Below are 103,377 nucleotides of genomic sequence, written 5' to 3' on the forward strand. Positions count from 1 at the left end.
TGATGTAGTGTGTTTGTGTGTGTGTGTGTGTGTGTGTGTGTGTGTGTGTGTGTGTGTGTGTGTGTGTGTGTGTTTGTTTGTTTGTTTTTTTACTCTTGATTTACAAATTCTTTCATTGTTAAAGAAAATTTCATTTTTTCCACTACAACTGTTATCCAGTTTTACTTTTTTTCTTTTTACATTTGGTACAACAGAAAACGGAATGTAAATTAGATACGGAAAGCATTGTTCAGAAGGGTAAGGTGTGGGCAACGCTGAAAAGCAACATATCATGGATCTTTCAATAATTCACAGAAACCTACACAACTGATCTTTGGATTGTTGGACATCATGTTGCAGAAGAGAAGGCTCATAAATATGCATGCACATCCTACATGTTTCTTTACAGACACGCCAACAAAAAAATAACTCATCAAATAAAAGTAAATGCAAGAATGTGATTTTCAGGGGAACGCGCACGCTTACTGGGGCGAGCACGTAGCGTTAAGAATATGACGTCAGCCAGCTACGTGCTTGAGCCTGCCCGAAAATGTTCTCCCGTGTTGTTGGATTTCAAAGGAGCGCAGGACTTTGCGGTGAAATAATACATTTTTATCCGTGAAGAAAACAAAAGCAAACCGCATGAATTTAAACTATAGTCACTCGCAGTCCCATTTTATGGTGAAACTGTGATTTTGGACGACTCCAAGGGGAAGTTTACTTGATCTTTTTTCCCGGAGTGATGTCGAATCCTGGGAGTCGGAGGAACGGGTCCAGCATCAAAATCCGACTGACAGGTAAAAAAGCCAGACCAAAAGAAATCGCTTACATTGCATGTTTTAACTGTAGCTGAAACTAGCCATTTATTAGCCGTCATTTAAACCTTTAGACGTAATTAAACCAAACAAAGCATCACCAAGTTTCTTTGATGGTCTTGGGTCTGTTCTTGTATGTCCAAACATCCGGTTTTTTGTGTGGCAAAGAGCAGCACAAGTGCTAGCTCGCTAGCTGACATGCTAACTACATTTCCGAGAGGACAGTCAAAAAGCAGTGCATAAATCTCTTGTTTTCAGACGACCAATAAACTGTTTTGGGGTTAATATAAAAGATACATTTGAAACATACTTTATTAAGAAGAAGCATCCCTTTTTTTTTTATCCAGTTAGCGTTAGCTGGTAGTAACATTGTATTAAATGTTGACCGCTAATGCTTGCTAGCTACACCCATTTTCAGGGGGTGACCACTAACCTTTCCTATCGCTTCTCATGAATGCGACACTCTCTGTTGCAAGAATGAAAGCAAATATGAAATGCAACCCCTCTTCGTATTGATTTATCTATAACTATGGCATGTTAGCCTAGTTTACCAGTGGGTATCGATTGGCATTTCGTTGCTGTGTCAGCTGCAGCTGGACTCGTTGAACTTACCCCGACCCGGAGAAGTTTACTCTTTGGGGATCACGTACTCAACTCATCTGTGATATTTATTCACTTTCTGGGTCAGAGTCGCATCGTAGGACATAGAAGAGCCTCTCCGTCTTCTCATACACAGCTGAAACAATGGTTTTTACTGTAGCTAATGTAACGCCACCAGGCATGGAGGGGCCTCTTTTCACATGGAAATGACCTCTCTGTGCCGCTGGGCAGACGGCTTGGCTTTCTTCTGATCCAAACCTGAACAAGCTCCCACAAGAATATGCTTCCTGGCTGACAAAAATGTTATCGACATGGTTAGTATGGATATGGACAAACACTGGAGGGAATACAAGGTTGATCATTATTAGTTATGCTAGTCTCTCCTTTAGCTGTTCAGGCTGACTGATTTTGAGTGCACCTTTTGTTTTTCTTTAAGCTGGAACTATTCCACAGTTTCTCACCAGAAAGTGAATAAGACTCAACAATCCTGACGTGTTAGTAGATAATCAATTCACATCAACTTGTAATTTAACTTAATGTTGTTCCTTGTACTGTATAAGCCATACAATAATGAAACTATACCCTTGTTTAGAAAATCTATTTGAGCTCCTGCAGTGATACTGTAACACTTTATTTTGCATTGAAGTCCTGCCATCAATCTCAATTGATGCTTGTAGAAATGCAGTCATTAAAAATTAAAAATCAGGCTCCTAGACATAATTACTTTGTGGATTCGATTGTCCACTCAGGTGCTATTAATATACATCAATGGAAATGGGCACAGCGAGATGTTGGAGACTCAGTCTAAGATAAAGGTGGAAAAGGAGGGCGATTTGTGGTTAGAATGGGGCCTTTTTTATTTGTTCATCCGACTATTGTTACCAGGCACTAACTTGACAACTGAGTGAATGGGCTGTCATTTGCTACACTGATATGGACACATATGTTATCTATCCCTTTGAACTCAATCTGATCAGGAGATTCCAGCAGACGTGTTGATATACACGCTAGATAAAGTGATCCGATCAGTTTTGTATTTACATGATAGAGAAATTTGATACGGTCGTAATGCAAGATAGTCATCATTCGGTGCCAAAATCAACTTGTAAATGGCCTATGCTAGTTTTAACACTCTGCTTTACCGCTGGTTTATCCATGACAATCACCTCTAGAGGTGCTTTAGATGGTTTCTTAAACAGATTAGGATAACTTAAGTCAATCTTTTCTCTTATCTTGGGCTTTTTCTAATTTGCGTGTTTTCACAGCACATTTTGCCATAGTTTTAAAGATGATATGTGCTGATTAGGCATGGAACAACGTGCAAAAAGCTACTTTTTGCTCTCCGTATGTAGTTATGCGCAGTTGAAAAGGTCGTATGCATAAATTATGAAAATCTCTCATTAGACAAATTGCTATTTAGAAGATTTGAGAGAACCAGTAATACCAGTGTAGTAATTGTGAATGTAAACGTATGAAATAAATCTTCTCTAAACAAAATTTGAGGAGTTGAATTGATGGAAAGTAATGCTTTAATAAAATATGACGAGGAGAGCAGGGGAGAAATTGTGTGTGTGCGTGAATGTAAGCATTCCCCCATTATTTCAGCTCTGGATGGAAACAGAGGTTATTGCCCCCTGAATGTGCCCCGCCCCCACAGGTATGATTGGAATTCTAATTGGGTGAGGAATGTGCATTGAGCCAATGGGATTGCACTGCTGCCAGGCTGGCCAGCTCTGTTTAGTCTGTCAGACAGAGCGGTTGTTTGGCCTATATCGGAGAGGCCCATGTGTCTGAGGCGAGTTTGACTCTGGGTCAGAGACCGTGTTGTGTTTATGAAGTTTCTTTCTAGCTAGACAAATGGTGATTGTTGAGTCTTCCTGTTCCGCTGTGTTAGAGTTAGTATGGCTGATAAGCTCAAACCCCAGTGAAAGAAATAAAGGATTCACATAAAAAATATTCTTTATCTGCCACAACTGACCATTCAGATTCTTTTTTAGCCAAATTTTGGTCAGTGTCAACATATATAAGGCCTATAACTGGTTTGACACATGCACTGCAGACCTTGAAATGACCTGAAATGTTCCCTGAAGGCAGCAGGTTAGGATGCAGATATCTGCAATATTAGATCCTGATTTTTTTTCTGCTGTCTTTTCCGGCAAACTCTCCTGTAAGAAATCTGGGATATCAGTCACAACATTCTCTCTTTTTATTCTTACATTTTGTCCTTCCTTCTGTATGTCCCGCTCAGACAGCACTGCAGTATATTTACAAGTCCAAGAGAGCAAATATACAGCAGAAAGTCTCATTGTGAAGTCCACATGTAACTCACACCTTCAAAGACAGTTTTAACTGAATTGTCTGCACGTTGCTCTTGAAAATACCCCGTTTTCTTGTGTAAAATCACCTTATGGTGACCGTGACAGTAACATGACGACTACACACAGGCTAAGGGTGCTTTTACACTAAAGCAGCAAGGAGAACCAGCACCAACAAGAGGCTTCCTGCTGAGTTGCCAACTTTAAAATAAACAGACCACAAAGACAACTTCCAGCTATTACCTAGGACAATCATCTGAGCCAGCACAAAAAAATCCCAGCTCACCAGTGCAGAACGTACTTTACTCAGTAAGATCTAGCAGATTACTGTATTTTTAAAGAAGAAAAAGTACACATAGCATACTTTGTGTTTTCTGCCATTTCAAACAGAAGTGGTTTCTATTGAATCAGTCGGTCTTCAGTGCTGCTTGTTTTGGAGAAATAAAGAAGAAATTATGTGGGAAATGTTCAAGTTAATAATCAGCTATCATTTCTGCCACCTGCGTTCTCTTGTATTCATTCGTCATGTTGCACTGCCAATCAAACTGAGTATCATAACTGACTGATGGAGAGAAAGGATATACACATCAAAAGTGTAATATAGACTTTCAATGACATTCAAAATGCACCAAAGAGCTTATTGTCATTTTGCTGTGTATCAGGCCTAACTTATCAATGTAGAAGTTACTGTTTATGTACAACATTGTTTAGATCTTTTTGATCAATTCACACACAGGTGACACAAGAACTAGCACAAGCCTTCCCTGAGACCTTGATGTAAGTCAAACAACTACTACTTTGTCCTGTAATAAGGTAGTGTAAAATGCCACTAATTCCAGTGAAAACAAGCCATCCACCCTGCTGGATATAATTTTGGTTTCTAAGTGCTGCTGGTTGCGACATAACTGCACAAAGCTGTCTGCAAAGTGCAAGACGAACAAGTCATTTCAGCAATGTGGAAAGGCAGCGTTAAGTACAGAGACGAGTACATTTAACAGTGTTTGGGCAATCTTCATGATTTTTCTCAAAAGTCTCAGATTTTTAAGCCGAAGAGGCAACTCAGTTAATTGATCTTACAATTATAGGATTGGACTCATTACTCTGAGAGTATAATGCGTTCTTGATTCAATTCTTGCTGTGTCCTGTGCAGTAATAGGTGCATCTCTCAGGAAGATTGCTAAACAGAGCAGGAGTATCTCTGCAGCCTTCTTTTTTTCTTCCCAGTTAGATGGGATGCTGCTAGCGAGCTGCCTCCTGTCAGCAACGTTCCACATCCTGCTTTCCCTAACACTCAACAGAGCATCCTTAGAAAAGGACAAAGCCTCCTCTTTGCCGTTTAGTATCAAGAGGAAATCTCAGATCATCCCCACCTCGTGTGTGTTTGTCTTTTTTTTTTTGGGAGAATGAATGGTAGCAATTGAATTCAGGGACGTGAAACGGAAAAATGTTGCAAATAAGTAGGTCAAAAAGTAGAAAAGAGGTGTTTTTGTTTATAATTGAAAGGAGTTCATTGTGGAAAGCCGGCATCTGCTGAATGCGTCAGTGGTTCAGCAGGATAATGTTAATTTGCCCGTGGAAGCAACACGTGCTGCTTAGATTTCAGTGCCAGCTTGCCGGATTGAACACTAACTTGCCCAAACACAATGCTGAGCTGCGTCTGGACAATGGCTGAGTTCAGTGTTCTCATAACGGAGACAGGGAAATGATTGAAAAGAGGGCATAGAAAACATAAAAGGCAACCAAAATGAGAAAAGAAAGGAGGAGTAATGCTTTCTAAAGAAGCAAAAACAACTTGTAATCCTCTCATTTACTGAGCCTGCAGAAACCTGTTTATACAGTTGCTTTTAAATGAAATATAGAAAATATGGATGAAGGCGTCAAGTGTGGGAAAAAAGGCCACCGAAGATGCATCTTTAATTATTTCAGGTTTTTCTTTTCATTAAAAACCTGATTTGGATTTGCTAAATTCTCTTGTATGTATTTGTGTATCAGAACATAGACACACATACACGTCTTAAGTGTGTGAGGTCTTTCCTCATGTGCTCAGACAGCTGCTGTGTTTTTAGGGTTGAGAGGAAAAATGTCTCTGAGGAAATGACAGTGATGGACAGAAAAACATTAATCATTCTACTTCACAATCCTCAACCAGCGAAGTCCAGTTCTTTTATTGTTTATCAGGTTATTAATGAAACACATAACATTATGGCTCTGACGATACGCTTTAGTCGATTCAATTCTGATTTTTCTGGGTGCCGATTCAATTTAAATTGCGATTCTCAAGATTCTTCGATATTCTTCAAGATTTCTAATTTTTGTAGACTAAGAATAAGCAAAGAAAAAATGTTTTTGCACTTTTTTTGCACTTTATTTTTCTTGATTTCTATTAGGAAAAAACAACACAGTAGCCTGACCATCGTTCTGCTGCTATAATGCCCAAGAAGACAAGTAAAAAAAAAAATCAATAAAACTATAAAAATTATTTTATTATTTTTATTTATTTGGGGGAAAAAATTGATTATTTTTTTTAAACAAAAATAAAATCTTTTTTTTTTAGCAAAAAAAAAAAAAAGTTTAAAACTGTGAAGCAAAAAATCCTGATATTTATTTTATTTCTTTTAATTCTATTTCCCACCCCTACAAAATGCTGACATTGGTGCCAAAGTTAAGGGCATTTTCTGTTATTTGTAGCGTTTCAGGGATAGCTTTATGCTTGCACTGACTGCTGAAGGAGTTTGGCTTTTCTGACAAGTTGAAGAGTAAAACAGAGCTGCAGACCTTTTCAACAAGTTGATGAAGATGGCTGATTGTGTTACAAACATGATGCAACGTGCAGTTTCTGAAGGAGCCCATCGCCTTTGATTTAAAATGCTCCATTTTTTTTCATCACTCCCCAAAAACAGTTCTGTTTCTTGGATTAAATGAATTATTCTTCAGCAGGCTTCCTCCGGCTCTGAGTTTTTTATTTTTTATTGAGTTGTTTTTGTTATTTTTTTTGTTTTGGGGGGACAAAACGAGAAGCCATGAATGCCACCCATCAGAAAAAGGACAGGAAAAACCAGTGGGGCATTGGGAGACAGCCGAGCTTTCACTGTGTCTTTACCAGCAATGACCTTGGCAGAATGAGGAATTTCCTGAGACTCTGTGAAAAGGTCCGTCACACATTCAGAGTCATAGAAGAGCTGGTCAAGAAGTGGGGGAGGGAACAAAAAGTGAGTGAATGAGTGAAGTTAGGGGTGTCTTCTGTTACTGGCAAGAGATTGGAAGATTATGGGTGTGGATGTCACAGCAGGAGCTGCCAATTCAATTCAAATTTTATTTATATAGCACATTTAACACAACCTGCGCTGACCAAAGTGCTGAACAAAATTCTAATCATATTAAAAGTATGCATACTAATGATATCAATTAAAACTTATCTTGGTTTAAAAGAAAATATGATGCAGACAACTGGTAAAACACAGTAAAACAGGTAAAAAAACCCCCACAACAATACAACCGAAGTAAGAGTTAAAATACGAGCTGTGATGGGTTTCTTCTTCTGCTGATATGCCTTCTGAAGACATATCAGACAATTTGTTGTTATTATATCCCACTAGCTTGTTTCTTTTATTGTTTCTGGAGAAAAAGAGGACTTGGTGTGGAAAGTGTGAGTCAGAAGGAGGAGAACTGGAAAGGGTTGACGAGGAATGGGGAAGGATATCCTCCAGCCATTCTCTATGGGTTAATCACAGGAAATGGCCTCGGCTACATCACACACATCTCACCACCACAGTCACCATGTCCTAAATCTTCCTGACTAACTTTTTAGTTGGCTGTATAAGCCAGAAATAAAAAAAATAAATAATAAAAATCCAGTCAGACTCTATAATTTTGTTTAATGAGTAAGTAAACTGGAACTTCCATACTATACACTTACTATCATTTCTTCTATAAGTAATTCTTAGCTGTGCCAACACAACTGGTGTAAAAGTTCGTCTGAAACACTGAAAGGAACAGCATGCAGATATTTCCAAAGCCCCTTTCAAACCTGAAAGACATGACATTTATGGTTTCATTCAGCTACTAAGCAATGGCTTTCAGTCATTTAGATGTCAAATGATAATGCTCCTGACAGTAAATAATGCTAATAATAATGATAAATGACTAATAATAATGCTAATACAAATAATAATGATAAATGATGAATAATAATGCTAATACTAATAATAATGATAAATGATTAATAATAATAATGCTAATAATTATGCTAATGACTAATAACAATGCTAATACTAATAATAATGATAAATGATGAATAATAATGCTAATAATATTGCTAAACGACGAATAATATTGCTAATAATAATAATGATAATGCTCCTGACAGTAAATGGTAATGCAGGTCATTACCAAGCTGTGTTAAACACACCATTGTAAGTAGAAGAAACTGAAAGCATCCTATTTCTACATGTTTAAGCTTGTTAAAGACACACTACAGAAGTTTTGCCATTTTCCTGTTACGCGTCGCCTGTAGACGGCCAACTCAGCATCCATCTTGCATCCTACCTACCTGACCTGTTCGCTCTCTCTAGCCAGTAAAAGTTGATCATATGATCACTCTTATTTCGTCCATTTCTTTCTTTTAATTTTGCATTTCTTTGCTAGATCAGCGACCTTGCATGTTCAAAACAGCCAGTTCCTTATGTTACCGCAAAGCAAAGTGTCCCGTCCTGAATGTAAAAGTTGTATAATGCGGATACTCAGCCTCGGGACACTGCTGCTCTAGAAATGCACATGTTGTCACTCTGTCATTCAACAAGTCTGGTTTGCTGAGTTTTAATGTAAAAAAAATGTGTCATTAAAACATTTGATTTTTTTCTTCCTGTGGGTTTACTTTCATCAACGTAGTTTTTATCAGTGCAAGAAAAACGCTCACCAGAGGACAACCTCGGCTGTGTGCGTTAACCGTCAGATGAGAAACTAAACTCTTTAAGTCCTGCTTGAGTTACAGCTTTCCCATCGCGTTTTGTTTCTACATAACATACTACATCCAGCTCCACAGGCATGTTTGCATTTTAATAAACGAAACGGTTGTGGACGGGGTCAGTCAGGAAACAAAAGCTTCAGCTGCAGCTCAAACTGTTTCTATTGTAAAAGAATTTTCTTGTTCATTCAGCTCAAACTCGAGTTCTGCAGGTGATTATTTCAAGGAACGCTGTGGTGAAGGAAAACTGGCACCAGCACGTAGTATTTATTTGTTTGATAATGCTATCAGTTGGATTCCTCTGAATGGCTTATCAGGAGCCAAATTATGGCATGCTGCTGTGCATGCCTGTTCATTCATGTGACGGCAGTTCAGACTTGTGTTTTGTGATGGATGTGGTTTAGAAATAGTCAGAGAACCATTGCATAAGGTTAATGAAAAGCACCAAAGTACTCAGTCAGACAAGGCACATTAAATTACTGTTGGATTAATAGAAAGCAGCAGCTCAAGGTTCGCATTGTTGTTTCTGGCTACAGTTTATGCAGCATATTTGTTATCATGCTGTCAAATGACACCTTAATTATTACAGAGGAACACAAACATGACATAAGCCTTGATGATCAAGTGTGACGTTATGCTTAGGTACAACACAACTGTAGCAGTGTGCCATGCTCTAACATGAATAATAGAAACCATCAAGCCTTTTTTGGTTGTTGTTTTATATGCAACAAACGGACACGAACTTAAGCAATACAAGGACAAATTTTGGACCTAATTGCAGCTGTTTTGTCTCTTCCGTGATCTGTTTCATTTACGTCTGTAATTTCAGTCCAGACTAAACTGGAAAGTCCAGATCAAACGGACGTGTAAAAGCACCACGATTTTACAGAGTAATGGGATTTGTGATGTCAAGATTTTTATAATTCATTAGTTTACACAGTCATCAATCATAATATTGATTATTCATATTTACTTGTGTTATACTGGGTTTGTTCTGAAGCGATCTTATATTTTCTGCTTTGCCAGCAGTAGGGTGTGACAATGGTCAGAAGACTGATCGTGGCATTCAGACCTCAACTACAAATACTGTTTAAGTTCATTAGACATTATGGTTTGTTATTTTTGTACATAAAATACAAAAAAATAAATTAATAAACATGCAGTTTGTGCTCTATAATAAATAGATTTGTGTGTGTTACTGCTCAGTTGTGTTTTTAGGTGTTTGCTTTGCAATAACCTGAGGTGATTGTGTTTACTCTCTCAGTTTGAGCTCTGCTTACTACATCTAGAAAGATGCCACTGTGGGCGTCCTGTGTGTGTGCAGAGGTCCTGCAACAGCTCGGCCGTATTTTACAGCTCGCTCTGACAGCGTGCCACATAAGTTCTACTGCTCATTACCATTCCCTGGTATTCATATATTATCTTAATCATTCTTCCCCCTCAGAGGTTTTTTTTTTCCTGCTGAGCTCAAGAATTCATTTTAGCAGCCCACTCACTCAGATTAGACACACAATTATGTGTGTGGAATTTTTTTCACATTTTATCTTCATCTTTTTCAGTATTGTGTGCCAAGAATCTCGCAAAGAAAGACTTCTTTCGTAAGTATTTGATTCCAGTTTCTACCACGCACTTATTCTTCTGTCATCATTATTGGGATAAACAGTGTGGCCATGTATTTCAATTAGGATCCGTATGTCATCGGACAGAGTGGCATCACTGTTCTTCATCCGGCACATTTTAAATTCTGATGACTATTGTGCTTTCGCAGGCCTGCCGGATCCATTTGCCAAAGTCGTGGTTGACGGATCGGGTCAATGCCACTCCACAGACACGGTCAAGAGCACACTGGACCCCAAATGGAATCAGCACTATGACCTGTGAGTCTCTCTCCTTATTTCTGCAGCAACATTTGTCTCATTTAAACTGTTATTTTACAATAAACAATTGGTGACATCCAAATGAGCTAATCTTGAATCGAGCTGGATTTAAAAACCAGAAGTCTAATTACGACCCCACCTCCTCCAAACCAGCTACATTGGAAAGACAGATTCCATCACCATCAGTATATGGAACCACAAGAAGATCCATAAACGACAGGGGGCCGGTTTTTTGGGCTGCATACGACTGCTTTCTAATGCCATCAGCAGGCTAAAAGATACAGGATGTAAGTTTGAGTTTTTCGTTTGTCTCTTCAGCGCCTGTGTGAAATAGACCATTTCTTTAGTTAGCTTCATTTATTTTCCACATCTGTAAAAACATCAACGTGCTTCCCCTTCCAGACCAGCGTCTAGATCTATGTAAGCTGAACCCTTCTGACAGTGATGCAGTGAGGGGGCAGATTGTCGGTAAGTCTGGACACGCTGATAAATTATTTGTCAAACTGACTCCCCCATGTAGCTTTTCTTTCTGTGTGTGTGCTTATCCCTCCCCCCTACGCTGCCAAACTGCCTCTCTGACCTCCACATTATGCGTGTTTACAGTGAGCCTACAGACACGAGACCGAATTGGCAGCGGCGGTCCTGTTGTGGACTGCAGAGGACTGTTAGAAAATGATGGGTGAGGGTTTCAGTTGATGTTTATGCAAACAATGTCATACGCTAAGTTTTACCAGCTTTTTCACCCCTCCCTCCCTCCCCAGTTAAGATGTATCTGACTAATGATGTGATCATTCCCAGACCTGTTTTTGAGGGATGCTTCAGTGAAGAACCACTTCCTTATTCCGACCCCACCGGCGCTGCAGGAGGCGGAAACTGCCGACTGGACTCGCCCAGTCAGGAGGGCCGTCTTCAGACGCAGCGAATCAGAGGCCAGGACTCCAGAGGTCACGGCCACACCCCTCAGAACAGACCTCACGGACATCAGCCGCCTGACCTACCAGAAGGCTACGGTCTGTCAGAAATGTCTAAATCTAACTGATCTAAAACGGATTTATAAGGTCAGTTTTCATGGCATTGTTTCCTTTTTTTCATAACAGAGCAGCGAACAACAGTGCAGGGGCAGGTGTACTTCCTTCACACACAGACAGGTGTCAGCACCTGGCACGACCCTCGGATACCACGGTACGATTACGCCCTGCTTGTCTAAGCTTGTCCAAGCACAAACTGAAAATAGGAAGAAACTAGGTCGTTGCAGCATTAGATGGCGAAGGCATCAAGTACAATATAACACAAAAACAGAAGAGAACAAATCACCCGATATCCTCCTGACTACCAGTAGTTCAGATTTGTCCTCTGTGGAGGACCGTTGTAAACCTAAATATTTTCATCTCCCTGAATGCTACTGAACTAACACCTTTTGGTTTTTAAAGGGGGGGGACTTTCTGTCTCTCTTCAAGAAAAAATGGCCTCCATTGCAACAAGCATGTTTTATGGGAAGAGCAAAAGTGCATAATACTTTTCTTTGAGCTGATTTTTACTTGATATTTTGTAGTTATATTTTCATTGAATATCTTATAAACACATTAAATTGTTTCTTAGATAAATATAACTATATTTTACCACAATATTTAGAAGTTTAAGTAATGTTCTCCGTAGTGACATTTGTAGTTACACATTTTTTTTCCTGGTAGTCGGGAGGATATTTTCTACCCAACCAGGCTCAGTATTTCACAACAGATAACTTAAATCTTCCTAATGGTGTCTTCTGTTTTTTTTTTTTTGTTTTTTTTTAATGGGAATCTGCACATTCAGATGAAGAAAAGTGATTAAAAACATATGAAAGTAGTCCCTCACTTCCTTGTGTAATCAAAAATAAAAAGGAGAACTGAAACGTCTGCTTCTGGTTCAGGGACCTGGCCAGTGTGAGCTGCGAGGAACTCGGTCCGCTGCCAGTAGGCTGGGAGGTCCGAAGCACCGTGTCAGGCCGCATATACTTTGTGGACCACAACAACCGAACCACACAGTTCACAGACCCACGTCTACACACCCTTATCAGGTCTGCACTCTTTGTTTCTCATAGCCGGCTCAGTCTGCACCTGACTGGCAGACATGTACTACATGTACAAAGTCAGTGTTTCTAAGACTAATCTCCTGGTAATCTAATTTGTCTCTGCTGTAAAGCTGAACTCAGACTGGATCCAGAGTGACCTAATAACACGCATCAGCTCTGTTAACACTTCTTAATAGTATGATATGCAGTAATGTGAGCTTATAGCAGGTTTAGACCCACAAGGTGAATGTTAGGTGTAATTATGTCTGCTCTCCTGGCTTTTCTCCATCTCGTCCTTGTTTTTTTACTTCTCCATCTTTTCCCAACTTCTAGTCAGCAATTCCAAGCGAAGGAATCCTCCCAGGCCCCCCAGATGGATGTGGGGGTTGAGGAGGGGGGAGGCGGAGGAGTAAGTGGCGGCGGCGGTGGCGGAGGAGGAGGAGGAGGAGGAGGGGGAGGAGGAGGAGGAGGAGGAGATGGAGACGCGGCGGCACGCTACGAAAGAGACTTGGTGCATAAATTGAAGCTGCTTCGCCATGAGCTGTCGCTGCAGCAGCCTCAAGCAGGACACTGTCGCATAGAGGTGTCCCGGGAGGAAATCTTTGAGGTAAGGAGCAAGGAGACCCCCGCTGGTACAAGGTTTGGGTTTTTTGTTTTTTTTTTGTCTTTGATGGTGTTAATGTTTCTGATAGATATAGTCAGATACACCCCTCCCTGAGCCGCCACCTTATCGTAGTGGAGGAGTTTGTGTGTCCCGAAGATCTTCGTAGCTATGTTGTCCCTCGTAGGGTCCCCCAATGCAAACAGATGTTTAGGGGAGGAGGCTGAACGCCCCCCCCCCTCCGGTCCTGTGGTTTCACCATCCGCAGGAGGGGCTGTAAGGGTTGGGTGCAGTGTGAGCTGCACGGGGACCCTGGTGGTGTTCTGGCCTGTCTCAGGGGGAGGAGACCCCGGGGAAGACGCTGGAGGGCTGGCCGAGGAACACCTCGCGACATCCTTGATGAGCTGGAGGATGTGGCTGGGGAGAGGAAAGTCTGGGCTTCCCTGCTTCGGCTGCTGCCCCCGTGACTCGACCCCGGACAAGCAGCAGAAAATGGATGGATGAGTGTATAGACAGATACAGATGGACATAGTTAAACATGAATCAGGGAAATTTTATTGTTGGAAGACTTTGTTGTTACACGTCTGGACACACAGTGCCGTGAAAACACACTGGTGAGGCCTGCAGCTTTTTAGGTGTTGTTCTGGGGTCTTTTGTGACCTCCTGAATGAGTCGTTGTCGTCATGCTCTTGAAGTAATGTTGGACGGCTGACCGCTCCCAGGAGGGTTAACCACTGTTCCCAGTTGTCTCTATTTGTGTATAATGGTGGTAACTGTGGTTTGCTGAAGTCTTAGAAATGGCTTTGTAACCCTTTCAAGACTGACAGATTTCTCACTTCTTCTTGAATTTCTTTGGTTCGCAGCATGAAGTGTTTCTTTTCTCAACGTCAAACCCTACTTCACTTTGTCAGACAACTTCTATTGAAGTGATTTCTTAATTGATCAGGTCTGGCAGTGATCAGACCTGGGTGTGATTGGCGAAAGTGATCTCTGCTTTCCAAAAAATTTGGTCAGTATCTGTCAACTCATGACTTTACTTTGAAATGACGTTTTCACATGGAGTCCTGTAGCTTTGGAAAGCTTTTTTGTTTTTTTTTTAAATAAATAAAACCACCATTTAAAAACTGCATTTTGAATTTTACTCAGCTTATTTTTGTCTAACATTAAATTTTCTGTGATGATCTGACACATTTAAGTGTGACAAATATGCACAATGGTAAGAAATGAGGAAAGGGGCAAATACTTTTTTACAGAACTGTACTTTGAAAGAAGTGTAAAGCAGAAAAAATGTGTAAATATCTCAAAACAAAATAGCAACATAAATAATTTCTTGTCTATGGCCTTGTTCTATGTGGCATACACAAAAAGATATCCAGATGTTTGTGTTTAATGTTGTGTGTTTTTATAGGAGTCATATCGGCAGATAATGAAGATGAGGCCCAAAGATCTGAAGAAACGCCTGATGGTGAAGTTCAGAGGAGAAGAGGGTCTGGATTATGGAGGGGTGGCCAGGTGATTTGTGCTTCTGTGTCTTGTATTTGTCATGTTTTGTCCATTTCTGCCAGCAAACTTCAGGGGATTTTTCCTTTTTTTTTTTTTTTTTTTGCTTGAAACATATTTTGTTTCCTGGTGGGCCGATCTTGGCTTCAGATTTTTGGCTCGATCACCATCGTTTGTTTCGCCATTTTAATCTAGAGAGAGATTTTTTTCCCCCTTTTCCGAGCAGTGAGGACTTGGGACATAGAAAAACACTTTTGAGTGTATCCTGAAAAACAAAGCATCTGACTTTAAAAGATGTGAACAAAAAGCAAACGGATGCATTTCTGGGTCTGACTTCAGCGCAGCACATCATGTAAAGTTTGTTCTGTGCTTCCAGATGTTGAAAAGTGCAGCTCATTTCCAATAATACATGAGAAATGTGAGGGAAACGTATTTAAGGAAAGAACTACTGATCGTTTTAAAGTTTCTGCAGGACTTAAAATGCTCAGATAATAAAACTTTCTTTCATTTCTAGGTAGTCAGCGTTATTTTGGACTATTTGTTGGTTTGAGATTGAAGTGTTGCTCTTCATGACGTTTAGTCTTTTGTGTCTTTTTTGTGTTTAGGGAGTGGTTGTACCTGCTGTGCCATGAGATGTTGAACCCCTACTACGGCTTGTTCCAGTACTCCACAGACAATATCTACACACTACAGATCAACCCTGATTCTTCCATCAATCCTGTGAGTTCAACCAAACAAACACGCTCCTCATTGTTAAAGCCAGACTCTGTGTCTGACCCTGTGTCTCTTCCTGGTTCTTTTGAAGGACCATCTGTCATATTTCCACTTTGTGGGCCGTGTGATGGGCTTGGCGGTCTTCCATGGTCATTACATCAACGGCAGTTTCACACTGCCCTTCTACAAACAGCTGCTCGGCAAACCCATCCAGCTCAATGACCTGGAGACCACCGACCCCGAGCTGCACAAGAGCCTTGTGTGGATATTGTGAGAAAACAGCTTTTTTTTTTTATTCCAACCTGCTTTTACCCTTATATGCACACAGGTTTTTTCAGCGCAGTGTGACTTACTGTGATTTCCTGTCTGCAGAGAGAATGACATCACTTCAGTCCTGGATCACACGTTCTGCGTGGAGCACAACGCCTTTGGAAAGTTCTCACAACACGAGCTGAAACCGAACGGTCGAAACATCCCCGTCACCGAGGAGAACAAGAAGGAATATGTCAGGTAAAAAAAAAAACTAAAAAAAAAACACGCGCTACCTCAGAAACCGTGTACGTACTGCTTCCAAGCGTTAAAAGAAATCTTTAACTGATGCTGCTGATGTTTCAGGCTGTATGTGAACTGGAGGTTCATGCGTGGAATTGAAGCCCAGTTTCTGGCTCTTCAGAAGGGATTCAGTGAGCTAATCCCGCAGCACCTCCTCAAACCTTTTGATCATAAAGAACTAGAGGTACGTGCGTCGTCTCTGAGCAGTAAGTCAGCGCTCCTAACGGAGAGCTCATCCCCCTCTTTGATTCCTTCCAGTTGATCATCGGCGGACTAGGAAAAATAGACCTGACAGACTGGAAGACCAACACCCGTCTGAAACACTGCACCAGTGAAAGCAACGTGGTGCGGTGGTTCTGGCAAGCCGTGGAGGCCTTCAGTGAAGAGAGAAGAGGACGCCTCCTGCAGTTTGTTACAGGCTCCACCCGGGTCCCCCTACAGGGGTTCAAAGCGCTGCAGGGTGGGTCATGCACTGTCTCAGAGACCACACAAACACACACACACGCGCACACACACACACACACATGCATATTACATACTTTCAGGGTGTTGCCAGATCAGTGGAAAAATAAATTGTTTACATTTATCAAATAAATTTGGGATTTTTTAACAGGACTGTCAAAATGAATGCAAAGAGTTGAATCTGTGATCTTAACATTGTTTTTAAATGCATAAAAAACAATCATTGAATGAAATGAAATAAAAAAGAAATACTTTATTAATCCCCAAAGAGAAATTTAATACTCATTACTCCCACCTTAAAGTTGGGTTAGGTAATCTTTCTCAGAGACTTTTTTTTTTTTTTTTAAACTTCTGCATGAAGTGGTTCCTCATCCTGGTAGTAGTCTGTACATTTTTTATCATAAACAAATAGAAATATATCTAGACCACTTCGTTTACTGTAAATCTGTAAAAACTCTGACCAATCCAAACGTTCGAGCCGTATTGAAGTTGTTCATTTCTTCTATTTTGTAAGCTTCTTCTCCCGGCTCCCCTCCTCCCCCTCCTGCAGTGCATACCTGATACCACACCCTGCATATAAACAGCGTGTTAGGATGAAAATACAACGTAGTGAAGAAGAAATTTGGAAGCCAAATAATGGCTAAGAAAATGCAGGAAGGATTTCCCGACCCGGCTCGGTTTATTTGCCGCCTCCCGCTAAACAGCCGAGAAAGAGAAAACCGTTGGTGGTAAAAGCTGTGAACTAGAAAATCACTCAGAGAGCACAAACCTCCACCACGGCCTTTAAAAAAAAATCCTGGATCCAAACGGTGATCTGGATCACAAACAAAATTAAATCCCTTCTTCTTTTTCACATTTCCAACAACTCCTGAAAATTTGATTAAAATCCGTCCATAACTTTTTGAGTTATCTTGATTGCAAACGGATAAACACAGGTAAAAACATCACCTCCTTTGCCGAGGTTAAAAAAAACAAAACAAAACACAAAAAAACCTTGGATCACACAAGGAGTAAAACCGGAGAGAGAGGAGCTAAGACAGGGTGTCACTTTCACACCTTGCTCGCTCCCCAACATTACCGACCCCAGCTTTAATAAAAATCCAAATTTGGCATCATCTCCGCAAGAGAAACTGATTTTAGGCATGTTGATACTTTGTCACAGCATTGAACCAAATCTGCAAAAACACTTTATCACCGGTGTGTGTGTGTGTGTGTGTGTGTGTGTGTGTGTGTGTGTGTGTGTGTGTGTGTGTGTGTGTGTGTGTGTGTGTGTGTGTGTGTGTGTGTGTGTGTGTGTGTGTGTGTGTGTGTGTGTGTGTGTGTGTGTGTGTGTGTTATATCAGGAGTCGTGGCTCAAAGGTTTGGGAACCACTTCTCACATTAATTTGATGCCAGCGTGTGTTTCACTTGCTCATTTACAGAAAACTGCAACTGCAAATTCATTTACATTCAAGATGTTTTAGACAAACATTTGGCACCGATGTCTTAAAGGGATGAAAAATGATGAATGTTATTTCCACTATGACTTGATTGATCTGTCTTCCGAAGTAGAGCAGTGATAACTAGAATGTATGTGTGTAAGGCTCTACAGGTTCTGCAGGACCAAGGCTCTTTACCATCCATTTGATAGATGCCAACACAGACAATTTGCCCAAGGCCCACACATGGTAAGAATCCTTATAAGACGCAGGTTGTGTTATATCTGCTGTTTATCTGCAGGGTGAATCATGTTTCTCCTGCTTTTGTCTCCAGTTTTAACAGGATAGACATCCCTCCCTATGAGTCTTATGAGAAACTTTATGAGAAACTGCTGACAGCCGTGGAGGAGACCTGTGGCTTTGCTGTGGAGTGATGACCACCACCACCAAATCAACATGCACACACACACAGTCAAACTTGCTTGCACTTGCACACCAACTATTTGACTTTTTAAACATATATGCACACACGAACTGAATATCAAGCATACAGAGCAGCCAAGCATCACAAGAAAACACACCGTCTTCTTGCCACCTCTGCACCTCCCAACTGTTTGGAGGTCAAAAGAGGAAGCACAGCAGGAGGAGGACGGGGAGAAGGGGGGGGAGGGAGGGTTGACAGAAAATAAGAGTATTTTAAAATTTTTCAAATGTTTTGGAGAAGCATTTTTATTCTTCAGTTTTAACTAGATATGATGTCATTCTTCAGAATGTCTAACCACAACAAATCTGACTCCAGTCGCGCTGGAGTCAGGACAGATTCAGCCAATCGCGTTTGAGCCTGCGAACAGACACTTTCTGACATCAGATTTGCAAAGAAAACGGCAAAGAATGGTTGTATTTCTCTCTGAGGACATGACTGATTGAATTAGTGTTCATGCTTCATGTTTAACCACTGTTGTGCATTTGTATGATTGTGTGCATGTGAGAGAGAGAGAGTGTGTGTGTGTGTGTGTGTGTGTGTGTGTGTGTGTGTGTGTGTGTGTGTGTGTTTGTTTGTGTGTGTGTGTGTGTGTGTGTGTGTGTCTAGCATGGCACTCGGTTATGTTGTAAAAATGATCAAATGAGCCCGGTCTTCTGTTTGATAAATTTTGTCTCGTATGTTTGTATCTGCGGCCACTCTGATCCACTGATATTTTATTATTTATTACTAAGTGATTACTGACCAAGCTGCTATCTGCTCTGCAACGAGCCCTCACTAATCTCTTAATCAGCCCTCTACCAGAGTTAAAAGGTCAGTTCTCATACGATTCAAGGAACCCACAAAGTGGGTTTTATTGAATTTTGTTACTTCTTTTTTAACATTCATATTACTGTGGAGAAAAACTCTTGTCAGTGTATGAAAACTGTTGATGTGTTAATGTTTTAAAAATGCCAGGTTACATTTATTGAAGTGAAAGGGAAATTATTTTTCCCACCTCTTAGTTTTCAAATCTAACTCAACTGATGTATGAATATGTCCGAGGGCATGTTTGTTTGTTTTTTTTGTTTTGTTTTGTTTTTTTTTAATCAAAATGAGCCTTGAGGATGGAAAGAAGAAAGAAGTCAGTTGCAGGAATTCTCTAGTTATGATGTGTAATAAAATTTCTTTAAGCCTTTCATACATGTTGCATCACCCATATTGCTATATTTTTTATTCATGATGTCTCTTTGTCCATCTTTTTCCTCAACCGTAGCCTGAATGTTTTGGAAAAGTAGTCATCGTCCTTAAGACCACAATGTCTTACTTTCAGTCATTAATGCACCGTAGAGGAGAATAAAATTAAACAAAAGCAACATGGACAAGTTTTGGGATATGCTCCAGATTGAAGACTGTTCAGCAGTATTATTTCAATCTGCATTTTTTTAACGTCTAAGGTCACTGTGTAATGGATGCAAAAGTATTGTAACTTACAATGTAATGAACATTTATGAAAAAATACTGTGTAAATAAGATTATATCTAAAGAGATTAAATTGAAAATACAATCCCTGTGTTTTGTGTGTAATTGTCTGGAAATAACTGAGTCTACAAAGAAACATTTAAATATGAGGGAAATTAAGTTTTGTTGCTCACTTAAAAGCACAGTATCACACTTGCTTATATTTTAAATTAAAAAAAAAGTGTAAGAGTACAGATGAATAAATATCAGTTTTTGTTGTTGGATATTTACTCCTCATTTGGCTTTCAGGCCATGGAGCTGTGAAAGTAGCACTGCAGCACCACAGCAAACAGATTGCTGGTTCAAGCTTCAGTGGAGAGAGGTTCAAAGAGTGGCTCTGATATTAACCTACCTCATATTTTCTTTAGACGCCACTATTGCAGCATCCTAAGAGACTTTCTGCATGTATCTACGTTGTCAGTGTATTAAAGGGGGGATCACCATAGAGGACTTACAGCTTGTTAAGGTGAGACTACATCCATAGTGGTGGGCTGGAAGGTATTGAAGGTACTCAAAATATAAAACATTAAAGATGTAACTCCATTTTAAAACAGGGGTATTGTGCCCCAATCAAGCCTTTATAATTTTTTAACAGTTTTCATTTGTTTTGAAACAGTCTTTCAAAACACACATTGTTTTAATGTTTCCCTTTAATAATAATCTTGTGACGTGTATTTACAATACTAACTTACGTGTGAACCTGAAAATCAAAAGAAAATTCACATTAAAAAAAAAAAAAAAAGATAATTCCCCATCACATCAGAACTGGTCAGTCTGTCCCTGGATTGAAGTCTCTACTTAAAACCCACTTTTTAGCACTGGCATTTGATCAAAAAACATTGTTTTGTTTATTGTCCAACGCTTTGGGCAGCTGCAGTTGCAAAAACGTGCCACCCAAATGAACTTGAATTAAAGACAATCAAACATACATTTAAACGGATACTTCTCTTCTTAATCCCTGTATTTGTTTTGTATTGCCACGCCACAGCTGAGATGAGACACCTCACGGACTACATTTCCCAGAAGCCCATGGGCGTACGCAGCGAAAAGCATCTTATGCGTAACGACGCTGGTCTTGTTTTGGCAGTTTGTCTTCGTTTCCACGGGTTCAGTCTATCAAGAGGCGGACTAGCAAGATTCTTACTGATTATCCACGACGAAGCTGCAATAAAGTAAATTTCCATCTGAAAAAATTCTAGCTAAAGTTTACACTGTGTGTTGTAGGGTATCATTCGTTTATGTTTCTAATTTAGTCAGAAGTCAGCTCACTAGTTATCCGGCTAGCTAGCAGCCAGTCAAGCTAATGGACGCTAGCCTAGCTGAGTTTGGGTTTGTGTTAGCTGTCTGTCTGGGAGCGGAAATCATAAATATTTTCTTCTGACATGCTCGGTTTACAACTTTATTCTGATCAGTTTCGTGCTAAACCTAAGCCAGTGTCACAAATACAACGTAGGCAGTTGTAACTGGAGCAGAGACATGGTCTTTCCACGCAGTATTAGCTTTATGGTTTAAAAACGAGGTAGATATAAACCGATTTAAACCTCCCATCATATTTAGGAAGAGCACAACAGCTAGCTCATGAACCTAAACATAGCTTGATGCTGAACAGTTTTATAAGCAGTGTCGTTTCTGGAGGGCAAATTGATCCGTCTGCTTCTGGTTTCTTTTTCTTCGAGCTTATACTGAAATAAGAGTTGAACTCGTCATTGTTCATGTTTATCTTCTGTTATCTGTATTAGAAATGGTTTAATCAGGTTATTTCTGGTCGTAGGTGGAAGCTTGCCACTTTCGTTTTCCGGTAATAACAAAAACAGAAAGGCATAGAAATGAAACCATGAGTTGGATTCAAGGGGAATACCGTTTCTAATATTTTGTTTGTCTAGCTGAATGACACATGTGATTTACGTCCTTTTTGTTGTATTTTATGTTCTGTTTGTGTATGTGTGGGTGGGTGTACATGGTGTATAAAATTACAGTTGTGCTCATATGTATTCGTACCCTTTCATTAAAGAACAGGCTGAATTTACAACAGTCACTCAAATAACTGGAGACTGAAAAAGGAACAATAACTACAAATTGGCAAAAATATAATTTAGTAATATAAGACACTGTTTTTTCATTTAATTGAGTTGAAGAAAGGAAAAAAAAAAAAAACAACCCAAAAAACAAATTGGTCCTGGACCAATTAGAGCACTTTTCTGTTGAACAGTGGGACAAAATACCTGTCATCAGGTGCAGAAGTCTGACTGAGAGGAACAGAAAACACCTGACTGTAGCGGAAACATTAAAGGATTGTTCAACAAAATATTAGTTTGATGTCATATGTAATAAATTATCTTATGTGTTTGCTTTTTTTAAAAAAAAAATTCTATTGAACCAGAATTTGAAAATAATGTAATGATTTTCATAAATTTTTTATTTATTATTACTTTAGTCAATTTCAGCTTATTTTACAGGCAGCTGTTTTTTTCCTTCTTTAATGTAAGGGTATGAATAAATATGAGCACAACTGTGTGCAAATTACTAAATTTGTACTTTAATGTGGAGGAAAACCCAGGAAGCAAAGCTACTGATGTTTTAGGATCTTAATAAATGAAATGAAATGGAAAAAAATGGGGCAAAACTAGAGTTACACACAAACCAACAGAAAATTGCTTCAGTATGAAGACTAGGTTTCAGGTTATAGTTTATCTCCAGGAAAATATTGTGAATTTATGTATTTGATGTGATGGTAATCTAAATGTGTGTAATTGTGGAATAGATGCAACCGACTTGGCAGTGATTCTATGCATGTGCTGATTCGGGGATCTGGGAAGTGTAGTTTCACAATGGCAGATGGAGGCAATGACGACGATGTCATACACCTGGCAAGCTTCAACGTCCACCGCAGTCAAGGTAAGAGACAACATCATGGACTCAAAAACTTATAGGCACCTCAGACTGCAGTATTTCCTAGATTTAGCTACCAGGGATCATTCCTGCCTGCAGCCAACAACCTCAGGAACAAGGTATTATCATTATCTTGTAATCAATGTATTGTTTTTTTTATAAATAAATAAATAAAAACTAAACTACTACAGCTTAATTTCCATCTGGGATTACACTATCCATATTTATTTTTTGTGTGTAATTCATTAATACAGCCTCAACTGACTTAATAGACAAACATAAAATGTTTTGATTTCACTTTAGGCTGATTTCACCCAATTTTGGGTTTCTTACTAAGAACTGTCACTAACAACACATTATTTCCTCCAAATTTAATCAAACTGACAAGAAATTGATATGAATGAAAATCAGATATGTACTTAATTAATCCCAAAGGAAGTTCATTGTGATTTGCAGCTCACTACATCACATCACACTCACAAAGAAATGCAGTAGAAGTACTAAAACAAAACAGTCGTCCTTAATTTCTTTTTAAGTTTCATTTTAATTATTTATTCTATCCATCTTGTAATGTAAGAGTTCACCAGACAACTGAACTATTGTGTTTCAGATCTTTATTGTCTTTTGTTTCACAAACCTTCATTTTAAATAAATGGCATCAGTATCCACTGTAACATTTGGATGCACAAAAAAAGACTCAGATCTGCCGCTATCTGACGTTGGTTCACTTCACTGGTCAAAGGCAAAAATAAACATTTGTAGGAAATTATAAACATAATAATTTAAATTAGGCTGAACTACAGTTTTTTGTTTCCATCATGGCTTTGAGAAAAATTTACCATTAAAAGTGATCGGTAAATAATAATGATTTATTTATCGTTTCGTTTCTGGAGTGCAGTGTTGGTGGAGATTTGCATTGGTTTGAGTGAAATTTGGTTTTTATATTGCGGTCATCACATTACTGCCTCCAGGTTTTTAGGACAAAACCTTGAGATCTCTGTTGTAGTCAGTTCAGTTCTGTGCATGTTTTTATGCCAGTATTTAGCCAGTTTTCTAATGCTAATAAAACTAATTGCCTAACTGAGAACAAACATCGGAGCACAAGTAGCTTGTAGGGTTGAAACGAGCTCGGTCATTTTACTGTCATCTCTCTCATGTAAAAGCGAGTCATAGTAACTGTACGCTACATGAGTTGCAACTTTATAATGCTAGCAGTTACTCCATTAAATCAGTGTAAGTCTTTAAAGTAGCTGCATTACAACACTCATCTGTCCCATAACAAGTTCTATGAACAATTCCAGTCTGGCTTCTGACCGCGACAGCACTGAATCTGCTCTCATAAAAATCACCAGGGACCTCCTCTTGTCAGATGACTCTGGTTTTCTCTCCATCCTCATTCTCCTTGACCTGAGTGTGGCCTTTCACACCATATCTCCATAGATTATCCTCTCTTTGCATCCCCCACTCCGCTGATTTAAATCGTATTTCTCCGGCTGTACTCAGTTCATTCAGCTTAAATCTTTCTCCCTCCAGCTGTCTCCTCTCACTGCAGGTGTCCCTCAAGGTTCTGTCCTAGGTCTCCTTCTCTTTATCATCTACATAATTCTCCTCGGCAATATTTTTCAGAAATGTGATATGAATTTTTGTTGCTACGCGGATAACACTGAGCTTTACATTTCTAGTAAACTCAACTCCTTCCCCCCCCACCCTCCCTCTCCAGTTGTTTAACAGATCTTAAGTCTTGGTTCTCCTCCAACTTTCTCAAACTTCATTCATTCATTCAAACTTAATAGCAGTAAAACTGAGTTTATTCTCATCCGTTCACCTTCAATTCTCTCCAAAACCAACAGATTTCCACTTTCATTTGACAACTTACCTGTCCCACCTTACCCTCAGGTTAGGAGTCTGGGTGTCATCCTAGATAGCACCTTGTCTTTTCAAGCACATATCAATAACATAACACGGTCCGCCTTCTTCCATCTTTGTAATATTAACCCCTCCCTAAACCCTTGCTCCTCTGCCGTCGGAGTTCACAGCCTGGTCACTTCTCAACTTGACTGCTGTGATTCTCTTCTTTCTGGTCTCCCCCCACCAATCGCTTCATAAACTACAACCGGTCCAGAACTCTGCTGCTCATATAATCACTAGAAGTTCATCATGTCAGGACATTACCCCTATCCTTCAGCAGCTTCACTGCCTCCCCATAAACTCCTGTATCCTGTGTCAAAATTCTCCTATTCATGTTCAAAGCCATTCATGATCTTGCCCCTCCATGTCTGTCTGCACTGGTCCACACTGCAACACCTTCTCGCTCTCTCAGGTCTTCTTCCTCTCTCCACCTCACTGTCCCCGTCCCTCGCCTGGTTACCATGGGGAGCAGGGCTTTCAGTTGCTCTGCTCCCAAACCCTGGAGTGGTCCACCCGGTCTCTGGAGCATCACATCCCTTCCTACTTTTAAAATTCATCTCAAGACTCATCTGTTTAAACTTCCTGACAATCTTTGACCCTTCCATATGATTAGTCTCATTGTTTTATTTGCTGCTTTTTAGCTTATTTCTTTTGTTAACTGTGCACCCTGTTTCATCTGTTCTTATTGCATCAATTTGTAAGCAGCTTTGGGTTTCTTCAAAGGCGCTCTAAATAAAATGTATTATCGTATTATAAAGTGTTAAACTGGACTGAGTCACCAGTTTAAATGGTAACCAGCATTGTTAAAAAAAACCCAGCAGTAGTATAGATACCTCCACTTCCAGCGTGTTTGTAAAATGCTACCAGCAATGGTAGTAAACTTGATGTTTTGTTTTTATTGTCTCAGCATTTTAAACACAAACCTCTATAAAAATATTGCATTTTTTCTCTCTTTCACTCACTTTAATTTGAAATAAATGTATTAAAAATGAATATTTATTTGCAGTGCTCTCCGTCTCTATAAAGTCCAACTGCATGTAACTGTATCTGTGCAGGCTCTCGTGCTGGTCAAAGGGAGCTCATCACCATTTCTGATGACTCGGACGATGAGCCGGTGACTCTGGTACCTGGAAGTCCTGTTTTAGTCCCAGACGATGCGGACGACGATGATGACATCAGCATACTGGAGGTGAATCTTCTGTTTAACTAGATAGACAAAAGGTGAAAGTGTTAGCCTTGCCTATATATGATTTTGTTCGGTTTTTCCAGTCTTAACAAAAGAAATAATATTTTAAAAAGTTTTCTTCTGCTTCTCCATGACGCCTCCAGCCACCAACTCCTGCACGCAAGCCTTTGATTCGCCAAGCAGCCATATGGAGCGGGGCCTCGAACAGTAAAGTTGAAGTTGTTGATCAAAGTAGCACAACCCCTGCTGTTTACAAAGGGGACCCCGGCTCTGCTCCCTCTACCTCCAGAGATGCCAAGGCCAGCCGACCAGCCATACCCACACAGTCTTCAGCTCGGTCCGTCTCACCTGAACGCGCACTGCCACAACCTGGGCCATCAACACACACCCAGTCGCAACCAAAGCACCACAAATACTCACAGTGTCAGCGCGGTACATCAGCACTGAAAAATGTGGAGCTCCACGCAGTTCCGTCTGCCTACATCCCATCTACCTCCACAAATGCCAAGCCTTGTGCCATCTCATCCAAAACACCTGTGCTTCTCCAGCCCCAACCAAGCACATCTGGACTGTCCCAGTCTGCACCCAACTCTTCAGGACATTTACCTGTTGAGCGGCAGGCGGCTGCCTCAGTCAGTATCGCACGGTATACTTGTGTAGCCACAGTGACTGCACCAAGTTCTTCTGCAAACGCTGATCAAAAGGCGAGCACGAGCAGCTCACTAGATGGTACTCAGGCTAGCACTTCGTCTGCACATCTTCAGTCTCACACACGGACACAGCCTCAGCCTGGAACATCTGCACAGGTCCAGTCTGCGTATCTGCAGCCTGGCTTAATCCAGGTGAAGACGGTGAAGCTGCTCGTTCTTCCAAAACAGCCAAGCATCCAGGCTTCTTCTCTAATAACGCAATCCCAGCTGCAGCGTAGGCCCCAAAGCCTGCTGCAGCCTGTGTCCCACAATCAAATGCAGGGAAATCTCATTCAGATTGAGCCGCAACCCCTGGCTCAGGCCCCTGCCCAGCATGCAGTCCAGCCTGCTCAAATCCCTCAGGTTATACCAGTGGTCCCCCCTGCAGTTCTAATAGCTGCGGCCCCAGAGAGACTGGGTCCTCCGGAGGCGGGTCACCGGATTGTTTTGGGGAGCCAGGTGCCTGGGGCTGTAGCTTCCAATCCTCAGCTACAGGCTGGAGCCTCCAATGTGGCCCCCCCAGTTCTCAACCTCAATATCAGGGTGCCTAATGTGAATTCTAACCCCCCCGCTCCCCCAGCTGCCACAGCGTCAGTGCTCCACAATGGACAGCAAGCTGGTGTCATTCTAGCCCCGAACCCCGGACAAGAGAATCCAGTCCCTGTTCTGGTTGCAGTCCCCGCTGCAGCTGAGGACGTTCCACAAATAGAGGATGCAAGACCTGGACCCTCTGCAGCACAGGAGAGACTAGAGCAGCAGCCGTTTGTCAGGACCCTCATCTCCGGTGTAGTGAGTATCACATACACTGCTACTCTCACCAAGTTTAAGAGCTTTAAGGTGATCATGGTCATCTCTGATGTCTCATTCCCTCTGTGCGTCCTCCACAGCGGGATCTGTTCCCAGACATCCAAGACGCCTATGTAGCAGAACTGATCTTAAAGAATAATGCGAAAGACTTGAATGTGTAAGAACCTGGCATAAAATACACTCCAGTACTTCATCAGTGAAATGTTGAATATCTTGTGTATATCATTTACTTCATCATCTTGTGGTTTGTTTCCATCCAACTCCCTGTGCTCGCCGCCCCCCCCCCCCCCTCCAGTATCTGTAACCTGCTGTTGGAAAATCCAGAGTATCCAAGGAGGGAAACAGCAGCAACCACAGCAGCTCCTACCAGCATCCTGTTGGAGTCTGGAGACACCCAGACGGAGGTGCGTGGTTGCATCACTTGTCATTTACCACGTTGTTGTTGTTTAAATAATTTATTGGAACATGATATGGGGCTAATACGTCAGATGTGGAAACATTTTCTGTTTGATTACATGTGCTCAGTTTGAGTTTGGTGCCTTTTTCAGAAGCAGGAAAGTCTTACTACAGATAAACCATCGTGTACAAATGTTTTCATCCCCTTTCATTCAAGAAAAGCCTGAATTTACAACATACAAATAACTGGAGTCTGAAAAAAGAAGCAATAGCTTAAAATTTGCTAAATTATATTTTAGTGATATAAGACACAGATTTGCCATTTAATCGAGTTGAAAAAGAAAACAAACAAACAAATCCGACCTGGATAAATGAGAGCACTTTTCTGATGAACAACAGGATAAATACGTCAACAGGTCTGACTGAGAGGAACAGAAAACACCTGACTGGACTGGAAACGTTAAAGGATTCTTCAACAAATTATTAGTTTATGATTGATGTAACATATTATTCAATTTTCACCACATTTTTATTACTTTTGTCAGTTTCAGCTTATTTCACAGGCAGCTGTTTTTTCCTTCTTTAATGGAGGGTATGAACACATTTGAGGACGACTGTTTGTGTCTATTCAGGAATCACGTTTTGCAACATGTATTTACACATATGTCACATCACACATGTCTATATGTATGTACTGGATGTCCATAAAGCAAAAATAGTTTTCAGAGATGTAGTTTTCATGGTAGGAAAGCCAGTTTAACAGCCATACTCTGCTGTTTGACTGTGATAGATGCAGAATGTGTGTTGGCGTTGATTTGCTGAGAAAAAAGTAAAACTTTCCCTGAAAAATACTTTCAAAGAAACGTGTTGCTCAGGTCCAGAGATGGCTGCTGGTTTGGGATCTTCTTCTGTATTTCTTTGCATTTTAAGGTTTTAACTTGTATTTGTGGATGAAGAGTGGAAGATGACTTGTCAGAAGGCTTCCTGGTGTCATTCTGCAGGTTCCCTAGTACATTCCTGCACAAAAATTATTACCATACTTATTTTCTTTCTTTTAGTAATATTTACTGCTTGCTGGAGGTCACACAGTTTGACGACTTGACTTATTACTTTTCCAGTTGTGAAATTTGACATCTTTTTTTTTTTTTTATCAATATACAACCTTTCAAGTCTTGTCTTGTTTTAAATCATGTATCTGTCTCTGAATTACTTCCAGTTGCACATAGAGATTCAGTTCCTTCTGATTGTTTTAACATTTAATAATTAACATTGTAACAAAGTGTAATAAAAACATGAAGTGTTAGAATTAGATTCACTGAGCTGGAGCACTCCTACCAGAGCAACAAGCAGTTATGTAAGCAGTGTGTATGCGATTGATAATGAAGAGATTGTTCCTCATTACATAAGTACAGGCTTGGGGTTTAAAAAAAAATCATATTTTCTTATAATGGAACTATTTTTGGTATCACTCACCAGATTATGGCTTTTTGAAACTCTGTTTTGATGAACAAGCTTTAGTTGCGAGCAGAAAGCAACCATATTATATTATCCTGTTTGATCTTAGTGCTTCGTACTTGTTTATAGCTGAGATATAAAAGTAAAAGGATTGCATGTGTGCTTGCAGGTGACCGAGGACTTGTTTGACTATGCCAAGCTGAGCACCGTGGGACCAAACGTTATGATGCAGGCTGCTGATTTGCTCATGGCAGACTTCCGGATGCTCAGCTGCCAGGACATCAAATGGGCCCTAAACGCCCTGAAAGGACACTATGCAATCACACGAAAGGTACCTGTGCTCCTATACTGCATCACGCATATCAGATATATAGATTTCATCCCTCTCACTTTCCTCTGCTTTGTTTTAACCTTCTCCCAGGCCTTATGTGAAGCTCTGAAAAAGTGGCAAGAATCAGGCGATTCATCAGGAAAGAGACGACGGAGCAGGACTTCCTTGGAGCGCTGCTACATTGATTTTCATTTTGAGCACGGTGGGCAGACTTCCTTGTTTTTCTTTGCTCACAGCGCATCCCATAATCTGTGCGATCACCTGCATTTATATTCCTGTCCTGCTTGTCTTCTGTCAGTCTGTTTCACAAGCCATTCTGTCACACTGAGTAAAGCACAATTTGTTTTAAGGAAGAAGTTGCAGAGAGAATATTTAGATATTCTTTTCTTTTTGCTTTAAAAAGATTTTGTGAGAAAGTTTCTGTTGCTGAAAACCGTCTTTTGCTGCCAGGTTCAGTGAAGTTGGACAGAAGGATGTATTTCCTGGAGAATGACCGCCGTTACTACAGGACATACAACAGCCTGGAAGCTTCTGTGCAAAAGGAGCTATCGTTCTATCAGCAGAAGGCCAAGGAATGGGCAGAGGTACACACCCAGCTTCCTTTATTGATCATATAGTCACATCTGTCAGTAAGAAACAGCATCAACTCTATATCAGTACGAACATGTGGAACATGAGGATTTCTGTTGTTTAGTTTTCTAAACGAACAGATGATTTGTTAAATACATCATTTGATTCAATAACAGCAAATTCTTCTGGCTTTTTATCAAATGTCTGGGTAATGTGAATGCCTTTTATATGTCTATGTAGTTTTTTTTTTTTTTTTTTTTTTTTTTTTTTTTTAAACAGCTCATTTACTACACCTGCTGTACATTGAAGCCGTAAAACGATAAAAACACAAACAATAAAAACAGTGAGCCCAATAAAACAGAACGTGAGAAAAACATGATAAAACTTAAAAACAAGGTTGAAATAAATGTTGAGATCAGCTGTGTTTAAAATCCAGTGCAGTGAGTCTGACGTAGACTACAGACTATAAAGCCACTGTTTTGGACCAACCACCCAAAACGCTCCGTCACCTCTGGAGTTTAGGTCTGGAGTTTGGAACTTCATGGAGGAGCTGGGTAGTAGGCCTCCCAGGTCTGACCGCTGCATGTTTGGTAGAAATAAAAAGTGAAATTTTGCTCAGTTTGCTGGTATCTGTAACATTTACTGACATCAGTTCAAACACTTTTATATTAAAGATCTAGATGTTTGTGGGTTTATGAGATTATCCTCTTTCTGTCCAGCATGAAGACTTCCTGTTGGCTCTGCAGGTTAACGAAGATGAATATAAGAAGGTAAGAACTACAGTGTGGTGTTATGGGCTCGACACACAGGGGCGACGTTGCTTACTCTCCATTCATATCGTGGTGCGGTGAGGTGAAAATCGCCGCCCTCCTCCAGCCAAGCGAAAAGCGGCATACGTGCATGTGATGGGCCGAGCAGTAAAGAACAGTCAGGTTTAAAGTTCAGAAATAAGGGTTGTTATTATGACCCCAAAAAGTTATTTTAACATGGATGAACAAAATCAGGCCCATAAAAAAGGTCAACTTAACAAAACTGTGATCAGAGAACTTGTAACAGAAGTAACTCAAGCAACAAAATGAAACCAATGGACCGAACAAATGACACACAAGGAGAAACTTAAATAGTGGCTGATCAGCCCAAATAAAAAACAGACATGAGGGATGACATAAAAAAATGTACCTAAATGTACAAGAAAACCCTAAATGACCCCCTTTTATTGCAGCCAACGATCTGATCCAGTTATCTGCTCCACCCTGTGGCCGCCTGCTGGTTGACAGCCAAGGGACTGGAGCTTCTGGGAAAAAGGGAAAAGAACATAAATAAATCATACCACCATAACAAACTGAAATGCACGCTATTTCAGAATAGTTGTGATGCTAAACTAAACTAATGTCTAACAAAAATATTATCTGTAAATTAAATCCTAATTTACAGATAATATAAACTATCAATCTAAGTGTGTGTGTGGTGCATATTGATATCTGTGGCTGTAGGCACAGCCATCACACTCGTTCACACAGATGTGCAGACGGCTTGCGAAGTGACAGGAAAGTTAAAAAAAAAAAGCTCAACTTTTGTCATGTTGACGTGGCACTACAACCAATCAGTGAGGGTTTCATCAACTGTTCAAGTAAAACATGAATATTTCTGGATCGGCCTCAAGAGCTGACATCAAAAGATGCTATAAGAAAGATATATTCACCAGGATGTTAACTGGTTTTTAACCCAGGGTTGCTGTTGGTTTTTTTTCTTTTGCAAAGTGGAATTAAAAGCAAAATTTCTGTCAGTTCGAGAAAAGACTCCCGACTCAACATGCTTTGTCTTGTACTGCAGTCAAAATGCCAAAATTCTCTCCAGTATCATAAATACAGTAATCAAATATCTTAAAGACAAGACAATAGAGTGTGATGTGCGACACTACCGCTGCTGTTTGTCACGTTCAATGTGTGGAGCTTCTACTTTATTCTATTCTGTCGTCATTTCACAGATGCTTTTATCCAAAGCGACTTGCATATGAGAGTGAGAACAACACAAGCACCAAATCAAACATGCGAGTCCAGTTGGACGGGTTTTACCTGGTCTGCGATTAATTTCTCCTGTCGCTGTCATTTATCCCTCCCCGTGTCTCGAGCCTGTTACAAGTGGTCTTCACGCTCAAAAAATGGACCGCTGCATTTGACTCTGGTTGTTCAGCGGTGTGTTAACACATGGTGTTAGTGCTGAATACATGTCCAAAACCAGCGACATGCAGATGTTTGGGTGTCTGAGCATCTGGTGCAGAAGATTAGAAAACGTGTGATGTTTAAGATTTTTCCCCCTTTTACTTGTTTTTCCAACAAAGAAAAATGGTGAAAACGAAGGTTTAGGTACCTTACACGGTCAGTCGTTGGAAACACAAAACTCTAATTATAAAGTTTATCTGCAGGTAGTCGGTGAGATTTACTTTGGGAGACTTCGAGGGCCGTGACAAAAGCTCCAGGTTGATGTCGTGGATTGAGACTTTTTTTTACACGTCTGTGCTTCAGTGTAAAAGGACAGACGTCCGTTTGACTCGGCGACATTTATGGCTTTTTTCTAAACTCCATCCAACCAGCAGTGCACCAGTTCCACCTCAAATGGACCCAATGAGATGAGATACTGGTTGAAATCCAAACCCAGAACTTGATGATCGCTCGGACTCTAAACATCTTTGTCCTGCGAACACCTTTTTGTTTGTTCATTGCAGTGAAACGACGAAGCTTGTTAAATTTGCAAACTGAAGCTGAATTTTGTTGCCATGAATTCATGTTGAGCAGTAGAGCGGACACTAAGACCTCACTGTCAAATCTCCCTGAAAGGGTTTTGCACTTAAACTTTACTCATAGCTGCTCTCTCCAGTAGCTGTGCTGGTCTTCCACATCCTGGATACAGGACATAGAAGCCCATATGGGGCTTTTTGCCTAATTTTAAAATTCAAACTAAATAACGTCCTGCTTTTAAAAGAATGTGTTTATATTGACTTTTATCATTTAATCATCCTGCTGAGTGATAAAACTGTGTGTGAATCTTCGGCAGGGGGGTCAGCTGATCGAGTGCGGCTGCTGCTTCGGGGAGTTTGCATTTGAGAAGATGACCCAGTGTTCAGATGGTCACCTGTTCTGTAAAGAGTGCCTGGTCAAGTACGCTCAGGAGGCAGTGTTTGGCTCTGGGAAGGTACACACACACACACACACACACACACACACACACACACACACACACACTGTTTCTCCTCCTGTTCGGATCAGACCTAATTGCAGATGGCAACTATGAATGACCGATCCATATAAAAATAAGGAAAGAAAAAATCCTTGACTTTCTGACGGGCTGCAGGCAGAAAACAGCTGAGATGGGCTGAATGTTGATTAAAATAAACACAACTTCATATCTGTTGCTTTGCAGTCAGAGTTGAGCTGCATGGAGGGGGGGTGCCCATGCTCCTACCCCATGTGTGAGCTGGAGAAGGTCCTACCAGAGAATATACTGTGTAAATATAACGAGAGGCAGGCGGAGGAGGCGGTCGCAGCCACCTGTGCTGATGAGTTAGTGAGGTGAGTGTGTGTGTGTGTGTGTGTGTGTGTGTGTGGATCACCGCTCCCATTATATTGTTCAGTTTCCTTTGTATCATAAGCAAGAGCAGCTGCATCACATATTCCTCCTTTTTTCCTTCCTCTCTGACCTTCACAGGTGCCCGTTTTGCAACTTTCCAGCCTTATTGGACAAAAACATGTCTTTGTTTAGCTGTCCCAACCCTCGCTGCCGCAAGGTCAGTCCTTCTCTGTTTATTTTACGCTGCTTTTGTTTGTGCTTCCGCCTTCCCGCAGCAGATTATTAACAAGGGATTATGTTCACAGCTAACTCTCCAACAAAAGATAAATCAGGTTTAAATTTGAGTTCGTGAGTGGCTGACGTGCATAATTGAGCAGATTGTGACATAAGAGCCATTCTGCCTCGTGTGTGTGTGTGCATGTGTGTCCATTTCAGCGTAAGTCATCTCACACATGAGGGATAGATGGGAGACTGGTGAGCAGTAATTTGGAGATGATAAACTGAGGTTCTTCCTCTCTCTTTATCTCTGCGTCTCCTCATTCTGTCTCAGGAATGCAGGAAAGGGAGGTTGTTCCCCTTTGCTGTCCTCTCAGAAATGTTTTGTTGTTCGGCAGAAACGCTCCCAACACCCCCACACACACATATCAGAAGTCTATTCTCAGCCTTTACCACAAACACAAGCCCAGTGTTTCTCTCCAGATCTGTCCTTGAGTTTCTGCTGCTGGGAACGTCTCACTGTTCTTTCCCAGTTCAACACAAACACACAGTTATCTCTTCTCTACCAAAATCTCTCTGTAGACACAAACTCAGACGTAACGGTGAAGATCCACTTATGCAAGTTTAAACTCTCCCATGCAGAAAAAAGGAGAGGGAAGAAAGCTTCCCTCTCTGAGCTTTTAGCTCATTTAACACGGACAGATGCAAACTGGACATCTGGAATCGGAGCATGAAATTCACTTTGGAAACCACGAACGCTTTGTTCTGCTCTCAGGAAACATCAGAAAATCCTATAAAGTCTATAAAATTATCAGAACTAAAGCTGAATAATATGGATCATCAGCCCAGCTTCAACTGCTGTCAGACGGACCCGTGTTACCAGGACAACACCGAACCGCAGTCGACATCTAATCAGTCCTTTCACAAAGTTTTACCAAAATAGACTTAAAGGTTGCTCTATGTAACAATCTGAGATTAAAAATATGTGTTTGACTCGTTTTAATGGCATAGTAACGTTTAAAAAAACTTTTCTAGGACAGTATGTCACTCTATAGAGGAATTTCCCTTTTCATGCCAGAAACTGGACTAAAACACTCGGCATGTTTTAAACATACAGAATGGCTGATTGATCAGAGAAATGCAAGAAGACATTATTATTGGAAAAGAGGCAAAAACAAGATGAAGACTGAGCATGCGATGAGAACAGAGGCAACATTAGACCCACTTACTGCCTGGAGAGGGTAGGAGAGCTGGTAGGCTGCAGGAGGGATGTTGTTTGGAGGAAAATCTGCCAAAGTTTGGGCTTTTCTATCCACATAAATAATACTCATTTTAATATCTCATCTTTTGAGAAACTGGGTTTTATGAATTGTTTAAACTAACCAGAACAGCTACTGGTGCTGCTGTGCCGCAGGTTGTTTCCTATACTGGAACTTTCAAAGTGAAACTGTCAGTCAGACATCAGTGGATTTCCTTGTTCGGACTATTCCTACGACGTTTTCACAGTTTGGATCAGTCGTTTCAGATTGATGTGATTTTCTCTGTTTGGATAGAAATGAACTTCAAGCTGTGAATGCAGCGGGACAACGCCATGGTGCAACTCTGTGTGTAGACCTGTAGGTGGAGCCAAAGACTCACGTTAGAACCCTGCAACCTAACACACACACACACACACACACCTTGAAACACAGTGATGTACATGCTCCTTTATGTCTGATCTATTTAATTTTAGTCACCTGGACTCACACATCAGCTGGTATAAACTGTTTGGGTGCTCAGGAGGAAACAACGGTGATACCTTACAATGAGTCTGATAAAAGCTGAGTCAGCATTTACACAGTTCATTAACCTGATGTGGCTCCATTATGTTTAATGGCATACAGGAACATTGATATTGACCTCAAACATTTATTTTTTATCACACTGTTAACGTTGTTTTATGTGAATATTTAACTTTCAGCCTTCGACAGTGACTTATTAAAATTGGATGATTAAAAACACACTTCGAGTGTGATCAGTTTGAGCTCCAGAAATGCATCTGCAACCCTTCAGCATCAGGTCTTTTAGCTCTTCTAAACAAGATGTCTTCAGCACAGCAGATTATATTTATCCAGCAGTCAGCTCTTCCACTGAAACAGTCACTTTTACTTGATTTTATTTAGTTTTTATTACTTTTTTTGTTGTTGTTCTGTTCGGCCATGAGGGAGTTGTTGCAGTTGTTCCACAGCCCGCTCTCTCCACCAGCAGGGAGGAGTTTCATTATGTAACTAACACAGTTCATAAGCCCACCCGCTTTCCTTCACGCAGCCGCCTCATTGGCTGGATACCCGATCCACTCCTTTCATACTGGTGTCTTACTGGTTGGAGGCGCTTCCTCCTCCATTTCAAATGTGGTTCAGATCAAGTTTGACCCAGATTGTCTTCCCTCTTCCTCCCGGCTCTGTCTGACCTACAGGCCACTCTCTCTCTCTTACACACACACACACATCAATGTGCATGCACGTCAGAGGATGTTAATGTGTTCCACATGTGATTGTGAGAACTGTTGCATCGGTTTGTCTCTGGCTTTTTTATGTGATCCCAAAGCAAAGAGGGTTTTTATGTGGGAAGGCCTGTCAGAGCATGTGTGGATTTTACATGAACAGGAGTTTTATGTGACAGAACATTGTACGGTGGGATTTCACGCTGGACCCGCGTCTCTTTTGCAAGAAAAGCCACCTCCCTACAAAGATCTGCCTGCGCTGCCTTATAAGGGCTGCTGCAGCAGGCGTCACCAGAGAAAACTCGCTCCAGTCAGACTTGTGAAAGGCTTTGTCCGTCATATAGCTGGTTGTGTGTGGCTCCGTCAGCTTTGTTGAAACTTGAGGCAACCTCGGCTTTATTTAAATGAATCATATGAGGTGGGGGAGACACGCCCCTCGAAAGATGCCACTCTGACGTCGACGGCTGTATTTTTAGCCTTGCTATAAGAACTCAGGTGTTTTCCTGCCTTTCAGCGTCTTGTCAAACAGGTCACAGACACTCACACACACACACATGCACACACACCCTCACGCTGTCTTCTCTGTCTCGTCTGTTACCACTAGGGGGCGATCTGTCACCACTCTGTCTCTGTCTTTGTGTGATTGCAGTTCTCCCCCCCCCCCCCCCCCAGTTCTGTGCACACTTGGTCTTTTCTCTCTGCTAACACTCCTCTTGTGAATCCCTGAACTACAAATCAGTCCGACTTTTGCTCTCATCTATTTTCTTTCATTTGAACCATTTGGATTCCTCTCATCCTGGAGGGATTGCCCACCGTCTGAGCTGCTCCAAATGCCAGGAAAAACTGGCTTCTCCAGCCCACTTCCACACCCTCTGGCTGACCTTGCACACACACACACACACACACACACACACACAGAGCTGTCTCTGACAGTTGTGAGAGGAGCTCTATGGAAGCTAAGCTGTATAAACAATAGCACACACACACATACACCCAGGCAGTGATTTAGGGTGTGTAAGGAGGTCAGAGGATGCAGAGGGTGAGCATGGCTTTGCATCCGACTGTCGGACAGGAGGTTGCTCTGCAGACATGCATCACACTCTGCTGCATCAGCTGTCATTCACTGCGCTCTTTAATATTAGATGAGCCGTTCAAACATTTATGTTGACGCCACTTAGCTAAAGGTTACTGGGGGGAGGAGAAGGACCAGCTCGTGTGAGTGTGCGCGACCACGCCGTCTGCCCTGGATGTCCTTCACATGCATGTCTCTGACTAGACGAGGGGGGTCGGAGTATGAAGATGCTGTTTCTAGGCAACCAGTTTGCAGCAAAAGGCCGCACCTCGCCGCGTCTGTGCAAGTCTGCGTTCCTGCAGTGGGAACAGCGGCAGCATACAGAGCAGACGCCGTGGGGACGCAACGCTGGCTGCAGCAGTCTGCTTATTCAGCGTTTGTTGGGAACATGTCACAAGGGATGGAGGAGTGGATGTGGGGTGGGAGGGTGGGGGGGGGTGGAAATGCAAGACAGTCTGCTGGATTTTCTGTCATTTCAACAAGCAAATCTGTTTCTCTTTATTTCTCACAGTCAGCGTCTCATCTTGTTATTTCTTTGTTTACATTGTAGGAGAGCTGCAGGAAGTGCCACGTGCAGTGGAAGCAGCACATGGGGAAGACCTGCGAGCAGGTTCTGGAGAGGGATGAGATCCGCATGAGGGTGCTCTTGTAAGTGTGTCAGTTTTTCCCCTCTCAACACATCATGCAGTCTGGTTTAATGCTCATATCCAGATATTAAATGCATGTGATGATTGTTTATTCTTACAATCACTCCGCTTTCCACACGTCGGTGTCTTCAGCAAGTGACCTTAAACACAACATGGACATTTGGGCTTTGTACGCTTCTCATCCTACCAGCTTCTCGTCAGAGAGGATGCTGGGTAAACATGAGTGTTTCCCTGACAACGCCTCAGGATGCACAGAGCAGCTGCTTCCTGCGGCCCAGCAGGGCCCACTGGCAGTACTTCCTGTTTTCAGATCATCGTACTTCCTGGTGCTGAAAAGGCAGGAAGCGGGCCGGTAGACGGATCAGCGCTCTGATGGTTTTAACAGGACAAAACTAAAAGGAATGATAAAAACATTCAGAGCCCTCCAGGTGGTGGAGGTTTGCTTCCTCTGCTCACAAATAAGAAGGTACAAGTAGTTCTTATCGCCACGGCCTTCTGATTTATCTGCCAACAATGAATGTTTGTGGATCCCAAAATATCAGATTATAATAAACACACTTATGTTTAAACCAGCAGGAGCACAAAACACTTCCTAAGATCTTCCCCTGGTTTTATGTAGCTGCCTCTTGTTAACCCCGGTGTTTTCCACGTACTGCAGCGAGGAGCGAATGACGGCCGCTCGGGTGAGGAAATGTGTGAAATGCGGGACGGGCCTGGTCAAGTCAGAGGGCTGCAACCGGATGTCGTGTCGCTGCGGCAGCTTCATGTGCTACCTCTGTCGGGAAGCCATCAACGGCTACAACCACTTCTGCCAGCACGCCCGCTCTCCCGGCGCTCCCTGCCGACACTGCCGCAAGTGTTCCCTCTGGACGGATCCCACGGTGTGCTCCGTCACTAAACACCCACCATCTCTCTCTATAATCACCTTCTTTTTCTTCTTATTCTCTTGTCTTTTGATGTTTTATTTGTGTGATGAAAGCAAAGCAGTCTTAAAGATTGTTGCAAAGAGATGCAAACCCCCGCCGGCCATTTGACCTTCGCCGTCCGACTCCATCACTGCCCGCAGTGGCCTGGCCGCAGAATCGCTGGCAACCTAAAGCGTCAATTAGTTCCCAAGTATTTAATGAGCTGGAGAAGCTCCAGTCGCTCTGCAGAGGCACCCGAGCTGGCAGAGGGTTGGTCATGGCAGCGAAACAAGAAGAAGGATTAACAGTGAGCCCATCAGACGGCGGCAGGAAGGAGTCATCTGATCTGTTATGTTTATTCAACAGTTTTAATGTGAGCTGGATTGGTTTGGTTCATTAGGAGGGAACATCCAAGCTACAGATTGTTTGTGTTTGGTCAGAATAATCTGCGCCTGAGGACGCCAGGAACGAGGCTGTTCTGAGTGTTTATTTTATCACAAGTTTATTCGTACAGCACCTTTCATGTACAGGACAATTCAAAGTGCTTTACATGAAACATTAAAAGCGTGACAGAAAAAGAAGCATAAAAGAAAACACAAATAGCAAAATCACAATAAAATCATAAATTATATTAAAATAATCAAAAGCAGAATTAATTAAGTTACTGTGCAGATGTCATGCATAGGCGCATGAGAAAAATGTTTTTAACCTGGATTTAAAAGTTTCTACATTTGGTGAAAGACGGTGAAGCTGAAGTTGGGCAGGGCGACCGCAGGGCGACCGCAGGGCACCTTCCCGGTCCCTCGCTTGTTTTTAGCTAAATTACCTGTAAAAACAGTGGTCGTGGTATTTCTGGTTTTCCTGTGAACCTCTTTCTCTGTTCTCACACACCTGGTGTTTTCTCAGTAAAGCAGGGTTTGTTCTGAGCATTCATTACACTGTGTGTGTGTGTGTGTGTGTGTGTGTGTGTGTGTGTGTGTGTGTGTGTGTGTGTGTGTGTGTGTGTGTGTGTGTGTGTGTGTGTGTGTGTGTGTGTGTGTGCGTGCGTGTGTGTGTCTGCAGCAAGATGACGAGCGGCTGATTCAGGAGATCCAGAAGGAAGGTGAAGCTGAGCTGAATAAGAAGTGTGCAGGTCAGTAACTGAACATGTTTAATAATTGTTGTTTGTTTGTTTTTCTCTGATGTAAAAAACAGTCGATGGTGATGTCACCTGGCAGGAAATCACCGCAGAGAGCCACTGTAGGAGCCACATTATGAGTCATAAATGTCTACAAATATGCTGATGTGTGCAGGCTTGATTGGCACTTGGGTGGAGGGTGTGTCACTTTGGGTGTGAACGCACACGTTAGAAATAGTTGCACTCACCTGAGCGCATCGTTTTGGCTGTAAGGATGCAGAAGTGGGGTGAGCTCGGGAGTAAATTTTTTGTTGACCACAATTAGATGCTTTTGCTCTGCGTATTGTTTGTTCTTTGTAATTTATTTAAATTAACGATGAAAATAAACAAATGCAAGAAGGAGAACATACATCTTAGTGCGCGTCATCAGTATCTCCCGTGTTTAGCCTGCAGCGGCTGAAGTAGATAATGGCGTTGGACAGTTAGCAGCAACAGCCACGTTTCTTCTCCCTCCTGCTTCCTGTGTCACTTTATTTATTTATTCCGACCCGTTGCCGGCGGTTGCGCCACCGTTTCCTGTTTCTTTTGCATCAGGAGGATAAAAATGTCTCAACTTCACTTTTCTGTTTTTAGATAATTCAGGGAAGAGAGTGGGACCGCCTCCAGAGGCTATCACAGACTCCAAACGGCCACGTGTGGGTCCGCCGCCGGAGAACCCACCCAATCCCAACCCCGCTGCCCCTCCACACCCCCAGGCGGTACAAGCTCCCCTATTTGTCCCGCCACGAGGCCGCTACCCAGCAGGCCCTCCACAGGGCCACATGTACCACCAGATCATCATACCCCGGCTGCCCCCAGCCCCCTACGTGCCCCCCCTGCAGCATCTGCCTCCTTTGAACAATAACAACAACAACCAGAACAACCACAACCCTCCCTTCCACCCTCACCCCCCCAACATGGACCTTCCAATGCACTACGGCCCCCCACCACACTACTACAGACGCTTCTAACACCGTCAGGCTTCTCCTTTCAGTGCTGTTCGCATTTTTCCTTTTTGTTTTCCATCACTATAACTGTCTTCATGTCTGTCGCCAACATGGCCTTCGCATCCAGCTGGTGAGACGACGAGCGCGTCCCGTTTGCCTTCTTCTGCTCAGCAGAGGACATGAAAAAGGAAAGAAACGTCCCCCCACCGTGTTATTTTCACCCGCTTCTGTTTGGAGTCGAGCTGAAGGACAGTTCAGAAATCTTGACACAAAATAATTTCCTGTTTATACAAATATTTTGGAGTAATTAAAGTATATAAAAGGAACAGTTGTTAGCATTCCCTTCTGTATTTTTTTTTTTTTTGGTCTAACGTGTGACAGCAGGGTATTCTAATAAAGTTTTCCGCTCAGATTCTCTGAGGATTCAGCTTCACATTAGTCCATATTTGCCATCAGATGGAGTGATTTAGCCCCCTTCCTCCTCCTCCTCCTCCTCCTCCTTCTCCTCCAGAGTGTGTTCCTCAGGAAAAAAAAATGGGCTGACTCATGATAACCGAGCCCAGGGGCTGTGCACCAATCACATGACAGAAAGCGGTGCTTTCCACCAATCACGGCGACAGCAGAGGCTTTGTAATTCTGGGTTCTTTGTTCAGCCAAGTGTGCTGCAAGTGTGACAAATCATTTTGCTACACACAGTCTCCTGTTTCTGGATGCAAACTCTAAAAGCAGCGCTGCAATTCTCCGCTCTGGCCTGGGGGTCCTAATGGTTTTAGTTATGGATGCGATGAGACAGACTCTTTTTTTTTTTTTTTTTCTCCTTTTTTTTTTTTTTTTCCCCCATTAAAAAAAAAAGAAAAAACAGAATTAGACTTGAGTGAAAATCTGCATCATTTAGATCAATTCCAGTCCAAATGATTTGACTCCTCTGTTGTGTTTAAAACTTTCACCGAGTAAAAACAGTGAAGATCGATACAGATTTACAGTTTTATTATCACTTCATGACCGCTGTGTTCTCCCACTATAAACCCCGACCTTTGACACCGTCACCCCTCACCCAAACTGTCACTGCCCACCAGCATCATGTGCTCGACTCCATTAAAACAGTCTCTTTGTCTTCTCATAACATCCTTTTAAGCTACTTTATTTCTTTTTGTAAGACCTTGACGACACCCCAGGGCTCTCCAGACAAACGTATGGATCATGGATTACAGTTGGAGGGAATTAAAGAGAATTATCGGCTAATGACTCATTAAACTCCAACAACAACGGACTGGATTAATTGAAACGATTAGACCAAATAAAGGAGAATTTCAGACATGAAATACACACACATACACACTGAAATGACGACAAAGATGGCCAGAGGACGTAGTTTTAGTAACAAGACGAAAAAGTCCACCTCACAAGACATTTTATAACTTTATAAAAGCTGAACTCTCTCCCTCCAGTCCAGCAGCTATGAGCAGAAATAACATATTTATGATATAAATAATAAAAAAAAATGGAGAAATAAGCTGCACAGTTTTCACAGCGAGTTTGGTTCATGCAATGCCAAGGAGGAAACACATCAGCCACATAACTGTTGCATCTGCTAATTAATCTGTGAGGGGTCAGGTCATTTCCAAACATGTTGGGATCAATCATTTAACAGAAAAATGGGAAAACATTCAGGATAGACGGCACACTGGGCACATCCCAGTACGTCCAGCTGAAGGGGTGTTTAGTAAACTAGCTGCCCCGACCGTCGCAGAGCTATCATTGTAAATAACACTGCCTGATTTAGTAAATATAACTAGAACGCTTTCTAATTCCTAAAACTTGTTCAGTGTGAATAATCCACCGATAAATTCTTTGTTCAAACCTTTTCTTATAACTCGATGCATAAATAGTAAAAAAAAAAAATCAATGCCACATTTTTCAACATTGAATATTTTATTTCTACAGACATTTTCAGAGATGCTTTTTATTGCCTTTAATATTATTAGACTTTTTAGTTTATTTGATCTATTCTACATATTTATACATTATTTTGTCATTTATATGATAGAAATATTCTATAAAATAAATAAGTTGTTTTCTTGTCCTGTTTATCACTGAGGTTAACTCTGAAATGTTTACTATATTAGTTTATTTTTCAGTGAGTGACAGCGTGTTGGGCGACTGATGTCCGCTGAAGTGACCATCAATTATGCCATCGAACTTATGAATACACTAGAAAACAGTCTTTAAATGGGGGTCCGCTGTAGTGGACATGATGCATCGAAGGGTTAAACATCTCCTGGTTTGTCCTCCATTTGCAGAATGAAGTTGTGGATTTCCACTCACATCTTTTAATTCATCCAACTGGTCTGAATGTGAGTCCAGGTTTTCCTGCAGCTTGTTCACTTCTGTTCCGCATGAAGACGAATATTGGCATTAAAAACCTGATCAGAATGAAGATGCTGCATCTAAACACAAACATTTCTTTCAGTCAATACTGAATTTTAGTCTCTAAACTTGTGAATGTATAGTTGATATTACAGGATTATGATTTGTTTTTATCTGTTCCACTACCCCCCTGGAGTGTCTCCATGTACTCCTGGGGATGTGTGTAAACCCCCTTTAGAGGGTGAGACTGTGCAAGGCTCCATAAACCAGGAGCTACATCTCAGACTCTCCAGGCCTTAGTTTACCATCATAACAGTATTAAAAAACCCTCAGCTAGTGTGGTTTGTTTTGGAAGGACAACATGTCAGCACATTTCATACAAACTGTAAGGCACGGTGGAGGAGGGTTGATGGTTATAGGTTCACTCCCAGACAAAGCTGCAAAGTTACAGAAAAAAAGGCTGAAAAAAGAACAATGAAATTGTAGAATTGTTCCAGTCTGTATTGTCTGGAAAAGGAAAAGTTCACTGACTCATTGTGTCACGGCACAAACGGCGTCCCAGAAGAGCGTGGACAGAAATAAAACATTCAGCGCGTTGTGAATGGCTCCTGATGAAAACATGAACCAGACATGACCCACATATCTGCTGAGACACCTGAGAGGGACAAATCTGCTGCAGCTTCCTGTTGTTTTATATTCACAGTGTGCATTCATTTACACACACACACACACATGCACACACACATGCACGTACAAGCTAGATGTACACACCGTAGTGTGTCCTTGGGTATAAAGAAGTGTAAATGTGTGCGAGTCTGCATATTAAAGCCCTCCTCCTCCACAGGGACGGCTGGTGTTTTGCCAGCATTTGCTCTCCAGGCGCTTCAGGCGGCTCCGCCTCCTCTGGCCTTGTTTATGTCTGTGATTGTTTGTGCGTATCTTTAAAGGGTGTTTGTGTTACAAATGAGAATTTTATGTTTGTCCCCTCGGTGCAGCTGCTCACACCTGCCCTCCTCGTTGCATTAGGACGAAGCAACGTGCATTCTTTCTGTTTTACCTCAAAGAAGTCAAATTTTCTTGTAATCTCCTCTTTTTAAGTTGTCTCAGGCCATAATTCTCTAGATTTTCTGTATTTTCTGACACTTTTCAGAAGAATATGTGTTGATTAAGCTACTTGTCACTACATTTATCGTCATGGTGTGTGTCAATGTGTCAATCATGGGCAAGTTTAGGACAAAAGTTGTGACAGATTTAAAAAAAACAAACAAAAAAAAAACTATCAGTGGCAGAAAAACAGCATCTGAAAAGGATGTTCTTTTGAGAAAAGAGGGGAACATCCAGATGGGACCTCAGAAATGGATCTGAACCATCAGTTTATCCATCTGCTGTTCGTTGAAGCTGCATCTGAAGGAAGGAAAGGCTGATTTCTGCTAGACGTTGCAGGAACTGGGCTGCAAAGCAGCAACAGGTCTGATGAGGATGAACATTATTGAAGCAGAGTGGGATCATCTTGACAGAGAAAAGAACAAAAAGGCAACAAAATCCAAAGATTTTCATGTCTTTCCAGAAACCTGAAGAACTAAAGACTGCTTAAAGAAAAGACAAGAGATCTTGTCTCAGACCATAGTGAAGAATAAATATTATTAGAAGTGTTTAAACCCTGTTTAGGCCTTTACTACTGTAGTTTAGTTATTGTTTAATGCGCTTATTTCCCACTCTCTAGGCCATATATGAAGTCATTAAGGTTAGTTTGAGTTCTGTGAACCGTATTCACCATGTTTCTACTGAATCTGCTTATATTATCAGCATTTGGATTAAATATAAATAACATCTCAGACACTTAAAAACTTGTATGATAACTGCTAAACATCATCAACCAAGGTGTGTGACACTTCAGAGCAGAGGAAGGCAGAAGAAACTTAAAGACTGAAACTGAAATCAGCATTTTCTTGCTTTTCTTTTAATAAAAAAAACTTTTTTTTTTTACTTTTTCCACTTGTATTTATTTTTTTATTTTGACTATTTATCAATTATCAGTCTTATTCCCCCTTTTCCATCCGTCTCATCCACTCTTCCTTCCTTCTCCTCTTTGCCAGGCATCATCTGTGGGGTCCACTCAGGTTTATGACCTTCTGAAAAATCTCCTCCCAACCCACCAATCACAACACACCGCAGATTAATCTAACAAGGAGACCTCCACATTCATCCGCACAATCACCCTGCTGCTCCTTGGAGCTCTAAAGCTTCGACTGCATGTTGAATCACATGTTAATACATGGTAGTGTGCTCTACACACGTATTAATGCAGGTAATAAATATTTAAAAAGGTGCTGCCTTGTCGGCCCATTCTTCCTCCACATCACCTGTAAATCATCACTGAGCTCTGGATAATTGTGTCTCGTCACCCCGTGCCGCCATGTGATTTGTATGTGTGATCTGGATTCAGTCATCAGCAGCATATTTATATCTTTATGTTTACATGCAAACAAATATAGTTCCCCTGTAAAGATGTAAAATGTTCTCTGTTAATGTTGATGTGAAAGTATGCAGACTGACCTTCTGGCTGTCATTTGCTTTGGTGACTCTTTCATCCTGTACAGGCCCCTGTTGCATCTTCACAGCCCCTAAAGAGATTACGGGGGGGGGGGGGGGGGGGGGGGGGCATGTGAGGTGGGGTGGGGGGAGATTTACATTTGATTAAAGAGAGCTGATAGATGAGGCCAGTCTGATGACTGAGGGTTGGGGGCAGTGCTGTAGAGCCCCGTGTTGTTTTCTCAATGATGAAATGCAGACACCCCCCCCCCCCCCCCCCCCCCCCCCACACACACACACACACACACACACACACACACACACACTTGCCTCTCACGAGGCCTCTACATTTTGGATGTAAAGAACATTTCTGACACGTCTCACCCCGACGATGCCAAACATCCTCTCACCTCTCAGCCTCCAGAAGCTGCCGTTTCCATGGTAACAGTGAGGCTGGCTAGGGCTTGCAGTGACTAAAACGCGGGAGGGGGAGGCAGCCATTTTGCACGCTGCCTCTACCCCCACCCTCCCTCCTTACCCTTAACCACCCGGCAGCAACACCCCCGCCTATCCCACCCCCCTCCGGCCGAAGCTTTACCCACAAACCAGCGCACCCATTTCCTGTGATCTGGATCACATTTTCAGTGACTCATCTTTTTGGGCTCAAAGGATGGAGGAGGAAAGAGGTGGAGAAAGAGGTGGAGAGTATGAAGGATAGAAGGATTTATGGGAAGTGAGGGGGCAAAGGGGGGGGGGGGGGGGGGGGGTGATGCAGGAGGGGTGTAGGAGATTAAACGGGGCGGTGTGTGTTTGTTTTGCCGTGTTGGGTGTTCCTCTGGGATCTGCCAACCTGACAGGAGGGGGGGGCAGATTAGAGAACAACTCGGGAGACTCCATCATTACATTACCACCCTGAATGGTGTGCGTGTGGATCTTCAGCGGGGTCGCCCTCTCCGCTGCAGAATAAATGTCTCAACACAAAGGCTCCATTCAGCAGGCAGGAAGAAGTGTGTGCGTCGCTCCTCATAACTGTGTGTAAGTGGGACAACACATGGAGCTGCTGCGGTCAGAAAACTGGAGGGTGGCCAGACACGAAGCTATGATTTCATGAGAAATGAGCAGGGCAAGAAGAGGCTGTGATTTACAAAACCGTGCAGGTTGAACTCTCCAGCAGTTCAGTTGTGTGGAGACAGAAGTCCAGCCATGACAGAGCAGAGAGATCTGATGTTTAAGCTCCGCTTTGCAGACAGAAACTCTTTGGTGAGATGTTTAAATGACGAGTTGAACCGCAGTAAAATGTGATCATTTGCCAAATGGAAGTTAAAATCCACCAATCATTGCTTAGCAACTGTAATCCAGCACATTATGGCCATGTGTTGGAGAGCATTATGTTGGTGGTTTTATTTTCCCGTCAGGTTTTTGTACACGTTCAGGAACAGCAAGTGTAATCCAGTTAGTTTGACCAACTTTATTTTACAACACAGACTAGACTTTTTCTCACCGAGCACTGGTCCAGTGCAGGCGAGGTCTGGGTTCTGGAAGATTCTTCCCTCTCACAGACATTTTGCCATTTTTTTTTGTAGTTGTTTTGTGTTCCATTATGCCTCAACCTTTTCTCATAATTTTGCTTGATAAATGCTTCTTGACAGACACCTTCCACGGAGGCGGTTTCTGATGAGGCTTCAGTGAACAGTAGATGGATCATCAAGTCCAGAGGTGAGTTATATTTACTTTCTTACATTTGAGAAAAAGCTAGTTTTACGACACCGTTTACGTCAGTAAATTTGTGAAGAGGACAACTCTTCACTACATTAAGCAACACTCAACTCCTAGTCTCAAGTCATGTTGTTGGTTTGCAACGAAAAACTTCCTTCTGGATCTGTGATACTTGTGAGGCTTAAAATGTTTTTTTTTCTTTTTTTTAAAAAAGGTAAAAATATAAAGTCTGTCAGTGGATAAAAGTGTGAGCAGGGTGCATTTACCGAGCCAGCATCAGAGGTACAGGCAGAAATAAACAGATTCTACTCTCAGAGACTGCTGCTTTTACACAGTTTGAAGCTTGTCGGCTCTGATACTCCTTCTCCTGATGACATCTGACCGCCTGCATGTGGCGGACACATCCGCATGTGTCTGCATGGTAAGTATTTAGCATGAATACACGTTCACCATTATGTGTCATTATTCATGTGTTATTTAGCATATTGAGTTGGCGAACATACACTTTGGTCACTTGTTATTCAGTGTAACCTGAAGCGCGAGGCACAGTAGGGTTACGTAAACTTTCTGCAATGCATTTTGGTCAAGCGTGGTAAGTTACATAGTCGTTTTATTGTTTACACAGACATTCTCTAGATGTCCCTCATTAACAAGCTTATCGCTGCACTTTGATGGATCCCTGATTAAACGTGGCAGGTTTACTACCTACTTCTGCAAGGTGATGAGGGACTGGTAGCTGATCAAACTCCGGTTTTATTGCTTTCTTATCGGCCCATAAATGCAGCTTCTGCCCCGTCAAAGTCTTGAAACTTTTTAATGAGGAGAAAAACCTGCTGGATTGCCTGCTGTTCTACGTGGGACGACAACACAACCAGGCTATGTACGCCACATCCACGAAACCTCTTTTTGTTACTTCAAAAGGTCCAACTGTCCGATCTGTTGCCTCTGCAGATGGCGCAGGGCCTGATCCGTGTTGACAAGCACACTATCAGACAATAAGGAGGTTTAATGGCCCTGACAAGAACTATCTTTTATAGCTCCACAACTTGGCTTGAAAAGCCAACGACCGTATCACGAAGGGATTTGTTGGTTTTTCCTTCACTACACCTTTAGGATTTTACCCTTTTTTCCCAAAGCACGTCACTTTCAAAGTTCATCTGATGAGCAACTTTAAGACTCATATCTGCTGCTTTTATCCTTATTTTGTCCATTTTCCTGTCAGTTTAAAATGACACTATACTAGATACTGAGAACAGATGTGTTTTCAGCTCTTGGACATGACCTTGTTGGTACAAAATGACCATTTTTGTGTCTGTGGACCTCATTTTGTACAACAGGCTACTAACTGTCAAAAGATAAGTGGTCGTGAAAGCTGCTGATGTACAAAGAAAACCCTTTAGATGGCCTGGATAGCTCATTCCAGAGGATAACAAGAAAGTCGGACTATTTCAAAGCCAAATTAAAGAAAAAGATTGCATCCAACAAAGTATTGACTTTGTAGTCCTAACAGATCAGTAAAGTTCAATGAAAGCATTAAATGTTATACAGCAAATTTATGTATGAGGATTTTTGTCCCAAGTCAAATTCTTGCCTCTGCAGTGTTGTCTCAGATGCAAGTCGCTTTGGATAAAAGCGGCTGCTAAACTACTGTAGAATAGAATAGAGTGGAGATCAGATTTAAAATCAAATAACTCAGCATTTCCAATAAAAGAACAAATAAACATCCATAACAGCAGGATTTAAGTAAAATACACAGGACTGAATGAAGGCAACGGAGTCGTGCAACATTCCAAATCCCAGTTTTATTGGTCGCTGGATTTTAGGTGAACCAATGGCACAAGAGATTAATCCACAATATCAAAAGAAATAATTGTACAAAATAATACAAAGTTCCAGTTTTACAAAGCAAATATGTGGACTTATTTTTCTAATTTTGACTTTCCTACTGCCCAAAAACTCAAGAGTAAGGCACAGTCATTACCACATGTTTACCCTTCCACATCCCTGGTCAAAGCCCTGGTCTTTGTTTCTCTGATGTAGACCGCTTTCATGAAGTCAAAACCCTTCATTTAAAAAAGAAAAAAGTACAATTTCTAAAGAGAAAAGTTGGACATATCTGATATATATATGGGATTGGCTAGAACCATGAATCGTTTCACGGTGCTACAGCTGGACGAGCACAACAAGTCAAGGTGACGTGGTGAGAAAATCTTTTTGCAAGAACAAGTAGATGGAAACAGTTTCTGCTCGTGTTGGAAAGCAGGGAAGAGAATCAGGGGACACAACTCGGGCTCAGCATGCTACACATGACTGCATTACAAAACAACTTGATAAACAAAACCTCCAGTTTTCCCTTCTTCAGCACATCCCTTCCACATGTTCGCTGACTAAACGGGAACAGAAAGAAATCTAACGGAACAAATATAAAACTGGTTATATCGTAAATACCGTCACGATGCTGCTGAGAGTTCAAAGTGGAATGAAAACCGAAGCAGCAGCAGCAGATTTCGGTGAGAAAGGCTGCAAAGGCCGTCTGGTGTGGCAGAAAACTGTTCAGACGGTGTGTGAGATGAATGTTAGTAGCACCAGTTTCTATTAATTTGGTGTGAGATGACAGTTTACCAGTATCCAGTTTACCAGTATCCAGTTTACCAGTATCCAGTATCAAAGGTTTGGTCTGAGTAAAGGCTGAGGTGCACGTTTGGTTTGGAGGGAATCAAGAAAAAAAGCAGCTTTTTAAGCATCTATAAAATCCTTTCACTACGGTTGCTATGGCTACCCACTGTACATTTCATGATAATGTCTGTGCCTTGGACATGGAAAAAGAAACTGACCCAGCTGTGCAAGAGTTTCATTTTTTTTTCGAGATAAGAGTGTTAAACATACATCTTCGCGCCGCTCTCATGATTGAGTGTTTTAACTTCCTACATCATGTCAGAGCCAGGAAACCCGACTCCTCGCCAACCAATGAGAACACAGCTGGAGATCAACACAGGAAACTAGCTCACACCTGAATATTTTACACTTGAGATGAAAAAGTGGGCTTCATCCAGTCAGTTACATCATCTTCAACATCGGATTCACTCCAGTTATATTACAGTCGACTCAGGCGGCAAGGCCTGCTCATGAGAAAAAACACACACACTCTGTCTGGTCTGATAGAAGCAGAAACGACATCTATGAGATCCAACCGCAGAAAAACAGACCCGGTTTTCCTGATGTTTCACAGCCAGCGGGCAGGAAGTCGTCGGAGATTGGATCGGATAGATAAAACAAGCTACCAGACCAGCTCAAACACCATAAATACTGCCACCATGTGCTGCTCACAGACGATAGAAACAAATACAAACATGGGGGGGGGGGACTCGGAGAGGGGGGGCTCTTTAACGTGTTTCGGTTCTGAGAGGGGGGGCAGCCCGATCATAAGGCAAGGACGGAACAAGTGACTGTCAAGCAGCGAACCAGATTGAAGCAGAAAAAAAGTGCACAGCCCCGTGGTAACTATGGCAACAGATAAAGGTCGGCAGGGAGGAGGTTAGAAAGTGAGGGAAGGATGGAAGGAAGCAAAAGGAGGGAAAGTGGAATCTCCTTCCTTCTTCCACCCACCCACCCCCGTGCAGTTTATCAACATAAAGTCAGAAGGGTAAGATATAATATGAATGTGGGGGCCTGGGGGGGGGACACGGGCAGTGAGGGGACTGCCTCCCTGTCGCCGTGGTTTCTCCAGCTTCCCTCAGTACTCCCAGAGCGTGGCGGTCTCCAGGTCGTCAGCGTTGGCCTTCAGCACCCCAGCGTGGTCGCCGCGGAGGTACTTCCCATCGGCGGCGTGGCGAATGGCGAGCTTGTTGTAGTCGCAGAATTCAAACAGGAAATCGACGGGAGTGTCGCTGCTGCTCACAACAGACTGCTCGTTCCCCACCATCCAGTATTTTCCTGTCGAGTCTGCAGGAAGAGAAGCAAAGTTCAGAAGCAGATCCCTTACGACCGTCAGAGACGAGATGTAATCCCTCGTCTCCTCGTCCCCCCCCCCTACAACCGACTGGGCCTTCAGCAGAACTCACCTTGCAGGCTGTACGCTCCGTCTCTGAACTCCAGAGTAAAGTAGTCGTAGGAGGAGCGGTTGGAGTCCAGTGTCCCGGTCACCTTCCTGCAGCCGATGAAGCCGTGTTCTCCTCGCAGCACGATGATGGGGCGGTTAATCAGCTTCATGATGAACTCCTCAGACTCGCCTGCAGACAGATGAGAAGATGCAGGAGCTAAAACGTGATGAGGTCGTGCTTCACTGTACGATTCAGTGTCTAAATCTGAGCTCATCCTGAGTTTGAACCTATCAAAAGGAATGGAAGAGATGCAGTTTGTGTCAGAAACATCTAAGTAGCGCGCTGCGTTCGCAATAATCAGAAAATAAAAAGCTTCAGCTTTGATGCTCCAGCTCTGAAATCCAACAGCATCATCTGTAACTGGATCCTTTCCTCACCTGCTTGCTGACTTTACGGCACTGAAAGCCGTTATCACAAGGGCTGTGATGATATTTTGTCCTGATTCGATCCAGATTTTTTGGGTGCCAATTCGATTTAAAATTGCGATTCTCACAATTCTTCGATGTTGATTTTTGTAGATTTAAAAAAAAACAAAACAAAAAAAAAAAATGTTTTTGCTCGTTTTCCTTCATTTCAATGAGTAAAAAAAAAAACTGCTGCTATAATGCTCAAGAAAGCAAGTAAAAAGATCAATATAAAACAATAAAATGACAAAAACTTTATAATGAAATATTTATTTGAAAATACCCCGATTTTTTTACCAAAAAAAAAAAAAAAATCCATTTTAAAATTGTGAAGCAAAAAATCCCAGTTTTGGATTCGATTCTCCCACCGCTAGTTGTCACAGTGTTCCTCTTTTCATAACAACTCAGTACAGGAGAACATTCGGTGGAAGACAGCGATACGGGGCCTTGGCCACAACTCAGCAGCAGTTTCAGACCACTTTGACACAAAATGGGATTTGAACTCACATTTCTTCCCAGACTTCAGAACTAAAGGGAATTTGGGATTCTGCTGGATGGTTATAATGTTGCTGCTAGCAGGAAAACCCATCAAGACCTGGATACAGGTCCTGGTGCAACACCTGCTCCAGCACGGCGGCAACTTTTACCGACAAGACGGGATGAATTATGTTCCTGTTTCTGGACAGTTTCTTCCGTTCCAAACATGGTTAACATGTGAAATAGAAAATATGAGAAGCACAGAAATCAATCAAAGTATCACATGATTAGTCAGTGTGTAGCAGCAGGAAGTAACGGAGTGATCAGAAGCTGCTTTTCACCTCCATACACAGCCTCAGCATGGGTATATTTATAATCTTTTCCTTTAAAGGCGGAGTATGTAAGATTTTCAATATTTTCAAAATAAATTAACTAAAAAAATAACTACAATCATAATTAGTTTTTTTTAAACATGTAGGTTCCAGTCTGTCCATATTTGATGTGTTATTAAATTACAAGTTTAATTAATGACAAAGACTCTTCTTAAATGTTTGCCTACCAGTAAAAAAAAAAAGTGCTCTTTGTCATTTGTCATTAATTAAACTTGTAATTTAATAACGCATCAAATATGGACAGACTGGAACCTACATGTTCAAAAAACTAATTATGATTGTAGTTATTTTATTAATTCATTTATTTAGAAAATATTGAAGATCTTACATACTCCACCTTTAAGCTATTGTATGAACATGTTAATATACACCGTATAACATCTGGTTCCAGTCATGCTGTTGTCATGGGATGAAGTGTGTGAGGGTCCAGCAGAGAACAGTCAGTCTGGCGCTACATGAAGCCAAACAGGGAAATCCCAACAAACCCAAATAAAAAGGAGAGAAGAGGAACACAGGGAATAAAAAGCTCAACGTAAGGGTTCGCGTCTCTCAGCATCAGGATTTTCTGCACACTCAGAACTTTTCTCATCGTGTTTCCAATCAATGAGATTAACTGCAGAGCTCATGACTCCACGCAGTAAAATTCAGCTTCTCAGGAGGAAAAAAAAAACAAAAAACCCTTTCAAGTCCAGAAACAACTTGGAACATCTCGCCATGATCCAATAGTAAATCAGTAAATCAGCTGTCTACCATGTTTCTGGATCAACGCGTCGCACTGACCTGCCGAGTCCATGGTGGCCGCTAGCTGCCCGTTTTTCTTGGCGGCCACATACTTCCCATTGGCAGCACGGAGAGTCAGCCTCTTCCCACGCCACTCGATGTCAAAGTAGCAATTAGCTGACCTGGAGACAAAGATGGAGAGAAATGGGAGGAAAAAAAAAAAAAAAAAAAGGGTAAGCATCGACACTGAACACCAGGTTTCCTACAGTTTAACTTGCTTCTGGGCTTAAAAACTGAACCGAGTGATTTTCCAGATCCTTCTCAGTTGGCTGGTTTTCCATGACACGTTTCTAATCAGAGAAGCTCTAAAACATCCTCCGAATGGTTTCTTAGACCACAGCTGGGCTTTGTGAAAGATCAGATTTTTGCGGTCAGCTGTGGAGGAAATAAGCAGAGTCAGATCTCAAGAATGTGATGAAGGAATGCGGTGAACGTCCTGCGGGGCGCTCTGCAGTGTGACCTCACAAGAGGATCCACGCTGCTCCTCATCTTAAATTTAATTTTTTAATAGAAAAAGGAGACATTGGAGGGGGGGGGGGGGGGGGGGGTTATAATTTTTGATCACCACTCACTTCATAAATCAAATGTAATTCTAATGCTCCTGATTTACAGCTCCATCCGTCTGGAGCTCGATAGGAAACTTATCCAGGAGCACCGGATCAAAGGTCAAAGGTCACAGGGTTAACAGCCAGCTCCGGTTGGAATGAACTTCGCTGTAGGTGAAGGTTGCTCACAAACACACTTCATCTCCCACAACATGCCGACTGATACGACTCAAGCTCATTTACCCTCAACCTCCTGCACACACACACACCACCATCCTCCCCTCCACCATGTGTGTGTGTGTGCACCCCTTTCCTCCCATGTCACGTCTCAAATTACCAGTTTCAATCTCTCCAGGCTCATTTCACACACAATCTCTGCCCATGAGAGATTCATTAGTGGACAGACTGCAGCAGGTGAGGGGGGGGGGGGTCTTACTTGGTGGAGGCGGTGCACTGCAGGCCGCCGTTAGCGGTGAGGGTCCAGTATTTCCCAGCGGCGGTCCGAAATGCACACTTCCTGTTTTCACGGCAGATCTCCACCTGGAACACCTCCTGATCGCCTTCTTCATCCTGATTGGCTGACAGGTCCATGCCTAAACAGGGGGGGGGGGGGGGGGGGGACAGATGGGAGAAGGGTTTAGCAAGAGTACGGGCTAGTGGGTCACTTCTGAGTCTGTGGGGGAGCGAGGACGGCAACACACACATCCTGTGGTCAGGATCAGACGGACTAAATGAGCAACATCAGACAGCTCAGATTAGTGAAGGATTTTGCACAGCTGCACACACACCCACCCACACACCCACCCACCCACATCTGTCACAGTCAAGACAGAGCTCGCCACACTTCAAAAGGACGAGGCGTCATGGTGGACAAAAGACCACAAGAGGCGAAACGGTTAACTGAACAGAAAGGCCTCGTTAATTTTAAGTTTACCAGATAACCAGCTGGAATTTCAAGCAGGGGAGTTTATACCAGTCAGTCCACAGAAAAGTAGCCGAGGCTGATGGGAGGGACAGTTTTTTGGAGTCATCCATGACTCAGCAAAATCTGGAATTGCTTCTGTTAGGTAGGAGAATAAGTGTTGACAGATTCCTGCTGCCATCCAGGGAAGTCCAACAATCTTTGGATCACACCTCAAATACAAGCAGGCAGATCAGCTTTGTGGGTGTTATACCCCTGGTTGAGGATATTTGGCCTAAATGATGGCTAATTAGGTCAATCATTTGGTTGATAAATGGATCAATCAACTGACTGATTACCTGAATGCATCAAAAATGTAACTCAACCTTTTATCACAAAAGGAAAAAAAAAAAGCTGTTCATTATGCCTTATACATATTCTGGGGCTGCTCCCGGAAAGGTTTTGATTACTTGAAATCACCAACACTTAATAAATCAAATTTCATTTGAGCCAGAAGTTTTGTCAACGTTTCTACAGCATTATTAATCATTTAACCTTTTCAAATCCACATGTGGTGGTTTTATGAGGGTTATGTTATACATCCTCTTCAGAACAGCTTGGACAGAAATATTCCCATGTAAGCAGCTGGTAAGATGCACAAATACTGAACAATGATCAAGAACATGGAAGTGTGTGTTGATATGGAACAAAAAGATGATGCACTCGCTGGAAGTGGGACATCTGAGGTTTAAATCGCTTAGAATTTGATTTCAATTGATGTGTCTATATTTTGGGGTGGCAACAGTGGGTCAGCGTTTTGGGGGCCCTCAGCCCCCCCCCGTCAAATGTTTACTTACAAAAACTGTATAGTTGGAAAATGTTAAAAAAAAAAACAAAAAAAAAAAAAAAACAGCAGGAGTTGTTGTTAAAACCCAACATGACAAATTTGCCAACAGCATTAAGTTACCAAATGCGTTTATGGCCACACCGTCGATGCAGCCTTTGTGTCTCAGTCGCTCCCACACGGATGTAGAACAATGACCATTATATGGAGCTTTTAGCTGGAGATGCAGCTTCTTCTGCTTTTAACTCAACGGAAACAGGCTCTAGCATATATGTGTGTGTGCGTGCGTGCGTGTGTGTGTGTAAGTCCATCCATACATCCCACATCATCCCCACTCAGACTCTTAAAAGCAACAAAGTGGTGAACAAACATGAGTCAACTGCTGGATGAACACACACGAGCATCATCGCTTCATACAGCACAATGTGTAGTATTGTGTGTGATGAGGTCGCGGCAGTCTGGACCTACAGCCAGAGGGGTCATAGAGACAGACGGACAGGAAACAATGTTGTGTTTGGAGAAAGAAAAAAAAAAAAAAAAAGAAGAAGAATTTGCTCATGTTTTCACCATCCGTCTCCTTTTTAAACCAGACATTCCCCCCTCCATCTAGATTTCACCATGTTTGTGTTTTACAGTCCAGTTGGTAACTAAATATTACAAAAAGGGAGATTTTATGTGTTATTCTGAACAGACACGTCGGTATCCACAACAAAACTCTGGTAGAACCAGTCTAACTCACTGCTGCAGAGGTCTGGACCACTTCCACACTGTCAGTCATGTTTAAGTTTATAGTCCACAAACATCAACTAGTGTCACACGACAACCTCACTGGAGCCACAAAAAGGCACATATACTTAAATATGGGCTCATTTCCCCTTTAGAAAGGTAAAAAAAAAAAAGGGGGGGAGGGGTAATTTAAGTCACCCTTGAATTTTTCAAACTCAGAAGGTCCGAAAAAAAAATTTAAAACCATTTTTAAATAGTTCAACGTTCAATCAAGTCCTCCAAACTTATAACTTTCCCACCATTTTAACAGATTCAGAGTATTTGTGGTGGAAAAGTCAGAACTGCAGCCACAGACCAGGTCTGACATAAGCTGGTCCTTCACTCCATTCTGCTGGATCAGGTTTCTGCAGAAATATGCGGGGATGTCCGCATGTGCACAGATGCACATGGAACACAAACAGATGATGGAGGAGGAAAATATACACTGGTCATAATGGGAACCATATGTTTGGAGGGAAAGGCTTACAAGAAGATAAAATCCAAGTTCATCTGTAGGAGAAGGGTTAGTGGGGAAAAATGCATCTGACGACAGCAGGAGGATGAAAGATGTTGGGAAAGAAGAAAAGTCCTGCTTGCGTCCATAATGAGACACAGTGAAGTCCTTTAATCCTTCCTGCTTCCTGTACAGTCAGGATCCATTTATTACTGCGGCGGAGACCAAACCAGACAGGATGGAATAAGGACTGATCTATAACCAAGCTTTTATATTTAAAAAAAAGAAGAAAAAAAAAAAAAAAGGACTTTTAATGAAGATAAATGTAGAAATCTGTTAAGGCCTTAAAGGTGGAGTAAGAGTTTCAATATTTTCAAAATAAAACAACAACTACAATCATAATTAGAAAGTTTTTTGAACATGTAGGTTCCAGTCTGTCTATATTTGATGTTATTAAATTACAAGTTTAATTAATGACAAATGAAAAAAAGCACTTATTTTTACTGGTAGGCAAACATTTAAGAAAGGTCTTTGTCATTAATTAAACTTGTAATTTAATAACATCAAATATGGACAGACTGGAACCTACATGTTTAAAAAATCTAATTATGATTGTAGTTATTTTTTTTAGTTAATTTTGAAAATATTGAAAATCTCACATACGCCACCTTTAAGAAACCTCTGTTCATTCAATTGATGACAATTAAAGATAGACCGACTTTCTACTGACTAACATATTTGCCTCAGACTGGACCCAACATCTGCCTCTGATATTTCACTGTATCTCTGCATACCAGCTTTTTCTTGCCTTTTTAAGGTTCAAATTATCGACCTTTAAGTGACGCAACGTCCAGTCTGTTGCTCCAAACTCCACACGGCTCTTTCAGCAGCTTCTGCTGAACTTTACAGCTGCATCATCACAGGACAAAAATGGTCTCTGGTTACAACAAAGAGGAAAGTCGCTTCTCCCTCTGCTGAGAACAGGATTATGGCTCCATGTTTTGCATAGATAACGGCCGTTTGCCGCCACCCCAACTCTAGTCCCTGTTTGAGGACAATCCTTTGGTTTTGTGCCCAGATTCATCTTAAATAAAAAGAATTAAAGGCATCCAATCAGTTTTAATAAATTTAAACAAAAGCACAAGCAACATGAGAATATTTTCTATATTTAGATGAAAAAGTTTCAAGGTATCTGGGCGGTCAAACGAAAAGCGATGAAGGAAAACATCATCTGTTCCTTCGAGGCAGCTCTCCAGGTCACCGTTTCAGCTTCAATCCTGGATTATGTTCAGGAAATAAATACTGTGTACAGTTAAAATAGCCTGAAAATGTAAAGGGGAGGTTCGGTTAGGTCACTGAAAGAGTTGTGTGTCTGAGCTGAGTCTTAGCAGGTGGATTTCACAACCTTTCAGCAGGTCTTAGCTCGAACCGAACCTTCACATAACAACCAGCTGGTACAGGAGACTTCATGTAGAAATTTGGCAGATTGTGCAAAATTGGAATAAAACCTAACATAGCAGGTGCCGTCCCAGCAACGTTTGACTGGAAAAAACTAAAAAGTTGAAGCCAACATGAATTTCATTATAGTAAAATAAACCAGGAAACTAAAAAAGGAACATTTTTTATGCACCACAGAAACCCAAATCCTTCCACCGAGCTGAAGAAATGAGGTTGGAATTAGTTTTAGATGCACTCAGTATTTATTCAGCAAGCATAAAAAGAAGAATTTGCTATTTTTAGTCTGCTTTGTGTATCACATGAATCAAAACTGGTCACAAGGACGTGAAAATATTAGGAGCAGACGGGAGGGTGAAAACAAGCCTGACGGAGACAAAACACTCCCAGTGACGACCCAGAGAGCGGTCGAGGCTGTCTGCAAGGATGTGCGAGTGTGAGCTGACAACAACAAGCAGATTCATCCACACTAATGACTTTTTGAAGCCGATAAGGGAACAGAAGGCGGGGTAGGAAGAAGGTCTGCAATCATGCGTACTTTCAACATCCCTCTTCAAAAACCACACCAAAAGTGACCACACACATAAAAAACTACCCCTCCATCAGCCTGTCCACTCCGCCCACTGCTCTCAGCCTGATGGCGGCAGGCACTGAGTTCCTGTGAGTCGGCACCGAGGCCTGCCAATGCACGAGACTACATCTACAGCGACTGTGTGTGTTTGTGAGTCTTCTATTGTTCAGTCAGCCTGACTGAGGAGGCGACCAGCTGGGGCACAAACAGGCAGCCGCATCATCGGCCTTTATTCTCATCTGAACGGACACAGAGCCGACACACACTCAGCATTGTGTGGACTGAAACACTGACGCTGCTCTGACTGGAAAAAAAAAAAAAAAAAAAGCCAGAGAAGATCCTAAATCTTATCAAATTGATTTAAACTGTTTGTTCAGAGCCTCACACAAACCAGCGGTGAGCTGGAAAGTGTTCATTTAGAGACACACCCTGAGCAGGACAGGAAGACAAACTGGAGACCAGCTGAAGCTCAACCTATAATAAACAAGGCAGACGACACCGAGGAGGAGAGGTTTCTCTACAGCCGGCATATCTGGCAAACTCCCAACACACACACACACAGCCTACACACAGATTCTCACAACGCACAAACATGCAAAAGCCTCCATAAACACATTAAACACATCAGGGAGCGTGATCAGTCACAGGCGCTGAGTATTACTGAGGACACACAAACACACAGCGCCCTTTCCACTGGCTGGCCGTGTTGCAGAGGGAGGACGCAAATCATCACCCTTCACCCTGCAGGGATCATCACGTGCTAGACAAGGTCGGAGATGCACATCTCATGTCTCATTTCCTGTCAGCAGGGAGGGTGAAGGATGCAGAAAGGGTGTCAGGGTTGACAGACAGGCAGACACAACATAGCAGCTTTCCACCATCTTCATCACACACACACACAAGGATTTTAATATATACACACATGTACACTTTTAACTCATTGAGACCTGATACAACATGTTAGTGTCTCATGCATGTCTACAGAGCACCGTTTAATGGAATTAAAGCTTATTTATGGTCGTCTGAGGTAACTGGTTAATCAAACGAACCAGCTCACTTCCTTCAAGCAAATCATTTTCAAGCTGATCAGTATTTCAGATATTCTGTAGCTTTAATGTTCAACAGGCAATCGTTTTCATACGAGGCCTTATAAAAAAATAAAACAAACATCTAATTCACAGATAACAGAGTGGAGCACAGAATCCAGCCCTCGCTTCAATACCACAAGATCAAATGAAAATCGGATATTCAATGTTCAGCCACTGAAATAATAGACTAAAAAGAGCCTCGATCCCAGCAGGGATCACGTACAAAGAGTCGTAGGTGTTCACACCAGTAACAAACCAGAATGTGATGGGATCTGGTCCATTTAGCCAAGAAGCTAGCGCTGCTTTCACTCACACTGACGCTCTGCAGTCTAAAGGGCAGAACAGGCCACTTAGAAAAGCATTGAGCTGCAGGCTAACTGACTGATAAGTGTGGCTCAGACCACATGAGGGTCGTTAAACCGTCTAAGAGAATTTGTGACGGTGGATGAAGAGAGATCTTGATAGGAAATGGAAACAGAGTCCTTTTAAATGAAAGCTCTGAATGTTGCAAGCTAGAACTGGACGACGGCAGAAGCAGCAGCACTGCTGTGAGCTGCACGTTAAAAGTAGCTGTCTGGTATGATGAAGAGCTGAACTGGTGTCCAGTTTGCCTACATGATAAGACCAGACCGTCCCACAATGAGGCTGAATATAGCAGGAACTTGCTGGATATCCATCAATAGGTAATCAGTTTTGCTAAATTTAAAGCAAAACAGGAAAATCACACACTGTGTCATTAAGTGTGCTGAGAGATAAGGTGGACGAGGCCATGAGGAGGTGGCGGTATGGATGCTGCTCAACGTGGCTTTTAGAAATGGTGCTGCTGGCCAGTTGGAAACAAAAACCTCAAGAAAACCATTTGTGTTTCTTTCATGTGAGAAAAATCAAACCAAGCTCTTCAGGAATCAGCTCCAGTTATTGTGACCATTAACTCATCGCCATTGGATCAGTTGCCATGGTCACCATGTCAGAGGTTATGTGCAAAAGCCTTTTACATCTCTAATGTGCATTAACTAGTTCTAAAAAGGCAAACCCAGATCCAAAACTAATGAAGACTTGTTAAATCCCTCAACCAACGGTTTAAACTAATAGTCTGAGAAGTCGTATTAAAATGTTCTGGATTGTCCGACAAGGAAACCACAGAAAGTTCAGAATGTAAAAAAAGGATTGACGCATAAAGCTAGCTTCCTGTTTGGAAGGAAATAGAGAAAGGAGGACCTCTCAGACTCAACAACTGATAAAAGGATGTCTGAACTGCATTTTATAAAGTATGAAGCGGGTAAACAACGACTAAGAGCGACGAGCTGAATCGGCCGTCGGGATTGGACCACAAGGAGCTTTTGCACTGACCCAGTTGGGCTTAGCCAGGACCAAAACCTCCAGCTGCCAAATAAGCCAGCAGACTTCAGCTGCCATCTAGGCTCAAGTCTGATGGGACGGCGAACAGCTGCTCGTTTACAAAACATCTGGATCCAGTTTAATTCCAGTCAGCGTTTAATCCTCGTCACAACGATCCAGCAGTTGGAGGGTAAACGTGGTCGTCCTGGAAAGATTCAGGTCTCCTCATTAATATGGGCCAATTGTGGCAGAGCACTAAGGACAAGAGGGGGGTGAATAACCACGGCAAAACAAACCCACACCTTCATGTACTGTAGAGCAACGCTTTCACCGTGTGACGAGCGGACCAACAGCCTGCTGAGACCAGAGACCAGTTCTCCCATCGTCTGACTGCTGGTTCACAGTCAAAGTTCGCTCATGTCCAACTCTCTACAAGCTGCAAAATTAGCTGCGCTGCTCAATGCAGTCCTGCAGGTTTTCAATGTGTCCCCACTCCAACACATTGACTAAGCAAATGGATCTTTATAGGCTGTTGGATCCATTTTCTGTGAATCAGCTGTGTTTGAGCATGGACACTAAAAACATGCAGGGCTTGTAGGACTGAACAGAGTAGCCCTGTTCACATGCACAAGCCAACATGCGCAAAAAAGCCACAAAGTTTGGAATATGTCAAACGTGGAGGGGTCAGCAGGGGTCAGCAGGGGACAGCGAAGGCAAAGAGGCTGAACTGAAAGCTGGGGATTAACTGGGATTTACAGCCAAGTCAAGACTGGGCGATAAAATTAGATTAGAAGTCATCTAATCGTCAATGTTTTATGGACATGCAAGTGAATTATCGAGTTATGCATGTGTCTGCTGTCAATTTACATTACTTACAGAAAAACACTTAAATTAGCCTGTTAGAAGCAGAAAACTGATGGTTAAAACATGCAAAACAAATATAAAAAATATTTTACATGTTCTGAGGAAAGATACGTGAAATATGCCGCGTTTAGCTGAGGAAAGGCTGAATGCACCACAAGTTGTCATTCATTTCTATGAAAATGTCCCTAAAGCCAAAATTAAGTCCAATGTCTCACCAAATTAATCTGTTCAACATCAGCATGTTGTATGTGCAGTTTCCCTGTGAGCAAGGCCGGATTATCCAGTGGGCATTATGGGCACAGACCCAGTGACCCACACCCATTGGGGGCCATGTGGGGCCCATGTAGGGTATACACCAGCTGTTTGGAAATTAAACTAAATGTATATAAAAGTCAGATAGTTACACCACAGTGTCTAGTGTGTTGCTACTGGTACCATTGGCTAAGAGATGTTAGAAATGTCATTTCACAGTATCATTCTCAATTTTTACACTGTTATGGTGTGGAATGGGGCCCCTGGAACACTCTGGGCCCAGGGGCCTGTGCACTTTTAATCTGGCCCTGCCTGTGAACAATGACTTATTTCAGTATCTGTGCAATTCAGTTTAATTTTCCCTTTTTAAATAATACCAGGTTCGTTGCTGAGGTATCAGGTGAGCCATGCTGTCCATAATGAAAAGCCTTTATCCAATTTTGCAGATTGTATCATCTCAGTTATTTTTTTTTCCCTTTGCCATGAAGGCACCATCAGAGGGACTAAACTGCCAGTAGGTGGTTGGATATCATATCTTCTCCAGATGTTTGAATTAATCATGTTTTCAATGCAAAGATCTTCCTCCTCTTCCAAAAGCCAACCTCCATTTTGTGCTCGAGTCTGAACACTGGAGGAGCAGATGGAGACAAAACCTGATGAACGTCCATATGACGAGCAAGCAAACCAGAGATGGAGCGCAAACATACCCAACGTTTGACAGAGAAGCCGCAAAAGCAAAATAAAGTGATAAATGGATCATAGTTTCCATAAAAAGAAGCAAACCCACTAAACCACGTGGCATTCTCAGCGTGCTCTCCCCAGATGCCAAATATAAACTTAGAGAGCATCACTTATAAATCCATGTCACTTATTACAGCCAATGCCACAAGTCTCCGTCTTCCTTCATCGCCATCCAAACACCACTAAAGAGAGAGTTTCCTGAAGAATGGCAGCCTCATTTCTTCCATTTGCTGGTAACAGTCAAAGAATCAGAGTGAAAAACACGGATTTAGACACTTCAGAAGCGCATGAGGGATGTCATATCACCGGCACAGCAGCCAGGCAGACCTGTAGATGGGAAGGAGTGGGGGAGGAGACGTCAAGAATGCACAGAGACATAATAGAACAGATGTCAGGGGAAAAAAAAGAAGGTAGAAATGTGACGATGGGGGAAGAAAAAGGAAGGATGTGAGGAAGGAAGAAGGTGGAGGGACACGCTTATCTGCTGAGCTAAAAACTCAAGACACTAAAAACAAGACAAGGAAATCAGAAAAGGAAAAATATTCAAGTATTAGTAATCAGAAACAGTTTTAACCAGGTGCATCGAGTCTCTCGGATAAACCAGCAGCCGTCTGCTTTGAAAGGGGAAGAGACTCTAATTTCAGCTTTTTCCATGTTCTTTGTCCAGCTATCAGATTATGTTGACAATTTCTCCCATTTAAAAGCTTTTATGTGCTGTGAAACACCAACAACGGCTCTTTAGGCCATTGGGTTTTGTGTCAGCTAAGTTTAAATCAAACATTTTACACATCCGAACTGTGCCATACTTGCATACAGTGCAGAATCTTTGAGTTATTTTCAGAGTTTATTAGTAGAAATCATAACAAAGAACTTATTTTTATTAACCATGATATCAGATATTGTTCATTTTAATAAGAAGGATGGGAATAAGTCATTTAGTGTGATTTGATACATTTCTGATGTAAATGAGGTGGATTCAGACCAAAGCCATTGTTTTACATGTACACACACCATTTCCACGCACGTGAGTGTGTGAGTGAGTGAGTGAGTGAGTGAGTGAGAGAGACTAGGCCACGTCCTGTGTCCATCGTTTAGGATGTGTGTGAGTGTGCGCACTGCATGGGGGCTGCAGTCTCACATTCCATCAGTTAACCCTTCCTCTGCCACAAGAGGTAAGCTACACACGCACACACACGCACACTCATGCATGTGACTGAGAAGACCCTGATCTGCACCACCACACCCACCTTGCCTGGTGGAGACGTTCCTCTCGTTGCCAGCAGTGAGGACCACCTGCGGGTGGCTCTGCTCCAGCACAAACAGCTCATCCTTCCCCACCCGCGCGCTCTTGCCGGACTTCATGGTGCCGGAGGGTCCGGACGGCGCGAGGTACCTGCCGCTGCAGTCCCTGAAGGCCACCTTCCCGGAGCGGAACTCCAGCGTGTAGCCCGTGCTCTTGTCCGTGGTGGCGACCAGCGCACCGTCGTTCCTCAGGAAGCGGTTGTCGGACGTCTGCAGGTGATAGCGCTGCTCGCGGAACACCAGCGTGATCATGGAGTCCACACCCCACGGGACGTCCCGGTCGATGGCGATCTCGTCCACCTTGTCGCTCAGGTGTGCGTAACGCTTGCGCGTCAGGCTGAAGATGTTCACCTGCGGGTGCATGGCGATGTGCACGCTCCATTTCTCCGCTACCGAGACGGTCTGAGCGAAGCAGATGATCCGGTCCTCGGTTCCGCCCAGGTAGCGGCCGTGCGGCTCGGACTGCAGGGACCAGCGGCCGTCATCGTGGGCGGTGATGATGAACCGGCAATCCGCACCCGGAGTCTCGCTGTCTCCGCTTACATTCCCGTCCTTATCAGTAGCGATGTACCGACCCAGGTGCGACTTAAGGAGGAACACGTTCCCGCTGGAGTCGTCCCCGCTCTGCTCCAGGGTCCAGATCTGCTTCTTCTTCATGCTCGTGGCGGAGGCGTTGATTTTAAAGCCGAAGGTCTCCGCCGTGAGGTATTTGTTCCCACAGTTGATGAGACCGAACTGGATCTGCAGCATGTCGCTGGTTCCGTTAGTCGCACCGTTAGTCGACATCGTCTCAGTCTTCTCGGATCGGACCGGTTCTGTCTGGGAGGGATGGGGGGGCGAGCTGGCGGCTTGAAAGGGTGGGATGCTCTTGCTGCCTCGCGTGCTTCTCTTTGTTTGGGGAGTGTGTGTGTGTGTGTGGCTGAGTGTGAATCTGTGAGCGCGCGCCACCGGGTAGTCAGAGCTCTGCTTGTCTCAGCAGCGCGAGCCCGTCGCCACAGCTGCAGCCTATATAACCATCAGTGACGTTACGCCACAAGCCACGCCCGCCCCCCCCCCCCCCCCCGAAAAAAAAAAAAGAAAGTTTCTGGGAGCAGATTTATTCCTTTCCTTTGCTGATCTGGCGGATTTCATTCTTCAATGTCAAGAAAAGGATTTTAAAAAAGAGTAAAAGTTGTGAAAAGAGGAAACTGAGATGTGTCTCTCTCCATCTCTAAACTTAAACACAAATCACTTAAACGAACCAGTTCAACATCATTAATACACATCAGGAACCTGTTTTTCACCAATCGTAAACTCATATCACTCTCTCTTGCACTCTTTGATCAGATGGACTCAACATTCAAATCATGAGGAGTGTGTGTATATGAGTGAGTGTGTGTCCACACACAAAGCTCTATTCATGGTCTGAGCATGCACATCAGAGGGCAGGAAGGGCCCGGACCCATAAACAAAGAGTCCAAACAGATCACACTGACATCCACTCACTGCATGCATATCAGTGTGCCTTTAAATACACAAATACAAAACTGTACAAAGTGCCGAGTAACATATCATCAGCAGCAGCTGCACACTCTTTATACTGAAACACACACAAAGGTCAAAACAAACAGTTCTTCATGAAGCAGTGACATGATACAAGTTGTGTTATTGTTTGTCATTGTTGGGCTAGTCCTCCATATGAACGCAAGAGAAACTTTCGTGTTCATGTCCACACCGCAGACGTGCTGTTTCAGCCTGAAGCACTATGCAAATTCCGTCTAACAGCTTACACGCTGTGCAAACTTCAGCGGCATATCAGCACGTTCAGCTTGCAGAAGAGTCAAACATTAATACCGCTCCATCTCTGCGACTTTCCCACCTGCCCTTAACAAGTTCTGTTATTATTATTATTATTATTATTATTATTATTATTATTATTATTATTATTATTATTTTAATTGCAGGCTACTGAGTGTTGATGGGTGCTAATGATGGTGTGTTGCATCTTTATTCACCTCTTGGCATACTGGCTGGGTTTGCAAACATAAAGTAATCTGACCCTTAAATGGAATGTAATCTAATGTAATCTCTGACTGCCTCCTTTCTTCCCACTCTCTGGATAAATTCAATCCTCAAACAGAACATCTTCAAACGAAATTAGATCTCAGAGCAATTTCAGCTCCCAGAATCCCGTCCTAATAAAATCACCAGATCTGTTCAGATGTATTTTTTGCTTGACATTGTTGTGAGGAATATACATTTCTGTTACAAAACAAAAAAGATAAAGGACGTTTGTAATGATTTCTGAGACAGCTATTGGCCAACTCGCCAGTGGTCACTGCAGGTCATCTGATTCAGTATCTGGAATCATATTTTTGGCCATTTGTTTCCTGGAATTTTAGAGAAAATGTTTATTTCGTCAATAAAAAAGCAGCTTTCAGATCCTGTTAAGGTTATGCAAACCCACATCTGTTGTACATTTGATAATAATGAGCTTCTTTAATCTTTATACTTTGAGACAACAGACTGTGTCAGCAACCCCACTGCAATTTCAACAGATCTTGCTTTATATAGAATAGTTAAATATCTTTTAATAGAGTAGCCTCCCCGTTACCCGCTGTTTCCAATATTATTGCTAAGAGTTGCCTTTTCTTTTAATCTTGTTTCAAACGTCTGTTAGGATAAAGATGCTGTCCTTAAAGAGAGATGAATCAACTCGTGGTGACTGATTCACACAGCAGTATTACTGAGCTTTTTCCAAAAACGTTAAAGCCCTCACATTACCCTGCAGCACAAATTAACTAAGAGGATTTACTGGAGATGAGTAATTGAATTCCATCCTCATCATAATCGGTGTAAATTATATATGCAATAATTCTTACATCATGATCACAATGGAAGACTTAGTGTGGTTTGTTCAGTGTGAAACGCTCGCGTTTTTCTTGCATCAGACTCCTTTTCTTTCCTTCTAATTGTGTTTCAGCTTGGTTAGCTGTTTAAAACTGACATGTGTTCACTCATGAAAAAGGGAAATCAAACCATTTCGGACATAATGATGACAAACTATTTGCATTTGCTGAAAAAAGAAGAAAATCAATCTAGCCATCTGTAAACACATCTTTAAAAAACAGACTAAATTATTTAAAAAAAAAAAAAAAAAAAAAATCAGATATGACTGTAAAATGTTGCAGTGTGGACTGGCGACCTGTCCGGGGTGTCCTCTGCCTCCCACACAAACACTGCTGGGATTGGCTCCAGACCCTTAAACAGATTAAGGGACGAGGGATCGACAATACCAACTTTTCCCTTTTCCTACGATACCATTAGTTCATGGCACTTTTTCATTGAAGCTGGGGTAGGTAATGTTGGGAGCTAGCAAGATTTGAGAGCGGCACCCTGTCTTGGCTCCTCCCCCTCCAATCAATAATCTGTTTAAGACACACCCGCCCCCCACTCCACCACCCCCACCCCCCACCTGACCTGAACTTGCACATCGCAGCAGAAGGCTTTCTCCACCAACGATTGTCTCATACTCAGATGTTTAGCAGGAAAAGGCAAACAAACCGAGCCGAGTCGGGAAATCCTTCCTGCATTTTCTGTCATGTTCGCCTTCAAAGTTTCTTCTTCACAACTTCATATTTTCATCCTAGCATGCCATTTATATGCAGGGTGTGGCTATCAGGTAAGCACTGATAGCCACACACCATACCTGTGGAGGGGGAGGAGGGGAGTCGGGAGAAGAAGCTTATACGAGACATAAGAAATGAACAACTTCACTTCAGAGTTTAGATTTACAGTAAACTGAGGGGCCTAACTATATTTCTTATTTGTTCTTGATTACAAAATGTACAGACTACTATCAGGATGAGGAACCACTTCACCCAGAGCAAAATGACCAACTATAGGTTTAATACTGAAAAAGATCATTTGGCCACTTAAAGGAAAAAATTTGCATTATATCAACATTTCAAGGGCCATATGGCATATGAATAAAACTCATATAAACCCTGAACCAAATGGTTATAAAATGATACTAAAATATAACACTGTGTAAATTACATAAAACATTAAGATGCTGCAGGGTAAGGACGGTTCCAGGAATGTAAATAATAAATGTTACTGTGCCTTCAGAAGAAGTCAGAAATGCACATTTTTACAGTCAGAAAGTTGGAAAGTGCTACTGAAATCAAAAGATTAATGAAGGTCAAGAACCTGCATTAATCAAATAATTATCATCATTGAATTTTTTTAAATACATCATCATAAGTAAAACTAGCATAATCACATCTGACATCCCATCACACAGAAGCAATATTCTTGTGCCGGTTGTCACTATAATTTTATTCTGCTATGTTCTGCAGTCATTTGCCAGACACCAAAGTAACTTACATGTGACCTAACCCACCATCGCGCCAAAAACAAAGTTTTCAAAATAAAGTAAGTTAATATGGCAAATAACCTTATGGGGACATCCTTTAAATATTGTGGTTTTTATAAGTCCAGATAGACTTTTAAGAGGTTCAGTTTTGGGTTTAGGAGACGAGTCAGAAAAATAGTTTTAGGATTATATGGTTTGGTTTTGGCTGATGCTGCAGTACAGAATGTCCCCACAGAGACACGAAGACAAACATCTGTGTGTGTGTGCCAACACTCTGGGTCCCTTTATTTTTACAACCTAAAGTCAATTTTCTGTCAACAATAGAGATGCTGTCATTCAGCACATACATGCATCTCTGATTATGCATGTCATTCATCATGTTTAGCCCCATCTTTGTGATAAGATTTGCTGAGATTTGTTGTGATTCGTGATTACACCACGCCTCATCCAAATGGACAATCACAAGCCTCTGCAGAGACCTCGCCACAGGAGACACACACAGCTGGTCTAGAGGAAGAGGGGAGGGACAGAGAGGGAAGCTATCTTTTTGTTTCCAAGCTGAGCTTTGAGGATGGTTGCTATGGAGACCAGCTTCAAATCTGCTCGCTGATGAAGGGCAGACAGTCTACTAGAGCACTCACACACACACACACACACACACACACACACACACACACACACACTGACACACTGACACACTTGCTGTTTCCAGTACCTGCAGATAGTGCTGCACTGCAGCAATGCAGCAATACAGAAATGCATCAGCAGATACAAAGCTGACCAATCAGCACCCTTCTTTGACACACACCTCTGAGCTGGAGCTGACCAAAGACCTGCTGGGAGGAAACTGGAATGATATGAAAAGAATAAAGAGAGTGATTAGAATGAATATGAGCTGAAGAGGGATGGGGAGTGCAAAGGGGGAAATCTCCTCTGACCTATATTCCCTCTGTCTCCGATGACCCCGGCTTTCAGAAATCATTGTATTATGAGCATTGTGTGGATGCTACCATGTGTATTAGAAAACACCCAACGGATCCAGACTGTACAAGTCAGCTGGAATCACATTAGATTCAACAAGACAGATAAAAACCAGCCTATTGGAACCTTTGACTTGTTCAATAAAAAGGAGTGATTATGATGCAGGATGGAGATCTGTGTAATCTCTGCAGCATTAACCTACATTTTTATTCTGACCACCGAGCAACTGAGAGGCTCCTGGCCAATCTGCAGCAGGTGAGGTCAGCGAGTTTATGAAGACAGAAACCATCATGTCACGATTTGTCCTACTTTTCTGCAGCTGCCGTGAAGTAAACCATGTGACACTGCAGCAGACAGAAGCTGGGAACATCTTAGCTTTTCTGGCATTAAATTCTAATAACTTCTGGTGATTTTTCACTGCTCTGCATCTTCCCTGGTGATTTCCATCCTGTTTCCAGCTACTTTTTCCTTCTATTTGTTCAAACTGACTATACAGGAGTTCCTTAGGATCATTATGTGCAATCAAACAGGTTTGTTATGATAATGTGACAAAAACATAAAAAATAAAAAAGTGAAAAAATGTAGGTGCTTTCTGGTTTCTGAGCCTATTTGGAACTTTAAGGAAGGAGCGAGTATTTCTTTTCACCATTCACAATGAGCTTTTTCTTAACTTAAGCTGTGGTGTCATTTATCCAAACTACAGAACATACACTGCAAAAACTCAGCCTTAAAAAACAAGAACAAACATATACAAAAATTAGATAAATGTTGCTTAAAGTAAGATAAATTATCTGCCAACAGAACAAGAAAATTTGCCTTGTCAAGATTTCTCAAAACAAGTAAAAATACTCTTAAAACAAGAGGAATTCTCTGGCATAAAAACTAAGAATTATCTCACCTTTAAAAAAAAATAAGCATATCTGTACTCAATTTAAGATTTTTAATCTTACTTAGATCTCAGTTTTTGCAGTGTAAAAAACACACACAACCCTTTAGGGCCACGTTCAGTCAAAGCTGGCTCAACATTAAACAAACGGTGATGGAAAAATAATTTCTCTGAATCCTTTCAGATCCTTGAACGAATTTTTACAAAGCACTTTTCTTTTTTTTTTTTATAGAGATTGCTGGAAGTTGCTATTTGAGCAAGTAAGCTGGTGTCTCTCGCAATCACTGAGGAATGCATGTGTGTGTTTGCTTGTGAGTGTGTGCACACAGCTGCAGCCCCACTAAGGGCCTCCTCAGCCTCAACAAAGAGCTGGAAGCTGGAGCCACTGGAGAGCACCACACACACCCCTCCTCCTTGTCTTCACCTCCATTCTCCACACACCAGCCAGGTCAAGGGTCAGCATGGGTGAGTGTGTGTGTGTGTGTCTATGTGTCCCCTATGTGTGTGAGCATGAGCTCCGTCCAGCTCCTACATCCTTTTATTGTCATGGCGACGACAAAGTAGCCGAGGCAAGATCAGCGGAGAGATTTTATGGCTTCTGCCGCTGTCTGACACATTATGAAATGTGTGTGATTCAGAGTGTGTGTGTGTGTGTGTGTGTGTGATGCCTGTAGCAGACAGAAACATATAGGTCAGTCAGAAGAGACAGAGCAGTCAGGCGTGACCAGAGTTGGTGCTAATGTGTTTGCATGTCTCTGGTCTCCGTGTTTGTTTCTGAGCCAGTGTCATGTGTATGGATGCATTTCAGTTTGTAAATATGTATAAAAAAAAGTGTGTGTGATTGTATGATGAATGTGTAACATCAACCCCCCTCCATCCCACCCATGTGTGTGTGTGTACCTGCATGGATTGATTGTTGGCATTGACTTCAGGGGAATTTGATCAGGATGCTGCTAAAAATACTCCTTCCTTCCTCTCAGTGAGTGCATGTGACATCACATCCTGTCTTCACAAACGGACGGTGTTAGCGTGGTCAGCAGGCCTCCATCCTCAGTACTTTCCTGCTTTTCTTAACACCTTGCATACATTCGTTAAGTCATACTGAAACACTGATACTTTATCTTATGAGTAACACGATACTCCTCAGCTCAGAGGGAAGGTGTGAAGCTCCATTTTTACCACTGATAAAAGAAAAGTACATTTAGTCACAATTTTTTAGATCGTCAGTCAAAATCTCACGATGATATTCATACATTTTGAGACACCAAATCTAAATCTTGAGATTCAAAGGAGTTCTAAATAGTCACAGTTTTTAAATATTTGATCAGACGTAATAGATCCCAAGTATGAATTATGAACACTTCAGTCAGAATTCAGTTATTTTTCATTTTGACCATTTTTTTAAAAACTTCTGAATCATCTGATGGTAATATCTCTAAATATTCACATATTGAGTCTAAGGCAACGTTCACACTGCAGGGCTCGCTGCTCATATCGGATGTTTCTGTGAGCTCCGAATTTTTTGAAAGTCTGTTCACATTTCCGATCAAATGTGACTTGTATGTGATCTCCTGTATGAACCTCGTGTGCACCAGAAGCGTCCGCATGCGTAGAAGACACGGCGACGTGCAGTGAGCGTGCGTGTGACGTCTTTGTGTTTGTGGAAGTAAATATGGATGGCAGCAGAGCATTTGCTACTTTAAAAGTTTTGTCCAACCGTAAAAGTTGAATAAAAGTTAAAAGTTTTGTCCAACCGTAAAAGTTGAATAAAAGTTAAAAGTTTTGTCCAACCGTAAAAGTTGAATAAAAGTTAAAAGTTTTGTCCAACCGTAGCCACAACATTGTAAATGGGTTCGTTTCAAGGAGACGTTTACAGAAGAGGAAGGTAAAAGTTTTGGTCAAGGCCTTTTGTGGAGCTGTGGCAGCAACAACTGTAGAGAGAAACGTTTGGGTTCGGAGTCGCAGTCAGGATTGGTGGGAGAGTGATGTGAGCACATTTCCGATAAAGAGTTCGTAAACAACAAACGCAGAATAACTACGTTTGTCGTGTGTCGATGAGGCGCTGGTCGGATTAATGCGACCTGACCGTTCAGACTGAAGTCTCATGGCAAAAGACCAGACACATATCGGGTTTAGGACCACATATCCAAGCGGCCTGGGTCGCATTTGAAAATATCAGATCTGTGTCGTTCAGACAGTTAAGAAAAGATCGGTTACAGGTCGCATAGGGGCAAAAACATTGGATTTAAGTCACTTCAGCCTGTAGTGTGAACGTAGCCTAATTTACTTTTTAAAAAATAAATATATCAAGTCATAATCTTAAGATATTTGGTTAATATTTGTCATGAGCCCTGAAGGAAGTGACAAGACATAGAGGAAGGATCACAAGGCAGCATACTAGAAGACATAGGAAGTAAGATTTGAGTGAGATTAAATGGTGAATAAAATATTAAATTCAAGCTGATAAAATGATCGACAAAGTATGTGACTGACTGACAAGGACAGCGATGACTCAGACAGGGTAGACAAGAAACTGGCGATTAACGAAATAAACAAAGTGTCGATTATACAGATGGAGCTGATTACAAATCAAAGTGTGTGTGTGTGTGTGTGTGTGTGTGTGTGTGTGTGGTTAACCAGGTTGAAACACAGATTGGAAGACCAGCAGTGACACGAATGGGAAGAAAATTTGATGTAAGAAGATAAACTCTGTACAGCAGAAATCCTCAGTCCTGGTCCTCCACGGCCTGCGTCCTGCTGGTTTTAAAGGTTTCCCTGCTACAAGACACCTGATTTATCAAGTACTGCACTAAACCTGTGCAGTACTTGATTAACCTGGGAAACTTATAAAACCTGCAGGCTCTGAAGGACCAACATGAAACCATGGGTCCCTGAGACCTACAGTCAGTTTCCTTCAATCGAAACTGTGAGCTACTGAGCAGAACTTTACAAGCCATCGGATCCAATTAGTTTGATTCAGGTGTTTCAGAGCAGGGAAACAACTAAAACCTGAACAGAAGACTAAAAAAAAAAAAAAAACCAACTGAACCAAAGAGCCTGGGATCATGACAACTAACAAGTCAAAGTTCTGAGTTAAAACCAAGTCAGGATATGGAGATACTTCCAGTTTTGGGAAAACAGGACACTGCCGTGGGTTTATTTTACTTATCATGTGATTGATCGCATCAGCTGATCACTTTATCAGAAATCTTAGCTGTCCAATGTTGCATCAAACACCTTCACGGCGCTGCATGTGTGCAACCAAAGTCCACGATCTGGTGGAATTTAAAAGGCTTAGCAACTTGTAACAACATTATTCATTCATTCATTCATTCATTTTCTAAACCTCTTAATCCAGTTCAGGGTCGCGGGGAAGCTGGAGCCTATCCCAGCTGGCTTTGGGCGACAGGCAGGGTACACCCTGGACAGCTCGCCAGTCCATCGCAGGGCAACTGCGATGGACTGAAGTAACAACTTTAAATGCAGTTAATTGAACGAGTGAGCTTTCATGACTCTCATGAAGAGGCGTTTTATTTCAGGAAAAACTTATAAAACTTTTCTTTTTCCTTGGGAGAGAGAGCTTCACCTGAACAGATTATAATGCTCATGCTGTTTCTTGTTACAATATTCTGTCTTGTAACAAGAAACAGCTGAACACGAGTTACTGGTAAATTACAGGCTCGTAATTACCAGCAGGTTTGCTCCCGACAGGCATGCTGGTTATTAAGGAAAGCAGCTGATGTTAGTGGATACGTCTTAGTGTGGTTTTTTTTGCACAATGGCATGTATGGGCCTCTGTAGAATTCTAAAATAGATTTATTTTCTATTGTTGCATGGTCAATTATTTTAGCTATTCAACCAGCATTTCTACAGGTTTTTACAAGGTAAATTTAACTTCCGATGAGTTTTTTAAGACCATTTAGAACAGAATTTAAAGCTAATTTCATGGCCACACTGGCAAAAATGAACGAGTCAGAGAATTTAGGATAATGTGTTTATTTGCATCAGCAGTGACTGATAATTACACCGTCCTGAATGTGTAAAGTGCAAGAGTTTGCTTCTATTAAATGGTTTGATCACAAAAACGTGATCGTAACACAAATCCCTCAACAGTAATGTTGAAAACATTTGGCAATGATGTTTAACATCTGGAATGCTTCGGATCCTTGAGTTGTGTCGTTTCAAAGCATTGATCCTCAACGTTCCCAGTTTGATTTTCTTCTTGCACAAGTCGCACCAACCCACTGCTGGATTCTCCACCCAAGTCCATTTGTCCAGCCATGAAATCTTCACTTAACACTTTCCCAGTTTACTCACCTAATCCCATTCTCAAGTCACTGTCAGGAAGCTTCCTTTCGCATGTAAATAAACGTTTCATGTGTGTGTTGGGCTAAATGTTCCCCACTCCTTTGTGCCTGCATGTCAGCATAATCGGTTCCTGCAATGTCCGAGTTGGAACGGGAAGAAATTAGTTCGCCACCATCACTTTGCAGTTCTGAAGCTTCTCCAACACATTTTAATGCAACACAGTTTACATCTTCAGGACGACATAATTTCAGACTTACAATGTAAAATTTAACACCAAAACTGTCAAACATAAGGACTTTTTAAGGTAATAAATGCAGATTTGTAAGTTTAGGACTTTTCAAGACTCTGCAGGAACCCTGTTCAACAACTTGGAGCATGTTTGTCATATTTTTGTTCTTCATGGTGCTGCAAACTGAGTGACAGCACTGCACCTGGCTCATTTACTACAAAATCATGTTGCTTGAAAACCTGCAAAGAACAATTGCTGCAAAACCAGACGTGCTTGTAAGCGATACCATGTGCATGGAAGTCTTTGTTTAGGCACTAATGACAAGCAGCCCCGCTATAGTCCAAAGATTGCATAAACTTGTGAAGGAATTTGTGAAGTAATTTCAATGTTTTTAATAAAACACAGCACCGTTTTCCACTTTGAAGAAGGCTGCAGTCATTCTGGATCTTCTTAACGCTTATTTATTTTCTTTGCATGGCAGAGTTTGAGCTTGCATTTTTGGATTTAGTAATTAAGCCATGCTGTGTTGTCTACCACAGTTCTGGATCTGTTTTAATGCGCTGCTGCCAGAGGGACTGAAGACTCCAGCCAGTCAGTTGTTTCTCAGCCTTGTCTGATGCATATAGAGATTTCACAGTGTGATGAGCATTACCAATCGGACTCACTGGTTGACTGTCACTTTCACAATAATGACATTTTTAGGTCCTGTTTCATATTATGTCATGTCAGCTCTCACTTTCTGATAGACAAAAAGAAAATGATGAAACAATCCAAAGTAGCAAAGGTGACAAAACTTGAAAAAAATAAATATGTTTCATTTTGAAGCATCGTGCTCTCAGTTCTGTTTCGTTCAGAACTTCAGATGTTAGTAGGACCGAGTGGGAATCAAGTATTTATTTTGATGTCTGCAAATTCTCTCTTTATCTACTGATAGTAAAATGAAACTGAAAATTTGCACATTGAAACAGTTATCTTACATTGCCTCCATTTTGCTCTAAGTAGGTTATAATTATATTAAAGATTCTGATTCAGAGCGATGCAGGAAAACGATACATTTGATACTTCAAGGATGCTCTGAAAAGTCTCCGGCTGATCCAAAATGCTGCAGTGAGGGTTCCGATGAGCATCAGGAGAGATCGTATCTCTAATTTTAGCTCTTACTTTGTTCCCTGCTCACTTATAAAGCACTAAATGCTTCCCTTCCATATTGTCCCAGCTGAACGCTTCCCTGCAGGCTTCAGGTTTACTTCTGACTAATCTTTGGGATGCAGGATAGTCCGTTAGACCCGATCCGATTGGGGACTTTGCTGACATCATTCTGGACAGAGATTGCGTTCACACTGCACTTCACCAAACGAATCAGAGCCTTAAAAAAGTCACTCTCCATCAGAGGCAAGAAAATATGGAGCTGCATCAGATCATGGTGGTCTGAGTTGAATTTTTACCAAATTCTTCCACGTCTGACTGTGAGCCATATCTCCTGTTTAATGCCACCTGTCACCCCAAGTTTTGGTTGTGTTTACCCGCAATGCAGATGAAGATGATGCACTGAACCCACATTGTTTTATAGTCCGATTGAAACGGACCGAGACTTGTATTTGTGACAAGCCGAGTCCGCTTCTTTGAACTGGATCAGAATTTGTTTGCCCACTCACATTTCCTCAACGAAACAAAAGGGGGGTATCCCATAATTCACCAAGCTTTTTCCTCTATTGTTTTTATTTTTTTTCCCCTTTTTTTAGTTTTTCTCTCCACCATCGCCCGCTGTCCCATGGTTTCCCAGGACAGAATCAGAGAAGAGAAGATAAACCTAAATCAGTTTGTTTCCTTAGCTAGACAGTTCATTCATTTTCCTAACTGCTTAGTCCGATGAAGGGTCGCAGGGAAGCTGGAGCCTATCCCAGCAGTCTTTGGGCGAAAGGCAGGGTACACCCTGGACAGCTTGCCAGTCCATCGCAAGGCCACACAGAGATGAACAACCACTCACAGAGTAACCAATCAATCTAACATGCATGTCTTTGGATGGTGGGAGGAAGCCGGAGTACCCGGAGAGAACCCACGCATACGCAGGGAGAACATGCAAACTCCACACAGAAAGCGCTGTCCAAGCCTCGCCCCAGCTGAGGATTGAACCAGTGACCTTCTTGCTGTGAGGCCACAGTGCTAACCACTCTTTCATCGCACAACCCTAACTTGACAGATATTTCTATGAAATGGCTTATATGAACTTATTAATTAAACTGATGCGTATCATGTTACGGTTTAGTTTTTATTGGATTATAATCGTACTAAAATGAATTAGACTGTGTCTGTAAAAATGCCCTGATGACTTTGAATTGATGCCGTACCAATAAAACGCAGCTAAATTGAGCTATAGCTTTTATATCGCTTAAATGATAATACAGTTATTATATATCTTGGGTGCATGGTGGATTAGTGGTTCGTACCGCAGCAAGAAGGTTGCTGGTTTGCACCTCGGCAGGGTGAGGTTTGAATGGTGGCCTTTCCGTGTGGCGTTTGCATGTTCTCCCTGCCTATGTGTGGATTCTCTCCGGGTTTTACAGCAGAGACGTGTGTGTTAGATTAGCTGTAGAGATTTCCGTCGCTTTGGATAAATGCGTCCACCAAATGACTGTAGAATAGAACTATAGATTTTTGGTATTCTGTAGCATAACCAGCATATAAGATGATAATTCATGTACACTAAAATTATTATAATTCTCACAAATGATCACAATCAAAATTTAGTCAAATTAAGATAAAATACACATTTTATTCTCCACATCCCCGAATGAAGATCTAAGTTCATTTCAAATGAACAGATGAAATCATGAATTTACTTTTGTATCAAATCATAATTAGTTAATTAAATTAGTTAATTACTCAGAGTTTGTGGTTAGTTTAATTTTAGCCATTAACTGACAGTAATGTGATGCCTAGGGAAGTATAATTTTCCATTTACCTTAAATAAAACCTTCAAGTATTGCAGTTTTCAGTTCCTGATACCGCTAAAAAGGAACCTATCTGGAACAGCTAACCGGACAAAAGTTTGCACATATCTTTCCCCCTAAAACATGCTGCTCTCAGTTATGCTCAAGTATCACATATTTTAAAAAAAATACTAGGTGGAAATCAGCTCATGTCACTTATCTTAAATTTACACATTCTTCAGATCCCCAAACAATAAACTCTGATTCATTGTTGTCAATAACGTTGGTGTTTTAATAATTATAAATCACTGCCCTGCCCAGACATGTTACATTTCCCAACAAATCTACCATGGATTTATTCTTAGGTTACTAGTTAGCTACCATAGCTAATATTCATATTGCAAGTATTGGCAATTGCAGGAGTGTCCAGCTCCGGTCCTTGAGGGCCACATTCCTGCAGATTTTCTATGTATCCCTACTTCAACACACCTGACCCAAATAACTGCGTCACTGTGCAGAACTTCGTGGCTGTGGGATCCATTTAATAGAACTAAATGTGTTGGAACAGGAATACGGCCCTCAAGGACTGACTTTGGACACCCCTGGGCCGAGTTCTGCTGGAGGTTTCCTTCCCATTAAAAGGGAGTTTTTTTCCTTCCCACTGTTGCCAGTGTGCTTGCTCAGGATGGGAGATTGAGTTGGACCCAACTCAATCTGTTGGTTTCCTCATATAGGCTATTATGAATTGGCTTTCATTATGTTTTTTCCCTGTCTGTAAAGCGTCTTGAGATGGCATTGCCGTGATTTGACGCTATATAAATAAAGTTGAATTGAATTGAATTGAACTGAATAGCTAAACAAGTTTTAGCTAGCATAGCTTGTAGTTATAGTTAGCACTGGCTATAGCTATATTCTTGATAAATGCACTGAATTATGATTAAACGTCAAATTCTTTACAGCAACTTTTTTTAAAAAAGACCCAGTGTTTTTTTCTGTTTATTTATTTGGTTCAATGTTGTATGGTTATACCAGGTTCATATCACAAATAATACACATATAGATTACTTTTTGAACTCCACCTTAACATGAATATATTGTACACGTTTTAATGTATAAAATGAGTCATATTTTTACTCAGATGTCCATAGTTATGGATTATAAACATTTTTTTTATTAAAAAGTTATTAGTTTTATTTTGTTTTTTTCACCTTTTGGGATCAACATTAGATATGATGTACATGTCTGATCCAGTTTAATCTCATACATGTATTGTAATCATCTATATAATCTTACAGTCTGCAGCTTGCATGTAGGCCACCATCTTCCTCTCTCACCCTCATGTGGTCTATAGGAGCTCTCTTACTCCACCATCTGGCAGCAGCAGCTCACTACACTCATCAGATCCTCCACCTGCTTGTTCAGTGATTTTATGGCTGTGCACCTTAAAATGCACATATACAGTAGTACATAAATGTTCTCTATGGACAGATGACACACAGCTACACAGAGAAGACATTTAGCTGAGCTGGCAGGTGTTGCTGGTCATTGCCACCACTTTTCTGCTGCATCCCCTGGGTCCCTCCCCCATCCTCCCCTCCATCACCCTGTGTCTCTGCTTCCTTGTCTCTGACTCTCTGCCTCTGTCTCGCCTCAGCTTTTCATCTCCTTCTCTTGATGGACAATGAGGAGTTTTTGATGCTAATGATATGCCTTCTTGCAACAAAAGGTTTGAGGCCCCTTGGAGAGACTCTTTGGACGAACACACACAGACACACCAAACACCAGCTGTTGTGTGTTGGCTTCTTATTACGTTGAACCCCCATAAGATTTAACTGTCTGGATTGTTTTATTTTGTTTTGGGGTTTTTTTCACACAGATATAAATCTATATAAAACAAACACTCATCCATAAAACATCCCCACTTTTTAATGTAACTAGCATTAAACCAATCTTGTCAGATATTGTAGTTTGTTTGTTTTTTACTGTGGTTTTGGGGGAAATATGATAAATATGACAGATTTAGCTGTAAATAATGTTTTAAAATTCATTGGTTTCGGTCTCCTGGTGTGAATAATTGATGATTGAGACACGATAATGGAAGCCATTCAGTGTGTGTGTGTGTGTGTGTGTGTGTGTGTGTGTGTGTGTGTGTGTGTGTGTGTGTGTGTGTGTGTGTGTGTGTGTGTGAGATGAACAAAAACCATCTGCTGACACACACATACACCATGCAAGCATACAGTCCCTTCACTCATAGCAGGGGATCATTAACATCTGGCACGGATGGCCATCTTAAACACACAGAGAGCAGCCACCCCTGTGGGACGAACCATGGGGAGAACCCCTTAAGCCAAATACAATACTGAACACAACTTGTATTTATGTCTACCTTTTACTTGGTCATTGTCTTATTAAAAAGCATCATGCAGAGAAGCACGTTAGCATAAATATAAAGACTCACAAGTAAGATCCAAAACTGAATGAAGGGACGAGATAAAAAATATCTACACTATTCACAAAAAGTTAGGGATATTCAGCTTTTGGGTGAAATTTCACAACAAGCCTAAAATGCATTCAGACCTGTACAGGTGAACTTAATGTGATCTTCTCTAAGCTTTTAAATGCACATGTCCAACTGTTAAATGTTTCAATAAATTTTGCACAAGTTGCTGTTCTCTAACAAGGAGCTTAACGGCAAAAATCACGGCAGCTGTGTGATCCTTGAATTGACCAATAAATGTCCTGGTTCAATTAGAGCTGGTGTTTAAACAGTTGTCCTCATCATGCTGTTCACATTTTGACATCATGAGACCAAGACGACACCTAACAATGGAACAACAGTCCCTTGCCATTGCGATGCTTCAAACAGGACGTTCTCAGACAGAAGTGGCCACTGAGCTTGGAGTGTCACAGAGTGTCATCAGCAGGTTGCAACAGAGATATGGAGAGACTGGAAGAGTCACAGAAAGGCCTAGAAGTGGACGTCCTTTGGCCACATCCCGTGCTGATGACCGCTACATTGTGAACACTGCCCTGAGAAACCGGATGATGAATGCCACTCAACTCCAGGCACGTTTAAGAGAGGTGAGAGGCACCCAAGTGTCACGTCAGACCATTGGAAACCGTTTCCATCAGCGTGGTCTGCGTGCTAGACGACCTGCACGGGTACCTGACCACACCACCAGGCACAGGCATCATCGTCTTGCATGGGCCAGGGAGCATTTACGCTGGACGAGGAACCAGTGGGCCTCAGTGCTGTTCTCTGATGAAAGTCGATTCACACTGAGCAGAAATGATGGCCGGCAACGATGTTGGAGACGTCAGGGAGAGCGCTATGCATCAGCCACTGTTGTCACCAGGCCAGCTTTTGGTGGTGGCGGTGTTACAGTGTGGGCAGGGGTGTCCACTTGGTACAGAACTGCCCTACACTTTGTGAATGGTACAGTGACAAGCCCATACTACCTGAATAACATCATTAATCCAGTGATTGTGCCCCTACATGAACAGCACAGGCCTAATTTCATCTTCATGGACGACAATGCTCCTGCTCATCGAGGCCGCATCATCAGGGAACGGCTGTTGGAGACTGGTGTACCTCAAATGGAATGGCCTGCACTCTCTCCAGACCTGAATCCCATTGAAAACTTGTGGGATCAGCTGAGCCGTCGTGTAGAGGCTCGAGACCCTGCACCCCAGAACCTCAATGACCTGAGGGCTGCCCTTCAAGAAGAATGGGATGTCATGCCTCAGCAGGCAATAAGTTGCCTTGTGAACAGCATGAGACGTCGTTGTCAAGCTGTAATTGATGCTCAAGGGCACATGATGAGATATTGAGACGTTCAAATTTTTTGTTGTGGTGTAACTGCCATTGTTGTTACCTTTTGTGTTGAATGAATTTTTTGAGGTGAGGAAATCAGTAGTGCATCCTTCTACTTAAATGTCTTACTTTTATGATATTATATCACTGTAGCATGAACATATTGCATTTTCCATAAATTTCACCTGAAAGCCAAATATCCCTAACTTTTTGTGAGTAGTGTATATATATTTATAAACAGCATCCAACATTCTCCCTTAACCTCAAAAATGAAGAAGAAGATGTCAGAGGGAAAGTAGTTGTGTTAGGTCTCTGACAGGATTGATCAAGCCACATCCAAACAACACGCCCCGATACTTCTTACAATACCTCATTGTTTCAGTCAGGAGCTCATCTTACAGGTTTTCATGTAAATTGCTGCTAAATAAAATATGCTACTCTGATGTTTTACTTCCATTTTGCATTGTGCTTGTGTTGTATTGTTTAAGTGCAGTGGACTTTCATTCACTAATAGATGCCAGAAGCAATAGAAATGTTATAACCACATAGGTAGGGAAACAATAAGCATAATTTAAATTATTCATATTTAACTAACTTTACTGTTTTTGTGCCTCCATGATTATTTCTGGTCATACTTTTCTAAAACAAAGACTGATGTAATAATTTGGTTTCTCCAGAGCTGTCATATCAAAATAGATCTATGGTCTATATTAACAATAAGTGATTACTTAGAAAATGTTTATTTTTAAAGCAAATTTCACTGATGTGGGTTTTTTATGTTTTGCTGATATTAGTTAATCAGAAATGGATCTAAAAATAGAAAAATAGAAAGATTTTATGCTGCGCTCCTGATCGCTGTTTCTCAGTTTGACAATTCCCATTTTTCATTTGTTTTCCATTATATAATGTCGTAGAAACTTTCACTTCCCAATACTTCAGGTAGTAAACACATTGTAGATAAAGCAGATAAAACCTTAAACATTAAATTAAACAATGTATTTTAGCCCCATGATCTTTTTGTGACCTTACAGCTCAAAGCCAACCAGGAAATTACAGTTTCTCTGTTATGTGTTGTGTTCAAATGTCACCATAGCAACCTGTAAATGGGCATGAAGGTGATTGTTACGTTGGAAAGATAACATAAATTAGCTCAAACTATCACTATTGTCTAATTATACCAACGTGTTAAAGTGGTGTGACATTGGAGGAACATTTGCTGCTCTTGCTCTTCTGTCTGACCAAATCCAACGGTTGAAAGCTGCTCAGTCCTAATTTGTCCTCGTGCGAACTTTGTGTCCCGTTAAAGAAAAAGACTTGACAATGATGTTTGCTGTGATGTAGACTATGAGGTGGACTCCTCCAATGCTACTTGTACTGTACGGAGGTAAAGATGTCCAAACAGCAAGCAGGACAGTTTCAGTTTGAAGAATTGTTAGTTTCATTTAGATCAATCTTCACAGTATTTGTTCAGAACAGAAGACGCAACAGCCAAAATAAAAGTACTGTCACCTTATTACACTCATAGAATATTACTGTGAATTTCCCCGCAGGTTTTACTTTCAATAATTCATGCAAACAGCACAAATCCCGGACAAGGTGCCACCGCTGTTTTACAGGACAACACTCAGTGTTGGAGTGATGCTTTCAGGAGTCTTTACTGTGTGCAGCTGTAAAAGTGTGCTTGTACGTGGTCATATAATGCAAATTAAATAGAAATAGTGAAAATAGTTTACCAGTCTGAGTAAATACAGACATGTCATATTTAATTTTATTCATCCATATCAGCACACACACACAATTCTGAGTAAACTCTTGAATACAAGCATGGATGTGTGGCTGACCCATTTTTATGTTAACTGTCAAAGAAATGGAGGGAAAACAAGATGGACGGAGGAAAAAGCTTACACACTTTTTGTTAATACATCCACACACCGTCTATCAGGGTGTCTCCTGTCTCTTATGTAACAGCTTGCCGTTGCGTTCCAGGTTATCAGCTTACAATCAGATGAGCCAAGAAAGGCATAACTTGTCCTCACTTATTCCCCCCCTCCCCTTTCTCTGGAGCGAGACGATGAAAAGAGCGGTAAGATGGCCAAAATGGTGAATAAAAATGCAGTCAGACAGGAGAAGGAACTGCCTGGACAAGTAGAGCGATTTCCAGCGCTTTCCTTTAAAGGATATCCAGTCGAGGATTACCTGCAGTCCTCAGCCAATGAGGTGTCGCAAGTCATTTACCTGTAAGGGCATAATCTCTCTCTGCTCTGCCGCCCACTGAGGCCATATCTGGCTACCAAGCACTCTCTCACACACTGCTAAACACACACGGAGCATTTTCATATTGTGTATGCTTAGAGCTATGAGACTGGAAGGGAATTTGAATTTTTTTTATTTACACAAAGCGCTTGTGCAGCTGCCTGTGCTGGACTTCTTCCCTGAACATACACAAGTACAGCTAACACTGTGTGCCTCGGCTGTGCAGGCTCTGGCTCTACGGTTATTTGTGTAAAGTATGTTATGTGTGTGTGAGAGAGTAGTTATGTAACAGCGCAAGAAAACCCTCTGCCTCTGGATCCACATTTTGGTATTTGACAAAACGAAGGCCCCTGTTGCTTTGGGAATCCCATATGCTTAGCTGTGGTACACATGCACACACTTTTACATACAAATATGAAAAAAAAATAAAATCTCCTCCTCACAACTCCTATGCTTCCTAAATTCATCTCTGCCGTTCGTATTTTCTAATGAAAGATATCTTTGGACATTTATCCACATTGAGTCTTGACAGGAAGCGAATGTGTGGAAACCAGAGGGCAGCTGTTTGGTCAATTCTTTCACCCATTCGAACAATGAAGGGAGAAGAGAAGGTTGGAGAGGCTGCAGGAAAGAGGGAGGGGTATTTTACTTGGACACGCCACCACATAGTCTTGTTAACGTATGCACACACAGATGGTGCAGCTTCCCTGCCAGAGAAACATACCGAAGCCTTGGAGATGAGGAGAAAATACATGAATGAACTGCAGCAGTGAGTGTGATGGAAGAAGAGTTGAGAAACAGATGTCTGTGCCGGGATGGGAGTGTCAGGCTTCGGTTAGGGAGGGAGGAAGACAAAGATTACGAGTGTATTCCTCTTATCTCTTTGTTTTCTCATGCCTCAGTTAGACTCTTCTTTTCCTTCTCACCTCCTTTAAATTCCTTTTCTTTTATTCATATAAACTATTTACGTTGGGTTTTTCTTTTGCAGGCTCTCAGCATGACTCCACGGTGAGGATGTGGGAATGGACAGTGGAGCTGAGTCAGTGGGTACCGCAGCTCAGGGCTCAGAGGAACAAAGTGCCACAGATGACAGAAGCCAAAATTAGAAGTGTTTATTAATTTCCTGCCATACAATGCTGCACAGTGCATTCCTCTACTTAAAAACAAAAGATGCTGGCTTCATTCAAAACTTTTCTCGCTTCTCTTTCTTCCACCATTCTTCCACAATTCTTCATGTGTAGTGACAAGCGAATGCTTGCTTAGCATTTTCCTCCCTAGTGACTAAATTAGCATGCTAACATTAGCCTCAAGCTTAAAGTTTTCATGTCATATAAGTACAACTAAAAGAAGAGGTGGGTACCAATGCTTTAGCATCAAAACCAAGTAAGTTGCGTCCTTGTTTGAAAAGTTTCATTTCAGGAACACTTAAATGCCACTAAAACAGGAACTCTCTTATGCTGTGAGCTCATTTTGGAAAAAAATACACTTTGCTTTGCTGATGGCAGCAAAACAGCCTCACCATTCTGTTGCCCAAAACTTCCTGCCTTTACAATGACTAACAAGCCTGCAGAGCTAAACATATAAGGAAAGACGGTTTGTACAGCCCCGTCAATGCCAACAGTTGAATTGTGAGTATACCTGACTACACTGTTAGCCTTATATGGTGTCCTATGGTAAAAAAAATAAAATAAAAAAAATAAGAGGAAGTCCCTTTCTGTGTGCAGCAAAAAAAAAAAAGTAACAACTTTGTGGTTTTAGTAAATGCTCAGTAGCTGTAGAGGCACTACTGAGCAGCATCAGCTGCAGCCCACACAGCAACTATAACTCCAGGAAGCGAAAAGCGGCTTTTATTTCTACATTAAACCAAATGAGGTACAAATATAGAAGTGTGTAACTTTTAATGCAATGTAATCTGTGCATACTTTCTTATTGGCTAAAATGCTGTCGTATGTGCCATCATTCACGGAGCATACTTGTCCCTATCAAATAAAAATAAACTAAATAAGTTGCAGTTTCCCAGCATGGAGATGAGATGTAGGAGAGAAGAGAGCAAAAGCTTAAAAGGCCGAATGAAGCTGAACACGCTTTCTTATTGGCTGCACATGAAACGCACGATCAGCAGCACGCGCGCACACGCGCACAAACTTGTTCTTCTGACAGAGAAGGAAACTCGAAAGTCCTCCTCTGCAGTTTCCAGTTAATGAAACATGACAGAACGAGAAGTGAAATCTCTCAAGTTGTGAATTCCCCCTCTCATCCCGCACAAACACACACACTCTCACCACAAAAACCTGTTATCATGCATTCTGGTATGTAGAAGAGCTAATAACTCACATGGTCAGTATAAACACAACCTCTTTATTACACACACACACACACACACACACACACACACACACACACACACACACAATCAAACACACACAAAATTAAATTTTATTGTCCTTAGGGGTGAAAGTGATTTCCATGAGATGGCATCCCATGTGACCAGGGTTGCATTCCTCAGATTGTTACCATGTGACAAACTTAAAGATCTCCTTTTATGGGTGTCAGCATTAACAGGAGGGAGTGGCCTCACTAATACACACCCAGGTCAACAACACACTCACACAAACACACACACATGCAATGAAGAATGCATATCATAACTGCACTCTGCAACAGATTGCACATTCCTGCCCATTTGGACACAAACAGGAGTGAAGGAGTTGAGAAATGAGCCCTGCAGTTTTGTCATCCTCACATTTCCTTTGTGTTACAATATTCCTGCAGCATGAGCGTCAGACCAGCTGCCACATCACCAATCACTACAAACACTCTGTAGTAAAAGAAATAGTAGTAAATTCACAAAGATAACCATAAAAAAAAAGGTGACTGGTATGAGTGGTGTGTGTTAAGAGGCAACAGACCAGCAGTTCTGTCTGCTATAAAACAGATATGGTGATCATTGGTTTATGATTGTTATCAGGGTAATTATCAAGGAAGTCCCTGATATGCACAGTCCTTAGAGACTTTACCTCTACTCTACGCTACAGCTTGTAGCCTTCGCTTCATGATCCCCGCTCTTCGTCGTAAGCTCCTTATTCATTGCTCCTGGTCAGTGTTTGCATCCCCTGCTGGATATGTGGATCTGGACACATAGAGAGTATCCTTCCCTGGACTTGTGATGCATGATGTCATGCAGTATTTGCACAGTTTACTCCTGTGTGCTGCTGGTGCATCGCTCCAACTGGACTTTGCCTTTGATCCTGGCTGGTAAAGCAAAGCTTATATGTTGCATTAAGCTGAAAGCAAACTGCCATGAGTGATTAAAAGAGGTGATCAAGAGGAACGAAAGGCGCTAGAAATGACTCCCTGAGATGGGTTTTAAAGGATACTATGTCAGGCTGTGTGTTCTAAACCATGAAGAAAAGATGGAGAAAGACTGACGACAAAGTGTGGCAATTTCTAATAAACCCTCTACAGGCTGCATGTTCTGCTGCCGGTCTCCCTCAAACCCGGCTTTCCACTTCCTCCTTACCCCACTTCCTGCCTCAGCTGCTTGCCTATGCCCTTATATGGCAGCTGCTGGCAACCAATCAGAGCAGGACAGACAGCTCATTCAAACAGAGCGAGAGGAGGGTGGGAACAGCAAACAGAAATGTAAAGCTCTGCCTCATACAAAACAATATAGTCCAGCAGCACAGGCATGCATATACACACCGACCTGCCTAAAGGCTTTAAACAAAACAAAAAGAAAGAACGAAAAAAGAGGTGTTACCCTACAACAAAGCATGACAGCGCCTGCAAACTTTACTCAGCAGTTCGGGGGGCAGTCAGTGCACACTGCAGCACTGCACTGGAGGGTTTGTTTTTGATATGTCAAAACAAGGAAAGGTTCGGTTACTGTGCAAAGGAGATAGGTTTGTAGAAAAGGAGGATGTGGACTGAGGTATTATTTGGCACGCTTGTTTAAAAAAAAATGCCCGCACAGACTTATTTTTAACACTTCACCTAGCAGGCATTTACTGTAACCTGAAGATACACACAGGAAGTAAATATCATCATGATATGAAAAGAATGAAGAAATGAAGCAATGGAATAAAACAGAGAAGCATTGGGAGCTGTAACGTTACATAAAATATGTACAACCTACATGGGCGTGTGTAGGTGGCTGACCTCTCCTCACCATGCCTCAGCTGCATGAAGGAAGATCAGGAAGTTACAGGATGGCAGCAGCCAATCAGAAGCTCTGAATTCTCAAACGGGCCAATCAAGACATTGGCTGCTTGTGAAGTAAGCCAATGTGAGCAGAGAAGTCCTCCCACCAAGCTGAGACAGATGGCGGAGGATAGATAAGCCTCTCTGGGTCTTCGGCCATCCAGGGGGTGAAGAAGGTGTGTATGTGCATGTGTGGGGATAGAATTAAATACAGACATAAATAAGTCTGTCAGTCTTCTTTACTTGAGCAGTAAATACTGAATGCTTCGCACAAATCGCTTTTGCACAAATCTAATGCTAAGACATGCATCTGCAAAGTTTCTCTTCACTTGAAGAGTCCAATCACGCAAACATTTCTGCCTTTGTACAAACTAAAGTTCATGCAAACCGATTAAACACAGTAAACACGTCAAAATACTTGTATGTGCCGCTACGAGGTGTGTTGACATGTTTCTCCTTTAATGGTGAAGGTGATGGAGGTTGCTTTGTCGTCAGTCTCCGGTCTGCTCAGCACCTGAACAAATTCTCACACCCTTAAAAGGCACCTCAGCTGCTGCTGTGGGCCAATAAGCGGCAGGAGCAAAATGAAGAAGTGAGGTTGACATACAGGAAGAAGAAGAAACACTAGGACAGATGGCTTAGTGTGTGTGTGTGTGTGTGTGTGTGTTTGTGTGTGCGTGTGTGTGTGTGCGTGTGTGTGTTCCAAAGAAATACAGAAGAAAACAACATTCAAAAATGCACAGCCTCAAGCCGTGCATGTGGCTCTTATATATGACTGAAACTGGGTTACACACTTCAAGCTTTTAACCAGATTTAGCTGTAATAATCATATGATTTTCATAGGGCAAGTTGATACTCAACTGAAGCTCTTCATTCAATTGTGCTAACAATGTCTCATTTGTTTTCCACGCTTCTGCTCGCAGTCACAGACAAACCAACTCAAGCTGTGACAGAAAATTTCAACAGAGGATGCACCAACCCATTATTATCATCCGTCCTTACAATATTATGCAGTTTGCCATAACCGAGCTAAAATTAGGGATTTCAAGACATTCATCTATATAACGATTTTAAAAATTACATTTGATGCTGGCCAGGATCCCATAATGGGGCCTGACTAATAAAACGTTTGTTTGTGTGGCTGCATCTACTTAAGAAAAGGGGGTAGGCGTATGGAACACAATTGGGCTTCAAATGGGAAGCTAATCCAATCCAAGAACAAACTGGCCAGCTGGCAGGCGCACACAACAACACACACACAGCTGGTAACTGGCCCGTGCCTTGTAGTCAGACCGTCACCACGGTGACCTGTGGATCAATGACGGTGCAGAAGACCAGTCTATCGGCTGTGGCGGAGAGAAGGTAGGTGGGAGGAGGGGGAGGGAGGCAGAAAGTGGGTGAATGGTGAATGGGGCTTCCCTCTCTGAAACTGTGACCAGCCACAGATGGCAAACAACTGGTCAGCCAGTTACTTCTCTCCAGGTCAGAAAGAATGCTCCAGTTTTTCCTGTGTCCTGGCTGTTTATAATAAACCATCATCCATCAGCCATAAAACAAAACTAAATGACAGCAAGGATTTCTCATCATATGCCTCCTCTTTTCTCTTTAATTTCCATCTTTGCTTCACCCAGGTTCCTTTTAATGGTTCTATCTGCAGCTCTCATCTCAGTCATATTGCTTTCCATCCCCTCTGCTGGTACATCAGCTTTCAGCTTCTCTCAGGGCTAATTGCAAATAATGTTTTTTGTATTGAGCTGCATTGTAGTACCAGTAAAACTTTAAGTAGCAGATGTTTAAGTGTGTGTGCTCATGAGAGTGAGTGATAATAGAAATAGATCATTCCTGCCCACCCCCTTTGGCCAGTTTCACTGATTAGCAACCGGGCTTTCACGCTTCCCTTCCCCCCATGAAGCAACATTCATGTGAAAAAAAAATCTTTCAACACCATGTTTTCTAATTACTAAACCATCCTAATAATTGTAAAAGCAAAAGAAAGAAACAGAAAACAATGCGAGTAGAAGAAGGAGGAGCTTATGGAGTGTAAGAGTAGATAATGACCTTCTTAGGTTGAGAGCAAAGAGAAACTAGTAGCATCTTACTCATTTGAGGAACAGGAAGCTGGTAACTCTGGGAGTGGCAATGCTACAGAACATTTAGTTTCTTTCGAGTTGTTGCTCCAGGCTTAACTGGTTGGTTAACTTATTTCAAGAAGAAAAATACCTGACATCAGTACCTTAAGTTTTCGCTGACAAAACTGAGTCAACACAGAGACGCAAATATGCTCAAAGACTCACATATGTCAGGATTCTGTAAGGCTATTTGCTATCATAGCATTAAGTTGTGGCATGTTGGTGATATTTAACGTTTTTTGACAGTTAAATTACACTCATGTACGAAAACACACTGGCTCCAGGGATCTCTGAGTTACTGATTGTCTTTTCACGTGGCCTTGGTAGACCCCTGATTCAGCAGGCCAAAAGCAAAACAGTGGTCACCTGCTGTTTTACTTACACAACATAAATGAAGGCTGGTGCAGAAGACAAACAGTCTATAATAGCTAAATCTACTGTTTTCCCAAGGCTGGACAGCTGACTTCTGGGACCTATAAGCTGTGCTCACGAGTGTCATGTTGGCATATAAGCTTATTTGTGATCATGTATAGCAAAAAAAACAACAAAAAAACCCCCAGATGAATAGGTTAGCTTAGCTTAGCATAAATCTAATTTGTATGTTATCTGTAACTTCTATTCTATTCTACAGTCACTTAGCAGATGCTTTTATCCAAAGCGACTTATTATAGTGAGAATAACAGAAGAACTTGAGCTAAGCCAGTGTTTCTCGATTCCGGTCCTCAGACCGCCCTGCCCTGCATGTTTTAGACATGATTCTCCTCCAAACCACCTGAGTCAGATTAATGAACTTCCTCATCAAGTTCTTTGCAGCCTGTTAACAAGTCCTTTATTTCATTCAGGAGTGTTAAAGTAAGGTTGTCTATAAAACATGCAGGGCAGGGGGGGGGCTGAGGACCGGAGTTGAGAAACACTGAGCTAGGCTAACCTACATGCCTCCAGCAGCAGAGACGCTGAAGATTAGCTTAGCCAAAGTTAGCCATTTCCAGCTGTTGTGCTTCCCAGAAACAGAAGAAATTAAATAAATCTGAAAAGAATCATTTTTAAAGCTGGTACATAGCATCTTATTTTAAGAGATCTGTGATATTATTGGTATACCGACATTATTGGTATTCCTATATTATCACCCGGTATCGCCACTAAATTCTAATATTGGAAATTATCTGTATCTGATTTTACCTTTTCAGTGACACAACATGCCCATTTTATATATCAATCTCTTCAGCTAAGTCTCCTCTAACTCAAAATGGCAAAATATAAGACATGTCATGTATATTTTTCTAGATATTTTTGTTTGTTTGGCACAACTTGCTCCACAAATATCAGTGTCAGTTGATATCAGTGTTGGAAATTAAGAGTTGGACAAAACCAGTATGTCGAATATTCGTAAAAAAAACAAAAAAACAACAACATTTAAAAAGCCTATATCAAAAATTCCTACATATTTTCTTCAGCAACTTCAACTTGAAGCAAGGAATGACTATACACCCAGCTGCAGGTTGTAAAAACATTAGCCTTCTGTCCAAAGTAAATGTTATCAGCAATCCACGTTGATAACAAATCAGTTTTACACATGATGACACTACAGCTGTGTGTTTGAATATAAACAATACTTAACACATCTGACTAATTTGCTGATATACATACTTATAAAAGTGTCAATAAACAGTTTATGACTGCTTCTATAAACACTTTTTATATGTGGAGTGGCCACCTTGAGTTTTCAAGTCGCCGACCGGTGTGTTTTTCTCTGACTTTCAGAGTCAGAAATGCAGTTTTGGAGATGTCATGTTGTCTTTTTTTTTCTTATATGCATACTATTTTATGATGTTTTTTTTTTTGTTTTTTTTCTTTTGTTTGTGTTTTTTTATTAACCTTGTGTTTTTTACTGCACTAACACTTTGAAAAGCCTAACCAGATACGGGGGCTGTAAATTAGCCTGCGGCTCTAAGCCTTATGTACATGGCATGGGTCACCGAGGTGGAAATGTATTCTTGTACTGTCCCTGCCAAATAAACAAATAAACTGATAAATGTTTTGATTATGTTTTTCTGCTGGTAGTAGAAAGACCTGTACAAATGGTCATTTGCTTGTTTTCACAAATTAATGTCCAGCAGCTTTAAAACTTTACGGTTAACCTTTGGTGTGGCCGGTGGGTGGATTTTGTTATTTCATACAATTATCTTATATTTAACAGATTAATGAACCATCATTGGGATGCTGGTGGACATACTGTAAAGTGTTTTACCACTTTTACCACTATGTGAAGTGGTAGCACTGTTTAAATGTTTTAGGTGCATCCTCTTGGATGCTACAAAACTAAAAAAAAAATTATTACAAGACATAAAGTGTAGATAGTTAAATATCTGTCTGTATGACACTTTGCATTAAATAACTGGCCATGTTTTTATTAGAATACACAAATACGGTGATTTTATGACAGCTTTTACAGTCAAATCATGTCAAACTTTAGTCCAAGTATATATCTTACTGACTAAATGACAAGTATGACATGTTGTCTATTCAGATATCAATTATTATACAAAACACTGTGTTTAAATTCTTGACTGGATGAAAAATCCTGAGAAAAATGTGATAGGTTGCTTTTAAGTAGTGAGGACCTTGGCAGCAAGGCCCAGGTTTAGAGAGCTTTCATTTATCTGTCTCAGGTTTTAAGGACAAACACATAAACACACACTGTTGTGATACACGAGTCGGAGTCTTTCCAGGACAGTATTTCAAGCACTTGGCAAGTGGAGAGTCCCACTGAAGAGTGATGACAACACACTACTTAACCAGAGACGTCTCACTTACTACCAGAGAGCAGCAAACCTGAACTATAGCTTCACACTTTATCCAGCGGTAAAAGAAGAACGCGTCATAACATGAAATGTTCATCACCTAAATTAACCAGGCTGAACCGGAACCATGACACATTCATTCATATGTGAGCAAACATGTAATCGCCCCCCATGAATCTGAACATCCAGAGGCACACCCTTGAGAAAGGATTAAACATTTCCCAGCCAATCCCTGTTTATGTAATTCCCAGCATCAGCACAACATGACATTCTTTTCAGCTTGCTTCTGTTCAAATACACTGTGTCACCTGGAGACATCCCCTGCCCCACCTCCCCAGTTCCCATCATCACAGAAATGCAAAATTATTGCAGGCATAATCAGTGTAAACAGACAAGTGTTTCAGCCAGAGAGTCTGGTGACATGCTAAGGTTTCATACAACCCGTAAATCAGTAAGTGGCCTTAGTGAACCTTTGGCCAATAACACTCTTTCTTCATGTGTAAAATCTCTAACAGGCCTAAAAGAAGTGGATTAAAGCTCTGAATTAACATGGAGTTACAGTCATGTCAGGCTCCCATTAGTCCATCTCAAGATTCTTTTGGTTTCAATAGAAGTGATCAGTTTTGTTTTGCACAGAAAGAAATGTGAATGTAAAATTCCAGATCTATGTGCCAAAAATGTGATAAGAAAAATGTTGCCATTCAAAGACAATTCATTAATGAAGCCAGAAAAGAAAAGAAGAGACGAAAAGTCAAATAAAAGCAGAGTTGGTGCAACTGAGGGTGAGGAAGTGGAAGTGGTACATGAGGAAGAGAAGTTCCTACATGTGTTAGGGGACACAGACAACTTTAAATGGCCATGCAAACATTTTTTTGTTTTACCAATGTATGGCTTCATGTTTCAGAAGCATAATATGAATAAGTATACTGGGTGACTTTGTGTACATCTCCAGGAAAAATATGAGAAAAAAAGGATGGGCGACTACATAGGAAGTGTGGGCTGAAAGTAATGAACTAAAGCACATTGTGATCTGAAGGCAGAATGAAACCTATATATGGATAGAAAAATCAAGAAGTAAAATGTCACTATCTGGCTAACTAAAGGTTAGCGTTTGAAAATGTGACTAGTGCCACTTTACTCTCTGTAATCAGGATGTCAAAAACCCAAATCCATTCAATTCAGGTCTCATTTTGATATAGTGAACCAGGAAGGGTAAACCAGAGGGAGATCCACTGATTGTGCTGTAGGTCTGTGTCAATGTCTGACTGGGGTTTCTATGTGAAATACATGGTCATTCCCCATTCTGTGACCTAGCAGCTTGACTGTCCTCAGTTTGTTGTGAGTCATGTGTTTGATCTGGTGACAGATAGCCTGTGACTCCTACAGAGCCTTCATGTTTTTTTCAGCATTGCATCCTGGCAAAGTGTGGTCAGAAATATCATATAATGTGTGTTTATTCCAAAGAGAGGAGTAGGAAAGGAGAACAGACTGTGGATAAAAGTCTGGGCCTTTGCAGCCCTCACGGGGAGGAGTCCTGTGTGTTGAGCCCTTTCATTTCACACTTAAAATTGTCCATCTGTCTAAAACAGGTGCGATGAAATATTTAACATTTATCGAACTCTATACATAAATTTAAATCCGTCTATAAACAGTATATCATGAGATTAGACTTACTAAACCTTACCCCATCAATCCCTTCCTTTTTATTTTCTCCAATCCTTTGCTATTATCGCCTCCCTCTCTCTCCCTTGCTCTCAAATCGCGAGCGCTCAGTGCACCACAGCGTGCACGCGACGTGCCCTAGTGCATGACGCTCGACCAATCAGAAGACCAATTCCGAAAGTTTACCTTTTATGGCGACAGCAGAGAAACCGATGCAGTATAAAAGCGGAGTGCCCACGGCTAACGGATTCACTCTGAGCGCCGTCACACACACAGCTTGTGCGGGATATCATTTGCCTGAAACCGGTTCCCTTTAAGCGAAAAGCCCCCCACCCAAAGGTAAGTTGACAAAAAAGTGTAATTTAGTGGTTACTATAGAATATTTACAAAGTAAACAACAGTTTGCTTTTTATTTAATTAGAATTGTTTTGAAATGTGACAATTTTACATGCAAAGATGGCAAAGACCACGAGGTGCTTTGTCTTGTAATAAAAGTAGCCTTACTTATACTTTAAACTTAAATCTTTGGACCCCAGTTATTTTTGTCTGTTTGCTCTTATAATATTGTAGGCGCTGAAGGCAAGTAAACTTGATTGAACGGATTCGCAGGTGCTTTTCAATGCAACCGGCTTATGGCTTAAATCGCCTTTCATATTAATGCTGCTTCTTAAATCATTAGGGCTATAAATTATCTACTTTTAAACGGTGTGTATATATATTTGTAGCTGGCGTTTTGTCCCAAGAGTGGTTTCAGACAGAAGTTGAGGTTGTCTGGATCCCGGCTGCTCCCTTTGTGCGCACGATGCAACGGGGTGTGACCTAGTTTAGCATATTAGCCTAGCCTCTCATGCTAACACGCCCTTCAGACTTGTAACGACTCTAATCACGGTTGCTTTTCACTGATGCATACTTCAATCTACTTCACTTTAAAATTTACGTAATCGTGGTTGCAGTTAAATGATTGCTTAAATAAACTTATACAATTTGAAAATTTAATATATTAAATGAACCTGCTTGATGTCTTTTTTGAGTTTTACACGAAGAATGAGGGGAAATTGCGATGACGCATCGGTCGGTGCTAGAAAAGGCGTGGCTTTCAGGAAACTGTTCAGTCATGGACTTTAAGGCCCATTCATGAGTAAAAATGTGTAATTCCGCTTTTGATTATTATACTTTAATGTGTAATAACTGCTAAAAATGCTAAATAGTTGCGGCGCGTGGGTTTTCCTGATGGCCTGACTTGGTCGATAATATGACGCAGTGATGTTGAAGCAAATATTTCTGCTGGGTATGAAGCAACAATGGGAGGGGGGAGTTGGGCTACAGTGAACCGGAGGGAGTGGTCTCGCGGTGCCGGGTCTGATCGCGTCCAATGTTCCTTTTTTCTTGCCGTACTCTGGCCGCGCGCCACAGCGCCGGTAGCCGCAAAGCTGCTCAAAACCGAACCATGTCCTTATATGGTAACAACAGAATGCAGCAGCACTTCCTTTTGTCTGGCTTGGTCGGAATGTGGGACTCGTGCGCCACCCAGCGGCCAGTTCAGCGTACTGCTGCTGCTGGATGGCAGGAAGTGAGATGGCAGACTGGAGCGCAGCTGCAGATGGGTGGATGTGACTTGACACGCTTTTTTTCCTCTTTTGCTCTACAGTTCAGCCATGGAAGATGAAATTGCCGCACTGGTTGTTGACAACGGATCTGGCATGTGCAAAGCCGGATTTGCCGGAGACGACGCCCCTCGTGCTGTCTTCCCCTCCATCGTTGGTCGCCCCAGGCATCAGGTTTGCTTTTTTAATATGCTTTTAAATTAACTAATGCATTTAACTTTTTTTTTTTTTTTTTTTTAAATGGGCAAAAATTGCTTTACCTGTACATAATTTTTAGAAATTTTAATGAAGCTAAGGCTGTAACTTGGTCAATGACTAGTCTGTTTCATGACTTAAAAAATAAACATACCCTCATTGTTTAATGGTACTGTTTTAATGTCTTCAGGGCGTGATGGTGGGTATGGGTCAGAAGGACAGCTACGTAGGTGATGAAGCCCAGAGCAAGAGGGGTATCCTGACCCTGAAGTACCCCATTGAGCACGGTATTGTGACCAACTGGGATGACATGGAGAAGATCTGGCATCACACCTTCTACAACGAGTTGAGAGTTGCCCCTGAGGAGCACCCTGTCCTGCTCACTGAGGCCCCTCTGAATCCCAAAGCCAACAGGGAGAAGATGACCCAGGTGCACACCCTTGACTACTTAAACACTGACTGAAGTTTGTCACCTCAGTTTCCTTCATTCTTACTTCCTCATTCCTTCCTCCCTCTTCTCCAGGACTTCTCTCCTATCAGATGATCTGTCATCAACAGGTCTCCTGTGTGCTAATATCTGCACTTGTGTTTTAAAGTTTAGAGCTAGATCAGCACTTAATAGATTTGACATGCACAAGTGTGAAGGAATGTTCATTTTCTGCACTTTTTCTACTAACTTGAGTCTGAGCCTCTCTAATGCATGTAGTGAGTGCAGTGCCTCTGAGTTTGGGTTTAAAAACACTTTTTTTTTCTTTTTTTTTTTTCTTCCTTGCAGATCATGTTTGAGACCTTCAACACTCCCGCCATGTACGTTGCCATCCAGGCTGTGCTGTCCCTGTATGCCTCTGGTCGTACCACTGGTATCGTCATGGACTCCGGTGATGGTGTGACCCACACAGTGCCCATCTACGAGGGCTATGCCCTGCCCCACGCCATCCTGCGTCTGGATTTGGCTGGCCGTGACCTCACAGACTACCTCATGAAGATCCTGACGGAGCGTGGCTATTCCTTCACCACCACAGCCGAGAGGGAAATCGTGCGTGACATCAAGGAGAAGCTGTGCTATGTTGCCCTGGACTTCGAGCAGGAGATGGGCACTGCTGCCTCCTCTTCCTCCCTGGAGAAGAGCTACGAGCTGCCTGACGGACAGGTCATCACCATTGGCAATGAGAGGTTCCGTTGCCCCGAGGCCCTCTTCCAGCCTTCCTTCCTTGGTATGTATTCATAGTTGACACTGAACATTAGAGGTCCAGTTAAATGCAGGCTGAGCCTTGAGCTTGTCTTCGCCACAAGCTGACAAAGTGTCCGTCTGTCCTCAGGTATGGAATCCTGCGGAATCCACGAGACCACCTACAACAGCATCATGAAGTGTGACGTTGACATCCGTAAGGACCTGTATGCCAACACTGTGCTGTCCGGAGGTACCACCATGTACCCTGGCATCGCTGACAGGATGCAGAAGGAGATCACAGCCCTGGCCCCATCCACCATGAAGATCAAGGTGAGCTCACTTTGCTTTGAAGCACTGCTGCTTACATGAACACACTCGTACAAGTAGCTTTGGTTTAACTCTTGCCTCATGTTCCTACAGATCATTGCCCCACCAGAGCGTAAATACTCTGTCTGGATCGGAGGCTCCATCCTGGCCTCCCTGTCCACCTTCCAGCAGATGTGGATCAGCAAGCAGGAGTACGATGAGTCTGGCCCATCCATCGTCCACCGCAAATGCTTCTAAACAGACTGTTCCTCCCCCCCCGACCAAACGCCCAACAACTTCAGCTCTGTGCAAAACGACCACACCACACACTTCTCATACACACTCGGGCGCAGAGCCTTGATGACCAACTCATTGGCATGGCTTCAGTTATTTTTGGCGCTTGACTCAGGATTTTAAACAACTGGAAGGATGGCGAGGATGATTTTGGCTAGATATGAACACCCCTAGGGTTCTGCAGTTCCATCTGGGGGAAATAAAAAAAAAATGTACTTTTTTTTTTTTTTCTTTGAGTCATTCCAAATGTTAACAGCATTGTTCAGACACATGAATCCAAATGTTACTGCATTGTTCAGACACGTATTTGCCTCTGTGAAGGCTACCCAGTGGTTGGCGCATACTTAAACATGGTTGTAGTATCGCTTGTATGTAAATTATGTCTGGGTTTTTTGTACTTTCAGCCTTAAAAGAAAAAATATCTTGGTCCCGTTTCATTTTTTTTGTTTTTGTTATGCAAAAACCCAACTGTGACCTTCCCCATGTTGGAGGTTTAATCCCTGGGTGGTGGGGCACGGGTCTTGAAATGACGGGGTAACAAAGGGTGCCAGACCAGTGGGGCCAACCTGTACACTGACTAAACAATCCCAATAAAGTGCACATGTGTTCCGACATCTTGACTGTCCTTGAGTGTTTTCAGCAGTTTTGACTAATCTTTACTGACACTTTAAACACATTTGAACTTTTAGTAAGTCCCACTAGCTTGAGCTAGTGAGGTTTTATACATATGAATCAGTTTTCCAGCAAATGCAAGTTTAACTGGGACTACCTTGATGGTCCTGACTGGAGTTGCTCAATAGAAACTCCCCCCCCCCCCCCCCCCCCCCAAGCAGGAAGATCAGAGGGTGGGCACACAGGTTGGTGGCAGATAACTGTAGGTCTGTTAAGTGGAAAGGAAAACCATCTTATTCCACTTAAGTATTATAAAAGTGTAGCCCTATCATAGCTTTTTGGTTAAGTGTGACTTGTACAGCTTTTAACTGGGGTCACCATCAGCCCTGTCTAATGCTGCTACTGAAGATAAACTAGTCCAGTGTGTTAAACCATATCTAAATGTTTCTCACTAACAGGAAGACATCAGTGTGCCTCAGTCTGTGCTGGTATTCTAGATTTATTTCCAGTCTAAGGGCAGTTTCCCAACAGAGTTCAGGTCCTTTCTGGTAAGATGGCTGTTATCAGCACCAGCATGCAGACATGTACATGTTGAGTTTAACACCACTTTGAGCTTTAAGTACTTTTTCAGCTTTTCAGTGTAATCATTTAGCATTAGCATACTTGCTATACTGGTCTTGCCAAATAGCTTTTTTTTTTTTTTTTTTCCCTTAAATTTTGACCCATCTGAGGAAAAGCTGTAGTGTGGCGTGACTATTTAAACATTCAGGAAAACTTCCCTGTTTGAGTGACATGGGCTCGTCTGCAGTTTTTCAGGCTTGTCTAAAGGGATCTAAATATAGACTCCTAAATATGTGGTATCAGTAAATATGAAACTGGTCAAATTGTTCATTTGGTTTTGCTCAAACTGAGTGTGTAAAGAGCACTGTGGTGCCTGCTGACTTCTGGCCTCGAGCTATTCAGTGTGACCAGAAGTGATCTTAAAACTTTTAGCTAGTTTCAAGAGATGGCAGCTAATGAGTGTAATTACTCACTGAAAGCTTCAGAAGCTCTTTACTTTTATGCAACATAACCTTGCACATGGGACCAATATGTCAGGAGCTAATGTAAAATTAACATGCAATATTCAGAGAAGAAGAAAATACAGGGTTTGATTCAGACCTTTTATTGTGCTGACAGGCTTAACCCTCCAACAGCCTGACAACCATTTTAACTACGCTGTCAAATAAAACTTTAAAATCGCAGATTCATACTATTTCACAAGACAAGAACCAACACTCTAATCTTACCTGCAGCCTTGTGCCTGACGGTTGATGCTAACCTATTCACTGCAATATCAATGATTAAGCTGACTGTGTAAGAGTAAGCAATTAATTAACCTATATTTAGCCAGATTAGTAAATAGTAAACCTGTTCTCGTGTACCATGATGACCTGGGCTTTAAGGCCCAAGTAGTTTTTTTACATGCATTTTTTTGTTTCACCTTATTTGGGCTTGTTTGAACCCAATTAGAATAAAATCAAATGATCATGTTATGTAGTTTTACAGAAAAATTATGTCCAAATATATGGACGCTAAGCCCCAAGAGGTTAAGTCTTTAAAAAAAAAACATCCATTTTCGTAGTCCAATTCAGGGTCGCTGAAAGCTGGAGCCTATCCCAACAATCAGGATGAGAGGCAGGGTACACCCTGGACAGGTCACCAGTCCATCACAGGGCCCTTAAAAATGCAGTAATTTAAATGACAAAATATTAGATACCTTTAACAATATTCATAATATTATATATATATTTTAAAAAAACTTGTAGACATTTCTGCATGGCATCCTTTGTGATCAAACCCTCTGAGACCAAGAGAACACAGCGTAGTTGCTTAGCAGAAGTTTCCATTTTGTGTAAATACTTTTAGTTATTTGTATTTTATTCTAGTGCATTTTTCCTCCTAAAATTTCGCAGCAGTTGCAGCGTTTGAACAGCAGATGGGAGTAAAAGCTCATTTACAGAAAATTGGATGATTTTTTTTTTTTTTTTTCTACTGAATATTATCAAAGCTTCTGTAAAGAGCCAGATCTGAACCAGTGCTGTTTATACGTGCTTGTGCAATAGGCTTACACTCCCATCTCTGATGATAGTCATATTGGATAGAATTTGTGTGCGCATGGGTTTTATTTGGCTGGTAGAATTGACAGTAACCGTGTACACAGAGAACTGGAGAAGACTGGATTGTGTGTTTAGTGCAACAATAAAAATACCATTAAAAGCAGCTGATGTTTTCTGCCAGCTTCCCTCTGAATGGCAGGAGAAAGATCCACTGCTGATACAGACTCATTTCCTGTGCCCTTCCAAAAACGGATCTCCACATTTGTAAATTGCAGGGATGAAACAGGATAAGATGGATGTTTGAGGCAAATGGAGGAGGGAGCAGCCCCGTCCCCACGCTCTGTGCATCATATTCTGTTTCTGTGTATGACAGCACAAATCCAATGCTAACCAAAGTCACCCTGCTTTCATTAATCAGGGCGTCCCACTTTCATGCACCACTGTGGGCTGAGTGAAAGTCTGTTTGAGGGGACACAGTGGGCCTGTGCACACGCATACAGAAGTGAGTTCTTACACTAATATGAATTCATATATTCATGCAGACCAGTGGTGCATCCACATACACATTCAGGATTGAGTGTGTTTGATACTGGTAATTTATTCCATCTTCTCCCAGCCCGTACCACCACCTCCACCACACCACACCCTTGCAATTCTGCTGAGACGGCTTCTTCTCTGATATCCTTTTACTGCCACAGCAGCAAAACACTCCCCACCAGGGAAGCTAGTGTTTGGCATGTGTGTGCATAGTGTAGAGCTCCACTGTACCTCATTTTATTCTGTATTTGTGCACATCAGTATGTCGCTGAAACTTGTTTTGAATAATAAAAAATAAAAAACTGCGGCAACACAATGTTGTCCCCTGAGAAATGACACTGAAGGGGGCCAATTTGTCAGCAAATGAGACTTGCTGTGTTCCTCCATTTGCTACAGCAGGGCAGCTTCAGCAGCGCCATCGATTCAAAGCGTGCAGTTCTCTTCTGCACCAACAGGAGGAGCTGTTGCGCAAGCTGGAGCTGCTGGGTGGACAAACTGGGTGAAAGGCAAATAGAGGGCTACCACTGCTGACAGAAGGAGGCCAGAATAGAAGACTAGATCACATTCAAATGCAGCACGTCCTCTTTTTCAGCCTTTTGAGTTATTTTCATACTACAGAGAGTGACATGCTCACTGAGGTTAACACATCACCACTGCATGGTAACTCCGTTTTGTATCATTTTATCTGAATGACTGACAGAATATTTCTGATCGTAAACATGTGGCTCAATATTTGACTATTTTACAAAGCTTTACATCAGGATAAACAGACTATTTTTGTGGTTTGAATGGCTTTGACACATCCAAGCTGAACTGTTGCTCAACAGGATGTGTGTGTTGTATCAGAGTTCCTTTATGATTGTGGGAAGGCTGGATGCTTTCTCCGAGCTCTAACCACATGAGTCAGGAACAAGCACCAAAAATACACAGATTGTGCACTGCAGGCTTGCCTGAGCACCATCCATGCACAGCTGACACAACCCCTTCCAATGAGCATTTTCATGACTTCCTTTTATGAATGAGTGTGCGCTGGTAGAAATCCATGTCATCTTAACAGCTTTATTTGTTGCA

At 41.9% G+C, this 103,377-nt stretch overlaps 4 protein-coding genes across 4 annotated transcripts; 3 read left to right on the plus strand and 1 right to left on the minus strand.

Annotated features, from left to right (window-relative positions):
- The first annotated feature begins 533 nt into the window (after positions 1–533).
- smurf1 (SMAD specific E3 ubiquitin protein ligase 1) lies at positions 534–18,482 on the plus strand. The gene is made up of 18 exons (XM_079252490.1): positions 534–776; positions 10,232–10,270; positions 10,441–10,549; positions 10,703–10,836; positions 10,952–11,017; positions 11,153–11,228; positions 11,348–11,559; positions 11,647–11,731; positions 12,459–12,605; positions 12,933–13,206; positions 14,609–14,712; positions 15,306–15,420; positions 15,506–15,684; positions 15,787–15,924; positions 16,030–16,150; positions 16,225–16,426; positions 18,011–18,095; positions 18,181–18,482. The coding sequence occupies exons 1-18, from the start codon at positions 722–724 to the stop codon at positions 18,278–18,280; spliced, it is 2,241 nt and encodes a 746-aa protein (XP_079108616.1). The 5' UTR covers positions 534–721; the 3' UTR covers positions 18,281–18,482.
- A 2,453-nt stretch (positions 18,483–20,935) lies between these two features.
- On the plus strand, positions 20,936–41,313 carry rnf216 (ring finger protein 216). Its single transcript, XM_079252442.1, has 17 exons — positions 20,936–20,999; positions 22,589–22,722; positions 25,680–25,813; positions 25,954–27,288; positions 27,387–27,463; positions 27,602–27,710; positions 29,327–29,488; positions 29,579–29,690; positions 29,939–30,072; positions 30,778–30,828; positions 33,113–33,250; positions 33,479–33,627; positions 33,764–33,842; positions 37,946–38,043; positions 38,701–38,923; positions 40,010–40,079; positions 40,698–41,313. Exons 2-17 carry the CDS (start codon positions 22,614–22,616, stop codon positions 41,072–41,074), a joined length of 3,357 nt encoding a protein of 1,118 aa, XP_079108568.1. The 5' UTR covers positions 20,936–20,999; positions 22,589–22,613; the 3' UTR covers positions 41,075–41,313.
- An 8,135-nt stretch (positions 41,314–49,448) lies between these two features.
- Positions 49,449–65,905, minus strand: fscn1a (fascin actin-bundling protein 1a). The gene is made up of 5 exons (XM_079252235.1): positions 64,884–65,905; positions 54,800–54,956; positions 53,819–53,940; positions 51,727–51,894; positions 49,449–51,607 (listed from the first exon to the last, which is right to left on the minus strand). Exons 1-5 carry the CDS (start codon positions 65,722–65,724, stop codon positions 51,399–51,401), a joined length of 1,497 nt encoding a protein of 498 aa, XP_079108361.1. The 5' UTR covers positions 65,725–65,905; the 3' UTR covers positions 49,449–51,398.
- A 29,812-nt stretch (positions 65,906–95,717) lies between these two features.
- Positions 95,718–99,672, plus strand: actb2 (actin, beta 2). The gene is made up of 6 exons (XM_079252328.1): positions 95,718–95,827; positions 97,137–97,266; positions 97,478–97,717; positions 98,063–98,501; positions 98,607–98,788; positions 98,879–99,672. Exons 2-6 carry the CDS (start codon positions 97,144–97,146, stop codon positions 99,020–99,022), a joined length of 1,128 nt encoding a protein of 375 aa, XP_079108454.1. The 5' UTR covers positions 95,718–95,827; positions 97,137–97,143; the 3' UTR covers positions 99,023–99,672.
- The last annotated feature ends 3,705 nt before the right edge of the window (positions 99,673–103,377 follow it).

Source organism: Telmatherina bonti (assembly GCF_933228915.1).
Source record: "Telmatherina bonti genome assembly, chromosome: 14".
NCBI classification, from domain to species: Eukaryota; Metazoa; Chordata; class Actinopteri; order Atheriniformes; family Telmatherinidae; genus Telmatherina; species Telmatherina bonti.

Coding starts and splice junctions, on each gene's coding strand:
- smurf1 (XM_079252490.1), top strand. CDS start 722: ATGTCGAATCCTGGGAGTCGGAGGAACGGGTCCAGCATCAAAATCCGA. Junction 11,018..11,152: donor AGTGAGGGGGCAGATTGTCG/GTAAGTCTGGAC, acceptor GCGTGTTTACAG/TGAGCCTACAGACACGAGAC. Junction 12,606..12,932: donor CGTCTACACACCCTTATCAG/GTCTGCACTCTT, acceptor CCCAACTTCTAG/TCAGCAATTCCAAGCGAAGG.
- rnf216 (XM_079252442.1), top strand. CDS start 22,614: ATGCATGTGCTGATTCGGGGATCTGGGAAGTGTAGTTTCACAATGGCA. Junction 27,464..27,601: donor AATGCGAAAGACTTGAATGT/GTAAGAACCTGG, acceptor CCCCCCCTCCAG/TATCTGTAACCTGCTGTTGG. Junction 30,829..33,112: donor ACGAAGATGAATATAAGAAG/GTAAGAACTACA, acceptor AATCTTCGGCAG/GGGGGTCAGCTGATCGAGTG.
- fscn1a (XM_079252235.1), bottom strand. CDS start 65,724: ATGTCGACTAACGGTGCGACTAACGGAACCAGCGACATGCTGCAGATC. Junction 54,957..64,883: donor GAACGTCTCCACCAGGCAAG/GTGGGTGTGGTG, acceptor CCCCCTGTTTAG/GCATGGACCTGTCAGCCAAT. Junction 51,895..53,818: donor GGCCACCATGGACTCGGCAG/GTCAGTGCGACG, acceptor ATCTGTCTGCAG/GCGAGTCTGAGGAGTTCATC.
- actb2 (XM_079252328.1), top strand. CDS start 97,144: ATGGAAGATGAAATTGCCGCACTGGTTGTTGACAACGGATCTGGCATG. Junction 97,267..97,477: donor TTGGTCGCCCCAGGCATCAG/GTTTGCTTTTTT, acceptor TAATGTCTTCAG/GGCGTGATGGTGGGTATGGG. Junction 97,718..98,062: donor ACAGGGAGAAGATGACCCAG/GTGCACACCCTT, acceptor TCTTCCTTGCAG/ATCATGTTTGAGACCTTCAA.